Source organism: Capsicum annuum, chromosome 7, assembly GCF_002878395.1.
Source record: "Capsicum annuum cultivar UCD-10X-F1 chromosome 7, UCD10Xv1.1, whole genome shotgun sequence".
Lineage (NCBI taxonomy): Eukaryota > Viridiplantae > Streptophyta > Magnoliopsida > Solanales > Solanaceae > Capsicum > Capsicum annuum.
Window position 1 is genome coordinate 29,718,324 of NC_061117.1, and position 119,650 is coordinate 29,837,973.

The window sequence follows — 119,650 nt, forward strand, 5'->3', positions numbered from 1 at the left end:
AAGTTTCGGATGAGAAGCTACACAAAAAAATTATCAATCTAACTACTAGTTCAAAACCTAGTACGTCTAAAACTGTTGATAGCAATTTTCCTGAACCAACCAAAAAATCCTAATTATTTTATGCCTTATTCCTTGTCAAGGGTTAATAAGCATCTTGCTATGGCTTTTGCTCCTGAATGATATACTCCTTTTTATGATTTAAAATTTGAAGTTAAAAACGTGAAAAGGGAGATTAAATCTCTCAAGCAAAACCAAATGATTTGTGATCACAGAATTTTGCAAATAGAAAAAGATATTTATCCTACTGAAATTTCCAAAGGGAAATGAAAAAATTCTGAAGAAAATGAGGAAGATGATATTCTTCAAAAATCTCTTGACTTAAAAAAATAATTATTTCTTAGGAATAATGCAAATTATCACTACTCAAAAATGGTATATTAAGTGTACTATTTTGATTAATAATTAATTTTCTATAACTAATGTTGCTATGATTGATAGTGGAGTAGATGTTAGCTGCATTCAAAAAGGCCTAATCCCTACTAAATATTTTCAAAAGACTACTTATATGGTTAAATCTGCATCTAAACATGCTCTTGATATAGAGTATAAATTACCTAATGCTCATATTTGCCAGAATAAAGTATGAATTCCGCATTTCTTCTTTTTAGTAAAAAAATCAATTATACCCTTCAATTATACTTGGAATTCCATTTACTATGACTATATATCTTTTTACTCATCTTGATTTGAAAGGATTTAATGCTACATATAAGAATAAAGAAATATCTTATTCTTTTGTTACTGATCCTGTAACTAGAGATATAAATGCTTTAATTGATATGAAGTAAAAGTATGTTGATTATTTACAGCTTGAACTACTCAGCATGAATATTTGTGATATAATAAAATCTTCTAAGATACAAGAAAAAATTAATTTGATTTCTACACAAATAGTTGTTGATATTTGTGCCAATCACCCCAGTGGTTTTTGGAATTGAAAAAAGTACATTGTTACTCTTCCATATGAAGATAACTTTTTTCAGGATGGTATACCAACTAAATCTCACCTTTGTCAAATGAATGGTAAATTAGTTGAATTCTGCAATAAAGAAATTGATAATTTGTTGCAAAAAGGTCTAATAAAACCTTCAAAATCTCCTTAGTCTTGTACTGCATTTTATGTTAATAACGCTGCAAAAAAGGAACGGGGTGTTCTCGGGTTAGTTATAAATTACAAACCTTTGAATAAATATCTTAAATGGATTCGATGTCCTATTTCGAATAAAAAGGATTTGCTTTCGAGATTATATGATGCCAACATATTTTCGAAATTTGATTTAAAATCAAGATATTGATAAATTCAAATATTTGAAGAGCACACATATAGAACTGCTTTCAATGTTCCTTTTGGACAATATGAATGGAATGTTATGCCATTTGGTTTAAAAAATACCCCTTTAGAATTTCAGAAAATAATGAATGATATTTTCAATTATTATATGGATTTTATCACTGTTTATATTGATGACATATTGGTATTCTCTAAGACATTTGAATTGCATATTAAGCATATTAATATTTTTAAGAAGATTGTGATACAAAATGGACTGGTGATATCCAAACCAAAAATGAGTTTGTTTCAAACAGATGTTCAATTTTTAGGACATAATATCTTTTAGGGAAATATTACTCCCATACAAAGATCTATTGATTTTGCTTCTAAATTTCCTGATGTTATTACGGATAGGACTCAGTTGTAATGATTAATAGGGAGTCTAAATTATATATCTCCCTTCTATAAAAATTTGTCAGCGATTTAGCCCCATTATATGATAGGCTAAAATAGGATTATAAATGTCCCTGGACTGATAGTCACATGAACCTTGTTATACGGATCAAACAGAGTCTTAAATCTTTACCCTGTTTAACTTTGGCCAATCCAGCATAGAAGAAAATTATTGAGACGGATGCTTCTAATATAGGTTATGGTGGAATACTAAAACAAGTTGATCCCCATGACAAATCTGAATACCTGATAAGATTTCATTCAGTAAAATGGATTGAAGCCCAGAAAAAATAAGTTATTATGGATCATGAAATGTTTACTATTATTAAGTGTGTTCTAAAATTTCAAGACGATTTGTACAACCAAAAGTTTTTTGATAAAAAGTGACGCCCAATCTGTAAAGTACATGTTTGATAAATATTTTAAACATGATGCTTCTAAATTAATTTTCACAAGGTGGCAAGCTCAATTAGCCCCTTTTGATTTTGAGATACAATATAAAAAAGAAATTGATAATTCCCTCCCTGATTTTCTATCTAGGAAATATCTAAATTGAAATAAATTTTTATACTTCCTATCTAACTGAAAAAAACATGATTACCATTTTAAAGATAATACTGTTATACAGAGATTTACAAAATCTTATAATTGAAAAAATTCTCCATGGTATGGTTGAAGCAGAATTTTATGTCTATGATTATGAAGAAGTCAGAGAAATGTTTGATTTACATGGGTTTGACATATCAACCGAAATTTAATTATTTTACTTACAGTATGGATCCATGATGGCAATGGGCCAGTGGAAAAGGCAGAACTGGGGAAAGACAGCCCGAAGGAGATCATATTCTTAGGGATCATCATACGAATCCTAATCAAAATCATATTCTCAAGGATCGTCATATGGATCCTCATCAAAATCCCCAGTTATACAAATGGGAAATAAGAGTTTGATAAACTCTAAAGTATCGCAGAAAGGCCAATCTTTATCATCCCCTTTAATTCATCTAGAAGATATTCCAGAAGATATTCTATTATATGGACATTTGCAGGCATACTTGGCCACTCAAAAGCAAAGTGATACATTTTCTTTGGTTGCTAAAGAAAAGGACCATGATGATATCAGATCCTACAAAAAAATAGATAACAAAGAAATGATATTTCTTGTTAAAAACTCTGAGATTCAGAGAAGGAATGAACCTTGGAAAATACTCCAAAAATATTTACTAAATAATTTATATTATTCGGGTGAGTCATACAAAATTCGTTCTTATTATGAAACCATCCTCACTTCCACAGGTAGTGCAGATTTTGAGCACTTTACTGGATATGTCACAGAAGAAGAAAATATTTATAACTTCATTAACAATGGCCATTGATGATTGGGGAATGGCCACTTTGAAAGTAATACAGATCATTCTTAAAGGATCCCACATAAATTTTACTTATTGGGATTATATTTAAGACCTTGATAACGTACTTTATTATAACAATGGCCGACATAAACATATTTGGTTTATGAAGGTATGTGCAAAGATATTTCCTGAACCTATCCCTAACTGGTTTTTGAACTGGTGGTCATACCACGGTCCAACCATTAAGATATTGTCGAATCCATTTATTAAGTTATACAAAGAATGGACCCAAGTCTCTCTAAAGTTAAACGAGTTATATCACGCAAATCATATCTGCAATCTTTAAAAAATTAATCAAGTCTACTTCTTTATTGAATTTTCAATTCCATGGATACATAAATAAGCTCTGGAATTGGGATACACAGGAGAGCTGAACCCTTGTTTATACAGGGTATTTTATAACAATTTTTGGAATAAATTAATGCGAAAAGATCAAAAAAAAAATTTTGCATGGATAAGAACTTCTGGACTCTATTACAATTAAAGTTCAGGAATATGCAGCAGCCCCTCGAAAGGATATTATTGAGGATAATGCAATTAAGCACATCGCTAGAAGGATCTCCATACAAGACGGAGATAGAATTCAAATGATAGAAAAATACTTAGAAGAAGTTAACAGAAATTTACTTTATTTCGTTAATCAATAGAAATTTACTTTATTTCGTTAATCAATATGATAAGTAGACACTTCAATGAAGAGTGTGACCAGCGATAATATCACCAAAGAAGATATTCAGGACTCTCAGCTAATCCCCTCAGATAAGATATTATCTGACGATGCCATTGAACTAACGGAAGAGTTCCTTAGGAAATTAAAAGGAAAAAATAAATATAAGTTATACTGTTTACACAGTAATTACACTATGCATGGGACCCAAACGTGGGGGCCATTTTACTATACATAGATTCCTGCACAAAAGATATATTGTACACGAGACCCGAATGTGGGGCCCATATTACTGTTCATAGATTCTTTTCTTTTCTTATATATAGAAGCCTTCATTTGTTAGGAAAGGCAGGAGTTTTTTAATAATTCTCTCTAGAATTCTTTCTCTATTCTCTTGAAAATTTCTCTCTTGTATATTATGTTCAAGTGTGAATAAAGATCACCGTTAACTATAATTTTGGCCTTGCTTCCAGAAATATAAGGTATATATTTGTTCTCTTAGTTTGAATTCTTTGCTTACTCTCTCTCCCTCTCCAACTATGCCTATGTCCGGCTAAGCAATTTCATATCTATGCTGAAGATCTAACTTTTCTTGTATAATAATCATGAACGATCCAGACTCTATCAAAATATAAAAGAATTTTTCTATAGATTTTTGTCTTGGTTCTGAGATGGTGGTACAGTTGAAGCTAGTACTAATTCTGTTGGTTTTGTCTGAGTGACTACGTCTAGCAAGCCGTGATGCTTAAGTCCATTAAAAGTTGAGTAAAAAAGGCATCTTATGTTACGGTTAGAATCGCTAGACAATAGGCTTAACATAAGCACGTATTAAATTCTGACAGGCCCCTTTCTTGGGTAAAAGATTATTCTTCCATACAGTCAACAAGCTATGAGAAATTCTCGTATATTTCGGTTCTTCCAATAAGTATAGGTCTGGGTGGCCATGCGGATTACCGTTAATATTATTATTATTATTATATTATTATTATTATTATATTATTATTATTATTTCTATTATTACTATTATTACTATTATTATTATTATTACTACTACTACTATTATTATTACTACTATTACTATTACTATTACAGTATGTAAGCTTTTGAAGGGTTCAGGTAATATTTTTGCCGAAGGACCATAATAGATCCACCACTGTGCAAACCAATTTGGGATGTTTTGTTTGTAGATATTTTCACAAATCTTTATAAACCACGAATGCTTCCTATTAGGATTTTCATATAACAAAGCTTTATTAAAGCTTTCAACATAATCTCAGTAATTGAATTTAACTAGAACTTTCTGCTGTGGCTATATGTAATCCTTTTCTTTAAGAGTGCTTAATATCCACTCTTCTGGAGTAAAAATCTTTTTTATGATGATTTTAGAAAAACTATAGTCTTTCTTGATATTGGAGGCCGTGTAAAAATGCTGAATTTTAGCTGACCCTATTTGAGATAATATTGTCTCAAAATGCATACGATATTTATATGTCATGGTGGCATAAGATGTATTATCCAGATATCTTTACATAAGATGCCATGGATCATTTCTCTATGTAAGATCACTGTTTTCTAAGATGAGTATAACTTCATCTACTTCATTTTGCTCGTAGAGCTCAATACTCTCGTTATCATTATTAGTAAGAGCACTGGAATATGAGGGGACAACATTCTCCCCTTTCTTGGATTTTATAAATTCCAAGAAGTCCTTGTATATTTGTTGATTCATATTAGGATCAGATGAACTTGCAATATTAGCGGTTATTAGCCTTTGGTTTCCTATTTGGGCAAGGATATTTCCTCTGCCTATGTTTGATTTGCCTGTTCCCCTGCCTCTATTAGAGGAGGTTGGTCCTTGAGATGCGATCCTGTACAACATAGAAGACATTACGTTAGATATTCTCTAGTGAGAAAGTCAGGAAGACTATTATCTGATCCCTTTAAATATTGAATTTTGAAATCAAATGGAGCTAATAAAGCTTGCCATCTTGCAAACATTTGTTTGGACACATCGTGTTTAAAATCTTTATTATAGATAAACCTAGCAGTGTACCAATCAGTTTTTATTAAAAACTTTTGGTTATATAAATCACCTTGAAATTTTAAAATGCATTTAACTATTGCAAGGATTTCCTTAGCAACAATTGCATAATTCTTCTTACTAGTATTCCATTTTCTAGAATAAAATTGAATGATATAGGCTTGTTTATCTTGTGGGGAATATTATTTTAAAATCCCACCATAGCCAATATTAGAAGCATCAGCTTCAATTATTTTTTCCCAATGGGATTTGCCAGTGTTAGGCATGGTAGGTTATTAACCTTAGCTTCGATATTTTTCACTACGAGAGTATGACTCTCTGTCCATGTAATTGGACTTTTCTTTAATCTATCGTATAAGATAGTTGTATCTTTAGAAATATCCTTTATAAAAGGAGATATGTAATTCAGACTACCCAGGAATCTCTGTAATTGGGTTTTTTCTGTTATAATATCTAGGAATTTAGAAACAAATTCTATGCTTCTGTTGATAGGGACAATTTTCCCTTGTCAATATTATGACCTAAAAATCTGACTGTCGTCTAAAATAAAAACATCTTTGGTTTAGATATAACCAACCTATTTTGCATGATGATCTTTTTGAAAAGATCCAGATGTTTAAAGTGTGTCTCTAAATTTTTAAGAACACCAAGATGTCATCAATGTAGACAATTATGAAGTTGCTATAAGGCATGAATATATCATTCATAATATTCTGGAATTCAATAACCCGTACATTCCTAGTTCAGTTCAACCCCTAGTAATTTCATCTACACTTAGAACTAGAAAATAAAGCTAAGTGTTGAGGGGTTTAGTCATTTTTTACTCCCTTTAACTCTGAGGATTTTTAGGTTGATTTTCTGGGCTCCGAGACGATGATTTTTTAGTTGATTTATGCCCATGGGTGTAATTATCATGTCTTGGGTAAGTTTTGAATATTTCAGACAAGGTTTGCATCATATTTGGATTCGCCAAGCAGCAGCTCACCACAATTAGACCGCGTCACGGTGAGTATAGCAGTAAGGAAGCCATCGCATCGCGGTGAAAGTCTAATCGGCAGTAATCAGTTTCCAAAAATTCATCGTGTCACAGTGGATATCGCGATGACTCTTTTGTTGTATTGCAGTGATTCCTAAAGAAGCAATGGTCCCATTTCAATGAGCCACCGCGATTCCACCGCATCGTGGTTCGAATCACGATGACCCATTCACCACATTGTGGTGACTCCTTAAACGGCACTCCAATTCAAAATTTTAAATTTCAAGGGCAACTTAGTATTTTACCATGCCCCCAAATCATGAAAACAGAAGATTTAACCCTATTCTAAGCATATACACTCATTCCTCACCAAAAATCTCTCCAAGAAAACCCTAATGCTTCAATATTAGACTTCAAGAAACCCCAAATTCCACCGTTCCTCTTTTAAGATAACCAAGAATTCAAGTTTTCCGATTCAAGAACTTCAATAAACAATCTTCAAGAACATCAATAGGAATTCAAAGTCAAGTGTCTTCATTAGTTTAATCCATTAAGGTATATGGTTATGAACAAGGATAATTCTTTCAGCCTTGTGCCCAAAACTAGATTTTATTACGAATTTACATGAATTCATATGAATTTCAATTTGGGGTTCATACCCAATTATCATTGTTTGAGGATTATGATATTACAAGCATTTTAGATAATGAATTGCATGCCTATTTTTCACATTTATGCATATGAAGTGGTTTTAGATATATTGAAGGTTGAATTCTATTATTTTGACTAGAATTATGCAAGAACTTCATGATTTTGACTATTGAGCATGATATGTGATAATTTGAAGCATGGGTTATTAAGCCCTATTTTGAATATTGATATTCCAAGAATAATCATGTTTTTAAGCATCCTATGATTTTTTACAATCAAATTTTGAATAAAGCTTTGACTTTTTGATCCTCAGCTAAGATATGAAATCCACTTTACAGTATTAATTTCAATTTTGATTATAGATTAGTTTTGATTGCACTTTAAAATAGATAGATGCATAATTGGTTTTCATTGTAAACCCTTATGCTAGTTTTTAAAGTGGATTTCCTACAGAATAAGCATACAGATTTAAAGGGAGTAGTACTTAGCACCGAGCGAGAAGGGTGGGTTTAGCGCATCATACTTTTCCAGAACTACGAGCCAACATAGGTACAGATTCATATTATTTCCCCTTTATATGGATGACAGATGCTCAGGTCATACTTCCTAGGAAGAGTATGACATCTCTCCCCAACGTGAGGTTTTCCCCTAAGGGGAACTAGATGATGGACTCTTTGTTAGCTCACATGGTTTATGTCGGTTAGAAGAACCTCGCTAAAGCTTAACCCTAAAGCCTACAAAAAAGAGTAATCCTAACAAAAAAGCTTTTAGAAAATAAGTGTAAGGCTAATAATTTATTTTAGATATTATTTCACATAAGATGTTAGTCATGAGATTTCAGCTTTCAGTTTACAGATATAAAAGTAGTTCCTTTTTACACTTAGCCCACATGATTTGAAAATAGACTTAACTTCAGTCCTACTAAGTTCATTATCAGAAAGAGTAAAAGTACAGCTTTTAGAACTAAGTGTTATGGCTTACAAGATTTATACAGTATGCTTATTTCTTATGATTTTTTATTTTCAGCTTTCAGTTATTCAAACCAGTGTGAGTCATTTACACTTAGCATGCATCCTTTACAAGTTATATGAGCATTAAATTACTACTTTACCTATACATTTACCCCTCAACATACTCAGTATATTCCTAAAGTACTGATCAACGTATACGTCTATATACTACATTGTTTAATAATATAGGTACCAGCTCAGTTGTAGTCTATATATCATGATCAGACAGTTGCAAATTTCAGTCCATATATTCCTACTCTGGGACTTCAGTTATACGTTATTATGTTCTTTACTTTTTTATCCATATGTATTGATTAGTGGTAACTGAAGTTACATCCCAGCTATCTATATTCAGTATAGTAGAGACTTGACATATGTCAATCAAAGTTAGTCTTGTAATTTTAGTTCCACTCTTCAGTTTTATCAAAATCTAAAATTGTATCAGTATTGTATTTTTCCCAGATTTTATCATGATTATGTTTCCGCATAGTAAACTCAGTTATTTTAGACATATTTAAATCAGTTTCTTAACAGTATGTTAGTTCATGGATTAGCTTGGGATCACTTATGGTCCTACGCACCGTGTGACGTCCAAGGGTAGTCTTGGGGCGTTACAAACTTGGTATCAGTGTCCTGAGTTTAAGTGTCCTAAGGTGTCTATGAAGTCGTATCTGATAGAGTCTTGCAAAATAGTACAGAGACGTCTGTACTTTTTTTTTAGAGGCTGGAGGGCATTTAAGAAATATCTCATTTCCTTCATACTCTAGATCGTGCTGTAAAGTTCATCTTTTAGAAACTTCTGTCCATTCATGTATTACTCCATGATTCTCCATCTATGTTATATTCTTGAGTTAATATGATTAGCAAGTTCCAATTTCTCCCAAGATGATGCTCTCAAATTTACTATCAGTAACTTTAGAAGTCATATAAGGGGCATGAGAGGAGCTCGCTAGTGTGATATAATTTCCATAAATAAAAAGTTGTGTTCTGATCCATATGAGTTGTTTAGTTAGGACAGAATAAGATATATATTCAAATTCTTGGTTAATCCTTTAATACAGATAGTGCTCATTAGAGAAAATAGTGTAAACCTAGATTGTTAAATATAGTTTGCATTTGAGGGATATTTCAACCTAGAGTGTTATGATTTATAAGTAGTAGAAACCTTGTTATAGTTAGAAGTGTGGGCTTAGAAGTGTAGTGACAAGAAAGATAGTGATGATGATTGACAGAAAGTATATAGATGAACTTATGCATATTATAGAGTTTGTGTTAAGGTGATATATTGTTGTGTGTCAGCTTAGGAGTAATGAATATGGTGCAGGTTCCTTGGTTGAAGGTGGGGAGAAAGTTATTAGATAAGGTGAATTGTTTCTTGCTTGAAGTAAGAAAGGCATTATTGATGGTATTTATTGTGTTAGAAAAGTATAGATTGTTGATGAAAGTATTTGGTGGTTGAGTATTGTGAATTTAGGATTCTCTTGAGGTTGCAATAAGTTTAGTTGAAACTTATAGAGCTATGAAAAGAATTCATATGTATAGATAGGTAAATGGTAGTGATGTATAGAGGGAAGATGTACTAATGGATTATAATAAGATAGACCAAAGAATCATGATCAATTATTGTTATTATGAGGCTTTAGTGGATTAGTGTTTCTCGATGTCTTATCTTATAGTTTCCAAGTGAGAATAGTATGCGAGGTTGGGTTGTTAATCATGCCTAGCACTAGAAACTAAGTTTGAACAGTGGATGATCATAAAAGGTAGAAATAATGATTGCTTGGTTGGTGATGCTAGCTATATGGAAGTGATCTAGTAGGCTTGAATAGTGTATGCAAGAGTTTAAGTTCATGTATTCGTAATTAAGTATGATGTTGTATGTATGATGTAGAGGTGTGCCCAAGGTGGTATGGGGCTGCATTATTTTTGAAGTTTATTAAATATTGTGTGGTTAATAGTACCCTTAAGTGGTTAAGTAGAAGAAGGCTAGCTATATCGTACATGGTGTTCATAGTAGATAGTTGAGGAGTTATGGATAGTTGGTAGTGAGTCTTTTAAGTATGATTTTGATTTTTATGGTTTGGGAAAAATATAATTTTGAGATACGATCTTGGTAGGCTATGATTATATGGTTAGTGAGGCAAGTATGTTTGTCAAGTTAATAGACTGTAAGTCTATGATGATGACTATTAGGCTATAGAAAGATAGAGTAGTATATCAGATAGAAGTATTAGTAGTGGGTTTCACCCTTTCAAGTGTAGTTCTTTTAGGGTAAGTTTGTTATTTATGTGTATTGTTATACCCTAGGCTCTAGAGTAAAGTGATTGTAGTTTAGAGAGTTTAGTATAGGGTTCTACAGACTTAGAGTGAGGCTTAAAGCTAATGGGGAGATGATAGAACATATAACCAAGTTAGATTCTCAAATTCCAGTAGTATTGCCAGTGTGTTACAGAACAATACTAGGGAGGAAGATGCCTGACCCATTCTTATTTTAGTATTTGTACTTCAGTTATCACAATATCTACTCATGCCTTATGTGTCAGTTCCATGATCATAGTTCAACGTTCATGCATATAACAGAGAATCATGTACTCTCCTAGTTCCTAGTATGAAGAGTTCCAGTTCATTCAGCAGTACGAATCATGTTTCAGAAATTTATAAACTCCAAACTCAGGTCATACAGCTCATTACTCATGTACTCATGCTTTACAGTATGTTCAGTTCTAGTACTCATGCTATACTCTTAATGATCAGCGAAATTCAGTTTATGTCATATATGCCCCTCATTTTTGTAAGAACTCGCAAAATTCTAAGCTTAATTCAGTCCATTTATGTTTGTTAAGAGGTCCCATACTTAGAAGGTTCTAGCTAAGTTTCTAGACTTAGTTTATTTTAGCCTTCAAAAGTTTGCAGTCTTATTTTGTGACTTTAATGTCCTTTAATGGTCCGTATTCTTGCTAATTCATGACCAAGAAGGTTAATAGGTGTTTCCAAACAAGTTTTAAATTTTTTAGAACTCGTTTAGACCACGTTCGGAAGCCCAAAATAGTAGACCAACATGATATTAGCGTGCCGTATCGCCAATCGCATTAGTTGATATTGTTGCAGGTTGCAAGGGTCAAAGTATTGAGGCTCGATATGATGATGGCGCGATATGTCGAGTATCCATCGATGCCATCAATGCACCGCATCAATAATAGCATCGATGCCTAATTTCAGTCATTAAATATTCACATTTTTCAAGGCAAAAGGGTCAATTTCCCACCCCTATATAAGTCTAAAACATGGGATTTAGCCCCAATTCAACCAAGATATAGTGTCTCTCTCAAGTTTCTCTTAAGAACAAATTAGGGTTTTCAATTAAGGATTCAAATTCAATACTCAAATTCAAGAATCTCTCCGTCAATCTTCATATAATCAAGAACTAAGGTATGCATAGTGTTCATTCATGGAGTCCTTTCATCCATGAAGCCCAAGAATCAAGTTTTAAACTATGAATTCTGATATTCATGTTATAGATTGATTATGTTCATGTTGTTGTTGTTGTTGTACGATTCCCAAGTTGGAATCTTTATTTATTTTATAAAACTATATAAGCATACAAGTCAAAAACTATGAACTTAGTTGGTTATGGTGTGTTAATTTGATGATTATTCCTATGCCCTAACTGGTGTATGTAAGGTGTTTGATAAAATGCCTAAGAGAATAGAAATTATGCATTATAGCTTAATTGTGACCCAAACGATAAATATGTTTTACCCTTATAATCAAATGACTCTCATGCTATAGATGTGCATTGTAGATGTTTGTTGGAATGCTCATGATGTTAGAGTATGAAATTATGACATGATTATATGCATTCCTATCCATCAACAACATTATGATAACCATGTGCTTCATAAAATCCCCAACTTATTGTATGATGAATTGTTGATATTGATCATGTGTTCAAGAAGTGTCAAGTCTTGTCAGTTTCATGCTATTGAGTCCTGGGGGTACTTGTACCTGAAAATTTAGTTATGTGCCAAGAGATAGTGTTAATTTTCATGATACTCTCAGTCAAGCCATGATCATTAAATTCAGTCAGTCTCATGACTCAGGAAAATTTAGTGAATTCATTATCAGTCTAGTCCTACTCAGTAACCTCAGTAATCTCAGTGATCTCAGTAATATCAGTAATCTCTATAATCTTTATAATATCAGTAACCCCAGTCAGTTATCAGATCTTAATAGTATTCCATCAGTCAATGAAATTTAGTGAACCCATTTCAAATCAATTATACAATACAATCAGTAACAGTTCAGTGCAGTTAAATCAGTTCAGTATCTTTTCAGTTGGGAGTATGATTCAACACTGAGTGAACCCAAGGATGATGGCTCACCTGTCAGTCAGTAGAGGGTGTGATCCTTAGAAGCAATCCTTGCGTTCCAGAATTACGTAGCCAGCGTAGGTCGAGATGTACCCCTACGAGTCTAAGGACTATACATCTCCTTTGAGTTTTTCCTTACAGGAGGGGTTGATGGAAGTGCTCCCAATCAGAGAGGGTTTACTCACAGATTGTCTTTACTCGTGGCATGGTACTGACCCTCTTCCAACTGGAGTTATAGGTTGGACCCTACCAGTTTAGATTTGGGGCATATCAGTGATGATTACCTTCCATAGTCTCAGTTTTAGATTCAATCTCAGTAAAAGAAGTCAGTTATGTTCTACAGATATCAAGACTGTCAGATACAGTCGCTCAGCTCTGTATAGAACTCAGCTAGTTTCATCAGAATTAGGACTGTCAGATATAGTCATCCAGCTCACTCTAGAACTCAGATAGTTCTTCAAATTTAGGACTGCTAGATACTGTCAACCAGTCCAATAAAGAACTCAAATAGTTTTTCAGTATCAGTAATATACTACCAGTAACCTCAGATATCAATTACCTATAAACTCTGTAATTCATATTATTAATAGACTCAATTATTCAGTATCCTGGTAGTAGTAAACTCAGATGTCAGTACATCAGTATTCAGTATAGTCATGACCCCAATCCTAGTTTATGTTTTCATGTATGTATTTTTCAGGCGTTCATGTTCATCTCATTCAGTCAGTTATAATTGTTCATGCATATGAACCCTTATATTTAGCCTACCTCACTTGCATACCAGTATATTCAATCATACTGACGTATTTGCATTATGGTGTTTTATACCATAGGTTTAAAAGCACGAGCTCTCGAGCATCCTTAGTAGATCAGACGTTTAGTAGCCAGACAAGCAGTAAGTCCTCATCATTCGAGGATAGCATGATTATTTTAATTATTTTATTATTTTAGTAGTTTGAAGTTAGTTGGGGACATGTCCCATGGACTCCACAGATTTCAGATAGTTTAGAGACTTTCAGACTACAACATGTTTTAGACAGTTTATTTTAGTTTTGGGTATTATTATACCCCATTACAGACATTGTTTTATATTGAGTATTAGTTCAATTTTAAACCTTATGGCCTTACAGCTTATATTTTGCATATTTACACTATATTATTTAGTGCTCAGTTACAGATATCAGTCATGGGTTAATTTATGGTCCTTCGGGGTCATGAGCATCGTGTAACATTCTGGGTACTAGATTCGGGGGATTACAAACTTGGTATCAGAGCCTAAGGTTCAACAGTGTCCTAGGAAATCTAAAAAGCTGCATCTAGTAGAGTCTTGTACATGGGTTTATTATGTACCACACTTATGTGCAGGAGGCTATGAGATATTTTAGGAATAGTTTCCCTTCTTTCAGTATTCATGTCGTGCCAGTGAGAACAATATCCAATTGTTTTATCAGTCTAATCCACTTTTTCCTCTCACTTAAAGAATAAGCCTTCCAAAGGGGTTAGCGAAAGAAGAATCGGTAATCAGTTAGCACCTCAGCCCATTCAAGAAAATCCCCTGGACGAACATGCTTCCCATGCAGAATTTCAGAGTGCATTTACTACTCTATCCAATTCAGTCACAACTCAGAATGAATGGCCTGTTGTTGTTCTGGCCAACCCAATGGCCAATTAATCTACATCTAGGATTTGGTACTTTACCCAAATGAATCCTCTCTTATTTTCAAGTTCTAATTCTAAAGAGGATCTACAAGAATTCCTCGACCAGGTTTAGAAAGTCACAGACATCATGGGAGTTACTTCTAATGAGAGTGCAGAGTTAGCCTCTTATCAGCTACAAGATATAGCCCATACATGGTTTAAACAGTGAAAGGTAGACAGGGGTACAGATGCAGAGCCCATAGAATGGGAAGAGTTTGCTACAGCCTTCTTAGATAGATTCTTTCCCCTACCGTAGAAAGAAGCCAAAGTGCTAGAGTTCATCAATCTCAGATAAGGTAGCATGAGTGTAAAAGAATACTCCCTCAAGTTCACCCAGTTAGCCAGGTACGCTCCCTATGTAGTAGCAAACAGTAGATTCAGAATGAGTAAGTTTATGTTTGGGATATCAGGTAGAGTGGTTAAAGAGTGCAAGACTGTGATATTGATTAAGGAGATGGAAATATCTAGGCTTATATTCCATGATCAACTGATTAAGGAGCAAAAACATAAGAAGAAGGAGAGGGAAAATAAGAGAGCCAGAACTGGTAGTTATAGTTTTTCTCAGCTAGGGTCGCAGAGTAGTAACCATTCTTAGCATAGCTAGAAGTTTTCAGTTCCAGCTCCTTCCTCAGCCAGTGCTTCAGTTCGTAAGTTTGGAAATGGTAGCAAATATAGGGTGCCAGGCTCTAAATCTCAGAATAGTGCAAGCATTATTCGCACTCATCCTCTTTGCAAAGAGTATGGTAAGCATCATAAGGTTATATGTAAAGCCAGCAGTGATGTGTGTTTTGGATGTGGCAAGTTAGGTGACAAGGTTTGAGATTATCCGAGGCCTAGCCCTAGAAACAAGCACGATCGTCCTTCAGCTCAGTCTAATCACCTGAATCAATAGGGTGCCAGTTCAAGCACTATCAGTGGGCAACGCCCAAATAGACTCTATGCACTTCAGTCCCAACAGAATTAGGAAAGTCCTCCTAGTGCAGCCACTGGTATGTTGCAGATCCCTCATTTACACATTGATGTTTCTTTAGATTCAGGAGATTCTTTTTTTGTAACTCCTTTCATAGCAGTCAACTTTAAGGTCAGACCAAATATTAACAGGACCTTTTCTAGTCTCTACCCCAGTGAAACTATCTAACACAACCCGATAGGTATTCAGAAACTGTTTGATTATGATATCTCAAAAAGTTAGGCCTTCAAATTCTAGTAGTAATGCCAGTATGTGTATCAAATCAGTAAGGAAAGATGATTCTCAAACCATTCCTATCTCAGTGCAAGGTTTTGTACTTCAACCCTACCAATACTTATGTATGCTTTATGTTTCAGTCCCATGAGTACAACTTATATCCATACATTTTTCATAGAATTGTGTATGCTTTAAGTTGCTCGTATAAGAATTCCAAGTTCATCCAATGTTGCAAATCATGTCCCATGAACACAGAAATTCCAGACAGACAAGTTCAGATGGTGTGGTTTCCATCTTTCAATCTAGTCGCACTATCCAGAGTCTCATGAATGTGAACATTCTAAGATGGACTAACTAGGTAGTTACGTGTTTAGCCCAGTTCATGTATTATGTCTTAGTGTCAAATCTCAGATATTCAGATAGATGATGTCTCGTGCATCACCACAATTTTTCTCATTGCTCATCGAAGTCAGCCCAGTATTTTTCAAGGGACATAGTGTCCCAAGGAGGAGATACACTATAATTCCCTGAACCCTCATGACATAAATGTGCCGCTCTATATTTTTGTAATGAATCCAGTTTGGGGTAAGGGGTACTCATGAGTTGTCCCTTAAACTTCGATCTCAGCCATAAGCCACGTATTTAAGGTACTCAATTTAGATCACGATATCTAGCTTATGTATTATATTCTAGAATTAGTTAAATTCATATATTTCTGCTCATGCATATCTAGTAATTAATTTCAGGCTCATTAGCATTTTTAGTTTAAGGAAACAGTCTCCCTTTGACTTATCCAATTTTATGCTTAGATTTTCATGATAAACGCGGTATCAATTACCATTGCATATTTAGTTATGCATTCATTTATCAGATCAGTCATGTATTCACACATCAGATATGTATTTTCAGTATAATATATTTAGCTTTTCAGTCATGCCAGTCATAAAATCATGCATCAGATATGCATGCCCAGAACAAATCTCAGCAAATCAGTGATGTCAGTCATGTACTCATGTTTCAGTTATTCATGTTCAAAATATACTTCAGCTTATCATTTCCCCTATCTCAGTCAGTTTCATTCGAGGATGAATGTTCCAAAGGGGGAGACATTGTAAGACCCCATAAAATTCTAAGCTTAATTCAGTCCATTTATGTTTGTTAAGGGGGTCCCATACTTAGAAGGTTCAAGCTAAGTTTCCAGACTTAGTTTATTTTTGCCTTTGAAAGTTCGCAGCCTCATTTCATGACTTTAATGTCCTTTAATGGTCCATATTCTTGCTAATTCATGACCAAGAAGGACAATAGGTGTTCCCAGACAAGTTTTAAAATTTTTGAAACTCGTTTAGACCACATTTGGAAGCCCAAAATAGTGGACCAATGCGATCTTGATGCGGCGCTTCACCAATCGTGTTGGTTGATATTGTTGCTGGTTGCTAGGATCAAATTACTGAGACTTGACATGATGATGGCGCGACGCATCGACTATTGTATCGATGCCATTGCTGTGCCGCATCGATAATAGCGTTAATGCCCAGTTTCAGTCATTAAATGTCAGCATTTTTAAGGGCAAAAGGGTCAATTTTCCACCCCTATATAAGTTTAAAACAAGGGATTTAGCCCCAATTCAACTAAAAGATAGTGTCTTTCTCAAGTTTCTCTCAAGAACAAATTAGGATTCTCAATTAAGGATTCAAATTCAATACTCAAATTCAAGAATCTGTCCATCAATCTTCATATAATCAAGAACTAAGTTATGCATAGTGTTCATTCATAGAGTCCTTTCATCCATGAAGCCCAAGAATCAACTTTTAAACTATAAATTCTAATATTCATGATATGGATTGATTATGTTCACGTGGTTGTTGTACGATTCCCAAGTTGGAATCTTTATTTGTTTTATGAAACTATGTTAGCATGCAAGTCGAAAACTATGAACTTAGTTGGTTAAGGTGTATTAATTTGATCATTATGACTATGCCCTAAGTGGTGCATGTAAGGTATTTGATAAAATTTCTAAAAGAATAGACAGTATGCATTATAGCTTAATTATGACCCAAACGATAAATACATGTTTTACCCTTATGTTCAAATGACTCTCATGCTATTGATGTACATTGTAGATGTTTGTTGGAATGCTCATGATGTTAGAGTATGAAATTCTAACATGATTATATGCATTCCTATCCATGTACAATATTATGGTAGCCATGTGCTTCATGAAATCTCTAACTTATTGTATGATGAATTGTTGATAGTGGTCATGTGTTCAAGAAGTGTCAAGTCTTGTCAGTTTCATGCTATTGAGTCCTGGGGGTACTTGTACCTGACAATTAAGTTATGTGCCTAGAGCCAGTGTCAGTTTTCATGATACTTTCAGTCAAGCCATGAACATTAGAATTCAGTCAGTCTCATGACTCAGGAAAATTCAGTGAATTCAATATCAGTCTAGTCCTACTCAGTAACCTTAGTAATCTCAGTGATCTCAGTAATATCAGTAATCTTTGTAATCTTTATAATATCAGCAATCCTAGTCAGTTATCAGATCTCGGTAGTATTCCATCAGTAAAACAAAATTTAGTGAACCCAGTTCAAATCAGTTATACAATACAATTAATAATAGTTCAGCTCAGTTAAATCAGTTCAGTGTCTTTTCAGTTGGGAGTAGGATTCAACACCGAGTGAACCCAAGGATGGGGGCTCACCTGTCAGTCAGTAGAGGGTGTGATCCTTAGAAGCAATCCTTGCATTCCAAAACTACGTAGCCAGCGTAGGTCGAGATGTACCCCTATGAGTCTAGGGACTATACATCTATTTTGAGTTTTTCCTTATCAGAGGAGCTGATGAAAGTGATCCCTATCAGAGAGGGTTTACTCACAGTTTGTCTTTACCCGTGGCATGGTACTAACACTCTTTCAGCTGGGGTTACAGGTTGGACCCCACCAGTTTAGATTCAGGGCATGTTAGTTAGATTATTACCTCCTTTAGATTTAGTCTCAGTAATAGAACTCAGTTCAGTTCTACAGATATCAGGACTATCAGATACAATCGCTCAACTCAGTACGAAACTCAGCTAGTTCCATCAAAATTAGGACTATCAGATACAATCATCCAGCTCAGTCTAGAACTCAGATAGTTCTTTAGATTTAGGACTATCAGATTAGTCACCCAGTCTATTAAAGAACGCATATAGTTTATAGTATCAGTAAGTTATCAGTTATCTGTAACATAGTACCAGTAACCTAAGATATTGGTTACCTATAAACTCCATAATTTATATCATCAATACATTTAGTTATTCATTATCCCAGTATTAGTAAACTCAGATGTCAGTATATCAGTATTCAGAATTGTCACGACCTCAGTCCCAGTTTATGTATCCATGCATGTATTTCTCATGGATTCATGTTCATGTTATCAATCGATTATTATTGTTCATGAATATGAACCCTTGCATTCAGCTACCTCGCTTGCATACCAGTACATTCAATTGTACTGACGCATTTGCACTATGGTGTTTTATACTATAGGTTTAGAAGCACGAGGTCCCGAGCATCCTTAGTAGATCAGACGTTCAGCAGCCAAACTAACAGTGAGTCCTAATCATTCGACGATAGCATTATTATTTTAATTACCTTATTATTTCAGTAGTTTGGAGTTAGTTGGGGACATATCCCATCAACTTCACAAATTTTTGATATTTTAAAGGATTTCAGATAATAACCTATTTTAGACAGTTTATTTCAGTTTTGGGTATTGTTATACCCCATTACAGACATTGTTTTATATTTAATATTAGTTTAGTTTTGAACCTTATGGCCTAACAGCTTATATTCTGCATATTTACAGTATATTATTTAGTGCTCAGTTACAGATATTAGTCATGGGTTAGCTTGTGGTTCTTCGGGGTTGTGAGCACCGTGTAATATTTCGGGTACCAGATTCAGGGTTTTACAAACTTGGTATCAGAGCCTAAGGTTCAATAGAGTCCTAACAAGTTTGAAAAGCCACATCTAGTAGAGTCTTGTACATGGGTGTATTATGCACCTCACTTATGTACAGGAGGCTATGAGATGTTTTAGGAATAGTTTTCCTTTTTTCAGTATTCATGTCATGCCAGTTAGCATAATCTACGATTATTTTCTCAGTCTAATTTACTTTTTCCTCTCGCTTATAGAATATGCCTTCCAAAGGGGCTAGCAAAAGGAGAATCAATAATCAGTCAGCACCTCAGCTCATTCAGGCAGATCCCCTGGACAAATATATTTCCTATCCAGAATTCAGGACTGTATTTACTACTCTAGCAAATTCAGTCACAACTCAGAATGAATGACCAGCTGCTGTTTTGGCCAAACCAGTGGCTAATTCAGTTGCAGCCAGGATTCGGGACTTTACCTGAATGAATCGTCCCTTATCCTTAGGTTTTAAGTCTGAAGAGGATCCACAGGAATTCTTCAACTAGGTTATGAAAGTCACAAACATCATGGGAGTGACTTCTAATGAGAGTGTAGAGTTAGCCACTTATCAGCTACAAGATGTAGCCCATACGTGGTTTAAACAGTGGAAGGTATATAGGGGTACAGATGCAGAGCCCATAGAATGGGAAGAGTTTGCTACGAACTTCTTAGATAGACTCTTTCCCCTAGAGCAGAAAAAAGCCAAAGTGTTAGAGTTCATTAATCTCAGACAAGGTAGCATGAGTGTAAAAGAATACTCCCTCAAGTTCACCCAGTTAGCTAGGTACGCTCTCCATGTAGTAGCAGACAGTAGAACCAGAATGAGTACATTTGTGTCTGGGATATCAAGTAGAGTGGTTAAGGAGTGCAAGACTATGATGTTGATTAAGAAGATGGACATATCTAGGCTTATGGTCCATGCTCAACAGATTGAGAAGCAGAAACTTAAGAAGAAGGAAAAGGAAAATAAGAGAGCCAAAACTGGTAGTTATAGTTTTTCTCAGCTAGGGTCGCAGAATGGTAACCATTCTCAGCATAACCAGAAGTTTTTAGTTCTAGCTTCTTTCTCAGCCAGTGCTTCAGTTCCTAAGTTCAAAAATGATAGCAAAGATAGGGCTCCAGGATCTATATCTTAGAATAGTGCAAGTATTATTCGCACTCATCTACTTTACGAAGAGTGTGGTAAGCATCATAAGGGTATATGTAGAGCCGGCAGTGATGTGTGTTCTGATGTGGCGAGTCAGGTCAGAAGGTTAGAGATTGTCCTAGGCCTAGCCCTAGAAATAAGCACGGTCATCCTTCAGCTCAGTCCAATCGCCTGAATCAGTAGGGTGCCAGTTCAAGCACTATCAGTGGGCAACGCCCAAACAGACTCTATGCACTTCAATCCCAATAGGATCAAAAAAGTCCTCCTAGTGTAGCCACTGGTATGTTGCAGATTCCTCATTTACACATTCATATTTCTTCAGATTTAGGAGATTCTATTTTTTTTGTAACTCCTTTTATAACAGTCAACTTTAAAGTTAGACTAAATATTAAGAGGACCTTTTTTATTCTCTACCCCAGTGAGACTATCTAACACAGCCCGACAGGTATTCAAAAACTATCTGATTATGATATCTCAGAAAGTCAGGCCTTCAGATTCTAGTAGTAATGCCATTATGTGTAGAAAATTAGTAAGGGAAGATGATTCTCAAACCATTCCTACCTTAGTGTAAGGTTTTGTACTTCAACCCTACCGATACTTACACATGCTTTACGTTTCAATCCCATAAATACAGCTTATATCTATGTATTTTTCATAGAATAGTGCATGTTTCAAGTTCCTCATATGAGAAGTCCAAGTTCATCCAATATTGCCAATCATGTCCCATAAACATAAAAATTCCAACCAGATAAGTTCAGATAGTGTGGTTTCCTTCTTTCCATCTAATCGCACTATCTAGAGTCTCATGAATATGACCATTCTAAGATGGACTAACCAAGTAGTTGTGTGTTTAGCCCAGTTTATGTATCATGTCTTACTTTCAAACCTCAGATATTTAGATAAAAGGTACATCATGCATCACCACAGTTTTTCTCAAAGCTCAGTGATGTCAGACCAGTATTTTTCAAGGGACATAGTGCCCCAAGGTGGAGATACACTATAATTCTCTGAACCTTTATGGAATAAATATGTTGCTCACTCTTTTCATAATGAATTCAGTTTGGGGTAAGGGTTACTCATGAGTTAACCCGCAAACTAGGATCTCAGCTATAAGCCATATATTTAAGGTACTCAGTTTAGATCAAGATATCCAGCTCATTTATCATGTTCCAGACTCAGTTATGTTCACGTGTATCTGCTAATGCATATCTAGTAATTAATTTCAAGCTCATTAATATTTTTAGTTTAAGGATATAGTCTCCCTTGAACTTATCCAATTTCATTCTCAGATTTCCATGATAAACTTGGTAGCAATTACAATTGCATATTCAGCCATGCATTTATGTGTCAGATCAGTCATGTATTCATGCATCAAATATGCATGTCCAGTATAATATATTCAGTTTATCAGTCAAGCTAGTCATGAAATCATGTATCAGATATGCATGCTCAGAACAAATCTCAGCAAATTAGTGATGTCAGTTATTTACTTATATTTCTGCTGTTCATGTTCAGCATGTACTTCAGCTTATCATTTTCTCCATCTCAGTCAGTCTCATTCGAGGATAAATATTCTCAAGGTGGAGATATTAAAAGACCCCACAAAATTCTATGCTTAATTCAGTCCATTTATACTTGTTATAGGGTCCCATACTTAGAACGTTCTGGCTAAGTTTCTAGACTTAGTTTATTTTAGCCTTCAAAAGTTTGCAGTCTCATTTCTTTATTTTAATGTAATTTAATGGTCCGTATTCTTACTAATTCATGACCAAGAAGGTCAATAGGTGTTTCTGAAAAAGTTTTAATTCTATGAAACTCATTTAGACCACATTCGGAAGCCCAAAATAGTGGACCAATATGATCTTGGCGTGCCGCATCACCAATCGCGTTGGTTGATATTGTTGCAGGTTGCCAGGGTCAAAGTACTGAGACTAGACATAATGATGGCACGACACGTCGACTATCACGTTGATGCCATCGACGTACCGCGTCAATAATAGCATCGATGCCCAGTTTCAGTCATTACATGTTCATATTTTTAAGGGCAAAAGGGTTAATTTCCCACCCCTATATAAGTCTAAAATATGAGATTTAGCTCCAATTCAACCAAAATATAGTGTCTCTCTCCAGTTTCTCTCAAGAACAAGTTAGGGTTTTCAATTTAGGATTCAAATTCAATACTCAAATTCAAGAATCTCTCTGTCAATCTTCATATATCAAGAACTAAGGTATGTATAGTGTTCATTCATGGAGTCCTTTCGTCCATGAAGCCCAAGAATCAACTTTTAAACTATAAATTCTAATATTCATGATATGGATTGATTATGTTCACGTGGTTGTTGTACGATTCCCAAGTTGGAATCTTTATTTGTTTTATGAAACTATGTTAGCATGCAAGTCAAAAACTATGAACTTAGTTGGTTATGGTGTGTTAATTTGATGATTATGCCTATGCCCTAAGTGGTGCATGTAAGGTATTTGATAAAATGCCTAAGAGAATAGACAGTATGCATTATAGCTTAATTATGACCCAAACGATAAATACATGTTTTACCCTTATGTTCAAATGACTTTCATGCTATTGATGTGCATCGTAGATGTTTGTTGGAATGCTCGTGATGTTAGAGTATGAAATTATGACATGATTATATACATTCCTATCCATGTTCAACATTATGATAACCATGTGCTTCATGAAATCCCCAACTTATTGTATAATGAATTATTGCTATTGGTCATGTGTTCAAGAAGTGTTAAGTCTTGCCAGTTTCATGCTATTGAGTCCTGGGGGTAATTGTACCTGACAATTTACTGTGTGCCTAGAGCCAATGTCAGTTTTCATGATACTATTAGTCAAGCCATGATCATTAGAATTCAGTCAGTCTCATGACTCAGGAAAATTCAGTGAATTCAGTATAAGTCTAGTCCTATTCAGTAACCTAAGTAATCTCATAACCTCAATGATCTCAGTAATATTAGTAATTTCTGTAATTTTTATAATTTTAGCAATCTCAGTCAGTTATTAGATCTCAATAGTATTCTGTCAGTCAACGGAATTTAGTGAACCCAGTTCAAATTAGTTATACAATACGATCAGTAATAGTTCAGTTCAGTTAAATTAGTTTAGTGTCTTCTCAGTTGGGAGTAGGATATAGCACCGAGTGAACCCAAGGATGAGGGCTCACCTGTCAGTCAGTAGAGGGTGTGATCCTTAGAAGCAATCCTTGCATTCCAGAACTACGTAGCCAGCGTAAGTCGAGATGTACCCCTACGAGTCTTCGAACTATACATCTCGTTTGAGTTTTTCCTTATAGGAGGGGTTGATGAAAGCGCTCCCTGTCAGAGAGGGTTTACTCACAGCTTGTCTTTACCCATGACATGGTACTAACACCCTTCCAGCTGGGGTTCAGGTTGGACCCCACCAGTTCAGATTCGGGGCATGTCGGTTAGATGATTATCTCCTACAGTCTCAGTTTCAGATTCAGTCTCAGTAATAGAACTCATTTCAGTTTTACAGATATCAAGACTATCAAATATAGTTGCTCAGCTTAGTACGGAACTTAGCTAGTTCCATCAGAATCAGGACTATCAAATACAGTCATCCAACTCAGTCTAGAACTCAGATATCTCTTCAGATTCAGGACTATCAGATACAGTCACCCAGTCCAGTAAAGAACCCAGATAGTTTTTCAATATCAGTGTACTCAGTTATCAGTTATCAGTAATATAGTACCAATAACCTCAGATATTGGTTACCTGTAAACTCCATAATTTATATCATCAATAGACTCAGTTATTCAGTATCTCAATTTTAGTAAACTTAGATATCAGTATATCAGTATTCAATATTGTCACGACCCTAGTCCCAGTTTATCTATTCATGCATGTATTTCTCATGCGTTCATGTTTATGTCATCAGTCAGTTATTATTGTTCATGCATAAGAACTCTTATATTCAGCCTACCTCACTTGCATACCAGTACATTCAATTATATTGATGCATTTGCGCTATGGTGTTTTATACCATAGGTTTAGAAGTATGAGCTCTCTAGCATCCTTAGTAGATCAGATGTTTAGCAGCCAGACTAGCAGTGAGTACTCATCATTCGAGGATAGTATGATTATTTTAATTTCTTTATTATTTCAGTAGTTCAGAATTAGTTAGGGACATGTCCCATCAACTCTACAGATTTCAGATAGTTTAGAGGCTTTTAGACTGCTGCATGTTTTAGATAGTTTATTTTAGTTTTGGGTATTATTATACCCCATTACCGACATTGTTTTATATTTAGTATTAGGTCTGTTTTGAACCTTATGCCCTTACAGCTTATATTCTGCATATTTATAGTATATTATTTAGTGCTCAGTTACAGATATCAGTCATGAGTTAGTTTGTGGTCTTTTGGGGCTATGAGCACCGTGTAACATTAGGGGTACCAGATTTGGGGCGTTACAAGTTTAGATCTCTTTGATGAATCCATAATGTTGATACTCTATTCCTCTGTACTCAGTTTAGTGTCAAAGTTATCCTTTCATGTTTAAGGGTCCTCAAGATCTAACTTTTTAGTGACCTCTCCTTTTGTAGGGATCGTGGTGACAAGTAATTATTTGGCTAGGAAAAATTATTGTATGCTTATTTGATCTAAGGTTATAAGTGTGAAGTAAGATTGAGGAAAAATTTTTAATATATTTCATGGTTAGTTAAAATTATTTATGTGATTTTCTAAAGAATAGTGCATGGGAGTTGTTAATGATAGAGGTTTAGAGAATGTGAAAAAAATGATTTTGTGGTTGTTTGCTTAAAAGTTCGTGTGTGGTTATGAAGATAGGCTTTAAGGTTATGTTGGTGTATTAGTGGATGAATGCATTGTGCACTAGTGAATTCATGGTAATAAGTTGAAATTAGTTGTTGAAGTGGGAATGAGTATTATTCCTGAGGTGAGAATTTATGAAAACACATGGCTATTTAATTCATGGTCAGACTAGTGTTATGGTGTTATTTGTAGTGCCTTGAGATTCTGAGTTAGGCTTGAACATGATGAGAGTGTGTAGTCCAACTCAGACTTTGGCAAGAGTAGTTATATGTACTCATATGAGAAGGCATTTAAGGGGAGCAGTATAGTTGAGGGAGTATTTGAGAAGTGTGGCTAAGCTTGAAGATTAGCAGTTGCATTGCATACGGCTTAGATGTTCTATCCTAGCTTATGTTTCGTAGGCCTGTTTTTCATGTTACAGATGTTATAACTATAATAAGAGTCCTTAGTCAGATGTATTGTTCAGATCATGCCCATAATCCCATGCTCCCTAATGTTAGTATAACTTTTTAGAAAGAGTGTTGAAGAAATACTCCAGTTGAGTATAAGCTTTCAGTATAATTCAGTCAATATAGAATGTGATCCAGTTTAGCAATCAAGCAGATAAGCTCCTCCAGATTTCCAACTTCCCATTTAGTCTTACTACCCAAAGTTTCACAAGTAAGGCCATTCCATGAGGTAAAATGTTCGCATTCATGTAAATTATGAATTCAGCTCAATTCATGCATCATGCATCATATTTCAGATTTCAAGATATTTAGTCATGATTCAGTCCATAAGTATTTTGTGCATCATCTCAGTCTTTCCTTAGTATTTCAGCTAAGTCAGTATCAATCGGGGGATGAAGTATCCCAGGGGGAGATGTTACCCCATGTTTTCATGTCCTAAACCTCTCATCTTTTCTTCAGGAAAACCAGATCTAGCTTGAGGAAATGGTTACTCATAAGTTGACTCTCTTGTTTCTATCTCAGCCTTATAACCCTTTCCATGTCAGTGCATATAATTAAGAAATCAGCTAAATCATGATATTCAGTTCATGTATCATGTTTCAGACTCAGTTATGCAATCATGTTCCAAGCCATGCATGTTCAGTATATGACCTCAGTTTCCTTAGTACAGTAATCTCAATCTAACTAGTCTCATTCGACGATGAATGTTCCTAAGGGGGAGATATTGTAACACCTGTACGTTCCTAGTTCAATTCAGCACCTAGTAATTTTCTCTAGCACTTAGAACAAGAAAATAAAGCTAAGAGTTGAGGGGTTTAGTTATTTTTGACTCCCTTTAACTCAAAGGATTTTAGGTTGATCTTTCGGGCTCTGAGACAATGATTTTTTAGTTGATTTATGCTTAGGGTGTAATTATCATATCTCGGGTAAGTTTCAAATTTTTCAGACAAGGTTTGGATCACATTGGGATTCGCCAAGCAGTAGCTCATCACGATAAGACCGCGTCGCGGTGAGTATAGCAGTAAGAAACCGCCACATCACGGTGGAGGTCTAATCAGTAGTTGTCAGTTCAAGAGAGTCACCATAGTTGCACTACTTTGCGGTAGGTATTGCGATGACTCCCTTGCCACATCGGTGATGCCCAAAGCAACAATAGTCCCATTTCAGTGAGCCCCCGCAATTCCACCGCGTCACGGTAGAAATTGCAATGACCCATTCACCCCGTCTAGGTGACGCCTTAAACGGCATTCCAGTTCCAAATTTTAAATTTCAAGGGCAACTTAGTCTTTTTTTCATGCCCCCAAATTGTGAAAACAGAAGATTTAACCCTATTCTAAGCATATTACACTCATTCCTCATCAAAAATCTCTCCAAGAAAACCCTAATGCTTCAACATTAGACTTTAAGAAACCCCAAATTCCACTGTTCCTCTTTCAAGATAACCAAGAATTCGAGTTTCCCAATTCAAGAACTTTAAAAAAATAATCTTTAAGAACACCAATAGTAATTCAAAGTCAATTATCTTCATCAATTTAATCCATTAAGGTACGTGGGGTTATGAATAAGGATAATCCTTTTATCCTTGTTCCCAAAACTAGATTATATTACAAATTTACATGATTTTACATGAATTCACATAAATTTCAATTTAGGGTTCATACCCAATTATCATTGTTTGAACATTATGATATTACAAGCATTTTAGATGATGATTTGCATGCCTATTTTGCACACTTATGCATGTGAAGCCGTTTTAGATATATTAAAGGTTGAATTCCATTATTTTGACTAGAATTGTGCTAGAACTTCATGATTTTGACTATTGAGCATGATATGTGATAATTTGAAGCATGGGTTATTAAGACCTATTTTGAATATTGATATTCCAAGAATGATCATGTTTTTAAGCATCCTATGATTTGTTTACAATAGCTTTTGAATCAAGATTTGATGTTTTGATCCTCAGCTAAGATATGGAATTCACTTTACAATATTGATTTCAGTTTTGACTATAGATTAGTTTTGATTGTAGTTTAAAATAGATAGATGTATAATTGGTTTTCATTATAAACCCTTATGCTAGTTTTTAGAGTGGATTTCCTATAGAATGAGCATACAGGTTTAAAGGGAGTAGTATTTAGCACCGAGCGGGAAGTGTGGGTTTAGCGTATCCTACTTCCGTAGAACTACGAGCTAACGTAGGTACAGATTCAGGTTATTTCCCATTTATATGGATGATAGATACAGATTTGTGATCACTTAGCTCAGGTCATACTCCCTGACAAGAGTATGACATCTCTCCCCAACGTAAGGTTTTCCCCTTAGGAAAACTAGACGTTGGACTCTATGTTAGCTCACATGGTTTATGTCGGTTAGAAGAACCTTCCTAATGATTAATCCTAAAGCCTACAGAAAAGAGAATCCTACCAGAAAAGCTTTTAGAAATTTAGTGTAAGGCTTATAATTTATTTTAGATATTATTTCACATAAGATGTTAGTCATGAGATTTCAGCTTTCAGTTTACTGATATAAAAGTAAGTCTTTTTTATACTTAGCCCGCATGATTTGAAACAACTAAACTTCAGTCCTACTCAGTTCATTATCAGAAAGAGTAAAAGTACACCTTTTAGAACTAAGTGTTCTGTCTCACAAGATTTATACAGTATGCATATTTCTCATGATTTATGATTTTTAGCTTTCAGCTATTCAAGCCAGTGTGAGTCATTTACACTTAGCATGTATCCTTTACAAGTTATATGAGCATTGAATTACTATTTAACTTATGCATTCACCCCCACATGCTCAGTACATTCCAAAAGTATTAATCCATATATATGTCAATGTGCTACATTGTTTAATAATCTAGGTACCAGCTCAGTTGTGTCCATATATCTTGATCAGACAATTACAGATTCCAGTCAGCAGAGGATGAGTATTCCTACTCTGGGGACTTCAGCTAGACATTATTTATGTTCTTTACTTTTTTATCCATATGTATTGATTAGTGGTAGTTGGAGTCGCATCCCAGCTATCTATAGTCAGTATAGTAGAGGTTTCACAGATGTCGGTCAGAGTCAGTCTTGCAGTGTTAGTTCTGCTCTTTAGTTTTATCAGAATGTAAAATTGTATCAGTATTGTATTTTTCCCAGATTTCATCATGATTATGTTTTTGCACAGTAAAATCAGTTATTTTAGACATATTTAAATTAGTTGCTTAATAGTATGCCAGTTCATGGGTTAGCTTGGGATCACTTGTGGTCCTAAGCACTATGTGACGTCCAGGAAATAGTCTCGGGGCGTTACATGGAATTTCGAAGGAGCATTATTTTATATAAACGGCATGACATTCCATTTAAATTGTCCAATCGGAACATTAAAAGTAGTCTTATATTTATCTGTCTCCATTATTTGGATTTGCCAATAACCTGCTTTCAAGTCAAATTTAGAAAATATTAGAGTATCATATTATCTGTCTAATAAGTCTTTTTTATTAGGAATTGGATACCTAGTCCATCTGAGGACTTTGTTGAAAGGTTTATAATTAATAACCAATCTTAGTACCCCTCGTTCCTATTCAGCATACTTATTCACATAAAATGCAGTGCTTGACCAAGGAGATTTTGAAGGTTGTATTAGACCTTTATGCAAAGGAGAATCAATTTCTTTTTTACACAATTCTAAATATTCAGAATTCATTTGGCAAGGTCTTGCCTTAGTGGATATATTATCCTCTTGAAAGTTGTCCTCATATGGAAGGCTAACCATGTGCTTTTTTCTTTGCTAAAAAGCATTTGGATGATCTCCACATATTTCTAGAGAAAACTAATTTTTCATAAAATCTATTTTTCTATCAATTTCGGATTTTGTAAAGTTTGTTCTATTGTGAAATTATAAATTTCAATTTTTTTAAAATCCAGTTGCCTTTTTTTGGAAAGTATTTTTTCCTGAATCAAATTTATATATCTAGTATAAGGTGGCTCACACCATTCAAACTTAATTTCCTTATTATTAAAGGTTTCAATTAGTCCATTTTCATCCCACCTAGTAATGGGGTACAGATGGATAAACCATGATTTTCCTAGAATAATTTCATCGCTGATATTTTTTACCAGTACAAAAGTTTCTAGCATGCATATCTTATATTGACAAATATATGCTTAAGGGATTTTATATTCTACCCCCATCTTATGACCACTGGCATTTCTTAAGACATGAGTTGTTTTTGTAAAATACTTTGAAGGTAATAGGCCTTCTTGAATGCAATTATAACCTGCCCTACTATCAATGAGAGCAGTAAATTCTTTTTTATAATTGTAATCAATTAAAAGAGTTACCTTAGCATAAAAATGTTGTTGGGTAATATCTTCTAAAGTTTGAAGAAATCCTTCTTCAGGTAAGGTAGGGTTATGACTTACCTCTGTAGGTCTGACACTTGGGTTTTCCAACACAAAAACCCTTTTGTCCAAAGCCATATTATGATCTTTAAGGAAAGATATTTATTTCTTGAGATTATTAATCTCAACCTGTAGATCTTGAGTTGTTTCCAAGACCTCAACCACTTTTTGCCTTTCTCTGAGAAGTCTGCGAACTTCTGTCATAGTATATGGACTCTTTTGGGAGGAAATTTCCTCCTGTTCTTTAGAAGAACTAGTAAAGGGTTGATCTTTCTCATGGTTCCAATTCTTTAGCATTTCTAAAAGAGTTGTTAATCTGTCTTCTTTTAAGACATTGATTTCCATATCTTGGAATTGAGAGTAGACATTATAAAAAACATTTTCTTCTTCCTTGTTACTACAAAGTTGTCCTTGTTGACATGGAAGACATTCGTCTTATGAAGACATATAATCTTCATTATGAAAGACTCGAAGGTCTTCATCCGTGGATGAATGTTCTTCCTTATTATAGCTATGGTCCGGACTCAAACTTTCCAGAGAGGAATTGAAAATATTTTGCACAAAGAGTCTTTAATTTCGTCATCTAATGTGAGACTCTTAATTTTTCCTTTACTTTGCAATCTTGTGCAAAGTGGTCTACTCTACCACATCTATACCAAACATTAATCTTCTTGGATGTCCTATAATCCGTTCGGAATTTATAATTCTTTTTCCTTCTATATTTTTTCTCAATTCTCTTAGCCTTTCTATCTTCAGAGAATTTTTTCTTCTTATGCCTATAAGGCTCTTTAGAAGTCTTAGGAATGTCAATGGCAAATTGCTCATAGAATTCTCCTAATTGTTGTCTCTTATTAAGATGGTACTTCTTAACTTACTAATTCAGCTTACATAAGGCTAAACCTTCTTGAGTACAAATATTTATCAGTCTACCATAGGTGTACTCATCATAATTAATTCCTAATAAAGGTACCCTAAGAGTCTTTCTAACCCTTTCCACAAATAATATTGGAAGACCATCTATGAATGTTGACTTCTAGTGAGAGTTATTACTCTCAGGGAATTCTATAACTCTTGACAAAAATAGATCTTTGTACCATCTGAAAGATGTAAGAGTCTTGCACCTTAGATTTTGGAGCATAGTTCTGATAGTCTCGCTATTATCGGACCATCTTCCTGAAAAATGCTCTATAATATTAAGAATCAAAGTGTAAACCACATTTAGAATAGGTTGACCCTCTTCCGTCTTAACCGCATGCAAAATTTTTGTGTGTTGGTCTAAAGTGGGATAATTATCCCACCAATCTTTCAGCTGACCAGTTAATCCTACAGTAATCATTTCTGCAATGGTCTTATCTTTATTATCCTTATGGGCCTTGCAAATTGTACTGTATATCAACAATCAATGTACCACGGTAGAAATTTGTCTGTCAGTGAAACCATCTATGTTTCATTCATAGATTTTGTTTCCCCTAAAACTATTAGGAATGAGCAATTTTTGCTCTTCTAATAGAACATCCTGGGGAGTTGGTCTAGGATAATAAAACATTCTTTGGACTGTTTTCTTTACAAATTTTTTTGAGATTTTATTAACCTCACTAGAACCTAATTTTTCCTCTATTTTTTTCTCGTTGTGGATAGGATTAATCTTCAATCCACTGAAATTTTTCTTCTAACAATTTTTGTATATCATCTAAGTCGCTGCTTAGTTTAAAATCTCTAATATCAGGGGGAGGATGAATACTAGCAATAGCAAGAGCAACTTGGTCTTTTTGATCTTTTTGCTTAGTACTTACTAGGCTCTATTTTTTTAATTCAGATAGAATTTTATCAATCTTATCGTGTAGAGAAATAATTTGTTCCCCTAATATGCTCATATAAATATTAGCATAATTATGTTGTTTTAGCATCATGTTGACATGTTGAGCAGTGATAAGTGCAGTATCATTCTCAATCAATTTATCAAATGCAGTAAAATATACTACTTTGTTATCCTTTTCATTTTGAAAAGATTGTTGGGGGGAAAGACAGATGTGGTGATTTCACCATTACTTAATTTAATGTCTTTCGTAAGCATGGAAATATAATTATCCACATATTTAGCCATAAACCAAGGAACAAAAGCAATCATTATATTGTGAACAGAAAGATCTTTATAAAATTCTTCCTGAAAAGCAGTTTTTTCTTCCTTATTAAAGCTTTGAAAAAATCATTGTCGAAGAAAGATTGTAAGGTGGACTTAACTGCTTTCGAAGGAAAGGTGAGCAGCTATAGCTTCATTGTTCATCTTCCAGTTCCCATCTAGGCTTAAAGAACTCATCTAAGATTTTTTTTCTTGCCGGCGACCCTAGGCTAAAATTAATTTTGTTTTGATTCATTTTAAATCTGTGGGAAAATTCATTTCGGATTTAGTTGGTTCCATATTAGAAACAATACTAGCAATATTATCTCTGTTAGTTCTGATATTATTCATTCTAGAACTTTCTCTAATTTATGAAGTAGAAGCCCTAGATGGAAAGTTGACAATATGATCAATAGGAGAACTATATGAAAGATGTTGATCTGGTTAATTTTGATGCAGATGCAAAACACAAATTATCAGCCCTATTTACTAGAGGTAAGGAATCAGAAAATCTGATTTTAACAGTACCATCGGTCGTCTGTTCTACCTTTGTAATTTTGCTATTCGATTCATTCTGGGGAGCTGCATCGTCAAGAATCCATTCTTTAGGGAAATTAATTTCATCCTATTTAATTGATCGTTTAGTGATAACTTTAGACCACCAAAGTTGGTTTCTATCAGAATGGTTTCATTCTTGAAATCCATCATTTTACTCATAGGATTTAAAGTATAAAGATGTTTATAGTAAATTCTATAACTGATATATATAACCTTAGTACCTGGCATATAATTATAACCATGCAATTTAAAGCTTAATATTGAAGCATTCAATGAATTCTCACCATTCAGAGATATCTGCAAATTAGGATATGCATTAAAATAAACAGGGCCATAGGCCAAGCTTGTTTAAACAGTCCCTATAAGAGACTTTTTTCGGTCTTGATTTCTACCATCTCGTAGAGTTTCTATAAAGCTCTCAGGTAGACCTCTCAAAGTGAGTGATTTAAAAGCAACTTGAATTAAACCAATATGCATGAATCTATAACATTCTCTGTATGGAGCTAAATTATTTTCAGATAATAATCTGAAAGTAGCATGATCATTATCAATAGTAAGAGTCTCTTCAGTTGTTTTAACTATTTGTTTGAGACCCAATTTTTCAAAAGTACCCATTTGGTATATCATTTTGGGTTGAACTCTTGGGATCGTTCACTTATTAAGTAGATCCAATTGTTGCGGCATATCATATTTTTCTTTTCTACTGTTTTTAGCAGTAGTTTATTTCCTCATGATATTCATAATGAAGGATGTATTGAACATATGACATCTATTGCTAAAAGTATGCCATGGCTCTGATACCAAATAAGGACTGGATCGCTTCGATGATATTCCAGGAACATTTACAAGCAAAGCATAAACTCATAGTCATAGCTTTAATTCAAAACGAGTCCAAAACACACAGGCCTTTAATGCTCTCCTGGCTAACAAGCCTTTTAAATGGCATGAAGCCTGAATCAAAATTATTTATGCAAGTCTATGTATTGCGACCTTAATATTATTGGATGACTTGATTCTTATTTAAATAACTTATGCTATATTATATTATATTATATTATTATTATTATTATTATTATTAAGTATGAAGACACTTGAGTAAATTGAAAGAAAGGTGTCATTTAAGTCTTGAATGAAGGATTGGTGACATTGACCAACTTAAAGGGTCTAACATAATTAAGAAACTAGATTAGGTTAATTGTGGACTTGATTAATATTTTTCAAACTTTTTAATCTTTTCAAAAATACAAATCAACCAACACCCAAAAAACTTCTCTCTCTCCGCAAATTAATCTCTCTTCTCTCTTTCTCTCGATAGTTTCTCTCTCTAACTTCTCTCAACCAACAACTTTTCAAATTTCTCCCTTCAATCTTATACAACTTCAACCTCTGGAGATAAATAGTTGAGTTCTTGCCCGTTTCTTTTTTACTTTCAACCATTAGTAGACGTGACAACATTCTCCGATGATAACAACTTCGAGTTCTTCATCGTTTTTTTTATTTTAGTTGAATTTCTTATATGGATGTATCTGTTACTGTTGTTTTTTTAACAATGGATAAAACATGTAATGTGAATTCAATAGATGAGTAATCTGTTGCAATATATATGACTAATCTATTGTACAGATGAGTAATTTGTTACAACATATATGACTAATCTATTGCAACAGATGAGTAATCTGTTGCAACATATATGACTAATTTATTGCAACAGATGAGTAATATGTTGCAACATATAGGACTAATTTGTTGCAACAGACGAATAATATGTTGCAATATATATGACTAATCTATTGCAATAGATGATTCATATATTACAACAAAATATGGGTAATCTGTTGCAACAGATGTGTCATATATTGCAACAGATTATTCATGTATTACAACAGATTACCTATTATTGGATTCGTATAATAGTATTGTAACATGAATCCAATATATGGATCATCAGTTGCAACATATTAGTCATATATTGCAACAGATTAGTCATATATTGCAATAAATTACTCACTTATTGCAACAGATGACTCTTGGATTTATGTTGCAGGTTCTATCCATTCTAGCACTAGCAGATACACCAAATAAGAAATTCAACAAAAATCATAATTTTACTTGCAAAATCACCTATGAAGTAATGTCCAAGTGATATACGAATAAAATTTGACCTAAAAATTTTCAAAAATTTTAACGGGGCACAAGGAATAAGTAAAATACATGAAAAATTTCATGAAACAGGTAAAGAAGACAAAAATAGTATATCATACATCAAATGCAAAAGTATCAAGGGGACAGATGTTTGAGTTCTCCTAAAAACATTTAAGTTCCCTAGTATTTTAATTATTTTTTAACAGATGACTCATCTGTTACAACAAATTTTCTATTTGTTTGATAATTTCAAACAAGTGAATCATCTGATGCAATATGTTAGTCATCTGTTGATTCAAATTAAGCAATTATTAGTAATAACTAAATTGATTTAGCTAAAATTAAAGACGTCTTTAAGACAATGGGACAAAAATTTGAGTTCTCCTAGAAAAGTTAGCGTTCCCTAGTAATTTAATTATTTTCCAACAGATGACCTATTTATTACAACAAGTTAGTCATTTATTGCAACAGATGTTTATAACTGGTTAGTCATTTGTTGATTTAAATCAAGCAATTAATAATAATAACTAAATTAATTTAATTAAAATTGAAGACACGTCTTTAATACAAGACCTTAGACAAGGGGACAAATGTTTGAGTTCTTCTAAAAATATTTCAGCTTTAGTATTTTAAATTGCTTTTCAATATATATCTTGTCTATTTAATAATTTTTAACAGATGAGTCATATGTTGCAATAATTTAGTCATCTGTTGCAACAGATGTCTATATTTGTTTGATAATTTTCAATAGATGAGTTAGCTATTACAGCAGGTTAGTCATCTGTTGCAACAGATGTCTATATTGGTTTGGTCATTTTCAACGGATGTCTTTAACTGTTTGGTCATTTCCAATAGATTACTCATCTATTGCAACATGTTAGTCATCTATTGATTCAAATTAAGTCATTATTAATAATAACTTAATTGATTTAACTAAAATAAAATATGAATTAATGAGTTCAATTACACTTTCAATTAATCTCATGATAATTACACGATCAACTAAGTATGTTCATCCTAAGTAGAGTAATCAATTGATCAATTTTATTGGAAATGATTCAAACTAAGCCATCATTAGAAATAACTATATTAATTTAACTAAAATTAAAGATGAATTAGTAAGTTCAATTACGATTTCAATTAATCTCGTGGTAAAAATGGTGAATTGATAAATGATGATTTGTTATTGTTTCTATTGAATAAATCTTACTATTGATTTATTTTTTCAATACATGAACAATCTGCTGTAACAAATGAACAATCTGTTGCAACAGATGAACCATATGTTGTAAAAATGAATCAGTTACTCCAAAAGATGAGTCATATGTTGCAACAGGAGGGTCATATATTGTAACAGATGGACCATATGTTGCAACAAATAGATCATCTGTTGGAAAAACTCAAGGGTCATGACTTTTCGGTCATTTAATTAAAAAATAATTCGTAAATAAATAATATGAAAAAAAAATGATAAACACTATTTTGTAGCTATTTAATTTAAATAACTAAAATACTAAAAAGGTGAAAAGTTATGACTTTTCACTTTTTTATATTTAAATCTATTTTTTAAATTTAAATAATGAAAAAGTCACCAAGTTTGATTTAATTAAGAGATATAATTATTAAAAAAGAGGTGAACGGTCTTGATTTTTTGCCTAACACACTGTACTACTCACTCATTCAATCTTTTATAAATAGGTCTCCTCAGCTCTATCTTTTGCATCTTGTCTTGCATAAAACCGTCATTATATCTTCAATCACTTCTTTTTCAAAAATAAATTTCTTGTTCATCCGTTGAGGTATGTTTTATTTTCTTGTTCTAATATGAAAATTATTAACATGCATCTATTTTCTAGTTAAGTTTCACATTTTTTTTGTTAAACTATCAGTTGGTAGTATATGTGGTTTAGTGTTTTACGTTATTCATTCATGCATATTCTAGATATGACTGATCTGATTTGGTACACGGCGATTCTACTTGACACTATGTAGGAACTGGAAAGGCTAGTTCATGAACTCGAGTGAGAGTTGGGCGGCGCGAGAGCAAGGGTGCTTCGTAAGATTCGAAGACTGCAGGGTCTGCTACCCAATGAATTTCAGATTGACAATAATAATAATAATAATAATAATAATAATAAGGTTATATATTTTGTTTATCATATGTAATATATTTTATCGGGTCTACCTAATATTGTAAATATTTTTTATGTAATGAATGAGAAAATATATATTTGATTGACTGAGTTTATTCTTATTTTTTTCATTCTGTCTATTTTTTAAGATGTTGAGATGTGTAGGTTTTTTTGCATTCGAGAGTGGAAAAAATCAATTACAAGAAAGAATGTGTTTGGTTGAGAGCAAGGTCATAGACTAAAATTAAATAACAACACAAGATTATTTACTATTACAACAAAATTAAAGATAGTTTGATAACAGATGGCTCATCTGTTGCAACAGATGAGTAATCTATTAGAAATGGCCAAGTAGATAAAGACATCTATTGCAACAGATTGATCGTCTGTCGCAACAAATTAGTAATATGTTGAAAATGACCAAACAGATAAAGACATTTGTTGCAACAAATTAGTCATCTATTGCAACAGATTAGTAATTTATTGGAAATGGAAAACAGTAAAGTCATAAGTTGCAACAGATTGGTCATCTGTTGGAAATGACCAATAGATAAAGACATTTGTTACAACAGATGACCAATCTGTTGTAATATATGTGTATATTTGTTTGATAATTTTCAACAGATGACTCATCTGTTGCAACAGGTTAAATCTGTTGCAATAGGTTATACACTTAAATAATCATGTAATTATTATGAGATTAATTGAAATTATAATTATTAAATCAATTTAGCTATTACTAATAATGGCTTAATTTGAATCATTTTAAATAAAATTATTCAATTGATCACTCTACCCAGAATGAACACAATAAGATTATTGTGTAATTAATATGAGAATAATTAAAATCGTAATTGAACTTATCAATTCATCTTTAATTTTAGTTAAATCAATGTAGTTATTGCTAATAATGTCTTAATTTGAATCATTTCAAATAAAATTGGTCAATTAACACTTTACTCAAGACGAATACACTTAGATGATCATGTAATTACTATGAGATTAATTAAAATCGTAATTAAAATTTTTAATTCATCTTTAATTTTAGTTAAATCAATTTAACTATTACTAATAATTGCTTAATTTTAACTATTTCAAATAAAATTGGTCAATTGATCATTCTACTTTAGATGAAACACTTAGTTGATCATGTAATTACTATAAAATTAATTGAAATTGTCAGTGAACTTACTAATTCATCTTTAATTTTAGTTAAATCAATATAGTTATTTATAATTATGACTTGGTTTGAATCATGTCAAATAAAATTGGTCAATTGATCACTCTACTCAGGACGAACACACTTAGTTGATCATGTAATTACCATGAGATTAATTGAAACTGTAATTGAACTTATTAATTCATGTTTAATTCTAGTTAAATCAATTTAGTTATTACTAATATAATGCTTAATATAAATCAATAGATGACTAACATGTTGAAAAGAATGAGTAATCTGTTGAAAATGACCAAACAGATAAAGACATTTCTGCAATAGATTAGTAATTTATTGCAACTGATTAGGAATCTGTTGGAAATGACAAACCGATAAAGTCATATGTAGCAACAGATTGGTCATCTATTGGAAATGACCAATAGATAAAGACATTTGTTACAACAGATGACCAATCTATTGCAACATATGTATATATCTATTTGATAATTTTCAACAGATGACTCATCTGTTGCAACAGGTTAAATCTGTTACAATAGGTTATATACTTAAATGATCATGTAATTACTATGAGATCAATTAAAATTGTAATTATTAAATCAATTTAGCTATTAGTAATAATGACTTGATTTGAATCATTCTAAATAAAATTTATCAATTGATCACTCTACTCAGAACGAACACACTAAAATGATTATGTAATAAATATGAGAATAATTAAAATCGTAATTAAACTTATCAATTCATCTTTAATTTTAGTTAAATCAATGTAGTTATTACTAATAATGTCTTAATTTGAATCATTTTAAAAAAAATTGATCAATTAACACTTTACTCAAGATGAATACACTTAGATGATCATGTAATTACTATGAGATTAATTGAAATCATAATTAAAATTATCAATTCATCATTAATTTTAGTTAAATCAATTTAATTATTACTAATAATTGCTTAATTTTAATAATTACAATTAAAATTGGTCAATTGATCATTCTACTTAAGACGAAACATTTAGTTGATCATGTAATTACTATAAAATTAATTGAAATTATAAGGAAACTTGTTAATTTATCTTTAATTTTAGTTAAATCAATATAGTTATTTCTAATTATGGCTTGGTTTGAATCATTTCAAATAAAATTGGTCAATTGATTACTCTACTCAGGACGAACACACTCAGTTGGTCATGCAATTACCATGAGATTTTTTGAAACTGTAATTGAACTTATTAATTCATGTTTAATTCTAGTTAATTAATTTAATTATTACTAATATAATGGCTTAATATGAATTAATAGATGACTAACATATTGCAAAAGATTAGTAATCTGTTGAAAATGACCAAATAGATAAGATATCTGTTGGAAATGACTAAACAGATAAAGAAATATGTTGAAAATGACCAAACAGATAAAGACATCTGTTGAAAATAACCAAACAAATATAGACATATGTTGCAACAAATGACTAACCAATTGCAATAAATGACTCATCTATTGAAAATTATCAAACAAATATAGACATCTATTGCAACAGATGACTAAGTTATTGGAATATATGATTCATCTGTTGAAAATTATCAAACATATAGGATATATGTTGGGAAATAATTTAAAATACTAAAACTCAGATGTTTTTAAAAGAACTCTAATGTTTGTCCCCATGTCTAAGGTCTTGTCTTTAATTTTAGTTAAATCAATCTAGTTATTACTAATAATTTCTTAATTTGAATCATTTCAAATATAATTTATCAATTGATCATTCTATTAAGGATGAATACATTAATTGAAATTGTAAGTGGACTTATCAATTCATCTTGAATTTATTTAAAATCAATTTAGTTATTACTAATAATGACTTAATTTGAATCATTTCAAATAAAATTAGTCGATTGATTACTTTCCTCAAGACGAATACACATAATTCATCATGTAATTACTATGAGATTAATTGAAATTGTAAGTGAACTTATCAATTCATCTTTAATTTTAGTTATATATCAATTTAGTTATTATGAATAATGACCTAATTTGATTCATTTCAAATAAAATTGGTTAATTGATCACTCTACTAATGACGAATACACCTAGTTGATCATTTAATTACTGTGAGATTAATTGAAATTGTAAGTTTATCTTTAATTTTAATTAAATCAATTTAGTTATTACTAATAATGACTTAATTTGAATCATTTCAAATAAAACTTGTCAATTGATCACTCTACTCGGGACGAATACACTTAGTTAATCATGTAATTACTATGAGATTAATTGAAATTGTAAGTGAACTCATCAATTCATGTTTAATTTTAGTTAAATCAACATAGTTATTACTAATGATGGCTTAATTTGAATCATTTCAAATAAAATTGGTCAATTAATTATTCTACTAAGGATGAAACACGTAATTGATCATGTAATTACTATGAGATTAATTGAAATCGTAATTGAACTTACTAATTCATCTTTAATTTTAGTTAAATTAATATAGTTATTTCTAATAATGATTTAATTTGAATTATTTCAAATAAAATTGGTCAATTAATCATTCCACTCAGTACGAAATACTTAATTGATCATGTAATTACTATGATATTAATTAAAATCGTAATTGAAGTTACTAATTCATCTTTAATTTTAGTTAAATCAATATAGTTATTTCTAATGATGACTTAGTTTGATTCATTTCAAATAAAATTGGTCAATTGACCACTCGACTTAGGATGAACATACTTAGTTGATCGTGTAATTACCATGAGGTTAATTGAAACTATAATTAAACTTATTAATTCAAATTTTATTTTAGTAATCAATTTAGTTATTACTAATAATAACTTAATTTGAATTAATAGATGACTAACATGTTACAACAGATGAGTAATCTGTTGGAAATGAGCAAACAAATAAAAATATTTGTTGAAAATGACCAAACAGATATAGACATCTGTTGCAACAAATGATTTACTTGATGCAACAACTAATTCGTCTATTGAAAATTATCAAATAGATATAGACATCTGTTACAATAGATGACTAAGTTGTTGCAACATATGACTCATCTGTTGGAAATTATTAAATAGATAAAATATGTGTTGAAAAATAATTTAAAATACTAAAGCTCAAACGTTTTTAGGAGAGCTCAAATGTTTTCCCCCTTGTTTAATGTCATCTTCAATTTTAATTAAATCAATTTAATTATTAATAATAATTGCTTAATTTGAATCAACAAATGACTAACCTGTTATAAGCATTTATTACAACAGATGACTAACTTGTTGCAACAAATAGGTCATCTGTTGGAAAATAATTAAAATACTAAGAAACTCAAATATTTTTAGGAGAACTCAAGTGTTTATCCCATTGTCTTAAAGACTTGTCTTTAATTTTAGGTAAATCAATTTAGTTATTACTAATAATTGCTTAATTTGAATCAATAGATAACTAACATGTTGCAACAGATGATTCATCTGTTGGAAATTATTAAACAGATAGAAAATCTGTTATACCAGATGGGTCATCCATTAGAAAGCAATTAAAATACTAGAAAACTTAAATTTTTTCAGGAGAACTCAAACGTTTGTCCTCTCGATTTTTTTGCATTTGATGCATGATATACTATTTTTGTCTTCTTTATCTATTTTGTGAAATTTTTCATGTGTTCACTTATTCGTTGTGCCCCTATTGAAATTTTTAAAAAAAATTTTGGTCAAATTTTATTCGTATATCACTTGGACATTACTTTATAGGTGATTTTCTAAGTATAATTATGATTTTTGTTGAATTTTTTATTTGGTATATCTGCTACTTCTACAATGGATAGAATCTGCAACATGAATCTAACATATGAGTCATTTGTTGTGATAAGTGAGTAATCTGTTGCAACATATGATTAATCCGTTGCAATAGATGACCCATATGTTGGATTCATGTTACAACACTATAATACGAATCCAACAGATGAGTAATCTGTTGCAACAAATTAGTCATATATGTTGCAATAAATTACTCATCTGTTGTGACATATTAGTCATATATGTTACAACAGATTACTCATTTGTGCAACAGATTACTCATCTGTGCAACAGATTAGTCATATATGTTGCAACAGATTACTCATCTATTGGATTCACGTTACATGTTTTATCCATTGTTAAAAAAAAAAGTAATAGCAGATACACCCAGATGAGAAATTCAACTAAATATTATAATTTTACTTACTAAAATCACTTATAAGTTATGCCCAAGTGATATACGAATAAAATTTAACCTAAAAAATTTGATCAAGTAGCAACAGTAGCAGTAACAATAACAATGTTCAACAAGAAGATGATGATGAACAAGAAGAGATGATAGTGAAGAACAAGATGATGATAATGAAGAATATGAATAAAACAACAACAACAATGAACAACAAAAATTGCGAAAAGAAAAAAGCCTCCAATAAATGAGAAGAGAGAAGTATGTCTTTTTTCCCTTTATTTCTAGTTATATTAGATCAAAATATAAATTAAAAAAATTATAAATTATTTTTAAATTTTTATTACTTTCTCAATAATTAATAAAATAAATGTTACATACACTCAATTATTAAAATTAAATTTGAGTAAGCTAGCCTTCATTTTAAAACTTTTTTTCACACTTCTACGTGAAAGGCCCTAGACACTTCAGCGTGCTACCATGTCCCCCTCCATCATCTTCTTCTTCACTTCCTAAAATCTCAGCTACCAATTCCTCCGACCCTTCACATTTTCCCAATCATGTCGATACAAATTCAAAAACCACCTAACGAATCATCATGGGACTGTATGTTACCTGGCCCACCATCCCGTTCCAACGGTGGATCCGCCGATATTTCTCCCGCCGGCCTCTTCGCTTACGCCTCCGGTAGCTCTATCTCCGTCGTCGAAACTCATTCCATGCAACTCATCACCACCATCCCCCTCCCTCCACCGTCAGATGGTGGTCCCCACAGCCTATCACCCTTCATCACTTCCCTCAAGTGGTCCCCACAGCCGTTACCACATTTAATTGATATACCCCAAATTCATCTCCTTCTTGCCGTCGGTGATCGACAAGGTAGAATTTGTTTACTCGATTTCCGGTCCAAATCTCAAACCGGCGCGGTTTTTTTCGATACCGGTTCGGGTTCGGGATCGAGAAACGGGATTCAGGATTTGTGCTGGGTAAAAGACGGACCGGATTCGTGGATTTTAGCTGCGGTATCTGGACCGTCGTTGCTATCGTTGTATAATACTACGACCGGACGGTGTTTTTGGAAATACGATGCGTCGCCGGAGTATTTCTCGTGCATACGTCGTGATCCGTTTGATTCACGTTGTTTTTGTGTGTTAGGGTTGAAAGGGTTTTTGCTATCAGTGACGGCTTTAGGAGATAATGAGAATGATGTTGTGATCAAGAAGGTGCAAATTCGGACAGATACTGCTGAATTGCAGAAATTAGAGAGGGATTCGAGTAGTGGAGGTAATGGAGCTCCGGCTTCAGTTGCATTTCCGACGTACATTGTGAAATTCGCTTTTTCGCCGCACTGGAGGCATTTGATTTTCGTTGTGTTTCCGAGGGATTTGGTTGTTTTTGATTTGCAGTATGAGACGGCGTTGTTTTCAGCTGGGTTGCCACGAGGGTGTGGGAAGTTTATGGATGTGTTGCCTGATTCAAATATTGAGGTTTTGTACTGTGCTCATCTTGATGGAAAGCTCAGTACTTGGAGGCGAAAAGAGTAAGTACTTATAGAAAGTAGAAACTTGAGTACTGGGCATGATTTTAATACTATACTTGTTGATTGCTGAAGCTTTACGTGATTGACGTATGATCTTTAACTTCTTGTGGGTGCATTTCACTGTGCTTTTTGGAACTTGGAATATTTAACTGAAAACGCTAAATGATTTCCCAAAAAGTGTTTACAAAATCTATGGCCAAATGATCCTATGAATTTTGATTTTGATTTAGATCAGTTAGTGCTATGCCAATGATTGATTATATAGTCGACTACATTGAATTTTGTGTTTGTAAGTAGGGTGAACCTACTGTTTCCCACCACAAATTTAGAAGGGTACTTGCAAGTTGATGGTTTAAACATGTACGGATAGTGCAGTACTATGGTGATTGAAGATGATAAAAAAGGGATGAGGGAGAACTAAAATCGCATTGAGGGAAATTGTCCCAAAGACTTAGTCTCTTGGAAACATTGATGACTTTGCTAAGAACAAAATGTAATGCAAATAAAGGATTTGTCCCAAAGACTTAGTCTCTTGGAAACACTGATGACTTTGCTAAGAACAAAATGTAACGCAAATAAAGGATCTATATGGACGACAAAACAACTCCGTCATTGTTGTTATACTTACATAATGCATGCATTAGCTTTGTGTATTATTAATACCTCGTTTGGTACACTTTTTCAACCTATGTATAACTAACACAAACATTGGTTATACACTATGTGGTATTAAGGTGTGTATAACTAATACCTAAATATCCATGGTATTAGTAATGCAATGGATTGTAATGCATTTATTAGCTTAGTGGGGACACAAGGTGGAGAGATTTTTTGGGATTTGAGATTTAGGAGGGATTTCCATGACTGGGAGGTGACCGAGTCTCAAAGATTGTTGGATGTACTCGATAAACAAGTCATAAGAGTGGGTAACCCAGATGCTTTGTAGTGGGATGTGGGGAAGAATGGTATGCTCTCAGTCAAGTTAAGTCTTATTATGAGAAACTTTTTGTTAGAGAGGTGGATGTATTCCGTTGTAACACTGTTTGGATACAAAAGCTACCGAGTAAGGCGTGTTTTTTCTTTTGGCTTGTAACTCGAGGGGTGATCTTGACGGCGGAAAACCTTAGAAAGCGAAAGGTTGGTTGTATCAGTTGGTATTATATGTGCAAGAAAGCGGGTTAGGGTGTGGATCATCTTAATCTTCATTGTGATATTACCATAAGGTTATGGTGGGATATGCTTAGGTGGTTTGACACTTCATGGGCAATGTCAAGAACTGTGAAAGAATTGATGGTTAGTTGGAAGAGAGGGAGAAGGAGGAGAAGACGCAAGGCTTGGAACGTGGTTCCACTCTCGTTAATGTGGGTGGTGTTAGGAGAGACAAATAGGAGAGCTTTTGAGGGGGTAGAATTTAGCTTTTCTCAGTTGAGGAGTAGCCTCCGGTCCCTTGTTTTCTTTTGGTGCACCCATAGAATTCCAAGTTGTATTAGGAGATTGGGTGGAGTTTGTAGAGAATCATTTATTATTGTAGATTCGTTTCCTTTTGGTATACCCCTTGTATACGGCCAGCTTTTTGGCCATGTTTATGTATGAGAATACATTTACCTGATCAAAAAAAGAAAGAAAGACACAAATGCCCCTCAAAATCTTTTCCACTATATTTGTAGAGGGTATTTTTTGTAAATAAATACCCTTTTTTTACAAAAATTATGCAATGCATGTTATCTTTAATACACCAATGACCAAACCAAACACTGCATAAGAAAGTCTTAGCTTAACTAATGCAAGTATAATTAATACTAGCATCACTAATACATCATATTTTGCACTATTTTTATGCACCCTATCAAAAAACCCCTAAGTTCACAGTTTGCGAGGTGTTAGCTGGAAATCATTTTGATCTAGTTAGACTTGTAACTCAGTGTATAGAAGAGTGAGACTTGAAGAACCTCTTAACTTTGGATAACACCTAATTTTCCTTAAAGGACGTTATTCCGTCTCGAAATAAATGGTGCCTGGATAAAGTGGACATAGAGATTCATATAGTCGATCTCAATCATTTCCGACTTCCGAGATAAGGTTTAGTTGATTGATACTAATTGATTTGCAAGCATCTCAGAAGAGGGAACTATTAATCTAACATTAATATTCTTGAACTAACTTTGCAAACTGATTAAGTCTGGGTTCAATCAGTTCATAGCTGGATTGATTTGTAGGTGTCATGGCATTGTATGTAGTACAGATTGTAGTGTTTCTTAATGGTTTCCATGAATTAACTCAGAAGCTATTTGGATTTCTGATATCAAGATAAAAGTTGCCTTTAACTGAATTCACCAACTCTTGCAGCCACTCACCTGCAATGCTCTTCTTCATTACTCTAATGTTTAATTTTTCTTTACCCTTATAAATGTTCTCTTTGTCCTTGTTTCTGTATGACTGTGTGCTGAAACTCTGATATTCCTGTTTTTATCACCTTGCACATACCAAATTCCTGTATATGTGGTAGTTCAAAGGGATAATAATCTGCATGTTGTCACAGCGGAGAGCAAGTACACACGATGTGTGCGATGGAAGAAATGATGCCCGCAATAGGCACATCTGTTCCTTCGCCTTCAATTCTTGCAGCCGTAATCTCCCATTCAGATGCTGCCCTTCAAGCTATTGGCAAGCTATATTCCGATGCACATCACTCAGTCGATGTGGATTTTGATAATCCATTTGATTTTTGTGATGAATCTCTTGTTTTATCTAAGACACGCTTGATCTCCATTTCTGATGATGGGAAAGTATGGAAATGGCTCCTGATTGCTGAAGGATCTGTAGATATTCAGGAGGACATGACAAATCCAGATATTGTTGCAGAAGCCTGTAAGACTGTTCCTTCAGAGATCATTGGTCACAGCTCTGAGATAAGCTCAGCTCCACTGTCAAATGATGCAAATAGCAGCAGGACCTGTCTGTCAAAATCCACTACAGGCCTGGATGAAGTGTCCTTCAAGGTTGGTTCGACATGTGTAGCTTTGGTAATAAAAGGATGTTGCATATCATGTTGGATTATACTGGCATCACTAGTTTGAGAGCAACCCCCCTCACACACACAAAGATTAAATCTTGATAACTACAAAAGGAATGTAATTTTACTTTCGTTGTATTTACCTCATTGCAATCTCTTGTTGCTGGTTATTATATAAATTACATTTAACAATCAAAAGATATAGAAAGAAGAAGCAGATAAAACTAAAAAAGAGGATTCTGATTTTACGAAGGTTCCGTTACACTCAGAAGTAAAGAAAAGACAGAGAAAAAAGTTCTTGTGTGTATACAGCATGGGTGTGCCAGTTTAAAGGCAAAAACCACTGTTCATGTACAAACATGTTCCACTCCTATTTGAATTGAGGAAGTCTTATAATGTGTGAATTCAGGGATTACCTATAATCCCATTGTTATTTCTGCCTGTATTTTCTGATAGTTATTGTTGTCAATGAAACAGACCTGCTTGTACTTGAAAGAATGCAATTTATACCCAGTGTCTTGACGAGATATTGTAAAATTTCCATTTCTCTGTTTCCTTCATCTATGTTCATGAACATAAGCAACAAAAAGTGTTTCCATTATCACGATTGGAAGGATGGAGGAACAACTTATATTAATTGCTTTCTCATCAAAGGCAAGATCTTAGTTCACATCAATGGTGTGGAGCAATTAAATCATAGGAAGAATGTCGCTAAAGATGGTACTTGGACATCCTCCAATACTTTTTTTTTGCTTCATGAAAAGGTGCAGTCAACTTACGGGTAAATATATTGGACTTAATGATTGCATACTAGGGTTAAACGAAGCAACTCATTATAGTAATGCACAATAGTATTATATAATTCAAGACTTGGTGTCCTCAGTTACTTGAGACTTTTGAGTTGTGTGAGCTTTTTATAGGGTTTGTGTGCCAACAAAAGGAGTTGGTTTTATTCCTTCTTTTGTAGTTAATTGATAGCTTTGTAAGGTATACCTTTTTGTGATATACCTGGATAAATAGTGGAGAAAATGTCTATTCTGGTCATTCTTTCTGGGAGGAGGGTCTCATTTCATTGGGTGACATGAAAACGAAGGAAGCATATCATTATGGGCTCTTGGGAAATTATAAATAATTTAATGCCTTCCTTTGTCTTAGAATTTTAAGATTTTTCCCTGATAGCTGAATGTCAGTTTATTGACTGCAGGTTAGTCTAGTTGGGCAGCTTCATCTTCTTTCTTCAGCGGTGACTATGCTGGCCGTACCTTCCCCTTCTTTGACTGCTACTTTGGGACGTAAGTTTATTTGTGGACTGCTACTTTTGTTTTTATTGTACAATATTTGTCAAGATTTTGGACGTGGTGCTGCTGGTTTTGCCACTAAATAGCTTACAATCGTGAAGGTGGAGGAAACTCTCCAGCTGTTGCTGTTCCGCTTGTTGCTGTGGGAACTCAAAATGGTACAGTAGATGTGATTGACGTCTCTGCCAATGCTGTCAGTGTTAGCTTTGCAGTCCATAACAGTGTTGTCAGGGGATTAAGGTGGCTTGGCAATTCCCGACTGGTTTCTTTCTCGTACTCACAGGTGACAAACATATACAACGGAGGATAAACCTAATGCTTGCATCTTCTCTATCTGTTGACTGTCTCTTAGATTTCCATCACTGAGGAATCTTCCATTGCATATTCTTTTTCTGTTGCATACATAATCATGGTCTATAGAGAGGCATTATGGCACCTATCCTAAGATATGATTCTATTTATTTATTTTTTCAGATTTCCCCCATTTTCCCTTCCCATCTAATAGGCAGGTGACACTTGTGTCTACACTTGTTTCAAAAGACAGATGACTATCGAGAAGGGAGTAAAAGGGTAAATTTATGTGTCCAACTTGTTCCAAAAGTGCTACTAAGAAACTGTACAGGTTAATTTTATATTCTAAATATAGCTGAGTGCTGAAGTAAGAGTTTCTTTTTTGATACCAAGAAATTTTCGAGGGCTAAGTGGTGCACGGTTTGAGACTTGGTAGATAATAAGTTCACCTCTACACATCTCACTTAAATACCATGCTTTTGTCAGTGGTACGGTTCAAACCTTGACGTACATTGATCCCACACATCATGCATTGTGACCTTATCACTAGACCCAAGCCCTGGAGCTGACCTAAGAGTTGTTACGTACATTGATCCCACACATCATGCATTGTGACCTTATCACTAGACCCAAGCCCTGGAGCTGACCTAAGAGTTGTTTTTGGCATTTATATTGTTTAAATTTTGTTGTATCAATACATATTTTGGTTGAAATTAATATTGATATTGATATCTGCCTACTAAAATTGCTAAAATTTTGTAGTGTAATATTTTATGGCTGGTTTTCTTTGTAGTTCAATTGTTGTGAAAACCTTTTGTTTTTGAATGCAAGAGCTGTTTCAGCACTTCTGCTTTTGGATTTTGTTGCTGTGATGTTGTGCTGCTGTGCCTACTTTTTGTTTTCACTTAAGGTTATGTTTTGACTTGACTTTTGGTTTAGTATTTGAAAGTTTAAGTTATGCAAATGACTGTTGTGTTGAAGTTATAAACTTGTATGTTTAGATTATCTTTAAAGAAAAATTAAAGATAATTTTTTATTTTTCGAAAAAACTTGGTTCTTTTTGTGTCATGTGAAGATTTGAGTATTTAAAGGGACCATTTCATTAATTAAGTTATCCTTTGCAACTGCGTGCTATATAGGCAAATTCACTAGTTTCAACTTAAAAAGGACTGCCGTCATACAGAATCTTCATTTTGGACTTCAGGGTACAGAAAAAGCAGGTGGCTACATCAATAGGCTCGTTGTCACATGTCTTCGAAGTGGACTCAATCGACCATTTCGAGTTCTACAGAAACCAGAGAGAGCACCCATTAGAGCTTTAAGGGCTTCATCTTCTGGCAGGTTCATTTGTCAACCTGTCAATACTGTATGCATGAAAAGATGAATTGTTTTGGTTTTTCTTGTCACAGAGTGTTAGCAAGATCTTTACTCTTAATGACCAGGAGTAGTTAAGCTTTGCTAAAGGATTCTACTATTTCATTTATAAGAGGCTTGCATGTGCTAGGGAATGGAAATCTTCAAATTTTATTTGGCCAAGCTCCAAAGCATTTTCATGAATTTTGAGTTTGGATTTATATGGACTATGTTTGTTATTGTGAACATTCTATTTGATAGTAGAAAATATAATGTGACATTGATTTTAAATGTTATGGGATCTCCGATGTCAACCCATTAATTTAAATATATTAGTGTTATTGACTTATGAAACATGGAATTCGTGATTATAAATAAAACGCATTTTCTGGAAAAGAAATATAGAGAGACAAATATGTTAGTCTCTTCTTGCTCCCCACGTAGTTTTATTTCTCCATTGCTTATGCACGTCAAATTGTTTTAATACAAGCTCATTCTTTTTCTTTGCTTTTTTGCAACTTCTTGTCAAATTACAGCTTTGAGCCCATGTATCACTTCCTCTGCATTGTTTATTGGTAATCGTTTGCATCGTTTGTAAAGATAAACATTCAAGTGGAGGGTTTAGGGGGTTTTTTCCAGGCTTGCTCCATGTCTGACCCTCTTCTTTCATTCCTAAACCCATTTAGAGCATTGAAAAGATTAAGTGCAGCATTAACTGCTTGGGAAAGGAAATTCTAAGGGAAGTCTTGTTTGACTCTATTTAGATTATATACCAGATGGGTACTGATTTCCTTTTTGCTTTCTACATACCTGTGATATATGAGTGATTATTTCTAGCTAATGATTTACTTTGTTCCAAAAAATGTTGCCGACTCACCTTCTGTTTTCCCTTTGCTCCACATCTTATTCTATGAACTTTTTTATCATATCTGTCATTCAGCTGATAAAAGTCTTTGATGTTCCCTAATCTTTCAAGCCTAAAAGTGGTTTCTGTTGTGTAGGTACCTATTGATTTTGTTTCGTGATGCACCAGTAGAAGTTTGGGCTATGACTAAGACACCAATCATGGTAAATATGTTCTTTATCTTGTTCTCGCCATGATTCATGTTTAGTAAAATGTGGTTCCAGGTTGTTGCAATCAATGGTTTGGCTCTTGAGATAGCATTTTTGGAATTAATGAAGGTGTTGTGGATCCATTTCAAAAAATAAATGTATCGTGGATGTCGATTGTAAGTTGACCCACTTAATGAGATTAAGGTGTAATATTTTATTTGACGGTGGATCTAAGTTCTCTGAAGTTGCTCATAGAGAAATATAGTTACTTCCCTGCTCTTTTCTTTCATAACAATGGTATTTGGTTAGCAAAAGCGCAACTTGACTATTCCTCCAAGTACGTGTTGCCAACCCACAACACACAGGTATGTAATGCTTCCACCAAGGTCTAGGCAGATGGGAAGAGATCATTGAGTGCTTTTTTTCGTCTTTGCTGAGAGTTGGAACTCTAACATCCAAGGTTTTCACTAACTTCATTGACCGCTAAGCCACAACTTCGCGTGATAGTTACTTCCCACCTTTCACTGAAAAAGGAAGAGAAAAATGGATTTGTTTTCCGTTCTCTTTTCGGTAGGTAAGAGGTGAAGTTCTTGCATGATGAAACTTTACTTGAAACTTAAAAGAACATCTTTTTGGATTAAGATATGTGTTGTTTATCGTAGACTCTATTAATAAAGAATCTTTTAGGTACTTGGTTGATTTAGGATGTAGGACTTTGTGGGTGATTATTATCTCTGGGCCAATTCTACCAGAATGATCAACCATCTTAAATTTTGGTAGTTGTTGAGAATATAAATTAGAATACAAAAGTGTGCTCCTTATAAAACCTTAAGCTTTTAGATGAAGATGGTCATACATTTCAAAAAAGGTATCTGAGCCAAGACACCCAAGTCTTATTTCAGCCAATATTGGCCCCTATCTTATATTATCCACACTCTAAATCGAATCACAGGTGTGTGTGTGTGTTTATTGAGTTACATCGATGGTTGGGAGATAAATTTGTCTCAACATTATTGATCTTGGGCAATCCTCCCCTCATGAGCTAGCTTTTGGGGTTGTGTTAGACCCAATCTCTTTGTTTTTCAATATTGTATCAGAGCGAGATCCACCCAAGTCTTGTTTCACCCAATGTTGGGCCCTCATCATATATTGTGAACTCCCTAAATCTTCGGTCCAGGGTGTGAGAGGGAGTATTAAAGTCCTAAGTTAGTGGGTTGCAGGCAAATTATCTCATACGATTTTGTGCAATCCTCACCTCTTGAACTAGCTTTTGAGGTTGAGTTTAACTCAAGTTCAATTTATTTAACTTGGTATCAGAGTCGGCAGAAGTTTTGACAATTGACATCGAATCTCAACACCACCCATTATCAAAAAGAACTTTCATGTGCTTGGGACATGAAAAAGAATTAGATCGGGACGTGAGGGATGTGTTGTGAATATAATTAAAAGAATAAAAGTTAGTTCTCTGTTATAGCTTCAAGTTTTTATATTAGATAATCACATACTTCAATAATAAGAAAGATAAATAACTACACCTTAATCCCAGACAAGTTATGGTTAACAATATGAATCCACATTTATATTATATTCTCAACACACTCCCTCATATGCCGGTCTAATTTTTTTCAAGGCCCAGGCACGTGAAAGTTCTTTTTAATAATGGATGGTGTTGAGATCCACAGTCATCTCAACACCATCCATTATCAAAAAGAACTTTCATGTGCCTGGGCCTTGAAAAAAATTAGATCGGCATGTGAGGGGGTGTGTTGAGAATATAATATAAAAATTAAAAGTTTGTTCTCTATTAAAGCTTAAGTTTTTATATGATATAATCACACACTTCAACAATAGAAAGATGAATTACACCTTAATTCCAGACGAGTTATGGTTGACAATATGAATCCACATTGATCATGTCACCCTATTGGACTGTGGTAGCCATGCATTATCTGAATATTTAAGTTCACTACTGTTAAGTATCCCACATCAAAAAAGGGATGGGTAATTGGTCTCCTTATATGGACTTGGACAATCTTCCCTTCATGAGCTAGCTTTTGAGGTTGAGTTAGGCCAAAATCCATTCTTTACATGGTATCAGAGTCAGACTCATCCCAAATCTTTGTTCATCGATGTTGGGCCCCCATATTATATTGTCCACGCTCCAATTAATGAGGCTTGGGCATGTGGGGGAGTGTTAAGTATCCCACATCGGAAAATAGATGGGTAATTGGTCTCCTTATATGGACTTGGACAGTCCTCCCCTTATGAGCTAGCTTTTGAGGTTGAGTTAGGCCCAAGATCCATTCTTTACATCTACTACTGACATCCAAATTACAAATCTCAAACTAGAGTGATAATCTCTTAGTGAACTAAGCATTAATCGCCGCTAATTGATGTCACCTATATAGATCTTTTCATCCCATGTGCTCTATTATACACTAAGTTTATGTGGATTGCAAGAGACTATAGGTCTTTTGAGACAATTTTCTTCGCTGAAAATGGAATTTATTAGGTTACATAGATCTACTGCTAAGAACCAAGAGAGTGGACTAACATGTACATGCAACCAAGAGAGTGGACTAACAACATGTACATGTACTGGAATTGACAGTAATAGTAAAAAAAACAGTTAGTTCATTTCAAATTTGGGAGAGGGTGGTGGAGATGAGAGTGAGGAGGGGTGTATCTATTACCAAGAACCAATTTGGATTCATGCCAGGATGTCAACTACATAAGCCATCCATCACGTTAGGAGATTGGTGTAGCAATATAGTGAGAGGTAGAAAGACTTACATAAGGTGTTCACTGACCTAAGAAAAGCACAAGACAAAGTCCCGCAGAGGGTTCCATGGAGATGTCTGGAGGCTAAAAGTGTATCTGTAGATTACATTAAGGACATTAAGGCGATTAAGGACATTTATGATGGAGCTAAGACCCGAGTGAGTACAGTGGGAGGAGATTCAGAGAACTTTCCAACTGTGATGAGTTGCATAAGCGGTTGGTTTTTAGTTTGTTTATATTTTCTTTGGTGATGGATAAACCAATGCGACATATCCAAGTGAGGTGCCATCGTGTATGCTATACACAGATGACGCAGTATTGAATTGTCGAGTCACGCAACAGAGTTAAGTATAGCCTGGAGGTTTAGAGACAGATCCTGGAGTCGAAAGGGTTCAGGTTGATCAGAACTAAGATAGAGAACTTGGGGCGTAAATCCAGTGATGAGGCAGAGGTGGAAGTTAGGACTGATACACAAGTCATATCCAAGAGAGGAGGTTTTATGTATCTTGGATCACTTATCCACGGAAATGGGGAGATTGACGATGTCATTATACATTGTATTGATGTAGGCTGGATGAAATAAAGACTTGCATTTGGTGTCTTGTGTGATAAGAATATGCCAACAAGATTTAAAAGGTGTGTCTTATAAAGTGGTTCTAGACTATATTTTATGGGGTAAAGTATTGGCCAGTCAACAAATTGCATGTCCAGAAGATGAAAGTAGCAAAAATGAGGATGTTGTGTGGGCATACTAGGAGAGATAGGATTAGCAACGAAGATATTTGAAATAAGATGGGAATGACTCTGTGATAGGACAAAATGAAGGAAGTGAGACTGAGATGGTTCGAGCATGCAAAGAGAAGATGCACAGATGCCCCAATGGGGAGGTGTGGGAGATTGTTTATGGTGGATTTGAGCAGAGGTAGAGGCATGTGGAAGAAGTATTGGGGAGATGTGATTAGACATGACATGACACGACACACTTGTAACTTATTAAGGACCTCACCCTAGCTAGGAGGATATGAAGGGCAAGGATGGCGATAAAAGGTTAATAGGTAGTCGAGCATTGTCTAGTTTCTCTTATCAATATTATTATTATTACTCTCCTACTATCTTCTTTTTTTATTTTATTATTTACCTGTTATTTCGCCAATTACCGTATTATTTGTTGTTGCTATTGTTCTTTATCCCATTATCTTCGGCATGGTTTCTTCACTATTGTATTTCCTTTTCATACCTGATTTTGATATGTTTTATTTTAGCCGAGAGTCTATCAGAAATAATCTCTCTACCCTCGCAAGGTAGGGAAAGGCTGCATATACACCACCCTTCTCAAACACTTGTGGGATTACACTGTGAATGTTGTGGTTCAATCAAAATTTTCAATAAATTAGTGGTAAAGAAAAACTTTGGGAAACTAATATCGAGATTAGCTATGAAAAGAACAGCTTTTCTCACCTCATGCCCCAAACCTTCGTTACACTTGGGCAGTTAGGCTTTTGAGAAGATGCTCCTTTTTAAAAAATAATGCATTTGTATTAGGTTTTGATATGTGGATTTGAACAAATAAAAAATGATGCATTTTTATTAGGTTTTGAAACGTGGATTTGAATGCTTTGCTATTTAGGATTTGCTGATCATGCAATTTAGTGTCAGTCCCTTGCTTAGTCATGTGTTGTTTCTGCATCTAAACACAACGAGTTACTTGTAAAGACTTGTTCAACATTGTTAGAATATGAGTAGGAATAGGAATAACATATAAAATCCTACTTAGAAAAGGATTGTAATGTAGTGTTCTATTAGGAAAAGGATTGGAATGTATTGTCTATAAATAGGGTCTCAATGTAATAATATAGTAACAACAATTCAATAATATTTTTCTCTTATATTTTCTAACATGACATCAGAGCTTCCACGATCTTGGTAAATAATCAAAGAGTTTCCGCTGTCGGCGGGCGGCTATAATCCATATATGCCGCCCGTCTGGCCAATGATTATGTTAGCAAAAGTGGGTTACTGGCTCACTGTGTATCTTTGTAGTGACTATTTTCTCATATCTTTACGTAGCACCATACATCTTTTCGGTGACTACTTTTTCATATCTATTTTTCTCAGCACCGTACTTCTTTTCGGTGACTATTTTATCATATCTGATTTGCGTAGCACCGTGCATCTTTCCGGACTACTGTCTTATATCTGAGTTGCATAGCACCATGCATCTTTCTGGTAACTCCTCAGATTTAATTTACATAGTTCCATATGTCTTTTCGGTGACTCCTCAGATCTTTTTCAGTAGGATCGTGCTGTCATTCCGACCCTACTCATATAATTTCTATTTCTCAATAGGGTCGTGCTATCATTCCAACCCTACACATATTTCTCTTTTTCGGTAGGGTCGTGTCATCATTCCGACCCTACCCTTATACTTTTTTTTTTCCTCAGATTGTAGTCACTTTTCAACCATCAAATCTAATAATCTGGCAGGTGAGCATGTTTTGGTTAAGTTTCCGGTGACTTTCATGTTCAAGATCCACTTGTCTCTTGATTTCGAGATGACCCGTATATTTTATACCAGTTTTCGGCAATTTTTCAGCGACACATCGACTTTATGGCAATATTTACTACTTTTCAGATTATTTTTTCAGTTTGTTCCGTTTCAATTGAGGTTTCCCAGACGTCCAGTCCTTATCAGTTTTCTTGCAGATATCTTCACCAAGTCCCTCACCGATTCTCATATTAGTTGCGTCCATAACAAGCTTGGTATATATGTATTCTATGCACCAGCTTGAGGGGGAGTGTTAGAATATGAGTAGGAATAGGAATAACATATAAAATCCTACTTGGAAAAGGATTGTAATGTAGTGTCCTATTAGGAAAAGGATTGGAATGTATTGTCTATAAATAGGGCTTCAATGTAATAATGTAGTAACAACAATTCAATAATATTTTTCTCTTATATTTCTCACAAACATATTGATTTGGATCTAACTGGATTGCCAACTACCTCGTGGAAATGATGACTGCATGCTTTTAGCTACCCTAGTGTCACCAGTACTCCTGAAATAGCTGAGTACTCCCACCGTTTCAAAACAAAGACCTCTTTTGACTTGACATGGAGTTCAAGAAAATAAAGAAGACTTTTGATTCTTGTGGTCTTAAATTAAAGTTATGTAAAATTTACTAAAATACCCCTTAATCTTGTGGTCTTAAACATGTCACATGGAAAATTGGAATTGAAGTGTTGTCAAAAAAGGAAAGGGTCATTGTTCTTGATATATATAGACTAAAAAGGAAAGTAGGTCATTGTTTTTTAAACGGAGTAATATAATTGAAGTTTAGTTAGAAATATAACATTTTTTTGTCTGCCTGGTTGGTGTTTATCTGCCATTGCATTCTTTATTCTTTACTTTTCAGCGTTTATTGTATTATATATTTTTCAATGCAGCTTAGATCACTAGCTCTCCCGTTCACTGTGCTAGAATGGACCCTTCCAACAGTACCACGGCCATTGCCTAAAGATCGTCCTGCCATACCATCAGCAGAGACATCCTCCCCAACAAAAGAAGCAGCTGCAGCAGATGCTAGTGAGCTCAGTTTACTTGATTTTTCACGCATTACTTAATTATATATATTTCCTTATCTGACTTACAAAATGATATCTTCTATGATCTGTTGAGTGAATGCTAATACTCAAGGAGTAAATTTTGACTGCAGAAGGAGCTGGGACAGATGGATCTCAAGATGAATTTTCAGAAAGTTTCTCTTTTGCACTAGTCAATGGTGCACTTGGAGTTTTTGAGGTTCATGGTCGAAGGATCCGTGACTTCAGGTATTTTCTTCTACTGTTAATAAAACAGCGGTCAATTAGTTAGTATTTAGTGGTCCAACTGTTCAAGTCAATTCTTGTCCTATGCTTAGTGAATATTTAGATTTAGTGATTGAACATTATGGATCAATATGGATTTGGCCAAAGAGATGAACTTTAGATTAGTTCTCTTTGTTCCTTCTATATATATATTACTGTGTGTGTATTATTTGTCATTCAAGTTGTCGAAATCTATTAAATCTTTCCATAATTCAATTTTAAATATACTGCAAAAGTTCTTTTACTGATCAAAGTATGCAGTGTCTTTGTAGTCTGCTTAAGCTACAAGTAGTCAGCTGCTAAGTGGACATTTCTGACCCCCTATATGCTATAAACAGGCCGGTGTTTTGGATGGCGGAAGGCGACAAGGCTCTGCCTCGCCATGCGGCGAGATGAGCCAGCGAGGGGGTTGCTTTTTGGAAGTGCGGCGACAATTAATACCTAAAAATTAAAATATTTAATTGCAGATATAAGTAATCAAAATCACAATAGCAATAATATATTAGCAAATATTTCAAGTCAAAAACTAAAAATATTTCAAGGGGAGGTGCCTTGGTGTATGTTATTTGTTGATGATGTGGTACTGATCGATAAGATTCGAGGAGTTAATGATAAGTTGGAGATTTGGAGATAGACCCTTGAGTCTAAAGGGTTTCAGTTAAGTAGGACCAAGACGGAGTACTTGGAGTGTAAGTTTAGTGATGTGTTGTAGGAGGCTGACGTGGTTGTGAAGCTAGACTCTCAGGCCATCCAGAAGAGGGAGAGTTTCAAGTATGTGGGGTCTATGATTCAGGGCGATAATGAGATTGACGAGGATGTCACTCATCATATTAGGGAAGGGCGGTTGAAATGGAGGCTCTCTTTGGGAGTTTTATGTGATAAGAAGGTGCCCCCAGAGGTTAAAGGGAAGTTCTACAGAGTGGCGGTTCGGCCGGCTATGTTGTATGGAGTGGGGTGTTGGCCAATTAAAAACTCCCACATCCAAAAGTTGAAGGTGGCGGAGATGAAGATGTTGCGATGGATGTGTGGCCATACCAGGAAAGATATGGTAAGGAATGAGATTATTCGGGAGAAGGTGGGAGTGGCCTCGGTGGAGGACAAGATGCGAGAAGTAAGGCTACGTTGGTTCGGGCATGCGATGAGGAGGGGCTCTGATGCTCCAATGCGGAGGTGTGAGACACTAGCTATGGATGGTTTTAGGCGAGGTAGAGGTAGGCTGAAGATATATTGGAGGGAGGTGATTAGGCATGATATGGAGCAGTTACAACTTACAGAGGACATGACCCTTGATAGGAAGGTGTGGAGGATGCGGATTAGGGTAGAGGGTTAGGGGGTGAGAGTGCGTCGGTAACAATAGGGGGCGTTCTTTATTGGTGTTTGAAGTTTCTTGTTCGTGGTGTTGAATGTTGTGTATGGTTTCGAATAGGTAGTTTTTAATATTATCTTGTGGATGTAGGATTATCGTATGGTTAGTGGTGTTAGTTTATTTTGCAGATTGTACTAGTTTATATGCATTTGTTTTGGGTTTGTTATACTGCTATTGGTCCTAAGTCGGGGGTCTATCGGAAACAACCTCTCTACAGAGGTAGTGCTATGGTTTACGTACACTCCCCCCTTCCTAGACCCCACTTTGTGGGAATACACTGGGTATGTTGTTGTGGAAAAACTAAAAATAGATAGTAGATACTATTTTTTGCTCTTTGTGAAAAAGACAATGGAAGAAGAAGAAGAAAAAAAACAACAGCAACAACAACAACATACCCAGTGTATTCCCACTTAGTGGGGTCTGGGGAGGGTAGAGTGTACGCAGACCATACCACTACCTCAAGAGAAGTAAAGAGGTTGTTTCCGGTAGAGTCCCGGCTTAAGACCAATAACAGTATAACAAATACAAAAAGTAGGAGCATATAAACTAGTATGCTACACAAAACAAACTAACCGTATAACAAACACAAAAGATAAGTGCATAATAAACTAGTACGGGATGCAAAAATGCCAACACCACTAGCCCCAAACTACAGCCACAACACTACGAACCAGAAACTCCAGACCCAAAGGAGCACTCCCCTATTACTACCTTCGCACTCCCACCCCCTAACCCTCTACCCTAATCCGCGTCTTCCACACCTTCCTGTCAAGGGTCATGTCCTCTGTAAGCTGTAATCAGTGAAAGAAGTTGAAGAAGAAAAAAATCAAGTAGAAATCAGTAGACTATGAATAACGACTGACCAGTGGAGAAAATAAGAAGAAAGTAGAAAAAGAAAAAAAAGAAACAGAGAAACGACTTACCAGTCACCGCCTGCCGTAGTCACCGGAATCACTCACAGTCGCAGTCGCAGTCGCCTCTCTGTGGTAGCAGTCAAAGCAAATGAAAATAAAAGCCCTAAAATTATCTTTTATCTTTAAAACCCTAAATTTTTTTTAAAAAAATAAAAATGTGTCGCTTTTAGCGTCTCGCCTCGTCACCATGTCGCCATTCTCGTCTTGGTGTCGCCTTTCACAGGTCGCATCGCCACGAAAGGCATATGGCGCCTCGCCATTGGCGACATGGCTCTCACCATCGATAACACTGGAACCGGCTGATTATATAACAAAAATTTAATGTGTTTTCTTGTGGCCTATTAGCAATCAATGCCATTGATTAGATACTTTCCGTATATGTATGGTCTTCCTTGAGTTCTGAGCTCCGTTTTGAAGCTTTTATGACTTGGTAACAGAAAATAGTACTTCATAATGTTTGTACAATTGTATTGCAAATTTCTGGTCTTCTGTTATGAGATTCTGTTGCAGAGAGTGCAAGGTTTTAGATTATCAGTGGTCTCTTTTTATGTGTCTCTGTGTATCATCTAACAAAAAAGAAAAATGCTGTATTCATGGCAGTCGTACTTTTATAGGCTCTTGAATGACGAAGGGGATAGAGCTATTGTGTTAGGGGAACTGGAGTACTCAGAGGAGTGTCGGGATTTTAGCTATTGTAGACGTTTTAAGGTAGAAGAGGTTAGAGAGGCTGTTCGCAGGATGCGAAGGGGTAGGGCGACGGGGCCAGACGAGATACCGGTGGAGTTTTGGAAGTTCGTTGGAGAGGCTGGTGTAAGGTGGTTGACTGGATTGTTTAATGAAATCTTTAAGACGGCAAAGATGCCCGAGGCTTGGAGGTGGAGTACCATGATCCCTCTCTATAAGAATAAGGGTGACATCCAGAGTTGCAATAACTATAGGGGGATTAAGTTATTGAGTCACTCTATGAAGATTTGGGAGAGAGTGGTCGAGGTGAGGCTGAGACGGATAGTGTCTATTTCGGAAAACCAGTTTGGATTTATGCCTGGCCGCTCGACGACGGAGGCAATTCACCTGGTGCGGAGGTTGGTGGAACAGTATAGGGAAAGGAAGAAGGACCTGCACATGGTGTTTATCGACCTGGAGAAGGCTTACGACAAAGTCCCCAGGGAGGTGCTTTGGAGATGCTTGGAGGTGAGTGGAGTACCGCTGGCATATATCAGAGCAATTAAGGATATGTATGATGGAGCGGAAACTCAGGTGAGGACGGCGGGAGGAGACTCAGAGCATTTCACTGTCTTGACAGGATTGCATCAGGGATCTACTCTTAGTCCCTTTTTGTTTGCGTTGGTGATGGATGTGTTGACGCGGCGTATTCAAGGGGAGGTGCCTTGGTGTATGCTTTTTGCAGACGATGTAGTTCTGATAGATGAGACTCGAAGGGGTGTGAATGACAAATTAGAGGTGTGGAGGCAAACTCTTGAGTCTAAAGGGTTCAGGGTGAGCAGAAGCAAGACAGAGTATGTGGAATGCAAGTTTAATGACGTGAGGCGGGAGAATGAGGTAGTAGTGAAGCTGGAATTACAGGAGGTATGTAAGAGGGATAGTTTCAAGTATCTCGGGTCCGTGATCCAGAGTAACAGTGAGATTGACGAGGATGTCTCGCACCGTATTGGGGCGGGATGGATGAAGTGGAAGCTCGCGTCGGGGGTGTTGTGTGATAAGAAGGTGCCGCCCAAGCTGAAAGGCAAATTCTACAGGGTGGTAGTCCGTCCGGCCATGTTGTATGGAGCGGAGTGTTGGCCAGTTAAGAACTCCCACATCCAAAAAATGAAGGTGGCAGAAATGCGGATGTTGCGCTGGATGTGTGAGCTGACTAGAGGGGATAGAGTTCGGAATGAGACTATCCGGGAGAAGGTTGGTGTGACTCCAGTGGAGTGCAAGATGCGGGAAGCCCGATTGAGATGGTTCGGACACGTGAAGAGGAGGGGCATGGATGCTCCGGTTCGTAGGTGTGAGAGGCTAGCGTTGGATGGTTTTAGGCGGGGTAGGGGTAGGCCGAAGAAGTACTGGGGTGAGGTGATTAGGCGGGACATGGAGCAGTTACAGCTCACCGAGGACATGACCCTAAATAGGAAGGTCTGGAGGACGCGAATTAGGGCAGAAGACTAGGGCCGGTTTGGGTCGCTAGTGTAGGGAATTACTTGGGGGGGTTTTTATTCTTGTTATGATTCCGTGTTCCATGTTTTATTACGAATCTGTGTGCTTTCCTCTGTTTTCTAATACTTATGGGTGCCGTATTTATGTTATGTAATCTAGTTCTGTGCTTTACTATGAGTTTGTGTGGTATCTCGTGACTTGAGCCGGGGGTCTATCGGAAACAGCCTTTCTACTTCTTTAGAGGTAGAGGTATGGACTGCGTACATCTTACCCCCCGACCCCACTAGGTGGGAATACACTGGGTTTGTTGTTGTTATTGATTTTTGTTAGGTTCAATGATAAGTAATGATGCCAACTGCCAAGTTTCTTGGATCATCTAAAATTTGCAGTGTAGCTTGGGTGAGAGGGCGGGAGAGAGAGAGAGAGAGAGATTACCTTACTCTTTCTATTTCTTTGTTTTGCTATCAGTTGTACTATTATTATGCCTCACATAACGTTATCGCCATTTTTCCAGGCCAAAGTGGCCTTCTTCGTCATTTGTTTCATCTGAGGGCTTGGTGACGGCAATGGCCTATCGCCTGCCTCATGTGGTATGTCATGTGTTCTTTACATCAAAGTGTCATTTTCTGTCTGGTTGCTTATTTGTTAACAAGGTAGGCAGTAATGCATCCATTCTGCAGGTTATGGGGGACAGGTCAGGAAACATACGCTGGTGGGATGTTACTACTGGTCAGTCTTCCTCATTTAATACCCATAGGGAAGGAATTCGTAGAATCAAGTTCTCACCAGTAGTTCTTGGAGACCGTAGCCGTGGACGTATTGCCGTTTTGTTTTATGATAACACATTCTCGGTATTTGATCTGGTAAGCGAGAAATTCCCCTTGTTGCTTTCTTTGCATGTGCGTCAATATTCCGAGTGCTCTTGTGTCCTCTTCTATGGAAATCAACATACTTGGAATTTGTATGATTTTCCCTTTCTTAGGAATCCATAATCTTTGTAGTTTTTTTTGATGATTAAGAGTATATATTTTTCCTTTGCTGATTAAGAGTATATATTTCCAGTAGTATCAGAAATCCCATTGCTCCTTTATTTTGTAGTGTGATTCCTAATCTGTAGTGTTATCTTTGTGAGATCCATAGAACTTGGATAACTGAACTTTCCATTATCCTTCCCTCAAGTTCTTTGCATGGGATTCACCAAAAGCCTCAATAATTAGCTGTTCAAAGGTTATCTAAAAGTCTTGCACACAGTTCTAATTGCTTCTAAACTATATTGCATTTCTCATTTGCAGGACTCACCTGATCCCTTAGCCAATTCACTTTTACAACCTCAATTTCCTGGAACTCTTGTATTGGAGCTCGATTGGTTGCCTTTGCGATTAGATAAGAATGATCCACTTGTGTTATGTATTGCTGGAGCTGATAGCAGCTTTCGCCTTGTTGAAGTAAATATGTATGTCCAAACAAGCTTGTTATCTGTTTCATTATCTTTTTTATCTGTTCTGCCAGGTTAAAAATAAAAATTCAGTAAAAATTGAAATATACAATCCTGCTGGCGAAGGAAGCAGCTTGCGTACTAGACTCTTGAATAATTGCTCTGTAGGTTAATCAGATTTCTTGTCTTGCTTCTAGATGTGTGGTTAAAGATAAAGTAATGCTTGTCGGGAGCCTTCATAAAGAGAACAAAAGTAAATGCCTGTGTGGAGTTGCTAGAAGAATCCTTTATCTCAGTTTCTGCTTCTTTTTCCTTAAGTTCGCAATCGTGCTTAGGAGTTGGGACGAGTTTATCATGATTTGATTGGTTATTTTGCTCTGCGTCGCTGTTTCAATTTATTTTACTTGGGAGCCTTGGCATAATTGGTAAAGTTCTTGCCATGTGACTAGGAGGTCAGGGGTTCGAGCTGTGGAAACAACCTTGCCTAAATGCGGGGCAAGGCTGCATACAATAGACTCTTGTGGTCCGGTCCTTCCCTGGACCCGTACATGACGAGAGCTTAGTGCACTGAACTTCCCTTTTGGTCCTTTTCAAGAAGCTTAGTTTTAATTATTTGGTGGGGATACACTGGGTAGATTGTTGTTTGGTATTGTGATTGTCTCTCTGTCACTCACTTTTTTGAGGAAAATTGCCTTTAATTTCATTAAATTGCAGTTATTACCCGCTACATTTCAGAGAATGTTGACACTAATAAATTTCCATAAATTTTTGAAGTTCCCTGCATTAACCTTGAAAACTAAAGAATGCTAGTCCCCGTACGTATAACACATAGGGAGAACAATTTAAGTGACTGCTATGATTGTGTATGATATTGATCAATTTATACCCTTGGAGGCAGAAATATGATGTTTGCAGTTTGAAATACTTTAACTTGATGCAATTTCTTTTACTTCCTCCAATAACCCAAAATAATATCTCATTCGTTATATTTTAAAACTTTTGTCTATCCTAGATAGATTTGTTTTACAGAGTTTACTTGCGTATCTTTGTAAAACTGTTTTTTGCCTATGCAGAAGTGACAAGAAAATGGTCCATGGTCCGCAAGCTCGACCAGTCAAAGAAAGATTTCGACCAGTGCCTTTGTGTTCTCCCATATTACTACCCACACCACATGCCCTGGTAACTTTGCTTTTCCTTTTCTCAACTAACGCATGCTAAACTAACATAGTTAGGATAGCTTTATTAAGAAGAATATTTGAATTTGTTAAGTGTCTCGGTTGGTTGAGGGAATTGGTTGTTGCCTCCTTATATGATCTTGGAGATTTCTAACCTCATAGCTAGCTTGTGAGGTCGAGTTAGGATGAAGGCCCATTTTTCTTATCATTGTATCATAGCCGGGGGTCTATCGGAAACAGCCTTTCTACTTCTTTAGAGGTAGAGGTATGGACTGTGTACATCTTATCCTCCCCAGACCTCACTATGTGGGATACACTGGGTTTGTTGTTGTTGATTGTATCATAGCCAAACTGATCCCTATTGTTGTGTTATCTAATGTTGGCCTATGTTACGTTATAATGCCTCGAAACTCTAGTCTTGGAATGCCCCGGTTTTTGGTTTCCTATAGTAATTGAGAGAATGGTTGGGTTTCTCCTTATATGGTCTAGGGGATCCCTCACTTGAAAAGCTAGCTTTTGGGGTTGTTAGGCTCAAAGTCCATTCTTTAGTCGAAATTAACTATTTTGTTTAAGGTTGTTGAATTAGTACCATTGTCTGTCAAATCGTGTGGCTTTATTTTCGATAAAAAAACCTTTCGTATTGAAGTTGGATATGAAAATTTTGTTACCTCTTCTTTTCTTTTTTTTTTTTTCTGTTTATTGCAGGCATTACGGACAATCTTACAGTTAGGTGTGAAGCCATCGTGGTTTGATACATGGAGTGCAACCGCAGATGACACAAACTACCAAGTTCCTGGAACTCCAACTGCTGGAGATCTTCGTAACCACATGATTGAATCACCCCGTATTGGTGACTCAGTAGTGCCTGAGATGCTTCTCAAAGTACTGGAGCCTTATCGTAGAGAAGGTAATATTTTGTGTAATCTCGTATTATGTTGTAGGATATGTTATCTATCAGCATTTACACTTAAACTTTGCATAAAAACAATACACTTGGTGAAGTATTTGACATGTTTCGATGTCTGTTACTCAAGGGTGCATACTTAATGATGAGCTGGTTAGACTCTATGCCGGTCTAGTGGATAAAGGTTCTGCAGTAAGGTTTGCCTTTGCTGCTGCTATATTTGGAGAACCCATGGAAGCTCTTTTCTGGCTGCAATTACCGCGAGCTCTAAACTACTGGATGAATAGATTGACTAACAAGTCTCCAACAAGAGTACCTCAATCAGCTTCGACGTCAGAGCTTGATGAAGTATCTATGTTAGATAGGATATCATCAAAAGGGAAGTCGGGGAGCGGAACGGGAAAAAATAATGCTTTGGTTAGTTTTATCAAATAATTCTGTTGAATATTTATGAAACAGATAATCTGCTCGTAGTTGGCTTTTTAACTGTGTCTGCACTCCAATTTCTCAGGAATGGTTTTCACCTTCTAAGTTAGGTGCCTTTAGTGTCTTTTCATTAAAAAGGAAAGAAAAGAAAGGAATTAGGTGCCTTTAGTTCTAATCCAGGATATCTGTTGATCTTATGGCTTTTGTCTGGCAGGGAAATGGTCAGCTTCAGCTGATGGCCTTTGAAAAAGAGGAGTTGTGGGCACTTGCTAATGAGCAGATTCCTTGGCATGAAAAGCTGGAAGGGGAAGAGGCAATTCAAAACCGTGTACATGAGTGAGTGTCCTCTGTATAAATGGTCTAGTTATATCTGTTTGCTCCACCACACCAAGATTGTTGGTCAATGAGGTTTACAAGCTTTGCCTAGTTTAGTTTGAAACTTGTATATCCTCCAATCTGTAAGTAGTGGACATGAGAACATTTTGCTCTTTTAATTGTGATTGACAGACTTGCACTGAGGAGGTTGGTCTATTATATCTTTTTGTGTCTGCACACTGAGATTTTTGGTCAATGAGGTTAACAGGATTGGCCTTGTTTCGTTTGAACTTATATATCCTCAAATCTGCAAGTCGAGAAACTTGTCGAAGAACAATGCAGTGAACATTGGAATACATAGCTTTGTTAATTGTGATAGACTTGAGGTGTAGATATAGCATTATCATCCAATTGATGAAGTCCAGAATATTACTGGTGCATAGCATTACTATGATACTATCCAAGTGATGAAGTCTAGGATACTACTGATGCACACTTTCATAAGCTTGCAACATAATTGTCATTGAATGATAAATTCCCTCTATGTTTTTATTTGCTCTTCCGAAATATTCGCATTGCTTCATTGAGTAGCTCACATTGCTTAAATGAGGATATGTGTGGGCGTTATTGGCTGGTGATATCTCTTGATGCCCCTAGTGGTTGGACTGAATGCAGATGCGTTTGAAATGATCGAGTGTTACAATTCTTAAATAAGAGAGAAAATACGAGTCTGCTATTGCAAATATTCCAGGAAATCTCACTAGTCCCCTGAAACTAGTGAAGTAACAGAACCAATATCACTTATTACTCTCTTTAGGAACAGCGGAACATATTAAGGAATCAACAGTGAGGGTTTTCATCATGTGGAAATTAATTTCTGGCCTTCACATGCATTTTTTTAGGTGACTGTCATTTGATCTTGAATTTCTGAATAAGGCAATAAGCAACAGTTTGACTTCATGGTTTTGTTTCTGATTACCAGATTAGTATCGATTGGAAACCTAGAAGCAGCAGTTAGTTTACTGCTCTCCACGCCTCCAGAGAGCTCGTATTTCTATTCAAATGCATTGCGTGCTGTTGCCCTTTCTTCAGCTGTATCAACATCGTTACTTGAGCTGGCCGTGAAGGTGTTTCTTCCTTTCAGTGTTTCATTTTTCCCTTTTCAGATAAATTTTCTTCACTTTCTTTCTGTTGGTGTCTTTGTTAAGTCACTTGTTGTGATGCTTGTGTAGGTTGTTGCTGCCAATATGGTAAGAACAGACCGGTCCTTGTCTGGAACACATCTTCTTTGTGCTGTTGGCAGGCATCAAGAAGCTTGTTCTCAGGTAATGTTCTCCATATATATTCTGTTTTGTTAGTGATCTTGATCTTGCTTGAACGTTAATTGACTGATGCTAAACTTATATGCCTCCATTTTATTGAACTTTAATGGGCGAGATTTATAGACTGTCTGCAGTGTCTTTATTGCAGATTGAGCTTGATGCATGATTAAATCTTATAGCATCTTGATCTATTCGTTTATATTTCCTACTTGGTGGAACTATTAACTGTTCCTGTGTGGTTCTGTCTGGTTCACTGTTCCGTCTTGCTGATTCTGCATGTTGGAGTTGTGACTAGCTTGCAATGATATACACATATACTATATATATGTATGTATTTATGTGTATATGTCGAGGGACTTTTTCCACCATATTAAATCATTATTGATCTTCTAAAAGTGAGGGGAAACGATGTGATACGTATAAATTGTGTTTGGTATGGTGGAACTCTTTTGTTTAAGGAAATCGTTTTCCAGTGGGTAAGGAGAACTATTAAAGTTTTTCTTGATTTATGGTCTTATTCGTATTTTGGTCCCTGTTTATTAAACCTAGCTCATTTAACCTTTAATTAAACTAAATGCTCAATTTTGGTCCTTAAACTGATGGAAGTAATAGACAGTAGTTCATATTAATGACAATGGTGGTTTTATTGCACTACTTCAATTTCATATGGCATTTTGCCATCTCATAAACTGGAGCAATGTTTCTAGCCTCATTCTTCTAGTGATGAAAAATTTCCCAAATCCTGCGGCTGAATTGCAAGCAAAAAAAATATGCTGCCAAGAGAGCTGCTGGTAGTGATTTTTATAAGGAGGATAAAGGTGAGTGGTTGTGTAAGAACCAAGACTTACAATGTCAATGGCACAATCACGCATCATCTGAAGTAAGCTGAAGCATGACCTAGAATGGGATTCTGCCCATTGGAGATTTTACTAGTGTGGGATTTTAATTCCTTTTGATCTCAGCGAGCGTGTTGAATTTATTAGCTCCCTTGTGAGGATATTTGGCAAGGAAACATTGTTAAGGTCTTTACAGTTTTCTGTCAATCACGGGAAGGTGCTGGCTATGAAGTTTTGGGTGGAACGAGACGGATGAAAAATATTGTAATTACTTGAAAACTCTTTGAGAGACTCCACTAGACAATTTCTTATTGAGTTACTACTGCGGATCGGAAGGGAGGTGATCATTTATTGAAAAGTTCGGAAGTGCAGTTTTCAATTTTGTTTCTCCGATCCACTTGCCATCATGGTGAAATTGGAGGCAGCTAGGTGATTAGACACTGTAGTATGCCATGAAATTACTGGTTGTCATCTACTTTGCTTGGACTCTTCAAACATACTACCAATTGTGTGTTGGATGCTCCAAAACTATGTATTTTGGAGGATCTGACACGGGTGCGGCAGCATTTTTGGAGGATCCAATCATCACAGGTTCCCAATTTTCCAGGAAGGTTCAATGCCTTTGAGAGACACCCTAATTATCATCATGTCTTCATATAACACGTCTATGTTCTCGGACTTTTCACTTTTGGTGCCGCAGTGTCTACATGTGGGTGTGGGTGTACGATCCACAACTGATTTAGTCAACCGATTTTGGGTACTTTGACCAAAATCGACAGGGAAATTTTGTACAGATATAATGATTTCTGTAATTGGAAAAAAAAAAATAGGTGAAACTGAAGAAAATGGAACACCTTGTATATAGAAATTTCTCACTCTTTTTCCTTTCATCTCCTTCCAGGATTCTCCTCTTTATCAAATATTGTCTCCTCAAGTTTTCCACATAATCTCATAATTGGGGTTTTATAACTTTTCTTTTAGATATTTGAATTATTTTTAGCCGAATCCCCACAGCCATATCCTTACCTGGATCCGTATCCCCGATCTCAGAATTTAGATCATGAAGGATCCAACCTCTACATCCGCACCCATATCGGACACCAATACCTGAGCCAGAGCAACATAGGATAACGTTCTGTTAAGAATTTATAGGTGCTGGGAAGACGCAAGTGTAGAATTCAGCACTCAGTTTCAAATCCATATTTGCACTTGGAAAACATTAAAGTGCATTGGATTCAATCCATTTAGGGACCAAAGTATCTAATTTATTTAAAGGTCAAAGTCAAATGCTCGTGGTCTAATAATATGGAGAACAAAATTAGAATAGCTGCAACTCATTCCTTATCACTTGCTTTAACCAACTTTTGAACCTTATTGTTAATTTTCACTTGAAATTTTGTTTATTAATCTCTCATACTCGAAGATATCACCGAGACACTACTATCAAAATTATCCATTTACACTTATACAACCCTGTACACCAGAAAATTATCCATTTTCCCATAAAATGTTTGCCACTGAAACCATATTTGTTTATACCAAATGTTTCCATAGCTGGGTCGTGTTATCATCTTTGTAGTCTTCCAACTGGGGCATCTTCTGTAGTTGCTAATCTACTTTTCTGAGAATTATTCCTTTCACTAGCCCTTATAATTATAAATCAACGTGTGCAGATTTTGCAACTCACTAGCCATTATATTTATAAATGGACGTGTGCAGATTTCGCGACTCCAATTAACATGCCACATTTCATATTTCTCTACTTTTTGGCTAATTTCACGTTCTACATATTTGGCAGTTACAAGATGCTGGATGCTGGACTGATGCTGCAACATTAGCTGCAACACATCTTAAAGGAACTGATTATGCGAGGTTACTGATCAAAGAGAACGTGGAAGTTCTATAACTACTATGATTTGCTTACGATATAGTACTTGTCAAAAATGGATAACTTAAAATTGTGGTCCTGCAGGGTTTTGTTGAGGTGGGCTCAGCATGTTCTTCATTCCGAACACAACATTTGGAGGTATCATCTTTTCTTCATCTGGTATTTTCCAGAAAATTGATGGTTCCCTAAATTTGTAATAATTCACTGCAGGGCACTTATATTGTATGTTGCTGCTGGTGCATTGCCAGAGGCATTAGCTTCTCTTCGTGTGGCACAACAACCAGACACAGCAGCCATGTTTATACTTGCTTGCCAGGAAATCCATAGTGAATATCTATCTAACTTGGATGATGAATTAAGGTCATCAGATAAGTTGGTTAACTTGCCAGGACTGAACCCAGAAAGTGAAGATGTCCATGCGGTTGGTGAATACTATGGACAATACCAGAGAAAACTGGTCCACCTTTGCATGGACTCCCAACCTTTCTCGGACTGAAAAATCTTTGCTGGGATACCTTTTACAGCGTGTCTTAAGATCTCCGTCTCAGCAATCTGAGTCATTGGAACAAGCTTCCCATCCTTTACCCTACATTTGAGCCTAAAATTCAAGACATTTAAGCATCACAAAAAAAAAAGCCAAGAGCCTTGCCTGAACTACAGTTTGGTATTCATTCATATTGAAAAGACTTGGCCTGTCAAAGTTATTGATAGAGAAGTAATCTGCAGTTCTGTGGGTCAACCATGGTAGAATTGGCGCTGCTTTTAACGTGGTCACAGATGTTCTTTTGACATATATACGACTTTCAATTGTATACCACTCAGACGATTGTTCTGTTCAGAAGTTTGGGCCATAATACACGTCTTTTGAAAGCTAGCCATGTTTCAAGATCAATTCTTTTGTATTAGAATATATAACTACTGTAAATTGATTTATTGATTTTGTAATAGCATCGAGTCATTGAGTTCATACATTATCGCCACTGAGGGTGTCAAAATAACCTGCCCAAAGTTACTTGAGCTGAAATGAGTTAAAAAAGCGGATCATAATTCAATCCAACCAATTCGTAATAAGTTTTAGTTTTTTTTTTTGTGTTTATTTCTTTTTACAACTTTTATGGGTCGTTTGGTATGTTAATACCGGGATTATAATCATTGGACTAATTTACCACATATGGGGGTGGTATAAAATAATACCATGTTGGATGAGATAAGTTTGGGATTAGTTTTATATCATGTTTAGTTAGATGGTATTAATTATTGTCAGGATTAATTTATACCATTAGACAACATGGTATAAATTTAATACCTAACTTAGTCTTGGAATATTGCACTTTATGCCGCCGCGTGCTAAACGACTCCTAATGGATAAAGGACTCCTAATGGAATTTGGTTTCCTTATAATGTTGTTGTAAGTCATATTTATCTTTGTTTATTCTTTTATAAAATGATTTTATATATCATTGGATCAACTTATTTTTTTTGTGTTTTTAAGTCAAAACATCTTTTAAGCACTTTTGTAGTGTTTGAATGAAATAGAAAGACGTCTTTAAGAAATTGTTTTAAAGTCAAAATAACAAAAATAAGCTAAAAATTTTAACTTAGGACTTATAGCTATAAGTCCATCCAAACTAGCTCCAAGTAGGCAATATGTACAAATTCTCCAAAGCAAAAAGTGGTTTCTGCAAGCTCCAAAAACAGCATAACAAACAACTGCTATTTAAGAACTACCAGCAAACATCTTAGTCTAGTTGAATAAACAAATATGGAGGCTTGAGGATAAAAACTGAGCATTTACAATCGTTGTGCTAATCTGCTCCTTTATTCTCTTATGTAGAACACCTCTTGAATAATCTGTCTAATAAGAGCATGAGATTCTCCTCATTAGTTGGAATATCCGGTAGTTTCTTTCATTGTGAAGATGGTATACATTGGCTGTCATCTTTCCCTGACATGTGTTGTTGCCTCACTGCATTTCATCTCGCCAGCTCATATGGGTCCTGTGGATGGCTTGCTAATGTAACAGTGTGCCCCATATGGTTGCTGAGTAAGGGCAGTGAAAGAATAGGTGAACTGTGTTTTCCAGACCATGTTGGCATAGTGCGCTGTGATCGTAGTAATTCCCCAACTAAAGAGTATGTTGCTTGTGTAGAGTCTGTCTTAAGCAACCAGCCTTAAGGTGAAGATTCAATTTGGCGCTCCATAGTTGTTGCACGGCAAACTCCTTCATGTCACGTTGAGAAAGTCACCTCTCATCAGCAAGCGGAGAAGGTTGACATTTGCATAACATCATTCTCATGAAGGCCAATGTCAGCTATATGTTTAACTTTAAACATCTTTTAAACCATCCACGAGGCTTGAGAGGAGTGGTGTGCCAGACCATCTACCCTTTTATATTGTAAACATTCCCATTCATCCTATCATTGGGGTGCAATATGGTGTTGAAGTCACCCATGATCAGCCATTCTCCTAGTTGCTTTTGAGTTTCCATGGAGCAAGTCAACTCAAAGTACTTTCCCGTCCTCTACAGTGTGCAACCCTTATAGTGCTGTCTGCTGTGAAGGTAAACTTTAGAGTATCAGCGGTGCTTCCAACAGTTCCATGGATATAATGGCTTGACATGCTAATTGCAGTGTAGTTCACCACATTGGAATTCCGTAACACCGAAATCTTGTTTTTATTACTATAGGCATAAATGCATAATTGGCCACCCATTTCTATCTGCGACAACTTGCTTTATGATTCTACTAGCTTTGCGTAATGTTACCTGTTATTTTATGTAGTTTTGGGTACAAGAATCCGTATAATTGCAACACCAACTTCAACAATAGTTCATGTATAAACAAGAATACCTTTGAAGTTCTTTAATACCCTCAACACAAGATTACTTAATAATCTATCCAAGAAGTGTGTTAGATTTCAGAAAATAGATGAAACAGAATTTAAGGCCAAGTCCCCCGACTTCACGGAGTGTCCTTAAGGAATAATTCCCCTCACTGTACCTGAGGTTATGGAATCTTCCTCTCAGGATAAAATGGTCTACAATCCGAACAATAGCGCTACCTCAAATTGTCGGATTCTACGAACTCACTCAACAGTTTGATTGATCACACAGAATGTTTTTAAGACAAGAAGAGTTTTTTTTTCTAAACCTGTGGATGAAAGCAGGTTTATATAGCCATCGGATGCCTCTTCTGAAAGGTGGCAATGGTTCACTTAAAAGGTGTATCCTTTGGAAGAGTTTTGTCTGTTCATTTGAAACATTGTGTCTTTTTCAGAACAGACACAACTATCTGAACAGTCACACCCTTTCCAAAATAATGTCTTTTGCTCAAAGGTTGTGTCCCTCCATTTTCCATTCACACTAATTAAACCCAACAATCCCCCACATGAATGGTGAATGACTATTCTTTGTAAAATTTTACGGACAAGTATGTGATCACCAAGCAAAGACTGATTGCATCTGGATAAGCGGGTTTTCCTTTGAACTTTCCGTAGTGAACATGCATCGGATGCACTCGGTCAATCGGTAGATTTGATATCTTTGAACCATCAAGCTTTAATGTAAACCTAGACAACATATGTCACACAGCCAACCTTTTACCGTTTATGGTTCTCACGGTTTTGTTCTTTTCAGCCATGAACACATCCCGGTTTCATGAGAGCTTAGAGAATATGCCTTTACTAACATTCTCCTTGAAGCGGCTTCTACTTCGCCTTCACATAGGTGATTTCTAAATGTTCAATCCTATAGATTAAACTATTTGGCCAAATCGCCAAATTTAGATAATCATTAAAAGACTTTTCACTTTAAGTCTTATCCTTGTTTACTATACATTGTCTACATCATGAAAATGAGTTACGTAATTGACAATGTTGAACCTGTCAGACACAACTTTGTTTGATCTCCTTGAACCTAGCTCTTAGGATCTCCAGTCTGCTAGGTAGAGTTACCGCCATGCTGACTTGTCCTAGGACTTAAATCCAATCCCTTAGATATCCTTTCTACTCCTTCTCTAGATAGGCCTTTTATAAGTGGATCCGACACATTATCCTTTGACTTAACATAGTCAACAGTGATAATTCCACTAGAGAGAAGTTTTCTAGCGGTATTATGTCTCCGCCTTATGTGACAAGATTTACTATTGTACATCATCCTTCCTGCCCTACCTATTACCGCTTGGCTATCACAGTGTATACATACTGGTGCCACTAATTTGGGCCAATAAGGTCCAAGAAATTCTGGAGCCATTCTGCTTCTTCATCGACTTTATCTAATATGATAAATTCAGATTCCATTGTAGAGCGAGCAATACAAGTCTGTTTGGATGATTTCCAAGAGACTGCTTCTCCACCGATAGTAAATACATATCCACTTGTGAATTTTACTTCGTTCGATCAGGTGATCCAATTTGCATCACTATATCCTTCAAGTACCGCAGGATATTTATTATAATGCAAGGCATAGTCTTGAGTGTATTTAAGATACCCCAAAACTCTTTTCATTGCCATCCAATGAGTTTTGTTAGGATTACTTGTGTACCGGCTCAATTTACTAATAGCGCATACTATATCTGGTCGTGTACAGTTCATTATATATATTAAATATTCCAATACTCTGGTGTACTCCAATTGTAAGTCACTTTTACCTTCATTCTTTCGAAGTGCAAAGCTCACATCCAAAGGAGTCTTGACAATACCGAATTTCATATACTTGAATTTGTCAAGTACCTTTTCGATATAATGAGACTGTGACAATGCCAAACCTTGTGGAGTTTTATAGATTCTTATACCTAAGATCACATCTGCAACTCCAAGGTCTTTCATATCGAACTTGCTTTTAAGCATTCATTTCATTGAATTTATTTCTGAAATGTCTCTACTGATGATCAACATATCATTAACATATAAACAAACAATGACTTGGTGATTCGAAGTGTCTTTAATGTAAACACATTTATCACTTTCATTATCTTGAACCCGTTTGCCAACATAGTTTAGTTAAACTTCGCATGCCATTGTTTAGGTGCTTACTTTAGTCCATACAACGACTTAATAAGTTTACACACCTTATTCTCTTTTCCTGGAACCACAAAACCCTCAGGTTATTCTATGTAAATTTCTTCCTCCAATTCTCCATTTAGGAATGCGGTTTTCACATCCATTTGATGGATTTTAAGACTATATACTGCCATTAAGGCAATTAACATTCGAATCGATGTTATCCTTGTGACTGATGAGTATGTATCAAAGTAATCAAGGCCTTCTTTTTGCTTGAAGCCTTTTACTACAAGTCTTGCCTTGTATTTGTCAGTAGTACCATCCGCTTTCATTTTTCTTTTGAAGATCCGTTTAGAACCTAAAGGTTTATTTTCTGGAGGAAGATGAACCAATTCCCACGTATGGTTACTTAAGATTGAATCAATATCACTATTGACTGCCTCTTTCCAAAAGGATGAGTTCGAAGACAACATCGCTTCTTTAAATATTTTAGGCTCATTTTCTAAGAGAAATATTACAAAATCTGATCCAGATATAGTAGAAGTTCTTTGACATATACTACGTCTTGGATTCTCTTCATTATGTACATTCTCACTTGGTTCATCTTGAGGTCGTTTAGACCCTCCACTAGACTGTTCATGTCTAGTTTTATACGGGTAAATATTTTTAAAGAATTCAGCATTATCTGATTCAATTACCGTATTTTCATTTATATCTAGATGTTCGGATTTATGAACCAAAAACCAACATGCTTTACTGCTTTTAGCATATCCTATGAACACGTAGTCCACAGTCTTAGGTCCTATCTTAACCCTCTAAGGCATAGAAACTTGAAACTTTGCTAGACACCCCCACACTTTGAAATATTTTAAGTTGGGTTTTCGTTCTTTTCATTTTTCATAAGAAATTGATTGTGTCTTACTATGGGGAACTCTATTGAGTATACGATTGGCTGTAAGGATAGCCTCCCTCATAAGTTTTGCGGTAAATCGGAACTTATAAGCAAAACATTTATCATTTCCTTCAAAGTTCGATTTTTTCTTTCCACAATTTCGTTAGAATGAGATGAATAAGGGGTCGCAGTTTGATGGACAATTCCATTTTCTACACATATTTTAGCTAAGGGAGATTCATATTCTCTGCCCCTATCACTTCCTATCATTTTTATCTTTTTCTCTAACTAATTTTCTACTTCAGTTTGTATTGCTTAAACATATCTATTTCTTTATCCTTACTATTTAGCAAGTAGACATAACAATATCTAGTGCAATCGTCAATAAAAGTTATGAAATACTTTTTTCCACCATGTGATGGTGTTGACTTCATATCACAAATGCCAGTCATGGCCTAAACATTTATGCCACAAATTATAAGACTCAAGCAAGTAATAAGAATTTGAACTTTTATTGATTTCAACATTCATTACATTCATCTTATAAAGGCTCTTGGTGAGATAGCCTTTTCCTACATACACTTCTTCTTTGCTAATTACAATTTTTCCAGAAATGGTTACACATTTGAATCCTTTCTTGTCTAGAGTGAAATAGAAACCAAGTTCCTACGTAATTTCGGAATGTACAAGACATTGTTAAGTGTCAAACCTTTCCTAAAATCATTTTTAAACCCACTTTTCCTATTCCTTCTACCTTAGCCGTAGCAGAGTTAGCCATGTAGATCATTTCTTCTACTTGAGCCAGAGTAAATGACGAAAACAACTCTTTATTGTCACAAACATGGCGGGTGGCACTAGAATCCATCCACCACTCGCGAGGATTCTCCACCAAGTTGCATTCTGAAAATATAGCACACAAATTATCACATTCTTTGTTGGACTCAATCATATTTGATTGGTCCCTTTTCTTGCCTTTCTTAGGGGCACGACAATCCATGGACTCATGGCCAATCTTGCCCCAGTTGAAGCACTTTCCCTTGAATTTCTTCTTGGGTTGATTGCTTCCTTGTTCAACTTTCTTCCTTTTCTTAGAATTATTTTGGTCATCTTCTACAATATGTGCTTCATTAATTGTAGAATTCCCTTTTGACCTTCTCTCGGCAGCCTTATTATCCTTTTCAATACGCAGTCAGACAATAAGATCTTCGATAGTCATCTCCTTGTGTTTGTGCTTCAAGTAGTTTTTGAAGTCTTTCCACATAGGTGGTAGCTTCTCAATGATCACTGCTACTTGAAATGCATCATTCACAATCAAACCTACAAACCAGTTTCTATGAGTATTAAGAACATTTTCAATTTGTTCAACTAAGGTATTTTTTAAAGATATATCTTCTGCTAGGAGATCGTGAATGATTACTTGCAATTCCTGTACTTGAGAGACAACCGATTTGCTATCTATCATTTTAAAGTCTAGGATCTCTGCAACAAAGAATTTCTTAATTCCCGTATCCTCTGTCTTGTATTTTCGTTCTAGTGCCCCCCACAATTTCTTTGATGTCTTAGTTCCATTGTAAACATTATAGAGGTCGTCTTGGAGACCACTCAAGATATAATTCCTGCAAAGGAAGTCTGAGTGCTTTCAAGCCTCTACAATAATAAAATGCTCTTTGTCCGAGGTTCCCTCGGGCATCTCAGGAGCATCCTCACTAGTGAACCTTTGAAGACATAGAGTGGTGAGGTAAAAGAACATCTTTTGCTGCCATCGCTTAAAGTCAATGCCTGCAAATTTTTTGGGCTTCTCCGCAGGTGCCACTGGTTTCGAAGCATTTGCTCGACTTGTTGAGGCAATACTAGTTGCTCCCATAGTCGTACCCTCATCTTCTATTTGACTTTCATTAGTCATTTTTCCTGTCACCACAAGACAATCAAATTTAGTATTTTCAGAATACTTTTTATAAAGTTAAGCAACTTTAAACTTTTCTTCTTGTTTCTAGTTAACGATGAAGTTTTTATGACTTCCAATCGTCAACCGAATGATCTTTAACTTGTGATGAAGATTTTATGTCTTTGAATCACTAGTTAAGTTCAAACGGAGTATAAAGCTTAACGCTTTAATCTCCAAAAACAAGCAATACAGATTCTGCAAGAATTATTCCTTAAGATTGTTATTTTATGGTGTTTCGGGTACAAGAATCTGTATAATTGCAACACCAACTTCAAGTTCATGTATAAACAAGAACACCTTTTAAGTTCTTTAACACCTTCAACACAAGATTACTTAATAATCTATCCAAGAAGTGTGTTAGATTTCAGAAAATAGATGAAACAAAATTTAAGGCCAAGTCCCCCGACTTCATGGAGTATCCTTAAGGAATAATTTCCCTCACTGTACCCGAGGTTATGGAATCTTCCTCCCAGGATAAAATGTCCTACAATCCAAACAATAGCGGTACCTCAAATTGTCAGATTCTACAAACTCACTCAACAGTTTGATTGATCACACAGAATATTTTTAAGACAAGAAAAGTTTTTTTTTAAAAAAATTGTTTTGTTTTCTAAACCTGTGGATGAAAACAGGTTTATATAGCCATTAGATGCCTCTTCTGAAAGGTGCCAATGGTTTATTTAAAAGGTGTATCCTTTGGAATAGTCATGTATGTTCATTTGAAATATTGTGTCTTTTTTTGAACAGACACAACTATTTGAACAGTCACACCTTTTCCAAAACAATATGTCTTTTGCTCAAAGGTTGTGTCTCTCCATTTCCATTCATACCAATTAAACCCAACATTACCCAGGGTTCCATTATTGCTGTGATAATTTCATACATCAACAATTTGAAGAATAAACCTACAAGAAAATTAGAATATGTTATAGAGCTACTAACAAAAGGTAGGGTAAAGAATAAAATACGACTATTAAATAGGAAGTAAAGACATAATGGAAAAAAGTGTAACGACACAATCACATCAAATCAATCATTACCCAAAATGGGAATTCTCGTTACCTAATGACGGATTTAACGATACAATACAGTAAAATTTAAGTAACAATCAAAACAAACATTATATTTAAACTAACAAATACGTTTCAGATTTTCAGTTCCATTTCAAGATACAACTTTTACTAGCCCTCCTTACCCAAATTTTAGAGAATGATTCCACAAATTAGTGGTGGTCTAACTGGTCTTGTATTTGAAATGTAAAGAGCACAATGGCTTTCCAAGTTGAGTCAGAGTTCAATAAAAAATTTCTCTTCCCTGATCCCTTGTGCTTCCTTTTTGCCCCTGTTGCTAGTATGTCAGATTAGTAATACATAACAAACAGAATTTGAAAGCACTTGAGAAGAAAGTAGTCTTACAAGTTATTTGTTACTCAATTGTTCTGATATGAGCTTTTTTTGACTTTTTTTGCAGCGTTCTCTGTCCCTTCAGTTGAAAAAGAACAAACTAGACTTTCAATGTAGATTGCCAATGTAAGACCCCGCAAAGTTCCCTCGTCGTTAGAGCTTTCAAAACGAGTCACATGGAGCCTAACACTTAGAACTTTAGCTAAGTGTTCAACACTTAGTTTATTTTGAACCTTCAAACTTTGGGGAATTAATTCATGACCTTCCCGACATCCGTTTTTCAATTTTCAAGTTGTGTGACGATTGAGGAAGCTCATAGTACATATCGAACGCTACTTTTGTCCAGTTTTCAGCATTTCAGGGTCAACTTTCAACGATCATAACTACCTGTATTTAACGAACTGGGTGAGTTACTATATATTAAATAAAAGCTCTTTGAGTCTTCTTTCCAATGAAATTGGTTTCATACAATTTTATCATTGGAGTAAAAAGTTATGATCAATTTACTTCAGCATATCAAACCAATGAGTGAGGGACAAATGTGAATTTATTTGTTTCCTTAGGGGTATTTTGGTCATTTACCATCCCCCCAATCATGCTTTAAAACAGGATTCAGCTTATCCCCCAATCATGCTTTAAAACGGGATTCTACTTACATAGGACCAAAATTTGGTCATTTATCTGAAAATTCTCAAGAACCAAACACATAAGCTTCAACCAAGAATTCAAGATCTCTAAAAATTCAACCGCAGGAATTCAAAAATAATTTAGGAATCTTAATTCCCAAGTTGAGATCTTCAAGAAGCACCTATTATTTTACGAGTAGAGTTCCGAATCGCAAGTTCATCCAAAGTCACAAATTTGAGGTATGTGAGGTTTGAATAAGAATAATCCTTCCGTTCTTGTGCCCAAAACTTGATTTTTATAAAGATTACGTAAATTTTTATGTTGAAGTTTATACCAATTTATCTTATTTTGAGTTTATGTAATTATCCATGAATTGAGTATTTGAAGGCATTATATTTTATCTTGATATGATTTGAGTTGAGATATACATATTTTGATTTATATTTTTTTTATTAAGAATTGATGTTGTTGAATTTATTTGAAATGAGTATTGAGAATGAATTTACGAAATTTGTGATATGAATTTTGAGTTGTTGAAATTATGATATTTATGTCATGAATTTATTTTCAATATTTTAATTGAGATAAGTGAAGATTTTCGAGATGATTGTTGACTATGAAATTTAGATATGATTTTGATGTGTTAAATCTTTATATTTTAGGTTTTAAATATATGTGATGAAATTGTAAGGAGATTTTGATCTCGAGTCATGGACATGATTTTATAAGTATTTCCCAAAAGCAAAGATTGTTGTTTTAATATTGAACACGTATGGAATTTGGGATGATATTTTGGGAGATGGAATCGTTATATTTATGTCAAGGTTGAAATTGGATTTGTATGATATTACGATTTGGAGTTTTCCTTTATCAAATTATTTACCGAGATTTGAATTGAAATTTATATCAGGATTTTTGAGTTGAAAATAGGAATCCACAATTTATTATGATTCAATTATGAGAAATATGATTTGGCCTTCATTATAGGCCCTTGAGATTATTTTGAGGTGGATTTCCTAAATGAGACTGAGCTTGAATACGGGAGTAGTATTTAGCACCGAGCGGGAGGTGTGGGTGAGCGTACCCTACTTCCCCAGAACTACGTGCCACCATAGGATCGAGATTTATGGGCCTAAGGCCGATTTTGTGATCACTGAGTTGAGGTTATACTTCTTGGCAAGAGTATGACGCTCCTTCCCAACGTGGAGTTTCTTCTTTAGGAGGACAAAACGTTGGACTCCATGATATGCTCACATGGTTTATGTCGATTATAAGAAACTCCCATTGTGTGTGTGTGTCTCTGCTCTATCTAAGATAAGTGTGTATGGTTTGAAAACTATGATTTGTGAGAAAGTTTCTTGTTTCCGAAAGATTGAAATGTTATGTTCTAAAGAGAGTTGTTTTAAGACTTGATTACTTTACAAGTTGAAACCGAGCAGAAAGTAAATTTGGAACTTATTGTAATGACTCACGTGATTTATTTTACATGTATTATTCATCCATGATTTTGATGATTTAATTCGAGCTAAGTGAGTTATTTATATCAGCATGCATAATTTTATAAACTGTGATGATATTAAGATATTATTTTATATATGCATTGCACTCCTATATGCTCAGTACATTTTCATGGTACTGACCCACATATTCGTATGTGGCCTATATTTTCTCGGAATATAGGTACAAGGTATAGTATGCACCTTCAGATCCAGTCAGTTCATGGTATCTAGTCAGCAAGTGATGAGTCCTTTTGATTCAAGGGCTTGGGTCAGTTATGCAGAACTAATAATGTTGTATTTTCTTTATTCGGTCGTATTGAGTTGGGATAGTCGGGAGTCATGACCTGGCTACCTACAGTCAATACTAGTAGAGGTTTCATAGACAGTCAGTAGAAGTTGATGTATTCCGTTTCAGTTTTGGTTGTAAAGGCAGAATTGTAATCTTGTAAATTCAGTTTTGTATCGATCAGATTCAAAAAAGAGTAATTTTCCGCAGATTTGTATAGATTTATACTTTTTGTTCAGTTGCTTATGAGTTATGCCAGTAGAAGGGTTAGCTTGGGGTCACTTGTGACCCTAAGCATCGTGTGACGTCTCGGGACCCGATTTCGGGGCGTTACAGCCAAATCATGATTACCTTGATGGTTAGTGACATCCGTAAATCTGAATGAGTCATCTTTTGAATGGTATATCTAGAAAGTTGTTCGAACCAAGAACAATATTTCACCTTTATTTGACACTTGCTACTGGAACACGATAAGGCGATGGTACAACCGTGGAATAAAAGCTGTGCCTCGACAAGAAGCCACATGGCATCATCAAATGATACAAGTCCTGGATAAGAATCTACAACGCACTAGAACGCCCTTGAGAAAAAAAAGAGGTAATATCGATACCTAAATATTAATCCGAATTGACCTGAATCTCAATGACAATGAACAAGAATTGACAATTGTGGCTTCATGTAACAAATATTTCAATATCGTTGCTTCAGCTCCACGTAAGATAGCCAAAGTACGGCAGTTGAGTTGGTTCAAAGATCGAATGAATGTGGCTTCCTTTTTTAGAACCATTCAATCAAAAAATTCTTCTCAATTATAAATTGGCAAAGGGATTGATCAAGAAAGATCTTTTGTTCTTCTTATATATAAGATCGTGATTCGATCCGCATATGTTTGCCTCTCCCACTTGTTTGTTGTAGACTTCAGAGAAGAGAAAAGAGGCATTCGGGTCTTGGAGAAGAATAAGATCACAGAGCACAACGCTAAGGCTTTTATAGCTATGAAGTTGTTATTTCTGCTTTATAGCATTGAAGTCGCCGAGGGTGAACATATTTCTTTTCTCTTGTGTTGGCTTTGCAAGTTCCTGGCTTATGGTGAGCACATGTACGCTAGGAGAGGATTCTAAACAATTCTATCGAGCACAATCTTTAGTCAGATACCTAATGGTAAATTTCTCTATCCAAATTTGTTTAATCCCATACTCAATATTTCACCTTTATTTGACATGAAAAGGTGCGGAACACAATCTTCTGTCAGATACCTGATGGTAAATTTCTCTATCCAAAATTGTTTAATCCCATACTCTTTCTTAATCCAAAGTTCCAAACACATAAATGAGTTTTCTTGTAATCACTATAGACACAAAGATCACTTCCCAACTTCCGTCCAAACAGTTCATTTTCGAGGAAACTACAAGAATAGTCTCAAAATAAGGTGGTTATCATGTTTTGACCCCAAATAATTTTTTTCTTATAAAAATAATCTTCAACTATTAAGTGATACATTTTCAGATAAAGTTGTCCATCGATGGAGTAAATTACATAAATGACAACTCCATGCTTATTCATCTTTCAACTTTTAATTTTTTTTTCTTTTTTTAGTTTTAGTTTGATTTTCATTTTTTCTTTTCTTTTTTTATTTTTGATTTTTCTCAACCTTTACTTTCTTTTTTTCCTCACATTTTTTTTTTTTTTTTTTTAACGTTTTCATGTGACTTTAATTTTTATTTATTTTTTATTCTTTTTAGTTTTTCTCAATCCTTACTTTTTTTTCCTTTACTTCTCTCAACGTCTACTTTTATGAAAAAAAAACTTTTTTTCTTTGATTTTTCTTTTTAAAATTTCTCGACCTTTATTTTTATTTTATCTTTTTTATTTTTATTTTTATCAACCTTTATTTTTTTCCGTTCTCTCTCACTTCTGCATTTTCTTTAATTTTTATTTATATTTTTCTTCATTTTTTTTTCTTCGCAATTTTTATTATTTTTGTTCGTTTCTTCGATTTCTTCCAATCAAGTTACATTTCATGAGCAAGAGTTGACACTATCACATTATAAAGTCAAGACTTATGAATTTCAAACAACAAGCTACATTTCATGGACAAGAGTTGACACTGCCACATTGTAGATGCAAGACTTATGACTTTCAAATAACAAGTTGTGTTTCATGGGTAAGAGTTGACACTACCACATTTTATTTTGATTTATGAGATATTCTATAACTCTTACCTTAGAGGCAAGACTTAGCTCAAGGACTTTCAACCAACAAACTATGCCCCACGGACAGGAGTTGACTCCACCACATTATGTTTTCATTTATGAGATATTCTACAAATATGCCTTAGAGGCAAGACTTAGCTCAAGGACTTTCAAACTACAAATTATGCCCCACGGGTAAGAATTGACACCACCTTTTGTCTTCATTAATAAGATTTTCTACAACGCTTGCCTTAGAGGTAAGATTTAGCACAAAGACTTTCAAACTAAAAATTATGTCCCATGGGAAAAAGTTGACACTCCCATGTTATGTCTTTATTTATGAGATGTTCTACAACTCTTGCCTTAGAGGCAAGACTTATCTTAGGACTTTTAAAGAATAGATTATGCCTAACGGTCAAGAGTTGACACTATCACGTTATGTCTTTATTTATGAGATGTTCTATAACTCTCGCCTTAGAGGCATGACTTATCCCAAGAATTTTCAAACAAGTTACGTACATTGGGCAAGAGTCAACACTAACACATTGTGTTTTTTACTTATAAAATGCTCTATAACTCTTGTCTTAGAGGTAAGACTTAGCCTAAGGACCATCAAATAATAAGTTATGTCCCATGGGCAAGAGTTGACACTACCACATTGTGTATTAATTTATGAGATGTTTTATAACTCTTCCTTTAGAGGCAAGACTTAGATCAAGGACTTTCAAGTAACAAGTTGTGCCCTATGGGCAAGAGTTGACATTACCACATTGTGTTTAAGTTATGAGATATTCTATAACTAAAGGCAAGACTTAATCCAAGGACTTTCAAATAACAAGTTACACCTCATGGATAAGGGTTGACGCTATCACATTATGTTTTGATTTATGAGATGTTCTATAACTCTTTCCTTAGATGCAAGACTTAGCCTAGGGGCTTTTAAACAACAAGTTACGCTTCACAGGCAAGATTTGACACTACTGCATTGTTTCTTGATTTATGAGATATTTTATAAATCAAGGACTTTTAAACAACAAGTTATGCACCATAGGTAAGAGTTGACACTAAAGCATTATGTCTTGATTTTTGATATGTTCTATAACTCTTGCCTTAGAGGCTCGAATTAGTCCAAGGACTTTCAAACAGCAAGTTATGCCCCATAGTCAAGAGTTAACACCACCACATCGTGTCTTGATTTGCAAGATATTCTATAACTCTTCCCTTAGATACAAGACTTAGACGACAAGTTACGCCTTATAGACCAGAGTTGACACTATCATGTTGTGTCTTGATTTATGTGATGCTCTATTAGTCTTTCCTCTAAGACAAAACTTAGCCCAAGAACCTCCCAAAAGTACAAGTTATGCCCAATGGACAAGTGTTAACACTACCACATTATTTTTTTTTTGTTTATGAGATGTTCTATAACTCTTGCCTTAGAATCAAGACTTAACTCAAGGATTTTCAAACAACAAGTTATGCTCCACAAGCAAGAATTGACACTACCACAATGTTCCTTGAGTTATGAGCTGATCTATAATTTTTGCAGTAGAGGCAAAACTTATCCCAAAGAACTTCCTAACAACAATTCATGCTCTTAAATTTGCTTTGATGTCAAAAAAAAAATCTCTTTACGGATTATTTAATTTTTTATTTATTAGCAAAATATAATAAAAGTTGAGAAAAAAGAATAAAGAAATCAAACAAAATAGAGAAATAAAAAAAGAGATCGAGAAAAAAAGACAAGAAAAAAATAAAGGTTAAAAAAAGGGAAAAATTTAAAAAATTGAGAAAAAAATGAGAGGAAAAAAATAAAAATAAAGTTTGAGAAAAATGATGGAAAAAAGAGAAATGATAAAAACCAAAAGTAAGAGAAAAATAAAGGTTGAGATAAATGAATTAAAAAAAGAAAAAAAAATGAAGAAATAGATAATGTTTGAGAAAACAGAAAAAAGAGAAAAATAAAGGTTGAGATAAATGAATTAAATCATGAAAATAAAATTAAAGAAAAATAAAAAAGTGAAAATAATAAAAATAAAAATAGAATTTGAGAGACAAATAAGTATGGAAAGTTTAAAAATATTTGAGGTGTAGAGGAGAAAAATTGTACTTATACTATACTTAAAGGAAGGAAGATTATTTTTTAAAGACTTTTTTTACTAAGGTCAAAAGTCCAAAGTCACCCACTATTGGGACTATAGTATGTAATTTCCTGTTCATTCTCTCCCACTTCGTGAGTTAGTAAGCAAAGAATTGCTACTTTGAATATCATCCACTGGGATAAAGACATATTTTTTCTAATATTTAATTAGATAAAGACAAGTGCTTATCTATATCTATATCTATAATATATTAAAAGTGTGAAGACTCTTAGAAAAGTGATTTGTACTTTTTGTCCTTCATTAAAGACCCTTCTCTAGACAAAACTGTCTTTTCAATATTTTTTTTAATTTATTATTTAATTATTTTTATTATATTAACTAGACTCCTAAAATATATGGGACTCCTAAAGTATATGGAAGAAAAATCAATTAATATTTTCCTTGATACTGATCAATTAGAAAAACACTTCTAAAATAGGACTCTATTAAGGAAATACTTTTATAAATATTGAGATGCACATTAAACTAGATAAGAAATCAAAAATATGATTGATGTTTATCTAACTTGATTCGGTGTCTAGATTGGTGGATGCTTAATCTTCTAACCCTCAACTTCTTCACTGTTTTTGTCAACATAATAGAATTCAACATGTGTGTATATATATACATCTTCCTTATTTTCATGCAAGTCATTCTTTAGGGTCAAAATTTTCGCTCAGACAAAAATTATTTTCATCAAAACTGAAGCTTTGTGACCACTATTGTATTATATTATTGTGATTTATAGGTCGTAGGTGAATTACAGACGGTAGATGAATGTCGGTCGGGTTTGAGAAATTTTTTTACGTAAATGTTAGGTTTAATTGTATTGTTTTTATATCTCTGTTTTGAGAATTTATTTTGTGTAAAAGTTAAGTTTAGTTGTATTATTTTGATATCTCTATTATCGTATTATTTTGTTATAGTTTACTGGTGGTAGATGAGCGTCAGAAGACTTTGATAATTTTTTTTTTGTAAAAGTTAGATTTAATTTTATTATTTTGATGTCATTATCATCGTATTATTTTATTGCAGTTACATGTGGTAGATGAATGTCGATTGATTTTGACAAATTTTTTTGATAAAGTTTAAGTTTAATTAAATAAATTCTTCAAAAGATGTTGTTTAATTATTGCATTCATCTTTATTATTTAAACAAATATCCTATTTAGTGTAACGTTTGAATTCAATAAAGTGAGGTACACGTGCGAAATGCGTACATCTAAACTAGTATTAATTATTTTTCTCTTGGTTTATTATTTTTTGTATTGGAATCAATAATCGTACGTAGAAAAATTAGGTACACATTCATCAATGGGAAAACAAAGATCATATATATCTATAATATATAATCTATATCTATATCTATAATCTATTTCTATATCTATATCTATAATCTATATCTATAATCTATAATATATTAAAAGTCTGAAGACCCTTAGAAAAGTGATTTGAACTTTTTGTCCCTCGTTAAAAGACCCTCCTTTAGACAAAATCGTCTTTTAACTATTTTCTTCAATTTATTATTTAATTATTTTTATTATATTAACTAGACTCCTAAAATATATGAGACTCCTAAAATATATGGAAGGAGAATCAATTAATATTTTTCTTTGTACTGATTAATTAAAAAACTACTCCTAAAATAGGATAGAAAAATACTCGACTCTATTAAGGAAATACTTCTATAAATATTGAGATGCATGTTAAACTAAAGAAGAAACCAGTTTACATATTGAAAAAATATGATTGATTCTCATCTAACTTGATTCGGTTGCATGTCTAGATTGGTGGATGCTAAATTTTCTAACCCTTAATTTCTTCACTATTTTTGTCAATATAATAGAATTCAACGTGTGTGTATACATATATTTTCTTTGTTTTCATTCGACTCATTCTTTAGGGTCAAAATTTTTGCTCAGACAAGAATTATTTTCATCAAAACTGAAGCTTTGTGATCACTATTGTATTATTTTGTTGGAGTTTATAGGTCGTAGATGAATTTACAGGTGGTAGATGAATATCATTCGGCTTTGAGGAACTTTTTAGATAATGGTTAGGTTTAATTGTATTGTATTTATATCTCTGTTTTGAGAATTTTTTGGTATAAATGTTAAGTTTAGTTGTATTATTGTGATATCTCTATTATCGTATCAATTTATTATAGTTTACAGGTGGTAGATGAGTTTTAGATGACTTTGAGGAAATTTTTATGAAAAGATTACATTTAATTATATTGTTTTGATATCTCTATCATCGTATTATTGTGTTGCACTTTATTTTCATCAAAACTGAAGCTTTGTGATCACTATTGTCTTATTTTGTTGGAGTTTATAGATCGTAGATGAATTTCCAAGTGGTATATGAATGTCATTCGGTTTTGAGGAATTTTTTAGATAAAGATTAGGTTTAATTGTAGTATATTTATATCTATGTTTTGAGAATTTTTTTGTATAAAGGTTAAGTTTAGTTGTATTATTTTGATATCTCTATTATCGTATTATTTGTTATAATTTACAGGTGGTAGATGAGTGTCAGCAGGCTTTGAGAAAATTTTTGTGTGAAGGTTAGATTTAATTTTAGATTTAATTATATTGTTTTGATGTCTCTATCATCGTATTATTTTGTTGCAATTTACAAGTGGTAGATAAATGTCGATTGGATTTGACAAAGTTTTTGGTAAAGGTTAGATTTAATTACATAAATCCTCCAAAAGATGTTGAATTTAATTATTGTATTCATCTTTATTATTTAAACAAATATCCTATTTAGTGTAACGTCTAAACTCAATAAAGTGAGGTACACGCGCGAAGAGCGTACACCTAAACTAGTATACACACACATATATGTAGATGAACATTTTCGATACACAATTGTATATTATATACATGTGTTTATTCACCATTTATATCATATCGATATATTACATGTATACACTACATAACTATGTATACTATAGCAATATATTGCAAAACGACTTATAAGCCATGTATACATGTTCATACACCATTTATAAATTATTGATACATGTTTATATACTATTTATATAATATAGATACATTATATATACACTATAGTACTAATAATACAATATCGATACATTAAATATACAGCACATAACTATTTATACAATATCGATATATTACATATACACTACATAACTATTTGGTCATCAGATATACATATTTATACACTATTTATACAACACTAACACATGAAAAAATTTCTTGGAAAAAGTTTTCAGAGAAAAGGAAAAAAGTTTTTTTTTTTTAAAAGTTAACGTTGAGATAAGAAAAAAAAAGAGCCAAAAAAGGGCCTAATGTCCTTGGGCCGAATTGAGCTCTTTTGAGACCATGACCTTTTTTGGATTTTTCCTTTTTAAAAAAATTATAAAAAGTGACAAATTTAAGACCATAATTATGTGAAATAACAAAACTTTTATAAAATTATGTTTTATAGCAAAAAATAACTTTTTTTGAGTGACAATTACCAGGGGTAAATTCTCCTATTATTACTCCAATACTTTATCTCTCTTTTTTTTTTTTTTAAATTGATAGTGGACTCAAGTTCCTTATTATTGAGAAACTTCAAACTGTTCCAAGCAGCCCAAGTACATAATAAAAATAAAACCTGATGACCCAACCCGGCCCAAATGCCAAGTTGGGTCTCTATAAATATGTTCATTTTAGGGTTTCCTAAATCAGTAGCACATTTGGAGCCCCTTCGTCGTTGATAATGTTGAGCTCCTCTTCCTACAATCTTTAATTTCAGCTCTTTTTTTCGTAGGTGATGAATTATCTTCACTTTTTTTGTTGTCTTTCTTGTTGCTCAGCTTGCCGAAGTAAGAACATTCCCTTCTTCCTCATTTTTTTCACTTTTCAAACTTTATCACTGACATACTCCCTTGCAAATGTGTGTTCCGGTGGATATCCTTGGGTTCCGAAGTAAGTCACAAGATAGCTAGAACAATGTATCTCGGTTTTATGGATCTGTGTAAGTAACTTGGAACTTTCCACTATCACTTTTTTCGCCCCCTTTACTGATTGATGATTCTTTTTTAGCAGAAGCAAAAGAGGAGAAAAACAAGTAGCTCCTGACCTCCGTCTTTCAAATCTCCTAGCTATGAATAAGTGTCGAATTGCTAAATCCGTTCCTCTGCTCTCAAATTTTGTCGGTGACCCTTTTTGGTGGCTGATGTAGCTTAAGCTAGTTAGCAATATCACAGTTATTTTGCCCCTATGATGACCACAAACTATATTGTACATGTAATAACTGTGAGACACTGTGGTCTTTCTTAATCCCCTCCCCATGCTTAGTTATGTGTGCTGCTTATCTTCCTTGTTTTCACCCTTATTGATGGAATCTGTTGTTTGTCTATGTTTATAATCTTCTTTTCGTTGCTTGGTAGCTGACTAGTAGTATTAAATCTTTTGTTCCTGTTCAATAGCTATATTTTCCATGAAATCTGCAAGTTGATTAACTTCTTTGTATATGTAAATTATGTGGATGTTTAGTTGAGAATTTAGAACTCTGATTTCCTTAATTATTTCCTTTAGAGTCCAAGAAATCTTCCACTCTCCTATAATCATCCTTTTTATGCTAAGTGAATTTGTCTCTAATTGAATTTGCATCCAATTTTGACTAAGACAGTAGGAAATAGCCTTTAGGATTACAATAGCTTCAGCTTCCATGTTTGTTGTAATTCCAATTGTTTGAGCTTTTGTATACATCACATCCCTTCTCCATTTCTAATACAAAAACCATAAGAAATCAAACCTGGGTTTCCTTTGCTAGCACCATAGTGTTGCATTTTATCTATCCATCATCTGGCTTATTCCATTTCACTATGAGATAGTGAAGTTTGGGTTTATAAGCTTGCAAAACTTCCAGAATTCTTTTCCAGTGATGTGGTATGTCTTTTATCCATGGAAATATATCTTTGACAAGATAGAACACATTCTTTTGAAGCTGGAGTTTCATCTTGTCCAAGGAAACATCCTTTCTATGTCTTCTATCATTCTTTCTCCTCCACAACTCCCACACCAATATTGATAGAATTGCTTGAATAATGGTCTTTTATTTTGGGCCGCCTTCATAATTCCACCATATGTGAATTGTTTGTTGAAGAGTGAGTCCATCCATGCTAATACCTGCCCATAAAGCAAACTGGTTCCATAGCGGTTGAGCTATGAGAGCCGTTAGTAATAAATGACTCATAGTTTTTTGGTGAGCAGCTTCACAACATTGATATTTGGACGCCATTTGAATGTGCATCCTTTTAAGATTGTCATGTTTTGCTATTCTTTGTCTCCATACCCTCCACAGGAAAAAAGTAATCTTAAGAGGAACCCCCTTAATCCAAATATTCCGCATCCAATTAATTTTCTCCTTTTTGCGTCTCATAATATGAAAGACTGAACTGACTATGAATTCCCTTTTGGAATTTCCCATCCACCAAGCCTTATCATTATTCTTTCTTCCCGCATTGGGTTTTATATTATCAATAATATGCTCAATTAATTTCTCTGGGAGGAATCTCCTGAGTTTCTCCACATTCCACACCCCATTATCAATGAATTATTTTACTTCTATTTCTTTCTCTCCCCCATTCTGTTCCACCACATAATAAAGTACCCCTAGCTTTGTCCAGTTATCAAACCAGGAGTTGGAATTTTCATCCCTTGAGCTGTCACCATATTTCATGCTCCACTTCTTTTCTTACCTCCATCATTTTTTCAAGACATGATATGGTTCTAAATTTCTTGTAATCATTGGATGAAGCTTCTTACTATATTTGTTGCTCATAAAAAACGCCCATAAGGAATTGGTTGAAACTCTAAACTTCTACCATCTTAGCAAATAATGCTTTGGATAAATCATGTAGAGATCTGAGACCTAGACCTCCTTCTTATTTAGGATGACACATATCTTTCCAAGCAACCCAATATTTTCTCTTTACACCTCCAGAACTACTCTAAAAGAATTTTGCAAAGATTTGATTGAATTGCTCAATCACTCTTCTAGGTAGGTTCATGGATGCTAAAATATAGACCGACATTGACTGTAAAACATAATTAATTAAGATGTATCTGGCTCCAAATGAAAGAAGTTTACTCTGTGAGATTAGAATTCTTCTTGTCACCTTTCTCAAGAGATCATCATAATGATTCTTGTTTTTCCTTCCATAGAAAACAGGACATCCCAAGTAAGTAAAAGGAAAGTTCCTTGACTTATACCTGTCAGTCTTCTTAGTCTTATATCCACAATCAATGGAGTCTTGTCATAAAAATAGAAGAAACTCTTACTTTTATTAATGAGTTGCCCTAAGACATTCTCATAATCTTTAAGAACTCCCATCATCTTTCTAATTGAAGATTTTTCTCTTGAACAAAAAAGAATTATATCATAAGCATAGGAAAGATGATTAATTTTAGGACTCCACCTTGGCAACCCATATCCTTTGAACTGATCATCATTCTGCAATCTGTTGAGACCTTTAGATAACACTTTCGCTGCAATAATGAATAGAGTAGGTGACAGAGGATCATATTGTTTAACTCCCCTTAAGGATTTAAAGGAACCATGAGAATGCCCATTTATGAGAATTGAGTACCAGTTGTTGGCAAGTAATCTCCAAACTATATCAATGATCACTTCAAAGAAGCCAAACTTTGTTAACATCTTTGTGAGAAATATCCAAGATACCCTATTATATGCTTTAGTCATATCCAGCTTGACTACCATATTGATGTTTTTATTCCTGATGTTGATATCTCAGATAATTTCCTGGGCTAGCAAAACATTTTCAGTAATACTTCTCCCTCCCACAAATCCTGCCTGATTCTGAGATATAATCTTAGGTAATACCACCACAATTTTTTCATGCAAAGCTCTGGAAATAATTTTTTTAGTGAATGTACATAGATTGATCAGTCTAAGGTCTTAGAATACCTTCACTACTTCCTTTTTAGGTAATGGCACCAAATTGGAATGAATAAAAAATTTGGGAAGCTTATGCCCACACAAAAAATCTCTTACCAATTTGGTGATATCATTTCCAATAATTTCCTAGCATGTCTGAAATAATACTCCTGAAAAACCATCTGGTCCACATGCACTATCCTTATTAAGATGAAATACCACCTTTTACCCTTACTATATCCGTCAGTGCTATCATTTCCTCATTTTTCTCTTAAGTAATTAGCTTAGGTATACACTGCAATCCAGCATACTCTTGATTCTACCTTTTTCTGCAAATTGCTCCTTACAAAATTCCACTGCTTCTTCTCTTATCTTCTGATTATTATGAATTATGTTACCTTGTCTATCATTGATCTCTGTAATGTACAATTTTTTCCTTCTTCCTTTCACATATGAATGAAAAAACTTTGAGTTTTTATCCCTATCAGAAAACCATCTCATCTTGGCTTTTTGTTCCCAAAATTTCTCCTTAATTTTCATCTATCTTTTTAACTCTGCTTTTGCATTATGAAGTTGTGCTCTATTATCTACTGAAGGCAAAATTTCAAATTGAGCCTCTTTAACCTTTATCATATTCTCTAATGTAGCAATATTTTGGAAAATGTTTCCAACGTTGCTCTACTCCATTCTAATAGAGCTTTCTTCACATTCTTCATCTTGGCCTGAACATCTATAAATGGGCTCCCCACAAAATTAACATTCCAATTCAGCTTCATAATCTCCTTGAACTTCGCATGTTTTTCCCAGAAGTTCAAAAATCTAAAAGGTTAATGTTAGGTTCCTCTTCTGTGTTACACACTAGATGAAGTGCTGTATGGTCAGAACCCTATCTAATCAGATAATGTACCTCAGTAGAAGGGAAAATATCTATAAAATCTTGATTTACCATTACCCTATTAAGTCTTTTAAAAATACACTCCTCTTCAATTCTCCCTTTCCACCAGGTATATTTCCTACCAAAAAAGCTTACCTCATTCAATGCACAGTTATTGATGCAAAGGGAAAAATCTGTTGCTTCACTCTGGGTAAACGACAAGCCTACCTATTTCTCTTCTTCTGCAAGTATATCATTGAGATCACCCCCTACAATCCTTGGTAAATTATTATTGTTTGCTATATATTCCATCTCCCCCCACAATTCTAATCTCTCCAATGAACTACATCTGGCATAAACTGTTGTGATAATGAAATCCTTATTGTCTTTACTGAACTTCATTGTAATCTGTTGGATAGTATCTAACACTATTTGAACACTCTAATCCTCCTTTCAAAAAAATCTAAATTTTAGAAGAAGAGTTGGCAACTGCAGTTATGAAGCCCAACATTGTATTATAATGATCTACTTCTTGAGGACCTTGAAAAGGTTCCATAAGAGCTATAAATGAGTAATTATTCCATCTGTTAAGTTCTATTAATCTCTCAAAGGGATTTTGAGTCTTAATAGATCTTATGAATAAATCTTTACCTATCATTGATTACTTATAGAATCTGTCTCTGCTCCTTGTTCTGACCTGAAGAGGCATTGTTGATTTTCCTTTATTTGCTTCTTTCTTCAAGCAGTCAATCTGCCTTAGGGAAAGATCCCCTGCCCTATGGATTTGTTTAATGCAATCATCTTTCTCATTCTCCCTCCTAACATTTAATTATTCATTGATGTTGGGCGTATTTATATGTCTAAGCACCATAACTTACCTATGTTTTAGCTAAGTTTTGAGGATAAAATACATAATTCTTGCATTTTTAGTCTACTTTTAGTTAAGTGAGCTGACCTATGTGATTAGCATGCTTTCCAGATACTAATGAGGAAGATTACGACACTTTGGGGACCTATGGATAGCAGAGGAAAACTCACACAAGAGGAAAAGCAGCTGTTGGACCAAATGTGATGCATGAGAACTTTCTTCTGAGCTAATTTTCCATTTATAATAAGTTGAGGACTTAGAAGGAAATTATGAGAGAGAAGGCTATTAAAAGACTTGTTGCTGAATTTTTATTCATGATGCTGTTTTTGGGTTTTTGAACGCAAGAAAGAGCGGCTTAGTGTGAAGAGAGAGAGAAAAACGTTTCTCCTTGATTTCAGTATTTTTCGGATACCAAAATCGACTTCTAGTTTTTGGTATGATGAATATTTTTATGGTGATTTTCGTTTTATTCATGAGTAGATAAGTTTAATTGTTAGGGTTATGGAAACCTTGTAGTATACTATTTATTTCTATGGGTTTTGAATTCATTATGTGTAGATGCACTTATATTATACTCTCTTCGTTATGATTGAATTCTCATGGTTGCAAACATAGGAAATGTGCCATTAAAACATAACTTATTCGATAGAAAAGTTCATGTTGGGAAAAGAGAGTAGTGATAAGAGAATAGGGTTTCTAACCTCTATTTTATCTGTTAATGCCTTAATAGGATTAACAACTTAGAGATTTCACATAAGTATAAACAACACTTTTGATTTGAGAGAGCGAGAGTGGATTAATCCTTGTTGATTGAGAAACACTTGGATTATGAATTTAAATTTGTTTCTCTGTAAGTGCATGCATGTATGAGTTCTAAATACCCATAGTTAGAAAATATTGAAAACTACAAGGTGGAAATAATCCTAACTTGTCTTTCTCTATAATCAAATACTATTACACATATCATCTTACTGTTACACTGATAGTATTACTGCGTACTTAAACCGAAACCCCCCTTTACTTTGGAACCTTCGATCAACAGTCTAATAATAACGCAACACTTAGTGATCATAGTATTCCCTGTAGGATTCTACACCAAACCCAGTTGGGTTCTATATTTAACAGCGACCGTTTGCACTTTCTAATGAGAGTTGTAATTTGGGCGTATCACTCATCACTTTGTTCCATTAATTCTTGTAATTCCTTTAAAGGGGCTTCATTTTTGTTCTGTCTTACTGCACTGTTTCTGCTTTTTGAAGTATGTTGTATGTTTTCTTGTTGCTCCTTTTCTATGAGTCTGTTGTAGTGTTTTTAGAACTTCTGGTGTTGCCACATTCCTTGCCGCTTATCTCCCATCTTTACTTGAGACTGTCTTGCTACTTCCTTGTTCCTTGTTTAATTGAGTGCTAAAATCCACTTGAGTTGGACTTTTAGTTATCTTCTTTTCCTTATTGTCGTTCATTAATTCCTTTCCCCCTTCTGCATTTTGATTTTGTGTTTACTTTTTCTTTTCTAAATCATTCCCTTATTTCTTTTCAATGTTCTTTAGTCTACTTTGATCACCAAGCTCTTCTTATTTCACTTTCTTTGTGTGTTGTAAAGCCTTAAAATGATTTCCTATATTAACACCTACCCTATTCCACCTAGTTTCCTGCCTCTGATTGTTGAAATTATTCCTTTTGTGCCCTCCTTTTTTGTTTTTTTTTGAACTTTGAATCCCTATGCATTCTTATCCACTGATCCCTCCTCAACCTCCTTTTTTATTTCCTGACTCCCTTCTTGATTAATGTTATCTACCTTCTTGGTATTATCATCCTCTTTTCTATTTTAATTTTCCTCCTCCTTTTTGGGATATTGTTAAGGATGTTCCACATAACGTTGTTGTTCGTTATGGCCATGAATCATACAAATTTTATAGTACTTAGGGACATAATCATATTTGATTCTAATCTACTTTTCTATAACTTCTCTATTCTGTTTTTTCACTCCTATGTTAATACATTTTGGTAATTTTCCTAATAAATTCACCTCGACTTTGACTCTAGCAGAACTTGATCGAGTTTGATTTCTAGTGGACATATCCACTTGAATAGGCCTTCTTACTGCTGTTGCTAGAGAAAAAACTGTTTCTCTGCCAAAATTTTTTGGAGAAAGTGATGGAAAGGAAATTCATGTAATTGCCGTTGTTGTCTCCTCCTTCAGATTGAACATAGGGTACCATTTCAGTATTCTCATTGGGTAGGACTAGTTATGATGATTACTGTTGAAAGCTGGTTTAGATAAAAGATGAACATAATCCTCCAACTGTGATGCCCTAATAAGTACATGTCTATTGCTCAGTAATCCACTATTGTATCCTCTTTTCAGCTCACATTGTTTAGGGATTAATCTTCTCAGATCTTGAATATTTGGCCAACCATAAGAGAATTTCCCAAAAATTGCATATTATAAATTCTCATTCACTATCATTTGATCTACTTCTTCTTGCTCCCACAAAATTCTAGGTTCTCCATGCAGGTATGATATGGGCTTTTTGTTCTGCGATATAGGTTTTGATTACATTGCAGATATAATAGTAGGAATGTCATTGCTATGTTGACCCACCTCCAGTGGAGGTTGGTCTATGGACGGAGTGGCCATAGACGTCAGAGCGATTTTTGATATTTGGCGACATTCGGGTTTTTGTTGAGAGAGTTAGATTTTTCAACCTATTCTATGTTGAACACTTTATCTCTTTCCTTTCTTACTTTACCTTTTATTTTTTTATCAAATAGCTCCTATTTTCAGATTTTCACTTTCTTTTCTCACATTTTTCTCACCCTATAGATAAAAATTGTGCTCCACTAATTAAGGTAACTATTAATTTACAGTTATTGCATGCTATCTCTTTCACAAATTCTATATATTTTGTATTTTTCTTTTTATTCATCATTGTTACTGCAATTTTTTTTTTTACTTTTGAGATTTTTTTTATTGTATGATTGTAGAGTTCTACTCTAATGGTAGAACATACACCATATAGAAGATTAAATAGAGATATACCACTCATCGATTTAGTTTTTAATAATCCACCATCATTTAGTATTGAATTAGTTCAAGATAAAGTTGTTAAAGTGGTTTCTACTCCTATGCTGTCGAATAAATCAGTGAGCATCAAAGAGGCGAGGTCGAAGCATCGCGATGATCCAAAGAAGATGACCAAAGTTATGAAACAAAAAGAATTGAAAAAACATTCATCGCCAAAGAAGATAAAGACGAAGAATTATTTGTATATGTATTTCTTAGCTAATGGGTACTAATTTTTTTTTTTTTGTGTGTGTGTGTGTATATATATATATATATATATAAATATAAATATAAATATATTTGGAACATGTGAATGTATTTTGTATTTTTGGACATACGTATGAAGTTTACATATGTATTTTTGGACAGTGTTGGATTTGTATTTTGATTGTCCTATGTCCTTTTAGAGGGTTTTTGTTTATTTATTTACTAGGTAATGGGTACTCATTTGTATATATATACAAATATATATATGCCTATATACACATAGTGATCAGATATGTATTCTGTAAATACATATGCAAATATATATGTATTTCTGTATTGTAAATACATATGCAGATCTGTGTGTCTATGTATTTTGTATATTTTTAAAATATGTATATGTAATATAGATATATGTCTCTTATGGAAAAGAAAAAATTTTAATCATTAAAGGAATAATCAGTTATGTAATTTTTGTAAAAATCTCAACTAATATAGATTTATTAGTAAAAATCTTTAGTAAGAGTCATTTATGGAAAATGAATCCTCAACTTTAAAATTTAAGCATTATTTCTTATTTAACTCAACTAGTTTGAGGAAAAAAGGGATAGTAAATTTCATTTATATATGTATTACGGTAGCAAATTTTACCTAACATACAAAATACAACTTGCTATTCTGTGTAAGTATAAAAACAGTTTCTATGAAACTTCTAATTATGAGATTAAATTTGGTACTTATGAAATTTATCCTTTTATTTTTTGAAAAAATAAAATTGACGATTTTTTTTTTGAAAACTTTTTATTTTTCTGTATAAAATGTTTTTTTGTTTTAAAAAATAAAATGACAGTTTATATCCACTCCTAATACAAATTTTTTGAAGAAAAATAAATTTAATAGGTTTTCCTAGGCCTAATCCCAACGAATTCTTTATATATAGATCCCAAGTTGTCCCAACCTATAAGAAAAATGATCTTTCCATTCTATATATTCCTTTCTCAAATCTATTAGGATAAAAGGTCTCTTAAACCAATAGGAATTATGAATTTTCTAAAATATACAAGGAAAAAATTCAAGACATAATTAACACAAATTATCCGTGTGCTTTCTTAGAAAATTATTTGTTATTTTTAAAATGAAAAAAGGGTCGTGAATTTGAGTGCGGAATCTTAATTTCTTGGAAATAAATTTTATATATTTGAAAACTACTTAAAAAGTACTATAAGTCAAAATAATTGAAAATTCAAAGTATTTAAAATATACATGAAAAAATTACGGTCAAAGATAGATACGTCACACCACCTTTTTACCAAAAATATTATTTTTAAGTTTGAAAAGGATTTTATTATTAAGTGATAAAACAAAACAATTTGTTTCAAAAAGGACTTTTAACAATCAAAACTCAGAGTCGCCACTTGGCATAAATCGGGTGTGCCAAGTCACCTTTGGAAATCCTTTTTCAAAATAGTTTGACTTTAAAAACTAATTCATAAACAGAGATTCCGATTAAAAAGTTCTATTGATCAAGGGGAAGGTGTTAGGCATCCCTCAATCCTGTGGTTCGACCACGGTCGTTCTGTAGAGTATATCGGGTAGTATGACGCTATGAAATATATAAACCAAACAAAACACACAACAATCAAATAAATAATCAAAAAAACAAAATCAAAATATAGTGTCTAGTCTAATTTATTACAAACCAAAATAAAATGCCGAAATAAAACCTAAACTATTCAAATTGTCTTAGCTATGCTTTACCCGATGCCTCGGGCCTTGATCATGAGTCTCCTTTGCATACATGATACTTCGGTGCATTCTCTGATGAATAAGTATAATGTGATCTCGGGGTATTCCTCAGTGAATGAATAAATTTGATGAAATGCGATAAAAATGGAGAAATCACTCAACATAGATATTTACACATTCAATGATATAGAATCCTACGAGTTGCCTACCCCAAAACCTAAAATGCCTATCGATTTCAGCCTAAAACATGACACTATCGGGTTTGTCAAAATTATCATCCATTTCAAATTCAACAACAATCGATGAATCAAAACTCAATAATATTTATTTTATCAACTTTCAATTCCCATCCCAACTTATTCCTAATCTAGTTTAAATCATTCAATTATTCAATTCAAATAATCAATATTAACAATCTCCTACGATGATCTAAACATATCAAAATCAATGAAAATAAAGTTCACACACCATGAATTTACCACACAAAGTGTCTAACAATTAAGATGAATCGAGAATGAGATGAATAATGGATCTTAATGCCGCTTTAATTCAAATATTACTCAATTAAACGAGACAGAGTCCTCTCCAGGAATCTCGAACTAGCCTAAAAAAGTAAACAAACCAACTCAAATTGAGAGATACAAGCCGAGAAAATTTAACTAGTAGAAAAGAAACCTTAATATGATCCCAAAATCTCAAATTTCAAACTAACCATAAATGAGGATCGCTGGAATCGGAGCTCGATTATCGTTTCTATCTCACCTGAGCACCGATAGATCAGACAACAAAAAGAATAATATTTCTCCGACTAGATTTCGCTTTAGAAACAAAAGTGGGTTTGGAGTTTGTGGTTCGTTCTCCATCGACCTTAACCGGAACAATACTGAGCATAGACTCCAGATGAAGATTCCGGTAGTATTCCAATGAAAATTCACTGAAAACCTTCAACCACTATCTATTATCTCTCTTATCCATTGATCTCTCTCTAAATTCTGTGCTTTCACTGTGCGTCCATCTTCTTCCTCTATCTCTACTATTTTTTTATCACCCTCTTCTCTCTAATTCCTCCTTTTTACGCCTTAATTATTCGGGTTTATCACTGTGTATGTTCCGATTGGTGTCAGTGTATTCAATCTAAGTCCCTTTTAGTGAGGTTTTTGTGTGTATATATTCATCCCTTTCTGAAATCTCTCATTTTCTTACTAGTTTTCCCAATTTTTCCCTTTTTATGTATGTGTGTATGCATGCATAAAAAAATAGAGAGCTCTTTTGTGGCGTGTTGTATGTAGTGTTTAGTGTATGAATTATATTGTGAGTGGTCTGTGTGTATATATCTATGTATGGAAAATTGGGAGTATATCTGTGTGGGTGTGTTTATTATTGGGTTAAAAAAAGTAGGGTAGGGGGTATGTAGGGGTAGGGGGAATATAGGTGTGAGTGGTTAGGATAAGGTGAGGTGGTTAATTTTGATTGGGTGGGTTGTTAATTTGTTAGAAATTTTGTTATTTTTGTCCTTTTGTGAAGGGATAACCCCATGGGGTAAGGTACATGATAAGACGAAGATAAATGGGTAAAAGTTCACTCTTGGGAGGGACAAAATCACGTTTCTACATCATGCCCCTCTTTGAATGTAAACACAAAGTGTTTCTAGACAAACAAGTAGACAACGAGATAGAATTTGACCCGACCATTATCCAAAAGAATGGTAAAGAAAGATAGAAGGTAATCTGATCTTGATTTTTGACATCCTACCCATCCTAGGTTCTGAGGGGATCAAGGCATAGGTATTTTAAAGGTTTGGAAAGTAGGAGTATACCGAGTTGGAGAGTTAGTGAGGTACCATCGAGGTTCTGGTCTGTGGCTCTGTTATTACATCAAAATAAAAATTACAAGTTAAATGGATAAATGAAATTACAAAAGTCCTATCTATGCAACTTTCTCTTAACTCTTGACTTGAGTCTTCCATGCTTTCAAAAGTGTTAAATATTTGATTTTATTTATTGTGAACTTGAACATCTACTCATATAAAAATTTGGTACTGGAGTTGAACTTGAACATCGACGATGTTCTTTATGTGGAACTTCTGAACTTTGAACTTGAAGTTGAAAATCTTCACCATATTGACTTTTGATTTCTTCACCCTGTTCTTCAGGCAGACTCCTGAATTTCAGTTTCATCACCCTATTCTCCAGGCGGGCTCTCGACTGTCAATTTCTTTTCCCTTGTTGAATTTTAATTTCTTTACCTTGTTCTTTGGAGGGCTCCCGACTTGCCATTTCCTCACTTTGTTGACTTTTAATTTCAATACCCTATTCTCCATGCAAGCCCCTGACTTGCAATTTCATCACCTTGTTCGTCAAGCGGGCTCTTGACCTTTTGGAGGGCTCCTGAAATCAATACCAAAACTAGAGCAAAAATTATCCCAAACTGTAATGACCCATTTCATTGTCACTAAATTATTCATAATAAATTCATGAAAATTCTTATTTTCATTCTTCTATATTAATTTGGGTCCAAAATAGCCAATATGTTATTTATTATGTCACCTTAAACTTTTTGGCAAAGATTTTAGCCTTCGGATATGTCTATATAGACTTAATCTCGATGAATTTAATTATTAATGAGTGCTAATATAAATACTTTAATTTTAAAGTTCTTTAGGTATTAATTAAAGTCGTACAATACCCCTAACACAAAGTTAATATAATTTTTTTTTTCGATACAGTTTTGATATGGGTTTCTATTAGGGTCAACTTCAAATGACCTTATCTCATAGAATATAAGGAGTTACTTGAACCAATAACTACCAAATCAAAGATCTTTGAGTCCTCTTTCCAACGCAATAAAATGTTCCTCAATCTGAATTCAGAGTAAAAAGTTATGACTGTTTACTAAGCACTGTCCTGGCTGAAATGGGATTTCCTTGTAGCAAAAATTTTGATTATATTTAAATTAGCTTTAGCCGTATATTAGGTCTAAAAATCCCAAATTTCATTTCCCAACCCTAGTGAGGTGATTTTCCAAAGCTTAAGGTGAAATTCCTTCGTGGATGTATGTTTTTTATTATTTTCTTCATCTTTTAATCCTTTAACATCTTAGAATTCTTAGAAATGCCTTTAATGCTGGAAATTTTTTGGGAATACTCATGGGTGTTTTTAATATGACCCAGAGTTGATTCTAAACTATAAATTAAAGATTTCTCACTTGAATTTCATAAACTCTATTATGAATTTTGATGGTTAGGAACCTTGAATTCTGTAAAGATGAGACCTTTAGCATAAAAACTCCATTAATGGGGATAGGTTAAGCTTGAAAGAGCTAATTAATGGCTAACTGACATTGGGGAATGATATTGACCTTGAATGAATGGTAGAACTAGTGAGCTTGATCCCCAAGATATTTGTTTGAAGAGTAATTATTTAATTACTCTTATATTGCTTCATTTTTAGATGGTTGATTATTCCAAGGCATGAAGAAAAAAAATAACATTTTTAGTGAGGCTTGCTTAATTCATAATCTTGGCGTCCAGGTAGGCTAGGTTTAATGAGTAGAAGATTGTGTTATTTTATATTTTCATAATTTAAAATTGATGGGAGAAAGCTTGTCTAGGCCTACGAGTATGGAGTTGAGGTGGATAAAAACACGAGTACTTAACTTTAATCCCAAAAACTATATTATTGATTGATTATGTCATATTTATGATATTATGTGTTATGTGCCCAAAAGGAGATTGTTCTTAATGTAATATACGAACATGATGTTTTTTAGTTGTTCTAGTGATGAACCTAGTTGAGTTGTAATGATATTAAGTTGTATGTATTATGCAATAATATGATGATGAGAATTATGCTAAGATCGAATATTGATGTTCATGTTTAACCTGCTGACAATTTGAAAAACTAGTAACATGTTACAAAATCACAACTTTCATACCTTTCCACCAGTACAATCCATGAAAGTCTTGATACATTTTCGTAGAACTAGGGTGGATAGAATATCGCGGGCTATGAGCCTCATCAAGAATTAGCTGCCTCACATCACCAACAACGGGAACGCACAATCTTCCATGATGGCGTAGCACACCTTCACCATCAATAGTGAAAGACTTAAAACTGCCATTCTATACTCGATCTCGAATCCCAACAAGGTGGGGATCATCGTATTGACAAGTCTTAACTTGCCCAACTAAGGATGACTGAACCACTATAACTACAAGTAACTTTCCAGGCACTGAGTGATCAATTCAAACTCCATAATTGGATAAAGACTAAATATCCATAACAAAAGGTCGCTTTCCGACAACAAATCGAGCCAAGCTGTCCATAGACTTCCTACTCAAAGCGTCTGCTACTACATTCGCCTTCCCAGGATGATACAAGATAGTAAGATCATAATCTTTAAGTAACTCTAACCACCGGTATTGTCTCAGATTTAGATCTCTTTGCTTGAATAAGTACTGCAGACTCTTGTGATCAGTATAGATTTCACATGGCTCACCATAAAGATAATGACGCCAGATCTTGAGTGCAAATACAACTGCGGCCAATTCCAAGTCGTGAGTCAGATAATTCTTCTCATGGACCTTTAGCCGTCGAGAAACGTATGCCACCACTTTACCATTCTGCATTAAAACATAACCCAACCCAATTCGAGATGCATCACAATAAATAGTGAAACCACTCTCTGTCATAGGTAAGGTTAAAATCGGAGCCGAAATCAATGTCGTCTTTAATTTCTGAAACTTCACATTCATCCGACCATTGAAAAATGATACCCTTTTGAGTTTAGCGCATCAATGGAGCAACTACCTTTGAGAAGCCCTCTACAAACCTCCCATAATAATTAGCTAAACCTAAGAAGCTACATATCTCTATAATAGTACTAGATCGAGGCCAATCTCGAACTACTTCAATCTTCTTTGGATCAACATGGATCCCATCTATTGACACCACATGCCCCAAAAAGGAAACTGTGCCCAACCAAAACTCATACTTTGAGAATTGAGCATAAAGCTTGTGTTCTCTAAGTGTCTGCAATACAACTCTCAAGTGTTGTTCATGTTCCACCTCACTTCGAGAGTAAACCAAAATGTCATCGATGAACACAATAACAAATTAATCTAAATACGACTTGAATACCATGTTCATAAGGTCCATAATTGTTATAGGTGCATTAGTTAGTTCAAAAGACATCACTAAAAATTTAAAATGTCCATACTAGGTTCGACAAGCCGTCTTAGTGATATCTTTAGCCTTAACTCTTAGCTGATGATAACCTGATCTCAAGTCAATCTTATAAAAGTAGGTAACACCCTATAACTGATCAAATAGATCATTAATTCAAGGCAATGGATACTTATTCTTGATCGTCACCTTATTTAATTGCCCATAGTCAATGCACATTCTTATCGTGCCATCTTTCTTTCTCATAAATAACACATGTGCACCCCAAGATGACACACTAGGCCTGATGAATCCCCTATTAAGCAATTCCTAAAGTTGAACCTTCAATTCCCTCAACTCAGTAGGATCCATACGATAAGGTGGAATGGAGATAGGTTGAGTTCTTGGCACTAAATCAATATTGAACTCAATTCCTCTCATCAGATGTAACTTGGGCAAATCATCTGGAAACACACCAATAAACTCTCAAACAATGAAAACATTATTTACAGAAACTTCCTCTACTCGAGTTTCATGAACAGTAGCAATAAAACCTAAACAACCATGGTTAATCATTCGGTGGGCTTTTACATAGGATATTATCTTCCCTTGAGTCGTAGGAGTTATACCTTTCCACACTAAAGGTGGTTCTCCAGGAATATCAAAATGTATAAGCTTAGCATAACAATCAACCAATGCGTAACATGGAGCCAACCAATTCATACCCATAATTACATCAAAATCAGTCATTGGCAACACAAGTAGATCAACTATGGTGTCCTTACCTTGAATAAATATCACACAATCTCTATAAACTCTATCCATTGATAAGGTCTCCCCCACTGGGGTTAAAATAATAAATGGATCAACAAGAGTCTCAATCCTTCTCTCTAATAATAAAGCAAAAGATGGGGACACATATGAATACGTAGAACCGAGATCAACAAGAGAATAAGCCTTATGAGAGTTTACAGTGATAATACCTGTGACCACTACATTAGATGCCTTGATGTCCTGTCTGGCCATAGCAAAGAATCTCGATGGTTCACCTACTGTCTGAGAACCCTGAGTACCCTGTTGACCCTATCCACGAGCACCCTATAAAGTGTTCCTAGTTGGCTGGGTGTGACCATGAGTACCTGCAATATCTCTCTGTATTTATGCAGTAGTTTGACTAAAACCAGAATTTCCCTTAGGACAAAACTTAGAAGTATGCCCTCTTTCACCACAAGTATAACAAGGATCGCCAACTCCAAAACAACATGCACTATGATTTATGCCATAATTAAAATATTTCAAATACTGCCCAGAATGAAAAAAACTACTACGATTCCTCTGTACCTACTGCTACAGTCCCTGTCTAGCTAGATAACTATCCCTTACAGATTGACCAACTGAATCTGACTGTGTAGGCGTAGACTATGCATGATCAAAATGACTCTTTCTCCCAGGCAGAGCACCACTAAACCCACCTGAGGTACGTACCATTTTGTTTTCTCGATTAATCCTCTCCATCTCATAATAGGACTCAGAACGAAGAGTAGTGTCAAATACCTTAGAATAGGATCAATTACACACATCATGTATCACTGGACCATGATAACGAGCCTTAAGTTCATCCATAAATCGTCTTACTTTCTCCCCCTGATGTGCAACTAAAGATGGAACATACTTGGACAACTCAGTAAACTTAGCTTCATACTCAGTGACTGTCATGGATCCCTGTCGTAACTCATTCAACTGGCGTATCATGTCATCTTGTTTGCTCAACGCAAGAATAAAGAATAAAAAGGGGGAGCTTCCTAGATATTCCGTATCCTTAAGTTCATAAGTATGGGCACCTACATACCTATGAACAAGAATCTAATAAACACTATTCCATGACCCGGGACCTAAAGCCTACGCTCTGTTACCAACTTTGTCACTTCCCAAAATAATCCCTAGGTGTGACTGGCTCCCAATAACACCACTTGCCGGGAGAACCAATTTTCTATACATTCATAATATCTACAAACTCTGAGATAAAGACATGTGCAACTTCAAGTGCATGAAAATATTATTAAACGCAAAGTATTCATCCACCCGGTTACCATAATATGATTTATGAAAACAATAATACTATAATAATAACTCTCTAGCTTTAAATCCCACACCAAAACCATGGAGCATCTAAAAAGATTTATATGAGTTCAACTTTTGGGCTTGCACCCAACATAAGAATTATAATCTAAAATAACTAAAGCTGGATGACTGCCTCCACGAACAATGTGAATGCTCACCTTAGAAATAGAATCCACACATAAGATTGTCAGCCAAAAGTCTCTCTCTCCGCAATCGTATCTGTGGATATGCAAGGAAAGAGTGAGCTATATAAATATAACCCAGTAAGGTCCTCGACCCATTACTTTAATACCCCTGGAACAAGTGTTAAAAATACAAGGCTCAACAAAATATACAAATAATATGTACATAATGTATCTCATAAGGTAATCTCAATAAGATCCAAAAGAAAGTTCAAAAATGTCACTCTATATCTCCACTCAATCCCCTCTCCCGACTTGTCATAAACGGCAGTGAAGGTGATCGACCTAGCACCCCGACAAGTCCAGGAAAGCATATATAATGCCCTAAAAAGTCTACTACGACAACATGTACAAGCCCCTAACATATTACAACAGCATAAGTAAAGCCCCTAACATATTACGACAACATAAATAATGCCCCTAACATATTACGACAGCTATGTATGCCCCTAGAGACTATAACGGTAGCGACGAAAAATATATTCAACACTTCTACCTCTCCTCACATATTATCACTAAACAACTTTCACTAAATTTTACAAATACATATCCACAAATAATCAATACCACCGATTCTACCAAGTCGCACGCTTGTTCCAACACATGGACTAGGCAGACAAATATAATTTTTGTAAATCAGATTTGAAAAGCAGGCATCCAAGCTTAAAGTCTCACTTATCTCTCTAATGATAATTTCTCCAACTTGCAATATGTAGGACATCAACTAAACAACGACCAACGAGATCAATCTAAATAAATTTTTAAATAACAATATCAATTATGCTATTTTGGCCAAGCTTCAATATCCTTAACTTTTAAACTTACAGCTAGACCTTAGCATCTCACACCGTACCGATTGATTTAACCATAATTTTCTAATACAACTGTCCAACATGACACCAACGATGAGGAAAAGGAAAAAATTCTCAAACAAAGGTTTAATTCACAAATATTTCCACCATAAAGTTATGTCCTCTTAAAAGTCTTTAAAGGGTCGAAACTTTCAGCAACACAACAAAATCAGCACTTGCAAGAATAAGAAATTTTGTTTTCATCAAAAGACGTGACTATTCAAAAAAGTAACAGCCATCACTAGTTAGATTTAACTATTCATGATTCTATATCATTCCAAATGTCATAACCTCCATTATATAAGTACTCCACCTCAAATTTTCAGGAAGCCAACATGTCCTCGTTATTTTTATTCTAGCTTCCTGCACTAATTTCATGAACAACATAGCACTGTCGTACATATATTTTAATTCTATGCTAAAGAACAATGGCAAAAAAATTTCATACCTTAATAACTGAGAAGCTTTAATCCCACCTTTATGTTCCCCAACCTATATTTTTTTCCTCCTATGCTGCCTGCTGATTTCTTCAAAGGATACAGGAAACAATATATAGCCCTACCAGTATACTTATAATATTATAAACCTGAAAACTGAAGAAGTCTTTTGACTTGCCCCTTTTAATTCTTTAATTAATATTAATAATTGGTTATAATTATTAATTAACCCTTCATTAAAAGGAAAATAATACGATGGATATTACACATACAAAGAAAACTTGTGAGTTTAAAAATATGGTAGCTGGTTTGTGGTTTTAGATTTCACGAAAATCACTCTTGCATTTGTCACATTTAATCTTGCTTCCAATCATTAGCATCTGTCATTGCCTTACTGCACCGTTGATCCAAACTCAGATTATTAAGAGTGACTCTAAAACAAAAAAAATATCTCTATTTTTCTATGCTTCTCAGATAACCCCCTTTAAATCTTGGTATTTCCACAAATTTCCTAAATTTGTCTGTAGACAACAACTTTTTGCATGTCTTTTTCTGACTTATAATTATGTTTCTTTCATGTGCTGGCCTTTTGTCTTTCTTTGTGCAATTAAAGAAGTTGGTAGCCAATTTAAAAATCCTTTCTCACTTGTTTTGACATGGACTTAACTCAAAGACAAGAGAAAAATGACTTTCCATTTGAATAACTAACTCAAGAAAATAAAAAATAGAAATACTGAGAAGAAAGAAAAGACAATGAATGTCCCCATTGAAACAAAAAAAAGAAAAATTTATCTGAAAATGATAGTCAACTCTAATGATTATGACATGCATTTTGGATATATTAAGCTGTCTGATCTTTCCATCCAATCTTTTATGAATTGTTGTTGAGTTAATGACCCTAAAATTGAGTTGCTTCCATAGGCCAATTGCACACACCGACCTCATTTAGCTAGTGATGTCTTGAGGGTTTTCGCCAAAAAACCTCTCTCGTTCATATTTTCCTCAGCTCACCATCATTTATGCTATCTGTGAGGGTTTTTACCAATAAAATTCTCTCATTTCATTTTTTTCAACTCTCAATCATCTTATGATGACTGTAAGGATTTTCACCAATAAGACTCTTATTTCTATCTTTCTTAACATACCATCACCTTACGGTGTCTGTGAGAGTTTTCACCAATAAGACTATCTCATTTTTATTTCTCTCCTGATTTCTTATGATGAGGAAGACAAGTCATAGCCAAATGCCTCATCCTATCTATTGCATGCTTAGCCTTAATATTTTAAAGATTGATTTAAAGTTCTTTCTTTGGTTTAAACTTGGCTTTTGGATAGAGTTAGAAAGAAAGGATAGCATGAGGCCCAAACGATACTTGAAGTAGGGTGGAACTTACAACTTTTAGAATCGACTCAAACAACGAAGATTAACTCATGCCCCAATTTCTTTTGACTAAGTGATTCTAAATTGTTCATTTGGTTAGACCGAGCCCAAAGTAGGGCTGCCTACGTATCTTACCCCCGAAAGAGAAGAATAAGGTCACTCGCAGTTCCAATAATTTGTTCTTTTCCTTGAATCTAATTTCTTTTCTTATTTTTCTGTTTTATGGATTCTTTTTCTCTTTGAAACTTTTTCTGACTCTACTGTTTCTTGGCGCTCATCACTTTTCTTTCTTTTTGACATAATTTTTCTTCTCCTTATTTTTTAAAACTTTTCTAACTCTATTCTTTTTCTCGCCACTTTTTCTTGAACTTTACTGACTCTATCTTGATTCCAAAAAAGGGGTATGAAAGAAAATAGAACTAAACCTCAAACGGGGTAAACAAAGGATGACATAATATTTGAATAACTAAATGAAATGCCTTTGTTATATCAATCCTTAAAAATGCAAGCAAATATCATGAAATATGATAGTGAAAGATGAAGATCATTTGTGATATTTTTTATAGCACTAACTTTAACTGAGCTTATGCATCACTACTTGTTCAGTGCCTGTTCAGCATACAACTCCACCTTTGTTGTAATCCCTTACATCGAATGACTCATGCTTTTGTGGAGCTGATTTTCTTTTTGTTCCTCTTGGTATAGGATCACACATCCACTGTTTGACCTAATTAAGACATGCCTTTTAATTGATAACCAAGTTATTCTTATGATTCTCAAAATAATTGCCTTAATTTTTAAAGAAGACTTCAACTTGGTCACTAAATGTCTCAACACTCTACCTATTTTCTCAGATACTTTTTTCTAAATGTATCCCTCTAATTCAAAGTTCATGCTTAAACTGAATTTTAAGATCTAGCTAAAAATTCCGCCAATATGTCATATCACTAGAACCAACATAAAATATTCTATGTAAAGAAAACAAACAAACAACACATATTTAAAACACAAAGGGAAAAGAGACAATACATTTAGTTAAAATGAAAGATAGAAGGGTTTGGACATAAACAATAAGGGACAAAATAAGATAGATCCTGAACTACAACCCTAAAATAATTCGGATAACAGAAAAAAGAAAATAAACTACCAGACCTCTTCCTAGAAGAGAGAGGAGTGACTTCTCAATCGCTGACCCTGACATCTTAGCCACTGGTGTAATACCCCATACTTTTCTTAGCTCAGTTCAGCTCATAGTGCATGCATAAGAGGCTTAGAACCTGAAAATTTAGCTAAGTGTTGGGGACTTAGTTTTATTTTTGGCCTCTTAACTTTGCAAATTTTTAAAGTGACCTTTCCGACCTCGAGATGTAAGTTTTTGAGTTAATTCATGTTTAGGGGTGCAAGTAGCATGTCTCAGAGAAGTTTTGAATTTTTCGGACAAGGATTGAGGAACATTTGGAATTCAATTCTAGAACCTCACCGCGATTGCACCGTGTCGCAGTGGGTATAGCGATGAAGGATTCATCGCATCACAGTGGCCTCCTATTCTGTGTTTTAGTTACAAATTTAAATTTCAGAGGCGCAGTCTTATCTTTTCCCATCACCCCAATCTATAATAACACGAGATTTAACTTCAGTTAAGGCATTATATGCCCAAATTTCGCAATTTCTCTCTCAAACAAACCCTAATCTTTCTCCAAATTCATTAAGTTAAATCATCTTTCTTTCAAGAAAACCAAGAAGTTAAGTGTCCCAATCCAAGAAAGCTTTCAAGAAATTTGTCCCCTTTTAAGATTTAAGTATTAAAGGTATGTGTGATGTTCATATATGATTTCCTTTCACCATGGAGTCCAAGAACCTATTTTTATGTTTAATTTCATGAATTTACATGTTTAAAATGAGTTACATTTATGAAGCTTTTATGAATTTTGATTATACATGATGTTTACAAGTGATTTTCATTGAAAGTATCCCTTACACGTCTGAATGAAGAAAATTCCATGTTAAATCCCCAATTTATGATTTTAGTGTTATAACTATGTTATTCCCACATGTTTCAATCATTCCCATACTTAAGTTCATGAATTTCAAGTGTTTGATGAAATACCTAAGAGATGAATTTTGAACTATGATCCCCTATTATGTTCTTCAAAGTTTTCATGTGTCCATATTGTTAATTCCATTCAGTGCTGGGGGTTATGAATACCCGAAACTTAGTTGTTTACATAATTTACAGTATTTTTAGGATGGTTTCAGATATGTATGAGCCTTATTCATCCAGTTAGTTATCATAATTAGTAAACTTAGACCAGTTCAGTAATCCGCGTCAGTTCAGTTGGGAATAGGATTTAGCACAAAGCGAACCCAGGGATGGGGGCTCACCTGCCAGTAGAGGCTGTGACCTTTAGTAGCAATCCCTTGGTTCCAAAACTATGTAGCAAGCATTGGTTAAAGATATCAACCTGCCAGTTAAGGGTTGATGATGTATTTACCTTTCAATTGAGGGTAGCACGTTTCTCATTAGAGCACCTGCCAGTTAAAGGTGACTCTTTAGTGGATCCACACAACCATTGTTAGTACCCGTGGCATGTACTGACACCCTTCCAACTGGGGTTATAGGTTGGTCCCCACTTAGCTCAGATTGGGGCATGTTGATTAGATTATACCTCCCACAGTCTTAGTTCAGTATTCAGTACAGAGTTTAGTTTTAGGTTTGCTTGACCCTAGCATAGAGTTATCAGTTACTCAGTTATTAGTGTTTCAATATTTCAGTTTACAAACTATATCAGAATATGTTTTATGATTGGTCATGCATTCTCAGATTTTACAGTTTTCATGCATTTGTACTCAACTATCTTATGCCATTCAGTCAGTCATTATCTAATGCATACAACCCATGAATTTTAGCCTAACCTCATCTCATATACCAGTACATTCAAAGTACTAACCGCATACTCATTTCTTGCACTATGATGTTTAATATCATAGATTTGAATGCTCAATTTCCTGACCGTGCTTAGGTTGATAGCTTATCAACAGTAGCGATAGTGGTGAGTCATCATCCTTTGAGGACGGGTTTATCTTATATTCAGTTATGTCAGCAGTTCAGTTATTTAGTCAGTCAGAGTTAGTTGCGGATTTGTCCCATCAACTCCATAGTCAGTCAGTTTTAGAAGATTTCAGACATTTAGACAGATAGTTAGTTTTTTCAGTTGTTTTTATCAGTATTTTTAGTATGTTCCCATACGTTCAGAACTATGATTCAGTATTGTTTTTAGTTTCTAAAACCTTATGGTATTATCAACTAACTTTCCGCATATGTCTTAATTATTAGTATATTATTTAGTACTCACAGCAGGTACTAGTTCATGGGTTAGCTTGTGGTTTTTTGGGACCATAAGCATCGTGGTCGTAACTAGGGGGTAGCCTCAGGTCGTGATAACTAGTTTTCATATCAGCACAACTAGAGCTTCCACTACTGTCAGACACATTGCTTTCAATAAATAAGCTATGGATCCCCATGCTTAACTCATTGCTCCCACTTATTGTGTATTACCGTGTGTTGGTGAAGGATTCTATGTGACCTTCATAGTGTCAATGTTTTGCACTACGATTAATTTTTCTTGAATCATCCTTTTTATTTCTATTTTCAAAGCACTACAACCTTCAATACTATAATCCTGAACATCAGAATGATATGCACATCGTACACCCAAGGAGAAGAGTGATCATGCCCAATTCTCTCAGTCTTTAAAATAAACTGACATACAATTTCTTAATAGGTGTAAAATTATCCTTTGACTTCTTCTTCTTTGCAAACTCCAACCTCGGTTGAAACTTGGACTTAGAAGTTCCTTGATAAATATGTGGGGGTCGAGGATAATGTTGAGGGATCGGAGCACACCATTATGGATAAGAAGATGGATGAGTATACCATTGTACATTTTTCAAAGAATACTGAGGAAGTGGAATAGAATATCTTAGATTTTGCAAAGAAGAACCTTGTTGCAGGGGAGCATGTGGATTTTATGTGTAATCTCAGAATTGAGACTGATAATATTGCTGAGTGGGACCTCTTGAACTCTGATTTTCCCTTAGAACGATAATAGGTATGTTTTCCTTCTTCTTCCCTTCAATCCCCCTCAACTAATAGCAATATCGTCCTAAGTATTTTACCAAATCCTCGTACCCATCATGTTTCTCAAATTCTAACACTTCAAAGTTAGGATAAAGGTTAACAGTTGAAGACATGCCCCAGTCTTTATATGCAACATCTTTATAATTCGCAAGTCCCAGAGAATTTTTCTTAGCCTTTTCTATGCTTTTTATTTTTCAAACCATTTTCTCTTGCTCTTCTGCCATATCAGACTTCTTGGTAAGAAATTTTGGTGGTCCAATTAATGTAGATGTGAGCTCAAGAGTACAATAGTGATCATTAAGAGTATTGAACATCGACTCACTAGCAGATTAGGGAAGCATACCCAAACAAAAAGCCAAAGTGGAAGCCTAAGTAAAGGGTTGAGCACCGGAAGTAACGATGATAGGTGGTGCTATCAATATGGTAGATTTATACTGAAGAGCTAGAGAATGAGTGATGGAAGCATTGGGATGATTTTGTCGTGGAGTAAATTCTGAGGCATGTTGTGGAACATAACCAACAACTGAAAACTGACCTTGTAATTTTGGTGAAAAACTCAAGGTATTTGTAGGGTCAATAGTGGGAAATGGAGGAGGAGGCAGCGCACTGACCCAAGCTCGATACATTTCCATTATTTGTTGCCACAAATTCACAATCTCTTGCTTTAATCTCTCATTTTTCCGACTCTTTATTTGATCCATGATGTCACTCTCTATATTCGTGCTGGACATGACTCTTCCCTGGACTTGGTGTAATATGGAGGACCAGCCAAAATGCCACAAACTCACCGCCTTAAACTAATTAAATAAGAAATAACAAAGGCGTTAGAATGCAATACTTTTTCACAAACTCTTTTTTTTTTCTTTTTTTTAAAGATCACAGAACCCTAGAAGAGCGCCTATGTATCTTACTCCTGAGAGAGGAGAATCAGGTGTACGTAGTTCGTGATGTTTTGGCACAACATGGCCAATCAAACTTTTTTTGTCTTTTCTTTTCCTTAAAACTTTAAGAAGAAAAGGAAGTACCTAGTGTCAAAAGAATTGATGAAAATCTTTTTTTATATTTTTTAGGCTTAAATCCCTATACAAAAATGAAACCTATGATTAGCAAAGAATTTTTTTTTTGGGTTTTCAATTTTTAATTTAATACGAAAATAAAACTTGAAGCTATTAAAGAAAAATCTTTTTGTGATTTTCTTTTAAAGATGTATATGAAACACCTATTCTAAATGAAGAGTGAAGAAAATGTTTTTAGATTTTTCAAAATAAGATCATCAATCCTGAAAGGGCTGCCTACGTATCTCACTCCCGAGAGAGGAGAATTAGGTATGCGTAGTTCGCCCAGATGGTACTATTAAATAATAACTAATAGGCTTGACCCTGACTTGAGAGACATGACCACAAAAAGATGATGAAAAACATCAATAAAATCTTTTTTGAGTTTTCAATTTGACACTTAACATAAAAATGACACCAAGAACTTTGAAAGAAAAATCTTTTTGGTATTTTCGTTATATGAAATGTACAAACGTCTACCATCTTTTTTGAATTTTCATTTATAAAAAGTTCCTATTGAAAAATCTTTTTGAAAATTTTGAATTATGGATGCTTGCTAAAGTAAGCAAAGGGAAATCTTTTTGATGTTTTTATTTTTGTGAAAATTAGTGCAAAAGGTAAAAATAATCTTTTTGAATTTTTGATTGTGGAAAACAAATGCTATAAAGAACTCCTACAAACTATGAACTCTTTTCTCTATTTTTTTTCTCTTTCTTTCTTTGTTTTCAAACTTTTTCTTGCCTAAATACACGCTTTTTTCAAATCAGTCCGTCAAATGAACCTGTTACCTTCAAAGATGCAACAATTAGCACGGAAAGATGCTTCAAGAGTGAGTCTCCTATAAAGGACCAAGTAGGTCCTACTAGGTCTCAATATGATGCAGATAAGCATTACCTAAAAGGTGACCTAGGTTGGGGTCCACTAACAAGGTTGTTCGGGGTAGCATATAATCGATAGTAGCTGTGAATACTTTCCACCTACTCCATACATCTGATGGCTTTTCCTTCTAAAATAAGAGTGACTCAATTAGAGTTTGTATACACCACGTGTACTCCAAAACTTGTTGCAAAAGAATGACTCAAGGTAATGCACATGATGTCAGATATAAAGCGGTAATACATAAGAGAAAACTGTAAACACATAGTACATAGGCACTTAACAATGATAAAATAATAACACAAACGATAACACAAACAAGGCGTCTATACACCCATGGTGTCACACTAAGATGATACACCTCAAGAATGAAGCTCGAATTCTAAAAAATCTCCAGCAGAGTCGCCAGAGCTGTCACACCCTCTTTTTACCAAAAAGATTATTTTTAAGTTTGAAAAGGGTTTTATTATTAAGTGACAAAAGAAAATAATTTATTTCGAAAAGGACTTTTAACAATCAAAACTCAGAGTCACCATTTCGGATAAATCGGGTGTGCCAAGTCACCTTTGGGAGTTCTTTTTCAAAATGGTTTGACTCTCAAAAACAAATCCACAAACAGAGATTCCGATTAGGAAATTCTGTTGATCGAGGGAAAGGTGTTAGGTATCCCTCAATCCCGTGGTTCGATCACGGTCGCTATGTGGAATATATAGGCTAGTATGACACTATGAAATGCATAAATCAAATAAAAAACACAACAAGAAAACAAACAATCAAACAAACAAAACTGAAATATAGTGTCCAGTTCAATTTATTATAAACCAAAATAAAATGCTGAAATAAAACCTAAACTATTCACATTTTCCTAGCTATGCTTTACCCGATGCCTCGAGCCTTGATCACGAGCCTCCTTTGTGTACATGATACTTTGGGGCATTCCCTTGTGAATAAGTACAATATGATCTCGGGGCATTTCCCGGTGAATGAGTACAATGTGACCTCGGGGCATTCCCCGATGAATGAATACATTTGATAAAATGCGATAAAAATGGAGAAATCACTCAACACAGACATTTACACATTTGATGATGTAGAATTCTACGAATTGCCTACCCCAAACCTAAAATTTGCCTATCGATTTCGACAAATATGACACTATCGGGTTTGTCAAAATTAACATCCATTTCATATTCAACAACAATCGATGAATCAAAACTAAACAATATTTATTTTATCAACTTTCAATTCTCATCCCAACTTATTTCCAATCGAGTTTAAATCATTCAATTATTCAATTCAAATAATTAGTATTAATAATCTCCTACAATGATCTAAACATATCAAAATCAACGAAAACAAAGTTCATACACTATGAATTTACCACACAAAGTGTGAATCAAGAATGAGATAAAGAATGAACCTTAATGTTTTTTTTATTCAAATATTACTAAATCAAACGAGATGGAGTCCTCGCCGGAAACCTCGAACCAGCCTCAACAAGTAAACAAACCAACTCAAATCGAGAGATACAACCTGGGCAGATTTAACCAGTAGAAAAGAAGCCTTAATATGAACCCCAAATCATGAATTTCGAACTAACCGTAAACAAGGATCATCGGAATCGGAGCTCGATTGTTGTTTCTATCTCGTCGGAGCTTCGATAGATCAGACAACCAATGAAATAATGTTTCCTCGGCTAGATTTCTCCGAAAAATAGAAACAGAAGCGGGTTTGGAGTTTGTGGTTCGTTATCCGGCAACCTTCACTGGACCAATACCAAGTAGATACTCCCGATGAAGATTCCAGTGGTATTCCAGTAAAAATTTGCCAAAAATCGTCAGCCACTACTTATTATCTCTCTTCTCCGTCGATCTCTCTCTGTAATTTCTGTGCTTTCACTGTGCGTCCATCTTCCTCCCCTCTCTACTATTTTTCGATCACCCCCTTCTCTCTAATTCCTCCCTTTTACGCCATAATTGTACGGGTTTATCACTGTGTGTGTTCCAATTGGTGTTAGTGTATTCCGTCTGGGTCCCTTTTCAGTGATGTTTTTGTGTGTATATATTCGTCCCTCTCTAAAATCCCTCCCTATCTCACTGGTTTTCCCGATTTTCCCTTCTCTTGTGTGTGTGTGGATGAATAAAAATATGGAGAGCTCTGTTGTGGTGTGTTGTATGTAGTGTGTAGTGTATGAATTGTATTGTGAGTGGTGTGTGTATATATGTGTATGAAAAATTGGGGAGTATATTTGTGTTGGTGTGTTTATTGTTGGGTAAAAAAAAAAACTTGGGGTAGGGGTAAGGTGAGATGGTTAATTTTGATTGGATGAGTTGTTAATTTGTTAGGAATTTTATTAGTTTTGTCCTTTTGTGAAGGAATTACCCATAGGTAAGGTACATGATAAGAAGAGGATAAATGGGTAAAAGTTCACTCTTAGGAGTAATAAAATTACGTGTCTACAAGATATGTTTATCATATAGTATTGAATTAATTGTATTTAATGTGTACACGTGCATTGATCCCCTAACTACAAAGCAAACCTACTGGCTGCTGGTCAAACCATTTGAATTATAGTGTAAACTTTCTATTATAAATAGAAGTGATTCGTGTTGATGGATTATTTAGAAACAAAAAAAAATTAAATCATCATCTACACTAGTTAGTAGCTTGCAACAAATTATACAATATTGTGGATCAGTTCATAGTGGTCAAACCATTTGCATTATAGATAGTGTAAACTTTCTATTATAAATATAAGTGACTCGTGTTGATGAATTATTAAGAAAAAATTTAAACCATCATCTACACTAGTTAGTAGCTTGCAACAAATTATACAATATTAAGGATCAGTTCATCGTAGTATTATTATTGCTACTAGTTCAATTTCTATGTGTTGGAATTACACGGGTTCAAAATTCAATTTCTATGTGTTGGAATTACACGGGTTCAAAATTCATATGACGTAATGGAATATG

General features: G+C 34.5%; 1 protein-coding gene and 1 long non-coding RNA gene across 3 annotated transcripts; both read left to right on the forward strand.

Moving 5' to 3' along the window:
- The first annotated feature begins 43,296 nt into the window (after positions 1–43,296).
- LOC107877751 (WD repeat-containing protein 11) lies at positions 43,297–71,777 on the forward strand. Of its 2 annotated transcripts, none has more exons than XM_016724456.2 (20): positions 43,297–44,418; positions 46,958–47,417; positions 48,636–48,723; positions 48,831–49,012; positions 50,225–50,361; positions 51,375–51,441; positions 57,653–57,791; positions 57,922–58,036; positions 63,024–63,099; positions 63,190–63,372; positions 63,802–63,962; positions 65,018–65,123; positions 65,825–66,026; positions 66,154–66,440; positions 66,664–66,785; positions 67,747–67,891; positions 67,997–68,089; positions 70,721–70,813; positions 70,895–70,948; positions 71,021–71,777. In XM_016724456.2, exons 1-20 carry the CDS (start codon positions 43,439–43,441, stop codon positions 71,135–71,137), a joined length of 3,807 nt encoding a protein of 1,268 aa, XP_016579942.1. In that variant the 5' UTR covers positions 43,297–43,438; the 3' UTR covers positions 71,138–71,777. The 2 variants fall into 2 exon arrangements, with proteins under 2 accessions (XP_016579942.1, XP_016579940.1); XM_016724454.2 differs by having other exon boundaries at positions 43,298–44,418; positions 70,721–70,794.
- An 18,732-nt stretch (positions 71,778–90,509) lies between these two features.
- LOC124885554 lies at positions 90,510–91,137 on the forward strand. The gene is made up of 2 exons (XR_007042669.1): positions 90,510–90,786; positions 90,858–91,137. It is a non-coding gene; the product is annotated as an uncharacterized LOC124885554 (long non-coding RNA).
- The last annotated feature ends 28,513 nt before the right edge of the window (positions 91,138–119,650 follow it).

Coding starts and splice junctions, on each gene's coding strand:
- LOC107877751 (XM_016724454.2), top strand. CDS start 43,439: ATGTCGATACAAATTCAAAAACCACCTAACGAATCATCATGGGACTGT. Junction 44,419..46,957: donor AGTACTTGGAGGCGAAAAGA/GTAAGTACTTAT, acceptor ATGTTGTCACAG/CGGAGAGCAAGTACACACGA. Junction 65,124..65,824: donor TACCCACACCACATGCCCTG/GTAACTTTGCTT, acceptor TGTTTATTGCAG/GCATTACGGACAATCTTACA.